We start from the raw sequence: 118,277 nt of genomic DNA on the forward strand, positions 1-118,277 counted from the left end.
TCATAAGGGATTTGATTTAGGTCATACCTGAATGGTCTGATGGACAGGGAGGCCTGGCGTGCTGCAATTCATAGGGTTGCAAAGAGTCGGACACGACTGAGTGACTGAACTGAACTGAACTGAACTGAATGGTCTAGTGGTTTCCCCTACTTTCTTCAATTTAAGTCTGAATTTGGCAATAAGGAGTTCATGATCTGAGCCACAGTCAGCTCCCAGTCTTGTTTTTGTTCACTGTATAGAGCAAGAATCCCTTAGAAGAAATGGAGTAGCCATCATGGTCAACAAAAGAGTCCGAAATGCAGTACTTGGATGCAATCTCAGAAACGACAGAATGATCTCTGTTCATTTCCAAGGCAAACCATTCAATATCACAGTAATCCAAGTCTATGCCCCAACCAGTAATGCTGAAGAAGCTGAAGTTGAATGGTTCTATGAAGACCTACAAGACCTTTTAGAACACCCAAAACAGATGTCCTTTTCATCATAGGGGACTGGAATGCAAAAGTAGGAAGTCAAGAAACACCTGGAGTAACAGGCAAATTTGGCCTTGGAATACGGAATGAAGCAGGGCAAAGGCTAATAGAATTTTGCCAAGAGAACGCACTGGTCATAGCAAACACCCTCTTCCAACAACACAAGAGAAGACTCTACACATGGACATCACCAGATGGTCAACACCATAATCAGATTGATTATATTCCATCACCTCACATCCTTACAACTTTCTTTTTATTGTGATGAGAACTTTTAAGGTCTACTCTCTTGACATAAATACGTACAATGTTAATGAGTTGCCATGGTGTGGATTACATCCCAGGACTTTCTTGTTTATCCCGCAACTGGAAGCTTATACCTTTTGAACAAGCTTCTCCTTCCCAACCCTTGCCTCTGGCAAATGCCAATCTGTTCTCTGTTCTTATAAGTTTTTTTTATCCCACATATAAGTGTGATTATACTGGATTTGTCTTTCTTTAACGTATTTCACTCAGCATAACGCCCTCAAGGTCCATCCGTGCCATTGCAAACGGTGGAGTTTCCTCCTGTTTTACGGCTGCATGCTGTGCCACTGCGTGTGGACACACACAGCTTCTTTATCCATTATCCACTGATGGACACCAGTTGGTTCCATGTCTTGACTATTGTACACACAATGCAATGAACATGGCGGGTGGTGAGGATCTTTTCTTGAGAGAGTGATTTCATCTCTTTCAGATAAATACAGGCAGACCTCGCTTTATTGTGCTTCACACTTACTGTGTTTTTTACAAATTGTGGGTCTGTGGTAACCCTGCTTTGGGTTACCATTTTCTGGGCACCATTTTCCATTAGCATTTGCTCACTGCGTGTCTGTATCACATTCTGGGAATGCTTGCAATTTTCAAACTTTTCATTATTATCATACTTATTATGGTGACAGCGACTGGTGATCTTTGATGTGACTATTATAATCATTTGGGCATTTTTTAGCAATAAAATATTTTTAAATTAATGTCTATACTTTGTTTTTTAGAGATAATGCTATTGTACAGTTAATAGACTACAGTATAGCTTAAACAGCTTTTAGATGCATTGGGAAAACTATATATAGAGTATATATAGATATTGGGACTTCCCTGGTGGCTCAGAGGATAAAGCGTCTGCCTGCAATACAGGAGACCCGGGTTCAATCCCTGGGTCGGGAAGATCCCCTGGAGAAGGAAATGGCAACCCACTCCAGTACTCTTGCCTGGAAAACTTCATGGACAGAGGAGCCTTGTAGGTTACAGTCCATGGGGTCGCAAAGAGTTGGACATGACTGAGTGACTTCACTCACTCACATATATATTATATATATATATACGAGTGTGTGTGTGTGACTCATTTTATTGCTGTGCTCTGGAACCAAGCCCGTGGCATCATCAAGGTCTGACGGTCCCCAGGAGCAGGACTGCTGGGTTGTGTGGTAATTCCATCTTTAATCTTTTGAGGAACCACCATGCTGTTTTAGTGAATGCACCAATTTTTATTTTCACCAACAATGCGAAAGGCTCAGGGGGTAAAGAATCTGCCTGCAGTGCAGGAGACACAGGAGATTTGGGTTCAATCCCTGGATTGGGAAGATCCCCTGGAGAAGGAAATGGCAACCCACACCAGTGTTCTTGCCGGGAGAATCCCACGGACAGAGGAGCCTGGGGGGCTACGGTCTGCGAGGTCGCAGAGAGTCGGGAACACCTGAGCGACGGAGCCGCACAAGTGCACACACAACCGTGTGCAAGGCCCCCTTCTCTCCACATCCTCGCCAGCACTTAGGGCTCATCTTTCTGATCATCTCTGTTCTAACAGGCGTGAGGTCCCAGCGCTTGTGGTTTCAATTTGCATGCATGTAGCCTTTTCAGACTGACTTCCTTGAGTGACTGATAGCATGTAAGGCTCCTCTGTGTCTTTCGCCGGCTTGATCGCTCATGTCTTTTTGTGTTTGTGTTGAGCACTCAGTCGTGTCCGACTCTTTGCGACCCTATGGACTGTAGCCCGCCAGGCTCCTTGGTCTACGGGACTTCCCAGGCAAGAATACTAGAGTGGGTTGCTATTTTCTTCTCCAAGGGGTCTTCCCAACCCAAGGATCAAACCTGGGTCTCTGGCATTGCAAGCAGATTCTTTACCATCTGAGCCGGTGTCATCGGGGCTCACGTGTATTTTTTGGCGCTGGACAATATTCTGTCATCTGGATGCACCAGTTCATTTACTCATTCGCTCCCTGAAGGGCATCTCAGTTGCTTCCAAGTACTGGCAATTGGGAATAAAGCTGCTATAAAAGCGCATGCACAGGGCTCTGCATGGACACACTTTCAACTCCTCTGGGTAAATACCAAAGGGTATGCTCACTGGATTATACGGTTACGAGTGCTTTTGCGGGGGGCGCTTCCCTGGAGGTCCAGCGGCTGAGACTCCACACCTCCAGTGCAGGGGGTCTGGGGTTCCATTCCTGGTCAGGGACTTAGATCCCGCAACTAAGCGTTCTCACGCCACAACTAAAGATCTTGTCTGCCACAGCTAAGACCCCACACAGCCAAATAGATACCTTTTTTTAGGGTGCATTTTTGTAAGAAACTGCCAAATTGTTTTCCAGTTTCCTTTCAGGTGATGAAAAAGTTCTAAACTGACTGTGTTGATGGTTGAACAACTCTGTGAATACCCGGAGACCCCTGAAGTGTGCACTTTACGTGGGGGGATGGAATAGGACGTGACTTACATTTCAAGAAAGTTTTTTTGGTTAAATCTTTTCTGCAGCTGATGGAGACGCGGGGCAGAGGTGGATGGAGCCCCTCTCCTCTGCTTGGGTCAGGGGCACCCACAGGGGCGGCTGGGCAGATGGCAGGGCCGCCGGGGGGCATCCTCCCCGTGCCTCTGCCCGCGGGGCCCAGGAGAGCCGGCCGGGCGGTAATCAGTGCGGGTGACAGGCTGAAAGGCCAGATTAAAAGCGCTGAAGGACCTCGGTGGGTCGAGGTCAATAAATCTTGCCGGCCGCCGCAGCCTCCCTCCTGCTCTGTTCAGCAATCTGTCCGGCCGCCTTTCACGGCCCAGTTGCTCCCCACCACCTCGGGGGAAGCACCACAAATCACTGTGACAGACCAATCAACAGGCCGGGAGATTTTTATACACGTTGCCTCTTGAAGGATGACCCTCCTCAGCAGCACATCAGAATAAATCTCTTCAGAAACTTTCCCGAGCGCCTCCCCCTGCCCCTGCGTGGCTGGTGGCCTCCCCGTCCCCCCACCGGCGGGCCCACCAGCTCCCCACCCACCCAGCTGGGCCCACATCCACCCTGGGCTCTGGCGGCTGCAGCCAGCCCGGACCCGGGGGGAGCTGATGGGTGACGGGGACCCCATGATGGGAAGGCCCATCGTCCCTCCAGCCCGGCCTGCCAGGTCCTTGGACTGGCGGACCCTTGGTCCACACTGAGCTGGGCCAGGGCACCTCATTTCAGCAGGAGAGAGGAAGCTTTATAAAATAATTCATAGGAAACTTAAAACACTCAGACACCGAGAAATTGCAAATGGGGAAATATGATGGATTGTGGGTTGAAAGAAGGCGACTTCTACAGGCAAAATTGATCCCTTGGAAAATGTTTTTGTCTGCTATGAAAAATGGGCACGATCTTGCCAGGGCTCCAGCGCTATAATCCCGAAAATAATTTGCTTTTGATTTCCTCTTAGTCTCTGCCGCTCCTCTCCCCGCACGGGAGCCCAGGAGCTGGCCGGGCGTGGGGCAGGTTGCCCCATCTGGGAGACCCGAGCCCCCTGTCCACTGGGGCTAAGTCCACACTGTGTCTGGAAGGCTACTTAGTGAGGGTCTCTCCTCGGTGGACAGAGCCCATTTCAGCCGCCCTCTGTGGTCCCTCAGCCCTCCCATTTGGTATCCCCCGAGCTGGAGACTTTCAAAAATGAAGCACAAAATCAAATCAGTGTCTCCTGGAAGAGCTGGCAGAGACCACACTACCTTTCCCCTTCTGCCTGCTACACACTGATACCATTGGCGGTTCATCTCAGCACGGACCCCTGCCCAGCGGCTGGGGAGACTGAGGCCTGAGTGGAGGGTCTTCAGGAAGAGTTAGAGATGGAGCTATACCCAGGGGTTGGGGCTGGGCTTTGTGGAAAGTGGGGATACAGCCTTGGTCTCTAGCCCGAGGGGCTGTCCCCGGATAGTCCCCCGCCTGCCTGAGCAAAGCCTCTGGGAGGGATAGAGCTGTGAGTCCGGGAAGACCCGGGTCAGGGCAGCTCCTTCCTGGAGCTCGTGGAACCACAGACCCCGGTCCACCACCTGTGTTGGGGTCTCTGAGGAGGCAAGGCGGCCCACGCTCCCCAACGAAGCCCTTGCCCAGCACGTCCTAAGAGCACCGTGACATCCCCTCACTGGACGTCACCTCGGATCTGTGGATGTAGGATTCAGGCCAGAGTCATGAAGACCTGCGGGGAAGAGTCCAGGGGTTCTGCCGCAGATGCTAGACGCGGGGGCAGCCACCAGCTTCTCAGAGTCCCAGGGCTGATGCCTGTGAGAGGGGCTTCAGGGAGAGGCCCTGAAGCCCAGGCCACCAGCAGAGGGGCCGAGAGGTAGGTGATGGGGTCGCAGGCGGCCGACAGCCTCCCCCCTCCTTGAGGTTGCAGGGTCTCTCCAACGCCACCGTCCCGAGCCTTTCTTCTAGTGGGGAGGTGTATGTCAGAGCCGCAGGGAGGACAGTCCTGGAGGAAGGGAGAGCCGGGGGCCGGGGTGCTGGGCGGTGGCGCTGGGACCCTGTGAAGGCCAGGTCTCTTGCCTCGCTGGCTGGCTGTGCGTAGGGGACACGGGCAAACCCTGCTCCCAGTCAGTGGGCCCCCAGGAAAGGCTGTGTCCACAGATGTGAAACCCGGGGGTGGGGGTGCCAATCCCACCCTTTTAGCTTTTGCAGCCAGGAAGCCAGGCTGCGCCCCTGAGCCAAAGGCACGGAATTGTCTCTGGAAAGAGGCGACTGGTGATTAACCTTCCAAGTGGTTCGCCTGCCAAGGTCAAGGGCCCGCGGAATCCTGGCATCACGTTCCGGCAAGGGCTGGACCAGGCTTCTTTGACTGAGTTAGTGAACCCACCTCATGCTTGACATTCCAGAGACCCCTCCATGCAGGGGTCCTGGCAGTGGTGGGGGCCTGACCCTGACCACAGGGCAGGATAGGGGATTCTAGCAGCTCCCTCCGTTTCCCTGGGAAGGAGCAGAGCTCCCCACCAGGAGCAGCTCCAGGGACTAACCCCAGGGGCTGACGCTCCGTGGCCCCAGCTTGGTGGTGTGTGCCCAGCGCCTCCTCACACTGGGGGTGGGCTGGGGGTGCGGGCAAGGGGTGTGGGCACTTTGTGCGCCGTGATCCATTTCCATTGCCTCTAGATGAGGGTACGGGCCAGTCTGCACCTGGGCGAGGCTGGCACGTACCCAGGCATGTTTTTCAAACCACTGAAGGTTCCCGAGGCGAATTCTAGGCTGTCCATCACCTTGTGGATGTCCGCGTGCCTCTGTCCCTCCTCCTGCCTTCAACCAGTCCTCACCTGATGGGTGGAGCCAAGAAGACTCTTAAAAAGACTAATTCTCGACTTGGCTGAGGTCACTGATCACAGTTACTTTCAGATGCCAGCTGTGAAGGCGAGGGGGGCGCTTGGAACGTAGGCTCCTCACTGGGAAGCTGGGAGCTGGGCGCATCTCGATTCTACCCCCAAAAAAACTGGTGCCTCGACAAGCCCACATCTGCCTGCTTCCCGGGCTCTTTGGGGCCCAGAAGTGCAGCCCATGGGTCTCCAGGTCCAGGAGGCTGGTGAGGTTGCCTGGCCCTCACGGGAGCTGGTGGACGTCCCATGTAGGGGGTGGGCACAGGGCCGCAGGACACCTCTGCCAGCCCCACCGTCAGATCCACGTCGTGGAGGTACAGCCCTGTGGGAGCCTGAGTGAGCCCATCGCCCGCCCCTCCCCAGATCAGAGTCCGCCCCACCCCCGCCCAGCGCCCCTGCGGGGGGCACTTTCCCAGGGTGGTCAGTTTCCAGGGCACTCATGTTTGCTAAAACTTCCTGGTGATTCTGCTACCTGCAAGCCGGGCTGAGACCCCTGTCAGCTCTGGGTACTCAACATGAGGCCTCCCAGGGACCAGGCACCGGGCTGAGGGTCAGCCTGCAGGGCTCCTGTAGGAGGGCCCCAGACACAGGTCACAAGCAGCACCCCCACCCCACCCCCTGCCCCATGGTTACCAGGGGGCTACAGCAGTGGGAAGTAATGTGGGAAGAGATGCTGGGTGGAGACCCGTGCCTGCTCCAGGGCGCAGCCTGGCTGGGGGGCTGCAGGAGCCAGGGGGCTGAGTTGAAGTCCTGATCCCCACGCACCTGAGGCCGGGCCTGCGGCACACGCTCACTTCTCTGGGGGCCCCTGCAGGAGGGCAGGGGGACGAGATAGCCAGGATCAGCCTCATTCTGTCCACAGATGGATCCCGCAGATGCCTTGCGGCAGCTTCCCCTGGGTGGGGGATGGTGGCAGAAGGAACGGGGTGGGTGGCTCCCAGGGCCCCTCTCCTCCGGGCCATCACCAGGGAGGAGGAGCTGCGGGCGGGGCAGGAGGCTGGCGGCCCTCAGCTGATTGTATTAGACAGAGCATCATTGATCCGGCTCTGGTTTATCCCTGGTGCCTCATTTCAATAAACAGCAGTTGGAAAGAGTTGGCAGGGGACGCGGCTCTCTCCCCTCCCCCATCCTCCTTCGCCCGGGTCTTCCTTTGATTTGTCAGGAATGGACGATTTATGAGGATTCAAGCAGGAGTCTCATTTGTCGCTGGGACGCGGGATTGGGGTACAGAGGGCACAGCTGAGCGCCTGCTGTTTACTTGCCCTTACATGGGGCCACGAGCAGGGCTGCAGGCACCTGGTGGGGATGGCTGGGGCAGCGGGGTGGGGGGGGTGCAGGGAGATGTCACCAAATGGGGTTGGTCTGACCTCGGAAACCAGCAGGAGGCAGCTCAGGAGTGAAAGCCCAGGGCCGACTCGGTTGCCGCCAGCCCTGGTCAAGCAGTTGTCACATTCCCTGGGCCTTAATTCCTCATCTGCAAAGACAGGGGAGATGTCAGATGTGTGGTGTGGTGTGGTGTCTGTGTGTGTGCGCACACACACACACGCACTACCTCTGCCGTGTTATAACTGTATCACACGGCTGGCTTTATTTCCTGTTTTTTACCCATTGTAACAGACATTTTCCCAAGTTCTTCGACACGTTTTTTGAAAAATATTTTTTTAATGGCTGCAAAATTCTCAGTGGATTGGTTGTAGCATAAAACCCCTAATAGTTTCCTTGACATTTAGACATTTGGGAGGCTGCTATTTCACTGCTATTATAAATAATGTTCCTAAGATCGGCTGCTCAGGCTGCAGACCTCTTTCCCTGATGCCCGCGGGGCTGCCTCTCCTCCCCACAGGACCCTCTTCGAAGTCTCCCTCTTTCCATCACTCCCATCCCATCCCTGCTTCCAAATAATTCTCTTCACAGCCTTCCCTCTTCATCGTCTGTCTCTTCTAGAAGGTGAGCTCGCAGGGCCCAGACTGGGTGGTACTTACTCGGTCCCCACTATCAACAGCACTGCCTGACACACAGGGTTTTCTTCAAATCAATTCCGGGGACATCCCTGGTGGTCCAGTGGGTAAGACTCTTCACTCCCAGTGCAGGGGGCCCGGGTTCAACCTCTGGTCAGGGAACAAGATCCTGCATGCCCCAGCTAAGACCCAGTGCAGCCAAATAGATAAATGAATAAAAATGTGTTAACAAATTAAATCAACTCTGGCAATCATTGCCTTTTAAACAGTGCATGGGATATAGTTCATATACCGTACAATTCACCCATTTAACTTGCAAAATTCCGTGAGATTTGTTGTATTGCATTACTAACTTTTTAATTGTGGTAAAATATATATATATACATATATACGTGTATACATATAAAATTCATGGCTTCCTGGCGGCTCAGTGGTAAAGAGTCTGCTTGCCAGTGCAGGAGACACAGGTTCAGTCCCTGAGCCAGGAAGATCCCACACGCAGAGCTGCTAAGCCCAAGCACCACAGCTACTGAGCCTGTGCTCTAGAGCCCAGGAGCCGCAACTACTGAAACCCTCTTCCCCGAGAGCCCACGCTCCGCAAGAAGAGAAGCCTCCGCAGTGAACAGCCCGTGCACTGCAATTAGAGAGCAGCCCCCGCTCACCACGGCTAGAGGGACGTCTGTGCAGCGACAAAGACCCAGCACAGCCAAAATGGGGAAAAAAAGGATGCCCAAAAAACTCTAAGATAAAAGTCACCGTTTTAGCTATCTTCAAGTGCATTAATTCCAGTCACTATGTCATGCAACCATCACCTCTATTTTGAAAACTTTTTTATCCCCCAAACCTGGAAGTCTGTCATTTTTATCCCCCAAACCTTTAAATCTATCCTTATTTTTATCCCCCCAACCTGGAAATCTGTCCTTATTTTTATCCCCCCAACCTGGAAGCCTGTCCTCATTTTTATCCCCTCAACCTGAAAGTTTTGAACTGTGGTGTTGGAAAAGACTCCTGAGAGTCCCTTGGACAGCAAGGAGATCAAACCAGTCCATCCTGAAGGAAATCAACCCTGAATATTCATTGAAAGGACTGATGCTGAAGCTGAAGCTCCAATACTTTGGCTACCTGATGCGAAGAACTGACTCATCGGAAAAGACCCTGATGCTGGAAAAGATTGAAGGTGGGAGGAGAAGCGGACAACAGAGGATGAGATTGTTGGATGGCATCACCGACTCAATGGACATGAGTTTGAGTGAACTCCGGGAGTTGGTGATAGACAGGGAGGCCTGGCGTGCTGCAGTCCATGAGATTGCAAAGAGTCGGATACGACTGAGCGACTGAACTGAACTGAACTGAACTAAACCTGGAAGTCTATCCTCGTTTTTATCCCCCCAACTGGGAAGCCTGTCCTCATCAAACACTCACCACCCATTCCCTGCCCCCTACCCCTCATAACTGTTTTCTACTCTCCGTTGCTGTAAAATTTACTCTTCTTGGTATATCATATCGTATACATGGAACCCTACAGTATACGGCCTTTATATCTGGCTTATTTCACTTAGTATGATGTTTTCAAGGTTCATCAGCTTCAGCTCGTGTTAGAACGTTACGCCCTTTTATGAGCCAATGGCACAGTCACTGTCTGAGTTGGGTGTTCAGGCTATTTACTTTTAATGTGATTATTCCTGTCACCTGCTATCTATTTTGTCTTCCTCCCAGCAGCTCTCTGTTCCCCTTTTCTCTCTTTCTGTCATTCTTCGGGTGAACTGAGAATCTTTACTCTTCCATTTTATCCCCTTTGTTGGCTTATTAGTCGTCACGCTTCATTCTGTGCATTTGGTGCTTCCTTTAAGAATTGCACATCTTTAACTTCTCACGGCCTACCTCCAGACGATGCCGAACCCCTTCAGGTATATATAGGAACCTCACAACAGTAGACTTCCACTTCCCCCTCCTGACCTGGGTGCTGCTGTTCCACACTTTAATGTCACGGCACAAACCCCCATAATACATTATCACAGTTTTTATTTTTTGCCTTAAGCAATCACTTCCTTTCCAATTTTTTTTAACTCGAAAGAAAGCATTTTATATTTGGACATGCCGTTGCCATTTCCAGAGGTCTTCATTCCTTTGTGTAGACCCCTCTTTCTATCGGGAATAATGTTCTTTCTGTCTGAAGGGTTTCCTTTAACATTTCTTGTAGAGTGGGTTTGCTGGTGATGAATTCTTTTCTCTTTCGTCTGCCTGCAAAGCTTCTCACGTTCACTTTTGCGAGAGTCGTCAGCAGTCATAGAAACTCAGCGTCGAGGGACCCTCTTTTCCTTCCAGAGCCTGAAGGAGTCTGCTCAGCTGTCTGCCACCTGCATTGCTTCCGGAGAGTTGCTGTCTGTCCATCTTTCTTCCTTCATCCATTAAGTGCTTTCCCCATTCGCTGCTCTTAAAATGTCATCTTCATCATTGTGCTTAGTCACTTCAGCCGCGCCTGACTTTGTGACCCCATGGACTTTGGCCCGTCAGGCTCCTCTGTCCATGGGAGTCTCCAGGCAAGAACCCTGGAGTGGGTTGCCGTTCCCTCCTCCAGGGGATCTTCCTGATCTTCCCACAGATCGAACCCGCGTCGTTTGCATCTCCTGCGTTGGCAGGCGGGCTCTTTACCACCAGCGCCACCTGGGAGCCCGTCCCTCGTCATCGGTTTTAAGAAACGTAATGTGCCTCAGTGTTGGTTTCTTCCTATTTCTTGCGTTTGGGGCTTGCCGGGCTCCTCGGTCTCCGTGGGTTTATGGGTTTCGGCAGTTCTGGAGAGGCTCCACCATTATTTCTTCGTGTACTCCTCTGCGCCCACGTCTCCGCCTGCTCTCGCGCAGGGCTCCAGCGGCAGGTGCAGCAGCCCCACTTTTCCTGGTCGTTTCCTCTGTGCTTCAGCTCAGGCAGATCCTCTCACTATGTCGTCAGGCTAACTTGCCATCTTTCCTTCTTTGGCGCCTGCTCTGCTATTAATCCCACCCAGTGTTTCTCGTGTCTAGAAATTTGATGAGGGTCTTTTCTTGTATCATCCACGTTTGTCCATGACGCGCTCAGTCTCCCCTCTGGCTTCTGCGAGGAGGGAGCAGGGTAACACCTGCTTCAGTGGTCGTGTCTAGGGACTCGTCTGTGTCAGTTCTGAGTCCTCCTGCTGAGTGAGTTTCCTCCTCGTCGTGGGTCACCTTTCCCTTGCGTGTCTAGTAATTTTGCGTGCATGCCAGGCATTGTGTGTTGGATATGTCTGTGTCCCTGTAGATCCTCTTGCGCTTTGCCCAGGGTGTGCTGACATTATTGGGAAGAGTTTGTTCCCTTGGAGGCTGGCCTTTGAGCTCTGTTAGTCTGTTTGACCAGAACACTGCTAGTTTGGGGATACTGTTGCAGCAACCCTGAGGCAGTACCCGCTCAAGTGCCCCCCCCTCGAAGTCATGTGTGTTGCAGGACCTTCCCACTATAGGTGGTGGAAATGTAAACCACTCCCAGGGTGAGTTCTAGAATTACTCTTCGTGTTCTTTTCCCGCGGCTCTTTCCCAGGGTTGAATGCTTTCCTTACGCTTGTGTGCTGATCAGTTCCCCTGGGGCCCGAGGAGCTGCTTTGCAGCCCTCTGGGGCTCCCCACGCTCCACACAGCCCTCTGGAGCTCCTCACTCTCCACACAGCCCTCTGGGGCTCCCCACGCTCCACACAGCCCTCTGGGGCTCCCCACGCTCCACACAGCCCTCTGGGGCTCCCCACGTTCCACACAGCCCTCACCTCTGTGGAACCTGGTCCTTGCGCCTTCGGCTTGCTTGCTCCCCCTCTCTTGGGGATCACTACCCGCCAATGCCTACATTCCAGTGTTGGACAGCCATTGTTTTACACATTTTACATATTTTGTTCTTGGTTTTTCTCTTTTCCCCGCATGAAGGACATTTCAGTCCCTGTTACTCCTTCATAGTTAGAAGCAAAAGTCCTCCAATGGTTTAATGAATATTTCTAGGTGATTAAATGAATAAGTGAATGAGTAATGCTCTGAGCTTGCTTTGAGCAGAGAACCTTCCTCCTACTTAGGCTGATTACTCTTGCCTCGGGAGGGCTGGGACGTCTGACCCAGGTAGGCAGGGATACTAGCTATGAACTGACCCCCAGAAGTGCAACTGGAAGGTCAAGCAGTCTGGACAATTGTAAAACCCCTGGCCTGTGTGGCTGACTGCCTTCCGAGTCCTCATGGAACGATCCCTACGTGCAGCCTGGACTTCTGTGCTCTAGGGAGGAGGGGAGTGACGAGGGGCTCTGGGTTGTGCTGAGCCCTTGCTGGTTTCCACCTTAAGCCCGGGAGGCAGGGCTGGGAGCTCTCCCCAACATGTGCTCCCCTGCCCAGTGGGGACAGCCAGGGCATCCTGGTCACATGCTCGGCCTCCACTCGAGCGAGGCGCCACTGACTCGGAGGGCAGGGTGCCCAGCCCCCATGGGTTGACTGCACAGGATCTCAGTCTTAGCTCTTCAGGCCCTGAAGTGCCTGCCGGGAGGCTCCAGAAATCTGGGCTCAGCTCCTGTGAGAGGAGGCTGGGGACAGGCTGTTTGCAGGTGGGGTGAAGGAGCTTTATTTCCTGTTGACATAAAATGATGGCCTGAGTCCTGCATTATTAAGGAATTATGGCGCAGGCTTTTCTGGGCTTGAAGATTTCCTGGCTGAGCGCAGGGAGCCACAGGGCAATCCAGGAGCTCTGGTGTCAGGAGAAGCACCCCAGCCTCCTGCTGGGGACTTGCCCCTAGGCGGGCACCCCACTGGACTCTGTCCCTACAGCGGGGCCTGGAGCGCAGCTCAGCACATTGAAGGCGAGTCCTAGCCCCCTGCCGCAGGGAGGGCAATAGTCAAGGGGGCAAAGTCAAGGTGCCCAGTGCAGGGAGGCCAGCTAGAAACAGAAGGCTGAGGCTGGGGGCGGATGGTCTCCTCTGCATATTTCCCCTGGTCCCTGATGGCCCCTCGTGAGGAGGAGACCCCAGTGTCCCCAGGTGCTGGGAGAAGGAGACGGCAGGGCTGTGGGGGCCAGCAGAGAGAGACAGGGGAGTCTTCCTGGAGCAGTGATGCTGGGGGGTGAGGGGCTGGGTCCCCAGGGAAGGCTGGGTAGAGGGGGCAGGGCAAGACTCAGGGTGCTGACGGGGAGAGGAGCCTCTGGGTTTGGGGCAGAGGGCCCTGCGCCCATTTCGTCCATCCCCTGGGGAGGCCCTGAGCCCCAGGTGGGGGGCAGGGCCATTCTGGATGATGGATCGCAGAGGCTGCCCTGAGGCAGCGGGTGCGGGGCTGCACTTGGCCTCAATTGCTCCCCGGGGGCCCCGATCGATGGAGGCCCATGCGCGGCCCGAGCAGCCTGTGATGAATGACTCAGGATTGATTTTCACTTAATTGACAATTTGGTGAACCTGTTTGGAAAATCCCAGGTTGGGCGCTGGTTGCAGCCTCCAGGTAATATGCGATGGGGTCGCATGGCCCCACCAAGGTGGCAGCCAGGGGGCAGCAGAGGCCAGCCAGCCACGGGGGGCGGGGTAGGGGGGGTGGGCACACAGCTAGGCTGGGGCTGAGAGCCCCTGCGTGCCTTCCCCAGGGAACCCACTGCCTCGGGAGTCCTGTGTCTGAACCTGCGGTGGGGTTTCCCGCTCGGGTCAGGGGACCCCGGAAGGTTGGGCTCAGGCCAGAGTAGTCAGGAAAGCAGGTTGAAATCCCAGGATCAAGATCAGACCCCAGCCCCACCCCTATCAGCTGGACGGATCCCCCCAGGGCACTGCCTCTGAGCCGCTCTGACCCTCAGTTTCCTCCTCCATGAAGTACAGCCCACTCAAGCCTGCCCACCCCACCGCAGAGCCTCATCTCATCACCTGTCTCTGACCTGCCCTCCCGGCTCTCACCTCCCTCCGTCCTCTGTCCTCCACATGGGCGGCCTCCTTCCTGTCCCGGGGACGCTCGCCCCACCTGTGTTTTTTATTTTACAGCGCTTGTCACCACTTGACACGTCTCCCGGCATGTGGACCTTCCACCCCACAAGCACAGGGACGCGTCCGTGGTCTGCGGGCTGACCGCCCTCCCTGCCCTGGGAGCGGCGGTGGCCCATTGTTGCCAGGACGACGTGGAAACAGACCGCAAGCTCTCCCCTGCTGCCCGCCCCAGAACTCATTAGTGGCTGAGACAGGGGCCTTGTAACAGGACCCCTGGGTAATCCCCTCTGGGGGCCACCCAGACAAAAGCCAAATTAAGTGGACAGAATTGCAGTTGGGGTGCTGGGAGGCCGGAATTTACCCCCAAGAGCAGACAAAGAAGGTCCCTTCTCAGGTGTGGGTTGCCTGGAGTCTGATTTCCATTCTGTGCAATTTAATGCCACCCTGGGAGCCAGGGACAGTCCCCCTACTTGGGGTTGGCACTGACGGTTCTTGGCAGAGCTACCCCTGACAGGACATGGCGTCTGCACATGCCCCCGCCCAGCACCCCTACCCACCCACTGCCAAGCATTCCTACCTACCCCTGTCCAGCTCTCCTACCCGCCCCCAGCTCAGCAACCCCTGCCACCCCCGCCCAGCACCCCCACCCGCCCCCGTCTAGCACCCCTACCTACCCCCGCTCAGCGCCCCACCCGCCCCCACCCTGCCCAGCACCCACCCCCGCCCCTCAGATACTGGGTGGTCAGACATGAGGAGGGGTCCCTGTGGGAGCCACGGCCCTGGGGGGTGCGCTCTGGGCTCTGGAAGGCCCCCCCTCGTGCACACAGTGTTCAAGGGGCCCCAGGAATCTGCTCCCCAGGCGATGCCCTGGAGCGTGTCCGGCCCCCCCACCGCACAGGCTTGGCTGGTGGGGGCCTCTAGGCAGGCGCTGGCCACATTGGGGCTCCCACGGGGCTGTGGGGCGTGAAGACGAGCAAAGGGGCAGCATGTCTTTGACATCAGTTGGTCACGGCCTTGGGCTTAGCCAACCCCTGGGAACCCCATCTGAAGCTACTTGGAAACTTGAGTGACCTCCCCTCTGGGAGACTCAGTTTACTCATCAATCACCAGGGTGATGGCCCCCTGGGCTGACTGTCGGGAGGCTTGGCCGAGATGTCTACAGCCTTGGTGCTGGCCGCCTCTGGCCACCTGGCCGGAAGCTGTGCCTGGTAGCGGTGGTCATAGTGATGGAGGTGAGAAGCCCCCAGGTGCGGGGGGTTTTCAGGAGGGGACCCCCCACTGGCACTGCCGGCGAGGCTGGAGGGCGGACGCCCACACTGACAAGGAGGCATTGCCCTGGCCTTGCTCCAGTGCTGACCACGTGGTCCCTCGGGGCTTCGGCCTCTAGACTGGCCGAGGGGTTATGGTGGGCCAGGTGGGGTCAGAGTGCCTGGCCCGGCATGTGATGCCCCTCCCGCGGTGGTGGGCGAGGGCAGGGCCTGAGCACAGCTTCGGACCCCCATCCAGACCCCACACGTGAGAACCAGGTATGTGGCCAGGGCAAGGCCCTCTGGCTCCTGCAGATGGAGTTTGCCTGAGCCCCTCTGACGACCCAGGAGGCAGGGAGCACACCCCCCTGGGGTCACTGTTGGTGAGATCGTCCATCCCCCTCCACACAGACGCCTCAACAGCTCAAGCACAGCTGGATATTCACTGTGGTCAAGAACTCTCCCTCCAGCTGGACCCAGGGGCATCCAGGGACGTTTGGAAACACTCATGACAATAAAGACACCCTTGACGCGGAAATCCTTCCCTTGAAAGTGAAAGTGAAAATCATTCAGTCGTGTCTGACTCTTTGCGACCCCATGGGCCAGACAGTCCATGGAATTTTCCAGGCCAGAATATGGGAGTGGGAAGCCTTTCCCTTCCGCAGGGGATCTTTCCGACCCAGGGATCGAACCCAGGTCTCCCGCATTGCGGGCGGATTCTTTACCAGCTGAGCCACCAGAAAAGCCTGAAATCCTTCCCTTGGGAGAGCAGAAGTCACCAGCTCAGCCCTGAGTGAGCTGGTGCACAGGGAGCTGGCCCAGGGCATTCCTCTGGGTCCCGAGTCCACGTAGGTGGGCAGGCGGCCTTGTAGAGACCCCTGAGTTTGGCGTCCCTGCTCTCAGGGAGGACAGCTACATCACCTTCCAGAAGGCACACGAGGCCAGGAGTCAGCCAGCGAGTGGCAGACCCAGGGTCTTCGCAGATGTGATCAGCCCAGGAGCTTGAGGTGGTCCTGGGTGCAGGTGGCCCAACATCCGGTGACTGCTGTCCTCATCGGAGAAAATCAGAGTGAGATCTGAGACACAGAGAAGCTGGGTGAAGGGGAGCAGAGACCGCAGTGATGCGGCCACAAGCCAGGGACGCCTGGAGCCGCCAGCGGCAGGTAGAGAGTCAGGGGGACCCTCCCCGGGAGCCTCCGAAGGGAGCGCAGCTGCGCCCACACCTTCATTTAGGACTTCTGGCCCCTGGAACTGGGAGAGAGAATTCCCACTGTTTCCGCCATCCAGCCTGTGACATCTGATACCAGGGATCAGGGACACTGAGCCACAGCACCTCCCTGCAGCCGGGGCAGGGGCATCCCGGCTAAGCGTCTGCGCCCCGCTTCCTCCAGTCCCCGACCCATTGCCGCAGGAATCAGGGGAGGAAGGCATTTCCTCTCCCTGTTAGGACCCCTGGCCGGATCTAAATAGTGAACTGACAAAGATGGCTGAACAGAGAAAACCCAACAACGTATTTCGTGTAAGTTATCCTGCTCAGGAAGTGAGCACCCAGAGAGGCAGTGAGCCCTGGGGGTGACTGGGAGTGAGGGGGCAGGCCGTCCTGGGGGAACCAGGAAGGGCAGGAGTGTCTGATGAGCAGAGTAAACGGGGAGCTTAGCAAGGCCTGCCAGTTAGTGTTTCGCCCGGGGGCCCCTATCTTTGGAGATGAGGGAGAAAAGAAGGTAGGGAAAGGTCAGAACAACCTTCCGGCTTCCACAGTTTTCTCCAAGTCCTTCAGCTTTAACATTCATTAAGCCCAGGTACTGTATTTTGGGGTAGTGTGTCCCGAACCCCATCACAAGCTCCTGCTCAGTCCCTCATCCACTCACAGGCCTCGGACACGCCCACTGTGGTCCAAGGGGACCCAGCTCTACAGCACAGGCTTGGACCACCCTCCAGTGGTTCCAAGTGGGGTCAGCCACGTGGAAGGGGACCGGGGAGCTGGTGGAGAGTGTGCAGGCAGAAGACACAGCAAGTGCAAAGGTCCTGAGGCTGAAGGCTCAGGGAGGAGAAGGGTCCCAGGGGTGGAGCGGGGCCGAGTGGGGATGTGGGAGGTGGGCCGCTGTCCCCAGCACTGGTGGAGGACCGGAAAGAAGCCCAGCCCCGGGACCGCCCAGTCCCTTCTCACCTCTTGGCTGCAGGGACCTTGTGGCTGCCCCCGGCTGGCACACCTGCTCCCGGAGAGAGCTCCCTGGGGGCAGGGCAGCCTAGGGCCCCCGGGAGCCAGGTAACAGGTGTGAACTGGCCCTTGTGGAAGCCAGGGGAGGGGCCTTTCCGGGTCACCACTCTGGGCAGCCCCTGGGCAGCTGAAAGCCCCAGTCAAGAGGCCCCACAGGCTGGTCCAGACTTCCTGCCCACCCGAGTTCGCCCAGGCTGTCTAGTGAGGCAGCCGTGCCAGGGGCAGACCCATCGTGCCTGGGTTCCAGGGCCCTGAGGACCGACCTCCCTCCCAAGGGCAGCTCTGCGGGGCAGGGGACTGCGGCCCCAAGTGCGAGGCTTTGGACCCCAGGGCCTCCTGACCCTTGACCCCTGCCCAGGCTACTTCCTGCCTCCTTTTCCTCCCTGGGCTCCACAGAGACACTATTGTTCAGAAGGGTGGAGACTTGCCGGCCTCCCCCGTCCCCACTCTCGGTGACCCAAGGATGGCACCGCACCCCCTCCCAACCCAAAACTAAATAAAATAAATAGACGGGGCTTCCGAGGGGGTGCCGGAGGAACGGGCTGTCCAAATGCAATCAGCCAAAAAGGCCTGAGCGCCTGGGAAACATTCATTCATCAGCATAATGGCTCTGCGGCGGGGGCTGGAGGCCGGGTTAGGGCTTTGTCGCAGGTGCCAGCGCCTAAGCCCCTGCCCGGCAGGAATGTGGGCCCAGCAGAGCACCTGAGCGAAACCCGATGCCTCTGCCCCGGTGACTCCTCCACGACTCCCATCCTCTCAGCTTTGAGGGATTCTGTTCTGTGGCCCAGCAATTTCTCTAGCACTTTCCCTGGGATCAGCTCTTCACTGAGGCCATAAATCTTTTTCTTCCAAAATGCAGACCTCATTAATTTTGGTTTCTGACACAGATTTGCAGCATATTAGACCAGGGATCCCGGGGCTGGGGTTTAAAGTCCTAGATGAGTTTGTGAATTGCGTTCATGGCAAGGTTGCCGTCCCGCCCTCGGATGGCACCACAGCTAACAAGGACCCTCCCAGGGTCAGAGGCCCAGTTCCACCCTCCTGGTCCGAGAGGACACCGGCCTCTCTCAGCCCAGGGCCATTGTCCTAGGCGCCACCTCCAATCTTGACCAGAGTAGCTGGCAGGGGCGTCACTTTCCTCGATGGTTCTGGAAGCCGCCGTGTGGGGGGTTGGCATTCACAATCCAGCCCTATCTGTTCCGAAATAGTCACAAGACCTCACGTAATAGCAGGTCAGCTGGCTGAACGCTCCCTGCCTGCGAGGGCCATGCCATTTCTCTCTAGTGGCTGTTATCTTCATCCCTTAGATGAGAGATGAGGCTTGGAGAGCAGGCGGGGGAGGCCACGGGAGCCCCCAGTTTGATCCCAAGGCCTCTGTCCATCCCACTCCCCCAATGCCCCCACTAGTGACAGGGGACACCTGGAGGGTCACACCTGGTACAGTCCTAAGGCTGCCCAACAGTGCAGGGCCAGGAAGCACTCCAGGGGCTTTACCAGCATGGCCCCTGTCCACCTGCAGCCCTGCCTCTGAGAAGGGCAAGAAGGACAAGCCCTTTATTACTACAGAGGTTTCTAGAAACTTTCAATCAAAAGCCAACCTGTCCATCAGGGGTGGAGGACCAGAGGAAATCGGCCATTGGGAGCAAGTCCTTGTGGTGGGGCGGGGTGGGTACCCAGCTGGACCGCAACCTGCCTGTCTGCCCTGCCTGGCGCCCCAGGCTCCTGCACCATCTCCTGGCCCCACTCCCGGCTGTGGGAAGGGGGCTGGCGGAAGCAGGGTGCCTGGCCAGCGCCCCTCCTCAGCCACTAACTCTGGACAAACACCGTAACCTAAAGCACAGCCGGGAGCACCAACCTTTTCATCAAGAAAGATTTAATTTATTGGGAGTGTGGAGCCACAAATCACAGGCCTGGAGATTTATCGCCTCCAGGAGTGGAATTGACCACGGAGAGAAGGCAACATCCCTAAGCTACACTCGCTCCTTTAATAAAGTTGAAAATGTAAAATATACCCGTCCCACCCCAGGCGCCGGGCGCTGTGGGCAGCGGTACATGAGTTTATGGAGGAAAGTAACATATGCCTCTAGTCACCCCATCCTTCCGGGGAGACTCAGAGAGGCAGAGGGGAGCTCCCAGGCCAAGGTGGGTGTCCACAATTTAGGTGACAGCTGCCTGGAGCTGGAACGGGCCAAGAAGGTGCAGGCCTAGGTGGGGGATGGGGCAGGGGCCCCCTGAGCCCTCCCTTCCGCTTGCTTCGCCCTGCCCCTGGAAACACCTCCCCAGCTCTCAGTGGAAAGCCCCTGACCTCAAGGGCTCCTGTCTGGGAAGACGACAGCCTTAGGAGAAAAGCTAATCCCTGCCCCTCCGGCCTTAATCCGCGCTCAGGAAATGCCCGTTTCCCAGGCCAGGCCTCCCGGAGATCTGAGATCCTGGTGCTCCCTGGCAGGAGCCAAGGGCTCTCAGACTGCCCAACTCCCACCTCTCCAGTTACAGCTGGGAAACTGAGGCCCAGAAGGGGTGGGGTTCCCTCTGCCATAGGCAGCCCCCCGCAGACATACAGACCACTGTAGGTGATTCCCCGGCCAAGACGGGACAAGTGTCCTCCAGAGACGCTCTGAGGCCCTGGCCCTGGCCCCCTGGCCCCCTGCAGACACGAGGGGCAGCCCCCGCCTGCTGGCCAGGCTGTGCATGCTCTCTGGCCGTGGTCTAAACCCCGGGGGTGAAGCTCTGCCCTTGACTGGGACCCACTTCTACCAAACAGTGCACACGCCCCAGTCGCCCAGCAGGGCTTATCCAAACGGCAGCGTGCAGGGTGTCCCTTTGCCCTCCGCCCAGCCCGGGACCCCGTGACTTTGAGCCCCTCCAGCTGGGAAATTGGAGAAGCGGCTCTGAAGCAGGAGGTGGTGGGGAGGCTGAGGGGGTGTGCGTGTGCCTGGCGCTCACGTGTGCGGACCTGGGAGTATGCGCCGCAAGCACGGATGTTCGGGCACACGTTCCCAGGCACATGATGTGGCCGTGTACACGTGTGCCAGCATGGGCACAAAGTCGCACATGTGAGAGCGTGTGTACACTCCTGGGGCGAGAGCGGATGCCTGCAAGAGGGCTCTCCAGGCACCCTAGGCCTTACATTCCGGAGTCCTGAGACCCCCGGGAGAGGGGAAGACTTGGTCCTCCCAGCGGGCCCCCCACCCGCTGTTCCACCCCACAGGGCCACACCCTGGGCTGCCCTCCCGACAGCTCCGGGACCACCCACTTGTCCAGCCGCTGCCTCTCCCACGCCCAGCACTCTACTTAATGTCTTTCTCATAAGGAGTTTTAAATTATAAGCCTAAATGAGGTCCATAAATTTGACTTCATAAAATTCCACGCACATCATTTTCCAGCAGAAAAGGCTAAGAAATATTTTCCTGGAGACCCCCTGCGTCCCTCTCCCTGCGCAGTGTAACATTTATTCTAGTATTAAAATGGCAGGTGTTCTATAAATCGTGAGTCATTAGCACGCTTCATTGATTTTTTCCCCGCAGCTCCCAGCCCGGGGAGAAGCCACGTGTAGATCCCAGTCTATTCGATTGAAATTCATACCCTATTTGGGGGTCAAAGAGCGGGACCCCACGAGCTTGAACTTCTATCAGCCTAAAGCTGATCAATACTTGGAGATATATTGGGGGCCGGCGGCTCACACAGATTAAGTGGCCATAAATGTGAGGTGTGGGGGCGGCCAGTGGAGAGGAGGCTGAAGACCGGGCCTGCTGCCTGGCCATTTGGGACTTTCCGGGGCCCCGGCAGAAGGGGGTCACCAGAGGTGCTGGACCTGGGTAGAGCGAATATGGGGCTCAGCTGGGTGAGGAGCCCCTGGCCCACCCCGATCCCTCGGAGGTGGGGAAGGCAGAGGACACTTGAGGGGAACAGGGGACACCCTTTTTTTTAAATTAATTTATTCTTTATTGAAAGATAATTGCTTTACAGAATTTTTCTGTTTTCTGTCAAACCTCAGCACGAATCAGCCATAGGTAGACATCTCTCCCCTCCCTTTTGACCCTCCCTCCCATCCCCCTCCCATCCCACCCCTCTGGGTTGACACAGAGCCAGACAGCAAATCCCCGTTGGCTCCCCATTTTCCATGTGGTAATGTAAGTTTCCCTGTCACTGTCTCCACGCATTGCGCCCTCTCCCCCCTCTCCCCATGTCCATGGCCTGATCTCTATGTCTGTCTCTCCACTGTTGCCCTGTACATAGGTTCTTCAGTACCGTTTTCCTAGATTCCGTATGTATGCGTTAGAATACAGCATTTTTCTCTTTCTGAATCACCTCACTCTGTATAATAGGTTCTACGTGGCACCCTTGGGTTTAATTGTAACAAGGGATTCAAGATCCAGCTGGAGAGCTTTGTCCGGCTGTTTTAGGGTCTCTGAAGCTGTCCGACCGTCTGTCTAGCCACTTCCTCCCCGCACTCAGGCCTCACAAGGGTTGGCTCCCATGGACGCCAACCATTTGGGCCTCTCTGGCCCTGCCTGGGGTTCCAGTCCATTCTGCCTCGACCCCTGGCCCCTCAAGGCAGGCCCAGGCCGTTCCTCCTCCCTGTGTGCCTTCGAGGACCCTGGGTGACATCGTACACCCAGCACCTCAAAGAACCCACCGTGCCCCATGCTGAGGAAAAGCATGCAAGGTCTGCAAAAGCCAGCCCTCACCCCAACCCCACCCTTAATGAGGGGCACATGGAGTCAGTGCTTACGTGCTGGGCCCCGGAAGGGTTGGGCTGACCCCACCTCTCCTCCCCCGACAGAAGTGGGTCCCTCTGGCTCCGGGGATGCTGAAAAGGCACGTCCTTGCTGTGCCCTTGCCGTGGGGTCACTGCGCAGAAGGATGCCACGCCCTCCCCCTTCCGCCCCCTCATATATCAAGCCCACCCTGCCCCACATGCAGCTCTGGCCTCCACCACAGAAGGCACGCGATCTGCTTGGTTATTAGGGAGATAAATAATTTGAACTCTGGCCTTTTACCTTTTCCCCCAGCAGGCGGGCTGCCCCCACGCCCCTTGGGCGCCCAGCCTGGAGGAGCAATTTCATTAGGAGCCCTGGCAGCTGGCAGAGACCACCCTGCGAGGCCAGCAAGGAGAATTTCTTTATGGAGATGAGACATAGGAATATGAAAATTTAAGCCGGAGCGGATGTAATTTAACTTTGCATTATTTATCGGGGACACAAATCCTTTCTAATATTGGCGGATTTGGGAGGGCTGGGCAGGGCTGCTGGAGCCTTTGCGGAGAGAGGGGGCGGCCGGGGACCTGCTTCCCACTCCCTCTGCCTGTAACAAGGGGACAGAAGAGTCGAGGGCACTGGTGGGCAGGAAGTGAGGTTGCAGATGTCCACCCAGGCCAGGCGGCCAAAGCGGGGGCAGGGAGACCGGCACCAGATGGGGTAAGGTCAGAGGCCCCCGGAGGTGCCCGGGACCCAACCGGGCTTCCAGATGACTCACTTCTCCCTGCCCTCAGGGTGAGCAGGGCCCTGAAGACACACATACACGCGCACACACTCACACACGTGTGTGCACATGCACACACAAGCGCACACATACACACATGCACACACACACGCACACGCACACACACATGCACACACACATGTGCCCCTCCCAGTCCTGGAGGCCACAGGCCTGACATGCCGGAGTCCTCGGGGCGGGAAGCTACGCTCCAGGCCTCTCCTGAGTTTCTGGTGGGGCTCCCAGTCCCTGGCCCCCCATGGCTTGTAGACACCAGAACCATCTTTCCACTGGTCTCTCTATGTCCCTGGGTCCAAGGTTCCCTCATCTCCGAAGGACACTAGTCAGGGCCCACGCCATCTGCCTCCTCTCAACACGGTTGCGCCTGCAAAGACCCCATTTCTCAATACAGTTCCATTCACAGGTACTGAGGGTAAGAAGTGGCCCTCTGTTTGGGGGGCACATGATTCAGCCCACAGATGTTGCGAGGGGGGACATCTGCCACCTCACATACACAGGACACTCAGAGGAAGGAACAGCCTGAGTGTGAAGCTGGGCAACAAAAATTTGATTTATTCTGTGCTCTTGAATGCTTTTTTTTCCCTAGAAAAGATGATTCAGTATAATTTGGTTCTTAAAATATTCAATTAACCAAAACTCCAGCTGTTTGCTAAGTTGTAAATTCAGTTTACAAACAGGATTCTATCATAGAGCTTAGTAAATTCTGAGAACAATGTTAAGGAACTTTTACAACTCTATGAAATTCCCTTAAACATTTAAACTCCACTCACAGCCTTAATATTTTATCTCCTTGTTCATAACTTTGGTTTTGGGACATAACAAAGAAAAATTCCCCAAAGCATAAACCATCACGTATCTAAAAATCACAGCAGGGACTTCCCAGGTGGTCCTGCGGTTAAGACTGTGCTTTCAACGCAGGGGGCAAGGGTTCGATCACTGTGCAGGGAAATAAGATCCCATATGCTGTGCATCATGTGGCCAAAAATGAATAAATAAAATGAAGAAAAAATAAAAAACATAGTAAACTTAGAAACAGGGTGACTCATGTCTTCTTAGGTTTCCAACGCTGTTTACAAAGTCAGTAAGAGACTGATCTATAAGTCTGAATCCGTCATTTAATTAAACGTATCAGCTGGAATCACAAGCTGGTTGATGACTGATGGGCCAAGATTAAAACCAGGAAACAGCAAGCAGCAGATTCCTTGAAGCCCAATTGGGGAAGCAGTCCACATGGAATTCCGCATTTTCCTGGCTCGAAGCTGCTCCCTTCCTGAAGACACAGGTGGTGAGGCTGTGGGCTCCGCACTGGCCCCCCGTCTCTTGGTCACTGCCCTGGGTCTCTGTCCCCCTGTTCTGGATGGCCTCGGGATGGTGAAGCTGGACCCAGGACGGCAGGGAGCAGGAGGAAGGAGGCAGCTTCGTCCAGCCCCTTAAGGCTGCCTGGGCTCCCCCACCCCCACAGCTGCCCCCTGACCCCAACCTCGTGAACATTAACCCCTCTCATCTCATCGCCAGTGACTAGGGGAAGCCAGGAGACAGTTCCATTGAAAAAAACCCTTCAGAGTGTTTGTTAAAGGACATGACAGGAGGTGGGCCAGCCGGGCCTCTTGGGGAGGGGGCTCCCATTGGCCTAGACCCTCGTGGGGCGCCTGCCCACCCACCGGCCACCTCCAGCCCACGCACAAAGCGCCAGATGGACAAGATGCACGGCCAGATGCAGGGGTGGACGGCGCAGGCCGGCGGGATGGGTGAGGGGCTGCATGGGCCCCCAGACCCACTGGAGGCCCCAGCTCATCGGCCAGCAGGGAGGCCGTATGCCTGCATGTGTGGGCCGGAGGAGGGGCCGCGGGCTGGGAGCCAGCAGAGGAGAACTCCATGGGACTCAGGATGGCCCAGAGGTGGGGAAACATGGAAAGGTGAGGGCCATCTCAGTGACGGCATCACACGAACGGGTGACCCGGAGGAGCAGCAGCAGCTCGGTCCTGGGCTGCCTCGTGGTTCTCCTGCACCCCCACCCCTCCTGGTTTGGCCCCACCTCCTGCCTGCTCCCCAGCTGGTCCCCAGGGCGCCCCTTCCATCTCTGTGTCCTCTGGAGACCGTGGCTGAAAGCTGCCCAAATCCAACGTCTAACCCCAGATGTGAACCTCCTCTGACCGGGACGAGCCCACCCAGTTGCTCCCAGAGAGAGAAGCCTTGCTTCCTCTCAGCACCCACCCCCCCTGCCAACTGAGATCCTCCCCAAGCCAACAATCACGTTCACGCACTTCCAGGCCTGAGCCACCACGACGGCACAACTCACAGTGTTACATGCTCGTGCGGAGCACCCCGGAGCCTGTGAGAACAGCAGCCCCAGGACTGAAGTTGGGGAAACTCCGCAGGACCAAGCCAGTGACCCCCGGTGGGGGAGGAGAGAGCTGGGAGTGGGTGGGAGTCCCTAGATGGTGCTCAGAGCCCCATCAGAGACAAGAAGATTATATTAATAGCTGGGGATGGGAGTAGCCTTGGTATGGGAACCTTCTAGAAAAGGACAGGAAGTCTGCATAGGGTTGGTCCCTCAGTCAGGAGGTGCCCCTGGAGAAGGAAGAGGCTGACCCTTCCCCGGTGGGTCCTGGACTCAGAGACGTACAGGGAGGGGAAGCCGTGCCAGTGTGGCCCTACCAGCCTGGTGAGCGGCCCCCTCCTACCCAGACTGGACTCTGTCGATTCTGCCGGGAGCTGACACCCCCCCAGGAGCCCAGTACAAACAACGGGAGGGGCTTGATTGGCCTGTCAGACCTCAGACAAGACCACCAGCAGACACGTCTCAGAAAGGACACTTCATGGCCCAGGAAACGGCCAGGCTGTGACACCAAAGAGAAGAAGCTGGTCACGAAGAAGCTGTGTATGGTTGCGACACCCCCAGACACGCAAGCCACAGTGAAGAAAGTCTGGACGGAGCTACGCCAACACGGCATCTTCGGTTGGAGGAATTCAGGGCACCGGGAGGGTGGAGTGAGATTTTGTTTTTCTACTGTTGTCGTATTTTGCAGGATGAGCACACACCACTTTCCTAAGCAGAGCATGAGCCATCGGCATTAGTTTGTAAGCCCGGGCAGTGGCCTCTGCCCTCTTGACCTAGGAGACGGGCCAGGAGGCCAGGGACCCCCAGGAGACCCCAGGGAAGACCCCAGAAGCTCTCACCAGCCGGCCGTCTTTCAGATCCCTGGAGGGCCCCGGGCTAGGTGGTCCCCACGGGTGACATCATCTCTCCAGGCAGTCAGGTACCCCAGGCCCCCATATTTCACCTCCCTGCCAGCCAGCCACCCCCCACCCCAGCTCCGTTCTGAAGCCTGGTGTCACCTGAAGGTTGAGGGGAGAACTCCGCCCACCTCAGTTACGACCCAGCTCAGGCCGCAGCTCATAAAACTCCTCGCTTCCTGGTCCCCCTCAGCCCTGCCAGCGGTGTGTCCAGAGCCCACCCCCACCGGGCATCCTTTTTAACTAATAGGGCACTTTGTTTAATGAGGAGAGTTTGCATAAGAGGAACTTGCTAATTAAACTTTAAACCTTGTCATTCTAAAGATTAGCCAAGCTCTGAACAGAGAGCATTTGTCATGGAGAGAGGGAGCCCCCCTCCCTGCAAGAAAAAGCCAGCTGAGGGTCTTGCCTCAGCAGCTTCTGGCTGACCATCCAAGATGGAATCTTCCGGAAGGTATAGGAAACTCCTGTCCCAGGTCAAGAACGTCCGAGGTGGCGCTAGCGGTAAAGAACTCACCTACCGATGTAGGAGACCTGAGAGGTGCAGGTTTGATCCCTGGGTTGGGAAAATGATCCAGAGAAGGAAATGGCAACCCACTCCAGTATTCTTGCTTTGAGAATCCCATGGACAGAGGAGCCTGATGGGCTGCAGTCCACGGGGTTACAAGAGTCAGACATGGCTGAGGCAACTGAACATGCATGCCCCAGGACGAGCCTGGCTTCCAAGGTCCCCCATGGAGGGAACGTGTTCCCCACACCCCACCCAGATGCCAGGCGCAACGAGGCTTGGGGCCCTGTCTGCAGGCTTAACACTGCGGCCACAGGTATTCGGGAGGAGTAAGTGTCATGTGAGGTGCCCGAGTAGCTGGAGGCTTGAGGACCCCTTCCCTCCTGTCACCCCTCCCTTCACCTGCCTGCGATCACCTGGGGACCTGTCCCCGCAGCTCAGAGCTGGCCGTGGCTGGCTGGCCGGCCTCCCCTGCCGTCCACAGTGCAGAAGCCCCAGCGGCCACTGCCAGCACTGGCCACTCACCCAGCCTGCAGCCAGCTTTGTTTCCCCAGCAAAGAAAGAAAGTGGGGCGGAGGCAGCATGTGAAGGGGATGTGTGTCACCAAGTCACGTATCACCCGGGAACATCACAGGTCTTAACCTCTGACCTTTCTGGAGGTCAAACCAGGCTGGCAGTCAGGGCAGGCTGCCTTGGGGACACAACTGAGCCACTCCCTGAATGACCACCAGGCCTGGAAGGCCTCCCCCCAGCAGTGGGGTCTTCCACATCCTGCTCCGGTCCTGACAAGCCCTTTCCAGGATGGGGAGCCGGTCGTTAGCATCCATTCTCGTCGCTTGCTGGAAGCTGGTGACAGCAGGCCGCTGTCCTTAGCTGGGGAGCGTGCCCCTGAGGCCAGGCTGCTGTCTTGCAGGCGGGGCCTGGGGACGCAGGGCACAGACACACTGTCCCCCTGTCTCCGCAGCAGTACTGAGGACCCTCTGTGTGCACCACACTGGAGGGGAGGGGGCAGAGGGGAGGGGCTCTGGGAGGGCCTTTGAGGGACCCGTCTGGGAAGAGGGAGCTCTTGAAGGGGTGGGACCCTGATGCTGATCCCAGGAGCCAGCTGGACGGGGAGGAGGACAGGGAGGGTGACAGGGGGGGGGACGGGAGGGGGAGGGGGAGAGGGGTGGGGAGGGGGAGGGGCGGGGCGGGGAGGGGGGAGGGGGGGCTCTAATGTGGCCCCCCTTGCTCGATTTTCTGCTCTTCGTATTAGCTGTGAGCCAGCTCTGCCTGGGAGGGTGAGTGGGCACCCTTTGTATAACTAAAGTCTACAAGGTGCAGCCACCACCTGAGTCAAAGCACCTCCTCCTGCCCGAAGAGAAACCCCGGACCAGCCACGCCTTATCCCGCCCACTCCAGAGCCCCGAATCCACTTTCTGTCTCTATGGATTCACCTGCTCTGGACACTTGGTGGAGACTGAATTACACAGTGTGTGTGGCCTTTTGTGTCTGGCTGGGTCAGGAAGATCCCCAGGAGGAGGGATAGGCTACCCACTCCAGTATTCCTGGGCTTTCCTAGTGGCTCAGCTGGTAAGAGTCGGACACGACTGAGCGGCTTTCACTTCACTCCTTCACGCAGCACGGCCTTTCTAACTTCCCGAGTTGTAGCGAGTCTGTGCCCCACCCCATGGTAGCGGTGGCCCACTGTTAGCATTCACGCACAGATGGATGGATGTTTGGGCTACTTCCGCCTTGTGGCTGCAGCGAACACGCTTGTACAGGTGCTTGTCTGAGTCCCTGTTTTCGGGTCCTTTGGGTTTGACCTAGGAGTGAAATGGCAGCATCACGTGGTGATTCAAGGTTTCCATCTCTGGATCCATCAAGCAGTTCTCCTCAGCTGCTCCGTGGACATTCCCACCAGCAGTGCCCGGGCCTCTGATCTCTCCCCTCCCAGCGTCCTGACTGCGTGGAGCAGCATCTCCAGGGCTCTGATCCCTGTTTCCCTGGAGCCGGGACTGTGAGCGCCTCCTCCTGGGCGCGATGACCAGGATCACCGCTCTGACGGATGAGGACACAGGGCTTGCCGTGGTGCTGAGCAGGGACCACGAACGTGGGGCTGGGCCATGGCGTCCCTCCCGGCCCTCAGGTTCTAGTGTGAGAAGTGTGAAAGCAAAAGTGTTAGTCACCCAGCCGTGTCCGATTCTTTGTGATCTCACGGACTGTAGCCCACCAGACTCCTCAGTCCATGGAATTCTCCAGGCAAGAATACTGGAGTGGATAGCCATTCCCTTCTCCAGGAGATTTCCCAACCCAAGGATCGAACCCAGGTCTCCCACATTGCAGGCAGATTCTTCACCGTCTGAGACAGCCGGGAAGCCACCAGATTCTTGGACGGGGTCCTGGTAGACAAGGACCTCCTCCAGCCATTCCTCACCCTGCCTGCCACCAGGGGGGCGGACACTGACGGGGAGCAGGGCAGATGGGCGTGAGCCACCCCTGACTCCATCTGGCTTCCCCACCCCTCCATTCTCAAGCACAGGGGGACTTCCCTGGCAGTCTGGTCCAGTGGTTCAAGACTTCACCTTCCAATGTAGGGGGTGTGAGTCCAATCCTTAGACAGGAAGCTAAGACACCACATGCCTCCTGGCCCCAAATAACAAAGCATAAAACTTGCTTTGGTTTTAAATCCCACTGACCTGGAGGTGGTGGTACACAGCGGACCCGAGGGAGCTGCTCATATTCAGGACTGGGAACACAGAGCTTCAGGTTGTAAGAAATTCAATGAAGACTTTAAAAATGGTCCACATCAAAAAAAAAAAAAAGCGTCCCAGGGCACCATAGGGCTTCCAGAACTTGAGAGGGAAGTGGGGTTCCCCTCACAGCAACCAGACCTACAAGGTAGGGTAACGGTCCTGGGGTGACCCTGTCCACGCCCTTGCCCCGGGGCAGGTCTGATCCAAGCCTGACCGAGGTGGGCATTTGACCTCTGGAACAGCAGACTGGGATCCCCGCATCCGACCTCGGTTCACGTGTTTTTGCCCTCAGAGAATGTGGGTGCACAGGGGGCTGAGTGTGAGCTGTGTGGAGAGGGGGTGAAGGTGTGTGCGTACGAGTGTCTCTGGCATGTGCATCCGTGCCCCACAGAGCTCTGTGTCCCAAGTGTGTGAGGCCCCCTGGGGTCTGGTGGGTCCCACCACCTCCCGGTCAATGGGATTTGCCCTAAGAACGGTGCACTGGGCGCTTTAGTGGTGCCTGCTTCCGGCTTTGCCTTGGGAAGTGTCCTAGCAAACCCGGAGAGGAGGTTATACGTGCTACTCCTCAGGCTCAGAAAGGTTGAGCAGCTCACCCGTGGTCACACAGCTGCAGTGAGTAAGTAGAATGGAGGGGAGGGTCCCAGGTCCCTTAGCTGGAGCCCGTGTGCCCCACCAGGTCCTTAACCACAGGCATGGGGCTCAGGGGAGCCCTGGGCATCCTCATCCCATGCCCCTCGTGCTCACCGGGACCTGACTCCAGCCCCAGCTCTGCAGGTGTGACCCCGGTGGGCACGTCCCACTGTCTGGACGGGCTTTTGGCAGCATGTGGAACTGAGGACTGTGTGAGCATCTGGGGGCTTAGGCCACTCCTCCGGGGATGGCCTCCGCACCCGCTGTGACACGCTCTCTCTCTCTCTTTCTCTCTCACACACACACACACACACACACACACACACACTCTCCCGTACATGCACACGTGTGTCTCCTTGACTCTGGAGTCTGCAGTTTCCATACTTCTCTCCCAGGTCTGGCCTTGGACTGCATTCCTGCGATGCCCCCCGAGACAACTGCTTCTTAGGCTCCTATCTCCTTTTGAATGCTGACGGGGGGCTCTGCTGGTCAGGAGGGAATATTTTTATGGTAAAAAATGAGCTGCGCTGCATCAGTGCCAGGGGGGTGGGAGCCGTCACCGCAGGTCACCTAGGCAGACTGATGAAAATTCTGCTTATGAAGTCGCTGCTCCCCCATTAATTAGGGGGGAGGGGGGCCCGCGTGCCACTGAGCACCTCGCCCACGGCCAAAAGCTTGTCAACACTTCCCACGAAGAATGAAAATGTAAATACCTTTCAGATTATTCAATGTCACCAAGGTATGGAAAAAGGTCGGAATGCTGGGTGTCATTTATCTCGTTGCGGATTTGAAGAGCTTTTTTCTATTAAATTTCTTAAAATTAATGTTTTATGTTGCTCAGAGTAATTTGAACAATTATGGGCTTAAAGAATTGATCATTACAGCCCCTGGGATTCAGAGCTCCAGACTGAGTCCTTTGAAAACCCACTGATTTATCGTTTTGCTGCTCAACCAGGCAATCTCCTGGGATTTGGGTCCCCAACCCCCTCCTGCCCCAGGCGGGGGCCAGTCCCCAAGACACACCGCCCGACCTGCCTGCGGAAGAGAAGCCAGTGGGTCCCCAGGTCTCCAGGAGAGGGGGGAGGGGGAGGAAGGGGTGTCCCTGATTCCAGAGTTTTCACCCGCCCTGAGCAAATTTTATATTTAAAAGGAAAGAAGTCCTTTTACATACTGGTCGAAATTGTTTTTTATCATTCAGGTATTTACCTTTGATAATGTGTGCAATCGTCGGATTCAAAAATGAAAAGAATGTGATAACACGGTCAAGATGAATATTCCGCTTATGTTAAAATTTAAAGTTCTAAGTATTACGATACAGAGGTTACTGTTTTTCAAAAGTGAACAAGCCCCAGCCCCTCAGGAAAAAAATGCTCTGGTGTGTCCCGCCTCCCCACCAGGGTGCCTCCCACCCCGAGCCCGCCTCCCACCCCGGCTGGCCGCGTCTCGGAGGGAGTCAGGGGCGGACGCGGCGCCGCCCCCAGCTCCAGCCTCCGGAAGGCAGCCCCACCCGGCCCCCCGGCCTCGCCCCCAGACCCTGCGCCCACCCGCTTCCCAGGACCCTGGCTGCCAGGAGCGGGTTGGGCGGGAAAACCCCTCGTGGGCGCGCCCCTGGCCTCTGAGCTGGGCGCCCATCGCCTGCATCCGCAGGGAGACAGGGCGTCGGGAGCCCACATCCTGCGCTAACTCCCACACGCCTCTAGACACGCCGCCCGGTTAACAGGGTCCATCGTGGGAAATAAGCCGTCGTGGTCTCCAGGGGACCCCCGCAGGGGCCCGTAAGATGGGCGTCCACTTTCCTCTGCGGACCCGCCCGAGGTCCTCCCGGCCTGAGATCGGCCCCGCTCGCCTCCTCACTGGGCCTCGGTTCGGGCTTTGCCCACCCCTCCATTCCAGGGTCACGTCCCCATACTGAGCTGGGCCAGTACCTGGGAGCCCGCGTGTGTCTGCCCGCGCGGGTCCGCGGGAAGGCGTTACCCGGGGGCAGGCGCTCCGCCCAAGTGGGAAGACAGACCCGCGAGGTGTGCATACGCCCGGCTGACCGCGAGCCCCACTCAGCTGAGCGCTCGCCCCGACAGGCCGGGCCGGGACGAGGGGCGCGGCCCCGACGGGGTCCACTCTCCCCGGACCCCCACCAGGTCTGGGGTCTGGGGCCCCGTTGCCGCCCGGACGCGCCGCCAGCTGGGAGCCCGCGACCAGGCAGAGGCTCCCTTGGGCACACTTGGCACTTTATTAACCTGTCAGTGCCTGAAAGGTCCCAGGCGGCCTGGGGGAGGTCTCTAGGCTGCGGGTAGGGTTGGGGGGGGGGGCCCGCGGCGACTGGAGGATTTATACTCCCCTCGGGCTGCCCGAGGCGGCAGCGTTGGTCCCGCCTCCGCCAGGCCCCCTCCCCAAGCGCTGAATCCCATCCAGACAGGCTGCCTTCCTTCCCCTCCAGGGCGCCCCTTGCAGGAGAGAGTCCAAAGTGGTCCCCTCGAGGACCGCGACCCGCGTGCGGCTTGGCCACACTCCTGGGAGGCTGAGATCTCAGACCACCAACCCCCAGTCCAGCCTGGGACACCTTTCACTTCCAGCCACTAGGCCTCTGCTCACAGGCGGCTGACGCACCATCCACCCGCACTTCCGCTCAGCCAGGCTCTTCCCTGGGCACTCCCCTAGACTGAAGGGTGATGGGGACACTTCTCCCATTGATTCCCTGAATTTCCTCCCGAGGGCCTCCCCCATTCCTTGCCATTCTTCCTGGCAGCTGCCAGCAACATTCTTGGGGGGAGGGAAGGGCATGCTCTGGGTTCAGGGCAACAGCAGGTGCTGGTGAGGGAGCTGACCCTACTGGGGTGGGTGGGACTTGGGGGCGAGTGGCCTGGTGGTCAGGGAGGGTGGGGGACATCTGGGGAGCTCCCCTCCTCCTCGCCAGGTCACTTGCTCAGCTTCTCACAGCAAGTTAGCAGGTTGCTGGGACTGGAATCCTAGTTGCAGAGCCCCTGGTGACCACGTTCCTGAATCTCCAGACTAGTTGACTCCTGCAGCCCCCTCCCCCTGCTGAAGCCTGCTCCAAGTGGTGAGCAGTTTTGCCTGGTCCTGTCACCTGGCCACCCCAGCGCCCACCTCTCCCAGGGACAGAGTGGGAAGGCCCAGCCCCTCCACCCATGGTTGGACTGTCTGTTCTCCTAAGTCTCCGTCCAGTGCTCAGAAGCCTGGTGGATCTCAGGACAGAGGGGCCCCCTATGCACACCAGGTGTTGTCCCTGGCAAGAAGCCAACAGCTACTCCAACGGGGCTTCCAGCTTTCAGAGATCCATCCTCATCCCCAAGGCCCTCTCCTCCCCCAACCCTGAGCCTCACTGAACATACAGGCCTTCCAACGACTGTAACTGACGAATTTATTGAAGTCTGGGAGAGACCCGATGGTCAGGGAATAAGTAAAAGACAGGGGAACGTCACAGCAACAACAGGTAGCTGGGGAGGCAGGCTTGAGGAATAACTTGAATCCACACGCGGCCAGCGTGTGTGTCCGTGGTGGCCAGCGGCAGAAGCATCTGGCAGGGAGGCAGCTGGGAGGAGCCCCCGCCCCGCCCTTCCTTTGCCTGTGGGGCGTCCAATCCATGGGCAGTCGGAGCCCACAGGGAGAACGGGAGCTGGGGGATGTTTGGCAATGGAAATAGGTGGGCTGGGCTGGGCCTGAACTCTGAGGGCAGCTGTGACAGGTCAGGGGGAGGGGGTGCAGGGATGAAAACCTAGTCTGGACTGGAGGAAGCTCCTTAAGGGTTCCAAGAGTCCGCCTCCACCCCCAGGGTAGTGGGGTCCAGAAGGATCGAAAGATCTAGACCCGATGGCCCCAGGGGAGGGGTGGGGAGGGTCCCGGGGAAGACAGGAATTGGGGGCAGGGAGGCCCCTAGAGGGAACAGGAAGTTTGCAGGTGTGGCCTCCCCGAAGCCGCCTCCTGCCTGGACTGACAGCCTGATCTCTGACTTAAAGAGACGGTTGGCGGGGGGGAGGGTGGAGCAGGGGGCTAGAGAATTCAGATATATAGAACCTGGGAAACAAAAGCACAATTAGTATTATTTTTAATTTTAGAAATTAAAGCATCTTCCAGCCTGAGGGCTGTGCTGGTCTGGGAAGAGGCCCCTGAGGGAAGCAAAGGCCTGGCCCCCCCAGGGTGACATTTCCTGTGGGGAAACAGCGGCAAGCAGTCGGTTAATTGGTCGATAAAGGGAAAAATCTGCTTACAAAACAAGGCTTGCCGAGAGGCCCCCAGTTTGAGCAGCAGCAGCCTCTCAGAACCGTACTGGGAGAGTCCCTCTGCCTGGGTGGGAGGGGCACTCCCAGAAATGAGCCCTCCCGAGTCTGCATCCTGTTCCCCGCGGCACTGTGTCCTGCAGAAATCCGTGCTTCAGGCAGGAGAGCTGCTACCAAGACTCCTCACGCCCGAGGCTCGAGGGCACGGGGACTCAAGTCAGAACTGAGCGTGGTCCACCTCGTCCAACCAGGAGGCAGGGCTGGCAGGGAAGTCGGGGTAGCCCCCGCTGCTCCCGGTGGAAAGGTCGGAGCTGGGTCCGTTCCCTGCCAGCACTCTCATGGGTGGGGGCCCACCTGGGGCTCCCGTGGGCACGAGCCCCAAGCCGGCATCAGGATACACCAAGCTGGAGAGGAGGGGCTGGGGGCCAGAGAGGCTCTGCAGGGCGGCAGGCGAGGGGGGGACGCCGTAGGGGCTGCCGGGGCGCAGCTCTCTGTACTGCTCTGGGCCGGCCAGGCCTCCATGCTCCAGCGGGAAACTGCCCGGGGCCCCCGAGGGCCGGCCCAAGGCCGGGGCAGGCTCTCCCAGGCTGCTGTAGAGGCCACTGGCGGGGCCCATGTCGGCCATGGCTGGCTCGTCTGCAGTGGAAGCAGAGGGCGATGCTTAGTACCCACCTGCTGCCACCTCTGGTCCCCCTCAGTGCCCCCTTAAGGCGCAGTGTGCCACACCAGGACGGGTCAGCCCACATCTCTCACCCTTTCACCCCTGAGTTTGTTCAGCTCCATCCCACCTGATTCCTATGGAACTGTGTGCTGGGATCAGGGCCAAGAACTGTCCAGTCGGCACCCAGAGATCCAGTATGATCCCAAGGCTGCCCAATTTTGTAGACAAGTTAATTGAGGCTCAGAGAGGCTAGGTGAGTAGCCTAAGGTCACAATGCCGCCAAACAATCTCCTAAACAAACCCTCTGCGGATGGACATTAAGAGCTGGCTGGGGGCGGGGTGGGGGGGGGATCTCCTTGCTTTGGTAAAAGGAGATAATTGGGTTCCAGAGATGAGGGTGGACCCTCCTCCAACTCTAAGCAGTTAGGACCTTTCATCACCCAAGACTGTGATGCTGCCTTCCTAAAAAATCACTGTTAAGTACCAAGTGCCCTGGATGGGGGCGGGGGGGTGGGGGGGGATGGTCAGACCCTCCCTCCAGAACAAAGCCTGCCAAGGGACACGCGCAGGCCACAGGGTTTCGGTCCCCCTCCAGAAGAAGGGCAATGGTCCTGAGTGGCCAAACCACAGGGCTTGGGGATGGGCGCCAGGGTCTATAGAGACGGGGACCAGGACATTGGTTCCCAGGCTCCAGCAGTCAATCAGCCCAACGCTCTTCCCGACTCCGCCTGTACCGGTGAAGGAGACCTCCGCGTCGCTGTCCTGCCCCTCCTCCTGGACGCTGTCCTTGTCAGACTTAGAGCCGCCTCGGGCGCGCTTCATGTTTCGGAAATACTGGCCCCAGCGCTGCCGGCCCGCGTCCTTCTTGAGCCTCTTTTCCTTGGCCCGGCGATTCTGGAACCACACCTGGGGGCGGGGAGCGCGGTAGGGGCCGATGAGTGGCCGCCGCTCTGGGACCCGGGGTGGCCCTTGTTTGCCAGTGGCTCGCAGGGCGCGCGGGGGCGCCGGGGCGCTGACCTGCACGACGCGCATGTCTAGGCCGGTCTCGGAGGAGAGCTGCTCCCGCACGTGGCGCGCGGGCTTCGGCGAGGTGTTGTAGGCGCTCTTCAGAGTCTCCAGCTGCTTGGCTGTGATAGTCGTGCGCGGCCTCTTGGCCGTGGCCTCGGCCTCTGCACCGCGGGGGAGGCGTGAGGCTGGGCCTGCTCGGCGCTCCCACCTCCCTCGGGGCGCGCGCACGTCGGGGCCAGAGGTGCCGCCGCCGCCGCCGCTGCGACCGCCTGCCTCACCGCCTCAGCGGGGACGCCAGAGGGTTTTGCGGGACGCGGGTGCCCGGAACGATGGAGGAAACGCGCTGGGCGGTGCCACGGCCCAGCCAGGGGCGGCCCCGCGGCGGCCTTCTTTAGGGACCCAGCCGCCCTGGATCCGGGCGCAGGCGCCTCCAGCCTCGGCCCCCCACAGACAAGCGCTGCACGCCCCCCCCCCAACCCTCCCTCGCTCCTCTTTGTTCTAAGGGTGTGGGTAGGGTCGGATCTTCACGGTCAAGGATTTAGGGCGATAATTCAGACCCGCAGGGCTAATCCACGTAATTCAGGCCAATCTCCCTACGCCCGGGAGGGAGGCGGCTGCTAAGACCCCAGACCCGGCTTTACCAGATTGGGTCTGCTAACTGTCCCCTCCATCCCGGGCTCCCGGACCTGGAGGCAGGGGCGCCCCCAACACCCCCGCCCAGAGAGACGCTTAAGTTCTCGCCGCTTAGTGAGCGCTTCGCCGGCGACGCTGGAGGGAAGGATCCCTCCACACCCGACCCGGACGGGCCTTAGCCCCGCTTTGCAGGGGAGGAAAGGGGAGGGTGGGCCGTGCTCAGGCCGAGCCCTGTGACCGTCGCCCTCTCCCACTGACCTCGCTGCTTGGCTGTCTCGTAGTCTGCCTTGCACACGAGCCGGCTGTCCTCCATGAGATAGAACTCGTCGCCCGTGGCCAGCTGCCGCTTGCACACGACGCAGGCGAAGCAGTGCAGGTGGTACACGAAGTCCTGGGCGCGGCGCACCACCTGCGTGGGCGGGATGCCCAGCTGGCACGCAGCGCACTTGGTCCCGAAACGCCTGCGGGACGCACAGGGCGCGGCTCAGAGCGGCCGCCGCTCCTTCGCCCGGAGCGGGTCGGAGAACCGCTAAGGCGGTGCGGGGCAGGGCGGTTCCTGGAGGACGGCTTCCCCGGCCCTGCCCCTGGTCGCAGAGACTACCCGCAGGGACTACCAAGAAGGGGATCCGGATGCTCTGGGGCACACAGCTGTCCTCTGTGCCCGGATGGGGGAGGTGAATTCGGAAGGGCAGGGCCCTGGCCACCGGGGCCGACCTGCAAACCCATGAGTCCTCTGCCGGGTAGGAGCCCCATCCCCACCATTAAGCACGAATAGAAGACCAACACGAAGAGGGAGCACGTCCAATAGAGGTTTACAAACTTGGGGTTATCATTTTAACGACTGCTTCAATGATTCACAAAATTAATTACTTTAAAAGATTGTTAGTGGGCCAGCCCAGCCGCCAACAGAGAGGCCCCGGGGGTGCCCTGTTTGGGGAACAGGAGGGGTGTGGAGATGGGGGGTTTCAGGGCTCCAGACTTGGTCACGGTGAAGGCCCCGGGGGTCCCCCTGGGTGCGCCACCCCTCCCTCCCAGCTGGCAGGCTCACTTGAAGAAGTCGTCCTTGCAGTACACGCTCTCCCCACGGCTGAAGCAGCGCTCGGCCAGCGGCGCGTGGCAGTCGCTGCACTTGAGGCACTTGCTGTGCCAGTGGCGGTCCAGAGCCTTGAGGATGAAGCGGTCCAGGATGTGCTGGTCGCAGCCGGCACACAGCGGGATCTCTGCAGGCGGGGAGGAGCCACCGCGCTCAGGGCCGCCGCACAGAGTCGAGGCCTCCCCATTGCACCCAGCTCCCAGGACCGGGCTGCCAGGAGGCCCCCTTCCCGGCACACCCTCGTCCCCGGCTGGCTTGAGTGGCCACCCAGCTCCCTGAGTTCAGGGAAAATGTGGCTCGGAAGTCCGTGCCTGGCCCACAGCGGAAATCCAGGACAACTGAAGCTAGGCTTAGAAACATGCCCGGGGCAGATACCCTCAACTGCAAAACGTTTCCAGTGCACGAAGGACGAACTTTGAGCTCAAATGAAACCCTCGCCCCCGGGGGCTGTCTCAGAGGCTGGGCTGGAAACCAGGTCCTTACCATCACCAGAGGCCTGGCACACATGGGCCATGGGGCATCCACCACCCAATGGCCCTCTTTCCTCGCACAGTCAGGCACCATGGTAGCCCGAGACTTGTGGTAGGTGTGGCTGCCCAGCCCCATGGCCCTGTCCCCAGGCTACCAAAATGAATACTGATGCCCTGCCTGTCTATGGGTGGCCCCGGGGGGTACTTGTGCATAGACTGGATGTATGGACGCTCTGTCCTCTTGCTCAAACATGGATGCCTGAGCACACACAGTAGGCATTTTGCCTTCCCCATAGAGACACTTGGGTTCTGCTCCCCTGGGACTGCAGGCCTCGGGGGGAACCAGGCTGGGAAAATGCAGGGCCTGCCTTTGAGAGCCACAGGTCCATGGGGGTGCTTTGCAGGGTGTTCAGGGCGTGAGGACTACCTGTTAATTTAGAAAAGGTCTCCCGAGGGCAGAGAGCCTCGAGCAGGAGCTGGAACCTACTCAAATATATCACCACCTCAGCACACTCACCTCGCTGACAGTGGACCCCCTCCAGCCCCAGGCCGGCCTGGCAGCCGGCGAAAGGGCCAGCGAGGGACCTTCCTTTGCTCCATGCTGAGAGAAACGGAATCAACCTCCCTCCTACAGCCCTGGGCACCACGAAGGACGGGGTCCCGCGTCGGGCAAAACCGCGGCCCTGGGTGCGGAGCCTGAGGGTCTGCTGCCTGCCCTGGCCCTCCAACCCCGGGGGGCAATGGCAGGGCGGCGGGCGAGGACACCCGCCTTAGAGCTGGTCACTGGACAGGCCCGCGCGGCGCGGATTCAGCACCGCGGCCCGGACAGCTCCTGGAGCGCGCTACCCGCGGAGCCCCGCGTCGAGCAAAATCCTCTCCCGCCGCGCCCCTCGCGCTCTCGCGAAGCCCTGGCGACCCGGGCCTTACGCTGCATGGCGACTCCAGCCTTGGCGGGGTCTCCTACCCTCGGCGCTGGCGGGCCCAGCACAGCCTTGCGCTTGCCTGCCGGCCCGATCCCCTCCGGCTCTCTTGAGACGTTTCACGCAGAGCCCGCGCCCCTCCCTTCCTGTCTCTCCGCCCTCCCACCCCTTCCTCCCAGCTCCCGTGGCCACCCCTCCCAGGAATCGTCGGAAAATAAATAAATAAAGAAGTAGGAGACGGAGGAGACCCCCACAGCCTGGATGTAACCCCTTTCCCACCTGCTTCCACCCCGCCACTGCCCACCCTTCCAGGGCCAGCTCCATCCCATCCTGTGGGTCCCGCCTGCTTGGAAGCTCGTGGAGGACCATCCCAGTTCACGGGGAAGCCAAGGCGCTGGGGGTTTTCCTGCAAGAAGACCAGCCCTGCCAGTGGAGCAGGTGCATGTGAGTGCAGACACCAGGACTCTAGCTAAGGGAGTTCAGCCACCGGGGTCCAGCTCCATGCTGGCCCTTGTGTCTGACTTCGCCCGGAAAGTGTGGCGCGTCTGGGTGCAGGCAGCCTTCACGGAGATTCTCCTACCCCATCGACACTGGGACACACGTTTGCTCTCTGCACACTCTCCCTAAAGGAAGAGTATTTTCCAAACCAGTCCTGGGACCCAGAGGGCCCCCAGCCTGGGCGGCACCAGCGCCGCGACGAAACGCCCGACGACAGAGCTCCAGGGGCCCAGAGGCGAGCCCGCTGCTGGGATGCTCAGGTAGGGACGCGCCGTGCTGGGGCCCTCGCACCCATTCCCGCCCGCGCACCCTGGCTCCCGCCGCCTCGGTGGCCGGGCTGGGAAGGGAGCGAGGGCCGCTGAGTCTCCACGGGGTCCGCCCTCCCGGGCGCAGCCGCTCGGCCGGGGCACCCACCTCGGCGCAGGTCTTCTCTCCGCGCCAGCAGCGCCAGCAGCAGGTCGCCGCCCGCCGACTCCCGGCCCGGGACCAGCTCCCCGCGCGCCTCCATGGGTCCCGCCGCCCGCCGCAGAGCCTCTCCGGTCCTGAACTTTCCGGGGGCTCGGCGAGACCACGGCCTCAATGGCCCGGGGCCGGCGTCTGCACGACTCCCGGCGCTGCTGGGCGCTGCGCCCGCGGGCCGCCCAGGGGCCCGGAGCCTCGGGCCGCGCGGAGGCGGAGCGGCGGGGGGGCGGGGCCGCGGGGCGGGGCGGGGCCGGGGTCGCGGAGACGCGCCGCTGGCGTCCGCGGACTCTGCGCGCCTTTGCCGGGAGAACTGCGGTGCGGGGAAACCGCCCCGAGTGCCCGGCCCAGGGATTAGGACGGGCAGGGGAGGAGCCGTGTCAGCGCTGCCCGAGAGCGCTTGACCAGGCCCCGAAGCTTCCTGCCCCGGCGCCGGCTCAGGGCTGAGGCCTGGGTTCCGGCGCGAAAGCCCGAGGGTAGCCTGCCGGTCAGGGAGGGAGCTGGATCCTACCGCCGCTGAGGCTCGGGCCCCAGAGGTTCCGAGCTGGGAGGCTTGGTCACAGTGCCTGGTGGCACGTGCGAGACCCAAGACCCAGAGAGGGTGAGTGTGGCGCCCACTGGCTCACAGGGAAGCCGCCAGGAGCGGACCCGACCTCAGAGCTTCCTGCTCTGAGCAGCTTCTGGGACCCATCCTGGGCACTGCAGCCCAGGAGTGGGAGCGGGGAAGCAAGGGGAGTCTCCGGAGGGAACCCAGTGTCCTCGGCTCGGACTCCACGATGCAGCCAAGACTCCAGGTCAGGAGGGACGGAGCTGGGAATGCCGGGATCCACTCTCTTCCTTCCACACCCTCTAGCACGGGAGGAAGCCCTGGCTCCCGTTTCCCCATATTCTGCCCTCCTCCCCCAGTCCAAATAGGTGAGCTTGCAGGAACCCACCACCCTAGCACGTAAAGACACACCTACCCCGGAGGATGCCCATCACAGTCCAGGCCAACCCCCTGCGTCACCCACAGTTAGCCCACAGCACTGTGGGTCCTGGCAGTTCAGAGCATGGCAGGAACAGGGGGGCCTCCAGAAAGTGCTGGGGGACTAGGGGTTGGTACCATCCTCCAGGAGGTTCCACCTGGGAGCCCTCAGTGATGCCCCATAGTCACCCTGCCTCTGCTTGGCCTCCGGTGGCCTGGTCTGTACACTTAACTTGCAGGCCAGTGTGGAAGGACCTGGGTAGGAGAAACACAGTCCCCTCTGAGCTCTGAGCAGACCCCACATCTCAGTTTGAGCAAAAGCCCCATGCAGGCAAAGTTAAGGTGCCCCTTCACTTTGTGCTCCGTTTGTTCCCCAGGACAAGACAAGGGCGTCCAGGCCAGGGAGCTGAGCGGGTGTTGGGTGCATAGGGGTGTCGGCCGTTGAGTGTCAGCTGCTGTGGAAGCCTGCCTGAGAGGGGCCATGTGTGGTCTGACTGGGGAAGGGGCGGGCGGGCCTATGCACTCGGCATCTGGCCGACTGGCCAACAATGCCTCCATTATTTCCCAACGTCCTTGTGACCGAATGGCCCTTGGGGAGTGCAGTTCAGGCAGGAGACCCGACCCAGGGCTCTCGGCACTGTGCAGTTGGGCCGGCTAGGAGGGGCAGGACTGGGCTGTGTGGGAGCTGAGAAGCGTGGGGTCTCCGGATTTTCTTGGCAGCCCTTTCTCTGCCCCATCACCTCCCCACCAGACATGCCTGCGAGGTCCCTTCTGTCCTCCAGGCGCTCTGTGAAAAGCTGCGGGCCCTTCAGCGTGGGTCCAGGCTTCCCAGGCCATCACAGGGGGGCTCCAGGCCTTCCACTCACTCAGGGGTCTGCCAGCTTCGCCCAGGTTCCCATCTCAGGACCACCAGAGGCCTCCCCAGACTCTTTCCGCCCTGCCCTTAGTGTGCTGCACGCCTTCCTTGCCTCGTCCCTCTGCTCGCCTCTGCCCATCCGTGCTGCTTCCCCTCTGGGTCTTCCTGCCCAGTCTGGAGACTGCAGGAGGCCATGCGGGGCTCTTACCCCTGGTCCCGCCGAAGGTGCAGAGGCCGGTGGTTGCGGGGGCCGGGGGCCGATCTCGGTCGCCCTCGAGATCCGTTTCCAGGAGCATCGAGGCCTCGGGGCCAGACCGGACCCAAGCGGCCCGGGCAGCGCTCTTTCCTCTTCCTCTGCGAGCCCCGGGAAGGCTGGGCCCTCCCCGTGTCCCGTTGCGCGGAGCTTGGTCAGACAAGTAAGCCGCTGGGCCGGGCGCTGTCCGCGGTGCTGAAGGAGGCGCCGCCGCCCACCTCCCCCGACTGCACCTGCCGCCCTCGGCTTCTCCTGTCCGCCCTCCCCCACATCCCGTCGCCTGCCGCCCCACCTTCCCAGGTCCCCGGGCCCTCCTCCCGCCCCACCCCCCGCCCGTCCCTGGGAAGCAGCCTTGGGCAGCTCCGCCCTGAGCTCCAGTCCTGCCCTGAGGCCGAGGATTCGCCCCAAGCGGGTGCTCCACCTTATAGTTCCTGCTCTTTCCCGCTTGCGGCCTCCGGGAAGCATCGTCCAGGCCGCCGGCCCTCAGAGCTCCATCGGCCTCCAGTCCAGGCTCCTGCTGAGGCTCTGGTCCCAGGTACTGCCCTGTTCAACGGTTGCTTCTGGCCTGAGGAACTTTCTGCACTCACGACCTCCCCAGCATGCAATGCCCCTAGGTCTCAGGCCGCAGCCACCTCCCACCCCCACCGCCCCCCCGCCCCCCGCCCCGGAGCAGCCTGAGGAAGGGCGCCCCCAATAGAAACTACTCAGAAGGACCCAAGGGCAGAGAGCGCCAAGACACCCCAGTGACAGGGGTTACCAGATGGTACACTTACATTGGCACCAGCACCACACACACCCGGGCTGGGGTGCAGCCGACACACATCCACTGGTCACTCAGTGCCCTGTCCGATTGGCACACCAGGGGGCTGCCCATACCCTCAGGGCGGGGTGGATGGATGGAGGCGCTGTCCGCGGTGCTGAAGGAGGCGCAGCCGCCCACCTTCCCCGACTGACTGAGCCTGCTGCCCAACTGGAAAGGTGAATTCACAGAAACTTTACTCCCCCAAGCTACACTGACCACTGGAGACCTCTCCACCACAAAACAAGGTATGGGGAGGCGGTAGAAAGAATCAAAATAGTTTAGCATCGGGGGCAGTAAGCAGGTGCTGGGGCAAAGCTGAGGGGAGGGGGCAACCGCGCTGCTGGGCACTCTGGTCTGGGGGTCCTCAGGTTCCCTGAAACTGGCGCCCGCGGTACCTGTGAGCAGGATTCCCAGGCATCTCAGTTGCCATCCCCTCCTTCTTCCCCTTCGCGAGAGGGGGGCTGTGGTCCCACACTCCCTCGGTCCAGCTTGGCCCTGAGATCAACTAACTATTGGGGACTTCCTGTCTTTCACCTTCTGCCTGTCCCTGGGCTGTCTTCCAAAGAGTCTCTGATTCAATACTGGACATTGTGAAATTTCAGAGGTCCAGTCCATACACCCTTGCCAGACACCCCATCACTGGTAGAGCAAGTTTTACTTCAAAACAACTACAATTTTTTCAAATATCGGATTTATTTTTAAAATGTGCACATTAGAGTTTACTTAAATACAAAATGTTTATTTTTCTTGCAGGTAAGAAATTTCAGTGACATTTCCATGTCAATTAGCTTCTTTTTAATCAAAATCCTTCCATTAAAAATAAATATACATTTAAATTACTGAACTATCATATTTATTAGTCTCAATACTTACAACTTTAGAAAATGGAACTTAACCCTTGCCTTAAGGGAGTGTCCAGCTCTGAGCAGCAACGGGACACAGTGCCGCGGCCACCCTGGCCTGCCGCCCCTCAGCCTGCAATATCGTCAGGAACCCTGAACGCCAATGTCGCCCTTCACTGGGTTCTGTCAAGTACACAAGACCGTCCACTCACAGCATCATCCCAGTTCCCGCTGTTGAAAAAACGTACTTAGGGGAGAAAATGACATTTGGCGCAAACCAAAGGCAGTTTAATTAATGTTTCTGAGTATATTCCTTTGGGCTGTGTGTACACTGGCCCAGTTTTCAAGTTGAAAAGAAACAACAGGTGTCTTCAGTAACCTAGGCACGCAGCTCAGCCATGAAGACAAGCCCGTGGCTTTTAAAACACAAAGGCTTCCAGGGATTAAAAAGTGTCAAACAGAAGAAAGCTCTCGGCAGAGAAGTGGAGCGTTCCCTGCCCAGAGGCCTCCAGGTCACACCTCCCACTGAAGGGGACCACGAAGCTGAAGGCAGTTGCCTGAGGAGTCAGCCACCCCTCCTCCCCAGACTGTCGGGCGGCCGGGGTGCTCACTGAACACAGTGACCGGCGCGCGGGACAGGCGTGGTGGGAGACACCGCGACACCCACCGAAGTCACACACTCACACTCACAGCAGACGCTCCCTGCCGTGGTTATTCCTGTTTCCTTTACATTTCAGAGGCAAATTTACTGCTGAGCTTTTTGGGTTTTACAAATAATGTGTTAAAACCATTCAATATTAGACAATTAAATCATCAAAGCCTGGGAGCCTGTGGTGAAACAGCTCCAGGAAAATGAAGCTTGGCCGAGACCACAGCCTGCCCCGCTGCGGGCCACCATCTCCCTCCCACTGAGCGCGGGGCTCTCCCAGGCACTTGCATGTGCTGGGGGATGACCACACAGGATGAGGGTGCCTCTGGAGACCCCACAGAGCACCCTCTGCCACGGTGGGGCTTAGCGCTCCAGGTCTGTGTGGTGGACAGACTAGGACCCCCTTACAGCCTCATGTCACCAGGCTGACGAACAAAGACAGCGCCTCTGAAGGGCCCGCCTCCCCTCCACACCCCCCGACACTCGGAGCTTCCCTTCCCTGGTCCTGAGCTGCCTCGGAGCCCCAGAGACCACCAGCAGCTGAGAGGCGCAAACGTAGGGAATCGCTGAGAGCCCGGCTTCACGGAGCCGCAGAGGGCGGCAGGGGGAAGGGTGTGGGTTTTTCTCCCCGACTCCCAGAGCGAGGCCCTGCAGTCAAGGAGCTTGAGGTGAAAGCGGGCGGAAAGTCCTGTTCCTGGGGCTTGGCCACCCACTTCTGTTTTGAGACCCAGAATCATGAAAACAGTCTTTTTGCTCTAGGATCTGTAAGGGACACATCTGGGCCATGCAGGCGGGGAGCGGAAGGACCCCTTGAGGGGTCGCCAGGTCCAGAGTGTGGACGATGTCCCTGATCTGAAGAGCAAAGTGGCAGCTCCGCCGGAGGCAGCTCTGCAGTCTAGCCACGTCCTACACGGACGGATGGTGGTGCTTGACTTTCCACCGCTTGGAGCGCACGCGGAAGAAGAAGTACATGACCATGAGGAAGAGGGATGAGGCCACATAGAGCACCACGCAGAGGCTCATGTCCAGGCTGGAGAAGCCCATCCCCAGGAAGGCCGAGGCCGCCTCGGCGCCCCGGGGGCCCTCGCCCCCCGCCCGGCTCCCGAGCGGCAGGTCCAGGCCCGGCTGCGACCTCTCGGACAGGCGAGGCCGGGGGGGCAGCAGGCTGGGCGGACGCAGGCTCTCGGCTCCATGGTCTGCGGGGGGCTGCTCTGGGGGAGCCTGGCTGCCCTCATGCTTCTCGCCCGGGGCCGGGGCGCCTTCGCTGGGGTCCCCCAGGTCCGCGGAGTACGTGTCCACGAGGTTGTCCCTGCCGTAGTGCTGCTTCAGGAAGAGCAGCACCTGGCCCTCGTTCCAGGTCCCCAGGCCCTTGATTTCCTCGTGGCAGGCTGGGCAGAGGTCTGGGCTGGGCCACGGCACCTTTGGGAACTTGGGGTCCTCACTTGGATGCCCTGGAGGAGGAGGAGGGCCGCGGTGAAGAGACCTTCCAGCCGCCTGCCCCGCACCCCGGGGGCCTCCCCGCCGCCCACCACCCTGTCCCTCCCATCCCGCCCTGCACAGCCGCCGGATTCTCTGAACCACTCACCGCACAGGAAGTGTCCCCACGTGGGCACCTTCACCCTTCACTCCCCTGGCTAGACCCTGCCCCAAACACCAGAAGTGGCTGGGCGAGTCCCTGGCTCAGCGCCCTTGACCTTGGCCGGTGCCAAGGTGCGGTCCTCCCTTCCCGAAGGTGCCCCATGGGTACAAAGACCTCCAAGAGGACCCTCTCCCACACCTTCCCTCCGGCTCACTCGCTCCCTCGTTCCGCACACGCGTGGGCAGAGCACGGCCTGGGCCGTCAGCCATTGTTTGAGGGCGAGACCTGGAAGCAGAGCCGTGCAGCCCCCGCACGCACAGCTGCACTTCTGAGCGGCCGGTTCCCTTCCACTCGCAATGCAGTGACGGCCGTGGACCCCGGGGCTCCCACAGGCCCGGGGGACAGCAAGTGTGGCCCCAGGAGCTCCTAGGACTCCCTGACCTGACCGGGCACGCCTTGCCACCCCGAAGTCCTTCTGGAAGCACACGTCAAGGAGCCACTTCGTTAGAGGGGCGCTCGGGGCAGGCTGCGCTGGGCAGGGGCCACAGGGCACGTGGCCTCACGGCCCTGGCGCTCCCCTTTGGGGTCTGGAAACACACACCCTGAGATGGAGAGGAGCTGCTAGGGCGCGTCCCACAGCACCACACAGACCTCAACCCAGAGGCGGGACGGAGGGGCCAGGGGACACACGGAGGCACAGGAGCGGCCCCATCTCAGGGCCCCTTCCCGCAGCATTGCACATGGCACACGGTGCCCGCTCAGGGCAGCCTGGCTGGGGTCTCGCTGGCTGCTCCAGGGCTGAGGGCTGCCACGACGGGGTCACCATGAGGCCCTGTGAGGGCGGGGCCGGGGGTGGGCAGCAGCTGGGGCAGGAGGGCCCTGACGCCCTGGACATGGAGCCGTCAGAACCAGGGCTGTGGCGGACGGGCCTCCACCTGCAGCCGCGGGCAAGGCATGACTCCCATGTGACTGGACCCGCAGCCCTCAGCCCAACATCCAGAAAAACCAATTTTCTTTAGTGCTTTAGTTGTAATATGTTTTTATAATACAGTGGATTAAATAAAAACCAACAGTTTGGTAGCATTTTCTATTCATCTCTATTAAGACTTATTTCTCGGTGGATTATGTTTAAGCCTAATTTTAATCTGCCAGTGATTTAGAATAGTTTGAGTTACTTAACTCTGAGAAAATACACGCGCCCCAGTTTTTCTTCAAACAAAACCACTCTGAGGGGTCTGGTCTAAGATCTGAGGGCAGGTTTTAGTGGCACTAGAATCCCTTGTTGACACTGAGCTGTGCTCCAAAAGTCTTCCATCGAACCGTTGTGCTTACTCGGGGGCCTAGTGGGCTCCCTCGGGCAAGGGCACGTCCACAGCCACACAGCAGAGCGTCTGGGAAGCCGGGACGGGAGCTGGGGATGGCTGTGGCCTGCCAGCCACCGGCAAGGTCACTAGGAAACTGGTCCACACAGACGGCCCAGCCATGGGCCCCATGGGTAGGCAGCCCTGCACGCAGGGTGGCACTCAGGCACGCCCCCGCCACCCACTCAGGCCCCACGCAGGCTCGGCCACCCAGTGGCTTGTGCTCACCTGCCAAGCGGCTGTTGACCAGGTTATGCTTCTTCCAAAGCCAGAGAATCGCTTGGTCCGGGGTTTTCACGGAATCTATTGACTCTTTAGCCATTTCCTCAAAATGCTCGCCACATTCCTTGCACCCGAAGAAGACATGGACGTACCTCCTGACGGTCTGCAGCACAGCCTGCGGGTCGTCTTCGAGACCTGTGGAGGGACCAAGGCGCCGGACGGTGGCCACCGGCACTGCAGGGTCTGCAGGGCCGTCGGAGAAGCCGGGACGAGCGAGTGCCTGATGCGGGCCACGGGCCAGCCCCCAGGGAGAAATCGGCTCCTTCCCAGGTGCCCATGGCCACCAGATGCTGGCTGCTCACCCCCTCGACACTGCACCAAACGTGTGCACCCCTTGGGCAGGCAGCTGCCTGTGTCCAGCTGCTGGACCTGCTCCAAGGCCCATGCTGGTCCCCAGGGAACGAGCCAGAGGCCTGGAGCGGCTAGGTCCACCAGGACCCCCAGCCCCAAGACCAGCCCAGAGGCCAGCGCCTACGTCCCACGTGCCATCTCTCCTGCCCTACAAGCAGCCCCAAAGGCTGGGCCGGCCGTGGTGGCTGCTCATTCGAAATCTCTGTTTGTTTTGCTTTGAAATCCTTGCTACAAGCAAGCGTGGATATGGCCTCAGGAAGTGCCTCCAGGCGTGACTCCAGCCCCGGTCTTTGTGGCCAGTCTTTCCCGGATGGGTCAGCAGCGGTGGGGCTCCAGGCGGCAGGCCTCCAGGCAGCGGGCCAGTGTAGACCTGCCCTCTTTCAGACAGTCTGAGCCTCTCAGTGTGAGGAAACCCTCTTATCTACCCGCCACACAGACGGTGTCCACCAGTGTGCCAACAGACCCTAATGGGACACGGTGCCCGCGTAAAGGCCCTGGGGATGGGGGACACCCCATCTGAAGAAAGCACCCCCCCCCAACATCAGGATGCCGCAGGCACTGAGATGAATGGACGAGCCCCCGGGGGGCAGCCACAGGGAGGGACCAGAGTCCTGTCCAGACAGCTAATGCGGGGGATTGAGTGTGCGCACAAGAGGCCCGTGAGATTAGACAGATTAGAGGTCAGCATTAGAAGAAAGCCAGCAAGATGGCCGGGGTGGGGGGCAGGCAGCGGTGGGGGAAGACGCGGTCACAGAGACTGAATCCGTCTTAACAGCAGGCCTTCAAGAGCCCTCTCTCCCCACGGCCCGCAGGGGCTGGGGAGCCAGCCTGCCGGGAGAGGCCCCGGGGGCATCGGCATGGCGGGTCCTGCACATCCCTCAGAGAAGGTCCCAAGCAGCACGTGGCCACCGCCTGGCGCCATGTTCCCATGGGCAGCGGGGGCGCCCAGCACAAGGCTACCCGCGTGGGCTAAGGACTCGCTGTGGCCGGGCTGCGCTCCCAGCCACGGGCCCTGGGCCGACATCTGCCGCGCCTGGCGGGTAATCCTCCCCCCTTCGTCCCCGCCGAACCTCTGCACACTCGGGCCGCCCTAATCTTTAAAGTGGACAAGAACCATAAACCCTACCTGGGGCGGATTAGAGGCGCGGCAGGCTTTTTAGTCGATGGGGTTTAAGCGTGCAATAAGGAGAGGAAAAACCTTCCAAGACATAATCCGGGTCTCAGTCTGACCCAATTCTTTCAGCGTGAGACAGACTCCTCATATACCGCTTCCATTTACACCGACCGAGGGGACGGACACCCGAGGTCTCGGGCTGTGCGCCTGCGCCCTGGCCGCCCGTAGGCCACGGGTGTTGGCCCCGCGGTGTCTGCAGAGCATCCTGGCTGCTGGCCTCCCTCTTGGTCACCACCTCCGTGTCCTCTGCGGAGCATTCCCTGTTAGCACGAGGTCTGGGCAGTGGAGGCTCCAGGGCCCCGGCCAGCGCCCGCCTGCAGTGCTAAGCCTCTGAGCTCACCTGCTGTTTGGAGCCCCAGCTTCCCCCTGAATGCACCCAACACGTTCTTCTGTGTGATTCTCAAGAGAAGCCGTGGTTTAAAGCACCTCCCCACCACCAGCCCCGGGGAGTAGACATCCAACGCCCCCTGGGCCAGGAGGGGCAGGGATGCCTTAAGAGCCCATGGGCCCCCTTGCTGTGCCCTGACAGGTGGGCCGTGTTCCCCCATCCCCCCAGCCTGGGCCGGAGGAGACGTGTCTGAGCCACAGGCTGTGGTAGAAGTGACACCCAGGCCCAGAAGCCCCTCCTCAGCCCCCGGGGGAGCTGCACTGCCTGAGGGCCCAGCTTCCGAGCCTAGAGCACTCAGCTCCCACCCGCTCAGCGAGCCCACAGGTGAGCCTGTCCCAAGAGCTGAGCCCCAGAACCTGGAGCAAAAACCTTGTGCTGGTCTCAAGCCATAGCATTTGGGGTCTGTCTGTTACACAGCAAAAGGTAACTCTAAAATAATTTTACAATTTTACTGGAAAGAATATCGAACCGTGTGGGTCCAAAGACTCCACTCTGACTCAATACATATGTCAGTGAACCTACTGATTAAAGAACAAAACCACAAGATAAGCAGATATCCCCAAGGCTGCCAGGGCCCTAGGTCAACTGTGGCACACATACCACACGGTCCAGAGAGGATCCAGAAATCCAGCAGGGTTTTAGTGATCTGAAGGACACAGCGTGGCCCCACTTCCTGCCGCCCTGTGTGTCACCCCCGCCCCTTGTGGGCCTGGGAGTTTCCTTCTAATGAACCAACATGGCAGAAGTGATGGACAGGCCAATAAGGGCTCCCGGACAGCCACTGCCCATGGGCAGGCTGCATGGCAAGAGACAGCCACCACCCACACAGGGCACGAGCGTGGGGAGGGCATCCAGCCCTCCATCATCCCCGCCAGGCCTGGCTGGTACTCTGCCCTCAGGCTCGGGGGGACCTGAGGCCGAAGACCCTGGCCAGGGCACGCCTGAGCGCCTGCCCAGAGACGCTGTGGCGCACGGAGTGCACACTGCTTCAGGCGACTGGTTATAAATAAGACACCACGTACCTCCCCAAACGGGCCTCACACTCCTTAAGGTGAAAAAAGAGAGAGGCGCCGACACCGAGAGGCATTCCTGGCCAGCGCCCTCCCAGCCCTGAGATGCACGGCCCGTGGGTCAGCCAGGCCCTGGCCTCCAGGGCAGAGGGATGGGCCACATGCGGGTGCTTCCCGCGATGGGGCAGGGGCTGAGCAGGGCTCCTGAAAAGACACACGCCTCCACCCTCCTCGGCACAGACCCGGGCACCCAAGGGCCCGTCGCCCTCTGCAGGCAGCACAGCGCCCATGCAGGTGGCCCGGGGCAGGGGGGCTGCTCACCTGTGCCATCCAGGGCCTTCGGGTGGGTCCCGGCTCCAACAGTCAGAGTGTGGAACAGTTTCCAGAGAGAACATGAGTAGCCCCTCAGCTCCGGTCGGCTTCCTTGACATCCAACCCACTTTATGTGATTAGTGAGAAATATCCCAGAAATCTGGGTGGAGAGGGGTATGGAGAGAAGGAGAGAAAGACAGATACCGAATTGTTAAAATTAACAATAGCTGGTGACCTTCCTGTCTCAACTGCGTGGTTTCACAGGGAGTATCTGTTTGAAAACTTTATCAACTACTAATACGGTTAAATCTAGGAACAAACGAGAGAAAAAAGTCTCTATTTTACTAAGAGTTCTCAGAACGCGGAGCTGTGGCCCATCCTTTGGGAGAAGGGAAGTGTCCACCTGGGCCGTGATGATCCAGCACGAGGAAGCGTGCAGGACGCCCGCCACTGCTTTGGGTTAGAATTAGTTGTAATGAGATTTACAGAAGACTGATAATAATAATAAAGGAATTCAATCATCAGACAATTCTCAGCCAGGACAAACAGGATCTTCACTTAACGGGCAGAGAGCTGATGGGCCTGAGCCTGTAACAGCCCAGAAGTGCGGGCTGCAAACGGGCCCTCAGGCCCTGCAGGCGACACACAGGCCTGGCCCCAGGGCCGTGGTCCTGCTCTCAGCCACTTTCTGGTCACTCAGCTTGGGGCCCGTGGAGGGGAGGCCAGGCCAGACACTGGCACCTGTCAGGCAGCCAGACCAGACCCCAGGGAGCCACACCCCGGGCCTGAGGCTGCAGAGGCCAGGCAGCTCAACCAGGGCGTCCATGCTGGACATGTCTCCTTTATTTACTCCTTTTTCAGACGTGAGAGCTAGGTGAGTTTACTAAAAATTAAAAAAGAAACCCTAGTGCTACCTCCCTGCGGAAACCCCTCATCGTCTCAGCCAGCTGACCCAGACCCTGTCCTAGGGAGCGACGGGAGGTCGTCATGGAAACCAGGACGGCAGACCAGGGACAGGGGGGGTGGCGAGGGGCCCCCGGGCAGACCTCCCTCTGCAAAGGGGCCGCCTCACCCGCATCTTGTTGTTGACCAGGTCAAGCACGGCATCGTAGGGGATCCTGTCCAGTGGAAGGCTGGCCAGCCACTCCTGCAGCATCTCCAGCAGCTTCTTGACCGGCGGTCGTCCAGGGAACAACTGGGCAGGAAGGACCACGCTCAGGGACTGTTCAGGGAGCACCCCCCACGGCAGGCATGGCCTCCCGGGGACCGAGACCAGGCCTGCCCTGACCCGACCCATCCGGCTGCCCGAGAACCGGGTGGGAGGTCTCTCCAGAACACAGACGAGGCGGCCTGGGGGGCTGCACCTTCCCTTTCCTCCAGCCCACTGCTGCCCTCACGCCCGACAACAGGCCCACGGCCACCCAGGGGCCTCATTCGTCACACTGCCAAGGGCTCTGGGGGCCTCTCCGAAGTCACTGTCCACTTGCTCAGTCCGCGTGCCTCGGTGTAACTTACACCCATCCACTGCTCTCCTCACTCCCCGCCACCACCAGCCATCCCCCCGCCCCCCACTGGCTCTGCCCACGGACTGAAGAGGTGTGCACACTCGAGGCTCCTGTGCAAACAAGTGCCACCCGCTGCTCAGCTGCACATGGACACTCAGGCCATGCTGGCGGCACCACGGCACCAGGGAAGCCTTGAGCCCACGGCTGCCCTGTGAGGACCTTCGCTTAGATGCTGCCAATTACACGTGCAAATTAAGGGCTGACGCCGCCCGAACGACAGTGCTGAGACCAAACGGCCGAGCAAACGCGACACGTCTTCAAGTCCGCGAAGTCTGGGTTTTTCGTCCATCAGTTATAGAGCATCACTATCAACTGACCAGCACTTCAAGTTTAAGCAAACTTCAGGAAAGTTGTTAAGAAGAAGCTATGCTGATGTTATAGGCCGTGCGTGCCCTCCAGCCTGACACCAGAAAAGACGAGGCCAAAGAACTCGTGTGCAGAGTGAGACCCCCGTCTTGATGCGCTAACAGCTGGGCAGCCAGGGGGCATTTTCTCAAAGGAACGAGAATGGTGCGAGAGCTCTGACCTCTGAGGTCGTCGTCGGGGGAGAACCGTCTCGACAGTTTTCATTTATTCATTTGCGACACACCATGCAGCTTTCTATTCCCTTAAGCATTAGTTCTAGCTCTTTGATTTTCTAAACGATCTGACTAAGTAAACTCTGACCAGCCGAAGTATTGATGATGAGCTACTGTGTCAGCGGGGTTTCCCAGGTGGCGCTACTGGTCAAGAGCCCACCTGCTGATGCAGGCGGCCTAAGAGACTCGGGTTTGATCCCTGGGTGGGGAAGATCCCCTGGAGGAGGAAATGGCGACCCGCTCCAGTATCTTGCCTGGAGAACCCCATGGGCAGAGGGGCCTGGCGGGCTGCGGTCCAGGGGGTCCCAGAGTTGGACGCGGCTCAGTGCACGGCCATGCACGTATCAGGGCTGCACACTTGGCAGCGGGAATCATTTCAAAGTCAGTCTCCTTGTCTCTCAGGCAATAATAACCAGAAACTCAGATCCTGTCAGACCACGTCAGAGGCTAGAGAGAGTGGCCTCTGGAAGCAGATTCCTCCCGAGGCAGCGCAGGATCAAAGGTGACCAACAGGTGGGCACAGCCCAAGGGCCTGGGCTCTCTCTGAGGTCGGAGAGCAGAGGGCCACAGCAGGACTGCCGGGCCAGTGCGACAGGGTGCAGATCCACCCCAGGGGGCAGGGACCCCCGACTGCCTGAAACTGCCCACAGACCGCGGGCCCGGACTCTTAGCTCGGGAGTGCAGAGTTCTCAGCAGGAAATGGATGCCGCCCGACAGCTCCTCACCTCCAGACCTGAGCAAGCACAAAGCCACCCCTTGCCCCACCTACTACTAATGGTGGGCACGCCAACCTGGCCCACCCCCAGGGCCCGCCCAACGCGCCGGCCACAGGCGTCTCCTCCCTGTAAGCCCGCCACCCTCCATCTCCACCGACCCCCAGATACACAGGCCTCCCGCCCATGCCCTGCTCCCCACGTGCTCCCTTCTCATCCTGCTGTCTGGCACCCACTCACAACCGGCCTGGTTTGTGCCCCCTTTAGACCACACCGAGCCCCGCTCCCGCACAACTCCCTCCTCTGTGTTCCACACGCCCCCACCCGGCGCTGTCTCCAGCACCCTACACGGGGACTCCACCTGAGCAGGGATTTCCGTCCCTGCCACGTACGTCCCCAGGCAGGCCTGGCTCCCCGCGGCCGGGGGGCCCCGCCCCAGGTCAGACGCCCATGCACCTTGGCCAGGACAGTGACGAAGTCCTTGAGAGTCTTCAGCTCGGCGCCGGCCAAGGACCTGTGTGCAGCAAGCTCCACTCTCAGGAGGTGGTGCAGCCCCGACTCCAGGTCAGCCATGTACAGCTTTGACCTGGGGGTGAACACGGCCAGGTCAGGGGAACCCACCTCTCTCTCTAGAAACCCCCTGTTCCTGAGCCTGACCCCACCTAGAGAAATGCCCCCAGGACACCCCACCAGCAGACAATGGGGAGAATCCCCAAGAGGCCAGCAGGTGGGTAGTGGGCTTCTGAATGAGCCACCCAGAGGAGCCCTGGGCCCGGACCCCCACCCACGGCCGCTCCCACAGCTTCCTAGGGAAGAACACTCACCTGTCAAAGTCCCTCCAGACCACGGCTTCCGAGCTCTCCTCTCTGCTGGGTCTCCCAGGCAGGGAACTTGGTTTCTTCCTCACTCCCGGCAGTGACCTCAGGTAAGAGGAGAAAAAGGACCGGAGAGGCTTCCCACTACAAGAAGGGGGCAGGTGTGAGCTCAAGCAGGCTCCAGGGTCTGGCCCATTGGGAGGCGTCTTGGCAAGAGTGTCAGAGCAGCCCCCCACCCCCCAAGTGAAGTGGTCTGCTCAGACCAGTCATTCTCTGAGCATTTACTGCAGGTATTTGAGGCAGGGGGGCGGGCAGAATGGTGACAAAGCCTGGGCCTCGACGAGCTGGCCCCCAACCTGAGAACATAAGACAAATCCAGAAACAGCATGACCTACAGGTGTAAAAAGTACTAGGATTCATTTCTGTTTGGCGGGGAGGTTAAGATGGCCCGGACAGTTGGTGTGAGCACCTGCCAGGATCAGTTTCGTCCAAACCTGTGGTTTTTGACCTCAGACCCTCTGCCTGCAGGCTGCCAGCTCCACTCGGGGCATCTGGGGTCCGGCAGTGAGGGGCTCCCAAGTACTGTGGTGCAGGCCCTCTGCTGTGGGTGGGGGTAGGGGTGGGGTCACTGGAGGACTCCACCCTCCCGAGGTGGCTCAGGGGTCACCTAAAGGGTCCAGAGCCTGTTTTCATTCCCAAAGTGAAGGTGCAGCAACTATCGCTAAAAACACCGTCTTTTCATGCTGAGGTTACAGAGACACTTTCAATGTAAAATGAGCGTTTTCCCTTGAAACGAGATGGCAGTGTATTCAGGGGTGTATTCCGGGGAGGTCTGCTGAGCTGGATGGCCAGCTCTGCGAGCCCAGGGGCTCAAGCACGACCCCAGACACCTCCTTGCTCACCCTGACCCACTGCTTTTTAGAAAATAGCAGACAGCCAAGGAGCCACACGTGCCGGAGGCTCCTGGGTAGGGTGCCCTCGGTGTCCCAGAACCTCGGCGGGGGAGGCCCTGTCCACGTGTGGTGACCCACCAAGAGCTCCATGGATGCAGGCGGGGCTGGCCCTGGCCACTGGCTGTGGCGGGGGCCCGGCAGGCAGCTCAGGTTCCAGGAGGCACCGTTCTCTCACCCGTGACGCCCTCCCAGCCTCGACTCAACTTGCCTCCTTTCCAGCCGAGCTTGTCTCACGATGCACGGGCCCCCCTGCAGAGGCCAGCGGCATCCTGCTCCTTCTGTGGGTCTCACAAGGCGAGCGCCACATGTGGGGCCAGAGCCAGTCCCCCGGCTTTCTATTCTGGAGACCAGGTGGTGAGTGCCCCCAGACCAGCGAGTGCCCACGCGGTGCGGGAGGGCAGCCGACGCTACTTACACAGTGACTGGTCCGTGCGAGCCGTTCGGGTAGATCAGGTAGCAAGAGGGAAGGGAGGGCACGCCGAGCTTCTGCACGAAGGCTGCGTCGGAACCCAGCGCCCGCCTCACCTCGATGCTCTCGTAGGGAATCAGGTCCAAGATCACCTGGGTGACGAGATGACACGTCATCTTCTTGGTGGGTGGCGGGGTCCGCAGGAAACACTGCGCGGATGAGCGTGCTTTCTTACAGAAACTAACAACAGCCTCTCAGCGCAGCTCCTCCCTAAGGCCGACCACCACTGACACCCCTGTTGTGTTGCACGTTCAGGCCCCCGGGGCTGCAAGGGCAGGAACAGCAGTAGCTGTGCAGACCCTCAGAGGGGTCGGAGCTGTGCTCCCCACATCCCCTCCAAAGCCTACCCCGTCAGACGGGGCCGGCCACCCCCAGGTGAGTGGGGGCCACGCTGCAGCCTCCCCTCTACCCACAGGGCTTGCTTTGGGAGGCTGACAGCACCCCTTCCCGGTCAGCCAGCTGAAGGGCACTGGATTTGGCATAAAGTTGGGAGTCCAGAATACAGCAGAGAGAGTCTGGACCATAGCGCCTACGAGACAGAGGACACCCTCAGGGACGCTGTGTGTCCTGGGGACCACGTCCGCCGTAAGCCCACCTGGCCGCCCAAGGGAGGCGGCGGCACGCAGGAGCTGCTTCGGTCTCCCCTGGGAGGCAGCCCCCCACCCTGTCCCAACCGTCTTCTCTGTAAACGAGTCTTCTCTGGTGAGTCTGCTGAATGACACACAGGCAATTCCGAGAATTAATGAGCGCAGAACACATGCCCCAAGACACGGGAGGGGCGCAGACGGTACCTCGCGTCCGACGTAGGAGCTGTCGTCTTCCAGCAGCACAGCCACGTACCGGTCTCCTCGCTTGTCAAGGAGCGAAAGGACGTCACTGGGCCTTTTAAGAAGAGCAGAGCCTTTTAGTGCCTTCAAGGCCATCGCACACCAGTGCCCACATCACTCAATGCAAGTCTCTACTCTACAAAATTAAATTCAACGTGAAATGTGCCGCCTTTTCCACAGAAGCACGCACCTAATGGGGTCCAAGGACGGGCAGGCGGGGGGCCGGGTGCTGTCCGTGTGGTTCTGCAGGAAGTTGATCATGGTCCGCCTCACTGTCTGCAGTTCTCGGTCGGGCCCTGCGGGGAGGCCCCCGTCACAGGCGAGTCGGCCGTGGCGAGTGACCACTCCACCCCAAAGGCCCCAGGGCGCGAGGCACACATGGCGGAGTCACTCGCAGACCACCTTACGGCGACCAGCGTGGAAACTGCTGAGCTCCAGAGCCCCCGGTGTGGAGCCAGGCCACAGGCACGCGTCCATCCACAGCAAGTTGAGAGGCAGGCCGAACAACCGACCTCACCTGCGGGCTCCGGGGCGGGGGGCGGCCACCCACAAAAGTTCATCGGGATGCCCTTGTGGTGCGTGCACTTTTCCAAACTTTTGCAGAAAAGTTTACTTAAAAAAAGCTTAACCACCGTATTTGCCAAAAGCAAACATTCTTGCTGAAACTGTGGCTGTTTAACCCTTCTGGGAAAGAAAGGACCGACAGCATCAAGGCGAACTTGCTGAGGGAGGGGAGGGCAGGCCCGCCCAGGCCCTATTCGCGCTCTGATGGACGCAGGAGTCTAGGAGAGTAAAAGATGACGACTGTGTCCTTACCTTTAAAATTTTCTCCAGTTGTAAAGTCCTTTGTAAACGCTTTAAAATACTAAGAGGAAAAAACCCAACAACAACAAGTAAGAAGCAGCCTTGCCCAGCGCCTGTGTAAACGTCTAATCTTTAAGCAACAAAGTGGCCATCATGTCTGAAAGCTTCAGTCTAAGTGCTCCAGGAACCTCATGCTGACTGATGATGGAACCACGCTCCTATGGGCCTCTGCGCAAGGCAGTGCTTCTTCCAGACTCACGAGGGCTGCTCAGTACAACCAGACCCGGGCACACACGGGTTCTGCCCCGATGGGGCTGGGACCCCAACGGGACCCCCGCGGTTGGCACTGCCCCCACAGGCCCGCAGTGTGCCAGTGCACAGACTCCTGGGAGGAAGACAGGCTCTGCGACAGGAGTCTTCCAGCAGAGGACAAGCATTTTACGTGAACATTAAAAACCTTCTTGATTGAAAGACTCAGTGAAGACAATGGAGAAAGTGACGGCTGGGGTGACGACACCCCCCTCACAGCTGGACAAAGGGGCGTGCTGAAGACACACAGGGCTCGCACACCAGCCCGGAGAACACAGGCGGGACAGCGGGAGACGGGCCAAGGACAGAACAGAGGCCACGCCCTGGCCCCCACCCAGCACTGCACACCAGGGCTGGGCCCCTGCGGTCACCGAGCTGCCGGGACATGGGGACGTGGGTCCCAGCCACACCCAGCGTGTGGGGGTCCCAGCAGCATCCTGTTAGCTGAGGGGGGGCCCCCGCACACGCAGCACAGCGCCCTGTGGGGAAAGCCAAGACACAACAGGCAAACCCAACAGGAAGGCGCTGAGGGGACCCAAGCCTGGACCCGCGCTCCAGAGGAGGGGGCCTCAGGGGGCAGGGCCCTGCCACGGACGGACACACGAGGTCACCAGGTCAGCATGGACAGGAGAAGCAGCTAGCGCTGTGCACACAGGGCGGAGGTTCAGGGCTGAGAGGGCGGGGGCCCCCCGAGCTTCCCAGAGGCCACCTCCAAAGGCACGGCTTCCCTCCTCTGAGGCGCTCCAGCGAGGCGAGGGACCACACACACAGGCACGTGCACACACACACACACACACACACACAGATACACGCACACACTCGTGCACATGCACAGGCACACGCACTCATGTGCGCACACACACAGGTGCACACGCAACACTCTGCACACACACAGGCCCACGCGTGCACACACACACGCGCACAGAGCTGGGTGCACTGCTCAGGTTCCAGTCGCCCCCTAGCGGGAGAGATGGGGACAGGCTTGTCTGCAGGGTGCCCCCGGCTACAGCCAGCAGGCACCCAGACCCCCCTACCCCCGCGCAGGGCGCCTGCGGCCCCGCCTCACTCGGGCACGCACTCTCAGGGCAGCGCCGGCTGCTCCCGTGCCTACAGGCCTTGCTGAGTGTGAGCAGGCGCAGTATGCACAGTCCTAGTGTGACCCTGCAATCCAACGGGGTGCAACGAGAGGTGACCCCTGCACACAGAAGCCCCTGAGCTGGGAGACGCCCGCCCCAAGCCCCCAGGCCGTGCGAGGGGCAGGCGGCGCTCACCCGGAAGGTGGGGTAGAAGTGGATGTCGTAGGTGCGGCACACCTCCTGGTTCTTCTCCTCCGCACAGTCCAGCGCGGCGACACGGATGGCAGCCGCCCAGTCTGAAAAGCAGGAGCAAGACTGTTAGTGGGGCCCCGTCCTGTTGAGGACCGGGGCAGTTGAGCCCTGGAGACCCCAAGGCGTGGCTCACACGGGCGAGGGCAAGGACGGGGGCTCGCTTTCAGTCGCCAGCTTCAGAGGAAGGGTCTCCCCAGCACCCCCAGGTGAGGGTCTCTCTTTGGAAGACCTGCTCCCTTCTCCGGGACAGTAAGAGTCCCAAGCCTTCGCTGGCTGCTCAGCCGGCTCGGGGACAGCCTGCAGGGGAAGCAGGAGGGCTGGTGGTCGGGCACACACACGGGGGCAGAGCAGGGCCAGAGCAGGACGGGCCCAAGGGGACGGGCCGGCCCGAGCCCCGCTCACCGCCTCCTGCGGTCAGGTGACTTCTGAGGGGGAACCTGTGACTGTCCGCCCCTGAGCTGTGGTGAGTTCTGACAGACACCACCAGTCTAAAGCAGTCACCTGGCTACAAGTCATGGCAAATGAGTTTTCTCTGAGTGCTGCTTAAGCCTAAGACTTCAGAGGTTACAGTAAAGACAGGCCAGAAAGAGAGGGACCAGCCTCACTAAGTACTACACAGACACCAAGGCTTGTATACATCGGCAACTCGTAACTGCTTTTGTTCCACCCAATATTACACTTATGCTTAAAAATACGTGCCTTCTTTCTCTGCAGTTGTAAAAAGTATTTACTGATGCTAACATAGAGCAAAGATCAAGTGAAAAAAACACAAAACACACAGCTCCATCTTTTACAATCAATGACAGAACAGCGCTCCACTTAAGTGGCCACAGTGAAGCTGGTTCATCCTAAAGGCGTTTGAAAGGATGGAAAAAATCACAGAGCCCTCTTGAATCACAGGTCACGTCTTTCTGGAATCTCAAATTACAAAGAACTAAGGAAGAACAGTTAACACTCTCTTCCCAACAGTGAGGCCAGAGCGCAGACGCGGGCAGGACACATGGCCAGGGGTCGCCGCGCCGCGCCCCACCCAGCGGCCGACTGTGAGCAGGGAGCCCCGTCCTCTCCACTCAGCGGCCTGTCCATCCTGCCAGAGCGTCTCACTTCTGCAACCTCCTCCCAGCTCACAAACACAGGGATTCAAGGCTTACTGAGAATTTCCATGACAAGCTTTTGCTCCATCTTAAAAAAAAATAAAGACAGTGCTCCAGGACCAGAGAGAGAAAAGACGGAACAGGGCTCCAGGAGCTGACACTAGGCGCGCGTGGAGCCGGGCCCAGATAGAGGGACGGGGAGGACGCTCAGAGCCGCCCACGAGGGAGCCGTCTTCACGGTGGGGCTTGGCCCCGCGGTTTTCTTTTCAGGTTTTCCTAACAAGCACGGTCTACTCATGAAATGTGGGAAAATGGAGCCTCAGGTTTTTCCTAACAAGCACGTGCTACTCATGAAATGTGGGGAAATGGAGCCTTGGGGTACCTGTGGGGAGCGTGTGTTCCACGTCTGTGCACCATGGGACCCGGGTCCTGCTCCGTTTGTACCTCCCCAGGCTCCAGGGGCAGAAGGCCACAGACAGCGCCCAGCGGAGCTACCAGGCACACTGGCTGCAGGGAGAGGAGGCCTCAGGCCCGGGCACAGCCCTCCTGACTCCAGAGGGGCACTGGCTTCACCTGGGCCCTGGTTCAACAGCCCCCAACCGCGAAGGAGCACCGCAGGCTCCAGGGGCTCGCCCCACCGTCCCAGGCTCGGCCTGCAGGCCTGCACGGGGGCGATCACAACCTCCAAACTGCCCCTGGGGACCTGGCCCCCACCCCAGCCCCCTAGCCAGAGTCTCCCCATGGCCAGCAGGTGACACCGTCCCCTCATGACACGCCCCACTCTCAGCACAGGACAGACCCCTCGGGTGGACACTCCACTGGCCTGTGCTCAGCTGCCTTCCTCTTCAAGGTCATGAGGCCACCCCAGCCAGGCGCCCCTCCTGAAACGCAACCGACCCCCATACCCAGCCTTCCTCCTGGAACGAGGAGGGGAGGGACACCCCAGCTCCGGGAACCGCCGGGTCCTGGCCACAGATGCCCTGGCCAGAGCAGCAGAGACGGGGTGACGCTTGGTACCAGCTTTGCTTTTCCAGCCTCCAAGCTCCAAGTACCCCAGGTACCCAGCAGATGGGCCCTGCCCTTCGAAATAGGGCACACCTGCCAGTGGCTTCAAGAAGAAAGGCCTTGGCTTTCCCCAGGTTTTTAACTACTTGCTTATTCCCAGGGTAACAGTGAAAAGTTGAGGTGTTCCCTGAAATAGCAGCAGTTCCCCAGCATCAGTCCGACTGCGCTGAAATGCTGTTTCAGAAAAACTTACGCTGGACTGATCTTTCCTGGGATATCTCTAGTAAATGAAACACTTCGTAAATTTACAAGTGTGAGGGTTCCCTGTACCGAGCCCTTCCTAAGTCAGCATCAGGGTGTAATTTTCCAAAAGCCAAGAGCATGACTCATCACTACAGAAGGAGGAGTCACACACGCCTTCAACCTGCTTACTGACAGACCCGGCTTGGGTGAGAGGTCCAAGCCCACAGCCAGCAGGACCAGCCCGCCAGGACAGAGCTGGCCGACGCCGAAGGGCAAGAAGCCCTCAGGTTCCCTTTCCCGCTGGACAGAAGCGATCTGCACCGCTCCCCAGTGAGGTCTGCGGGTTCACTGCAGCCTGGGTCTGAGCCCTTAACTAATGGCCATGAAGCGGAAGTCAAACACAGGCACAGCCCTGGGGACTCAGCCTGGGGAGCAGGCCCGTGTGATACTGAGAGGACATGAGTCCCACCTTGGCTCAAGTTTCAAATGTGTCCCAACAGGAGGATGCAGAAGAAAACGAGCACCTGGGGCAGTCATGCAGTGCCCTGGAGAGCAGCGCGACTGTGAGGCGAGGGGCAGGCTGCCGCGCCCCCGGAGCCCAGACGGCTTGGGGTCAGCCTGGCCCTGGCCACCAGACCCAGGGCGCAAGCCAGCCAGAGGGCCGTCCTTCCTGCTCACAAGTTGACAACAGCTTCTGAACGGCCGACCGCCCTGGAGAGCCAGTGCCCCCACACCCCTCAGAGCCCATCCGCCCCGCCCCCGGAAGCAAGATGGGGTGCTTCCCCTCCCCCCAAGCACCCCCACTGGCCAGCGAGTCTCTGGGCCTCAGTCCTGCAGGGAGCAGCCGGGGATGCTCCACGGAGAGACCAGACCGAGGGGCCTCCGCTGGAAGCTGCCCCTGCAGCTTGCGTGGCCATCGGGGCTGGGCCCTCTGGACGCGGCACCTGCTGGCCCTCCGGGTGGCAGGCCCCTCGCTCAGTGGCCCTGCTGGGCGCCAACCCCAGCGTCCTGCTCACCTTCCTAGGACCTGCCCCCACGTCCACCTGTTCACACTGCTGGCACTCCTGCACCTTGTCCGTTCTCTCCTCTGAAGGACAGGGTCCACACCGACAGGGAACGCACAGAGTGTTCCGAGATGTACACAGGTCGCCACACGCCGGCGGGGACAGTACAGGTCCTACTGGGCCGAGGACTCTGGGGTCTGCACGTGCACCTCATCGAGGCGGCGGCCCGGGGCAGGGCCCAGTGCCCAGCCTGCTGACGCCTCACGTGGCCCTTGTCCACCTTTCAAAGAGGCCGCCTGTGCGGAGCAGGAAGGAGGCAGGTGAAGGAGATTTCAGTGACGCGGGCACTAACAGCCACCGCAGGCATCCCGGCAGATGGGCGGCTTTCACGGCAGCACAAAGGGAGCCGGTCTGTTTTATCAGGGAGAATGCAAACCGTTTCAAAGGGTGAGCTTCAGGGTCTGCGGTCATTCAGCTGGTGTCCTCCCCTCCTCCTGCCTCTCCCACCTGTCGGGACTCCACACACAAAGGAGGGAAGCGCCCTCAACTGAATGCAAATCGCCTGCTTTCAGGACTAGGCCCGCGCCAGCCACCCCCAGCTGCCAGCCAGGCGCGGGGCCTCCACAGGGAGCGGCGGTGAGCCCCGGGCCACTCCTCACTTCCACTCACAAGCCCAGCTATTTTTAGGATCACAGACTTAAAAAAAAAAATTCCCATGAAATAACTAAGCATGTCTACACAGCGAACTACAATTTATCTCAAGTTTCCTTGTCAAGTAACTATATTATTTATCCTCACAGGATTAAACTTCCCACCATTACTTGGCAAGTTCTAATAGAACGTCTATACAAGTCACACTTATGGTAAAGCATCCATCACTTGAAGAAAACGGTTACAGTTCAGATTAATTAACCCCTCGGGTTTCAGAGAATCCCGCCCCTCGCTTCCTTGCAGCCTCCTGGTCCTCTCACCCTCGAAGAGCGGGGGCGGTCAGGGTGACGCGGCCACGCCTGCTCCCACGCTGGGCCGCTGGAGGGCGCTCTGGCCCCCATGCGGCCCCTCCAGGCCGAGCAAAGGGCCTTTCAGGCAAGCTCCAAGTTCAGGACGCACAGGCCTGGGCAGAGAGGAAGCGTGTGCTAAGGGGCGCGCCTTCTGCACCAGCCCCCAGAGCAGCCTGGAGTAGCGCTCTGGCTCAGCCTCCGGGGGCAGAGGGCCGCGACGGGCTCAGTGCGGTTTCATCCCTGTGCTGGCACGCAGGTGTGCGTAAGCTAGCACTGTCTGTGTTCCCACAGGTGCTGCGGCACGCTCACTGTGGACAGCACCTGTGGGAATGCTGGCCGGCTCTGTGGGCTGCGGCGGGGGCGCGCGGGCGGGAACCGCTCTGAGATCAGGGTCCCGCGGACGCCCGTGAAGCCAGCGATATTCGGCAGCAGGGCTCCTCCGCTCAGTGTCCCAAGCGGCACGCGGCGGTGCTGTCCCTCTGGGTCCGGCTGCAGTGAAGCCTGGGTCTCACAGACAAGTCTCAGTGCGGGGTAGCCCCCGTGTGGGGGACGTGCCCCCGCCCACCTGCCTCTCCAGGGTCCAGGTGGGGTCCTGCTCCATCAGCACCCCGCCCCCTTCAGCCCCCCGCTTCTCCCAGAGGACAGGGAGCGGCCGTGGGAACCATCAGCTGGTCTAGTTCACGCGCATGAAGCCTGCAGCCACGTGGATGAGACCAGCTGGTGACTGAGGTGGGTGGGAGGCAAGAGGGGGCCTGGCCAGCCCTGGCACCCGCAGCCCTCCACTTGACGGCGCGGCCACACAGGTGCTGTGCGGCGGTGCTGCCTGCCAGGTCCCACTTTCCTCTGAGTCTCATCAAGAATTCTGGGGGCAGGCTTCCCTGGTGGCTCAGTGGTAAAGAATGTGCCTGCCTGGAGACACGGGTTTGACCCCTGATCCAGGAAGATCTCACGGGCTGTGGAGCAGCTCAGCCCATGCTCAACTACCGAGCCTGCGCTCCAGAGCCAGCGCTGTGCAACGAGAGAAGCCACCGCAGTCAGAAGCCCGAGCGTCAACCGGAGAAAAGGCTGCACGGCAGCCAAGACGCGGTGGGGCCGAAAGTAACAGCCAGATAAAACTACATTTTAAAAAGAATGACCTTGTTTTAAAAAAACATTCTGGGGCCAATGACAGAACACCTTCCCTGTACCCCTCCAAGATGAGGCAGAGGAGACATGGGCTGGAACAGACGCCCAGGATCCAGCAGCCCCGACGGGCACTGTGGGCCTTGAGGAAGTCTCTGTGGCCATCGTGGAGGCGCCTCTGGGTGGGCAGCTGCCCACCCTCACCAGGTGTCTCAGTTCTCACCTCAAAAGGAGGCGCAGAGGCTGAGCTAACATCACAGCTCTAGGCAAAAGGATTTTCAGGAGCACAGTAGGGTTTTGTTCTGTGAAGGACTTAGAAGTGACAGGCCTAAGCCAGATCTACATAAACACTGGAAGGACATCTGGCTGCACCCACAGTAACTCTTTTGTTTGTTAAGCCACCTTCATAGAAGGAAAAACAATTATTTTCAAAATCTTAAAAATCTCAGCAAAAAGCTCAAGTTCAATCCAAATCTTTTAGAAAAACAAAGAGGTGCCCCAATGCTGTGTACAGAGAGGCCCCGCCAAGGGGACCTGCAGACCCCTGCCCACTCTGAGCAAGTGGAGGAGGCCACTCAGGAGGCGCTGGGGCAGGGTGGGGGGGGGGGGGGCGGCAGGCAGCAGGCTCTCCTCCAGCTCAGTGACCAGCCCCAACCGTCAGCAACCTCAAGTCAGGGAGCGGGGGCTGTACTGTAATCAGCCACCTTCTAGAAGCCATGCTGCTGTCGAGACTGGGGGTGGAGGGTAGACTAGCTGAGTGGGCTGGACGCGGTGTTTCAAGATGGGTGGGAAGAGGCATCTGACGGGCCCAGGCCCAGGTCTGCGTGCCCCAGGGGGCTCACTGAAGCCCCTATTCACCAAAGACTGGCTGGGCCTGAAGCAGTGAGAGTGGGAGCAGTGACTGCGCTCAGACTGGACAGTGTGGGCGTGGGCACCCTCGCCCCGTGGGACGGCCCCTGGCAGAAGCAAGGCGCTGCGCAGAGGGGCTGCACTAGCCTCCTCACCGAGGTTGCCGGCAGTTCTCAGCACGCTCCTCCAGGACTTCACACAGACGAAGCACACGAAGGACCCTGGGTCAGTCAGGTGGGAGCCCAGGATCCGAGTAGCAGGTTCCTCTAGCGGAGCGTTCTCCTGTGCAGACAGCCACGGCGGGGGGCGGTGGGGTGGGGTGGGGGCACGGTCCCTGCACCCCTTCGAGCCTCAGGCCCTCTCCTGCAGCTGCCTGACACGGTCAGTGGCCCCAAGACAGGAATCCTCCACCTCTGGGGCTTATGCTGACAGGAGGCCAGGCCTCACGCCCAGAGCTTCTGCTCCCACTGCCCAGGCTGGGCCCCCAAGGTCCCCAGGTTAGCTCTCTCTGGGGACCTGACATGGGACATCGCCTAGCGCCCAGGCTCTGCCTCCAGTCAGAGCTGGTGCTCAGGGAGCCCCCGGCAGTCCAGCTCTCAGGACCCCCGTCCTCCCCCCGTCTTTGGAGCCACAGCTGTTTTTCACTCTCAGTCACACCTCCTTTTGTCTCAGGCCTGCTCTTCCTGCCTTCACTCGCAGAATGCCCAACTCGGCATGTGTGCTAAGTTGCTTCAGTTGTGTCTGACTCTGCAACCCTAGGGACCATAGCCCTCCAGGCTCCCCTGTCCATGGGATTCTCCAGGCAAGAATACTGGAGTGAGCTGTCATGCCCTCTTTCAGGGGATCTTCCCCACTCAGGGACTGAACCTGCATCTCTTACACCTCCTGCACTGGCAGGCAGGTTGTTTACCACGAGTGCCACCTGGGAAGCCCCCAACTCTCTTAAGATAATCTTCTTTAGCCAACAGTTAGGCTAATCACACAACTAGGTAATGGATTTTACTACCAGATTGGCCAAAAAGTGTGTCTGGGAACACACAGAGAAACCTGAATGAACTTTTTTGGCAACCGATAGTTTCTGTTTCAAAAATAACTTTCCTTCTGAGTTGCAGGGACAATGTCCAAGGCTCCTTACATGCTGGTTGAACCATGTAATGGTTTGCAATATTCAAATCCTATTTACAACTTTTGTATTTCACACACTAAGCTGAAAAAAATCAAAATATGCACAAAACAGGTGATGACAACGTTTTGCCAGAGCAAAGAGCATTAAAATTTACATATCTGTGTTTCTGCCTCCCAGTAAGAAAAGAAAACTGAAAAGTCCTCTTAGTCCTCTTATTATTAAAAGTACTTGTTTGATGACAAAGCAAAGGCTTAAAGGACACCTATCATGGAGCAGACCGTCCATTTCATGAAGTCTCTGACTTCAGTTCTGACCAGCGGCAAAGGCCCAAGCAAACACTAGATCAAAGAACAGACACTTTAGAATCAAGAAGGCCCAATACCTTGAGGCAAGAGAAGCCGCTAAAGATAATCACAATCCCGTATAAAAGCCCAATTTAGACTTTTTTTTCAAGTTTCGTTACGAATCTGTCTAAATATGAGAAAATCCCAACAGGGTTGGCTGTAAAACTGCAGTTCTGGAAGAGAGCCCATGTGTTACTCTCTTGCCCTCTGAAATATATAATTAGAGGTCAGCTCAGCCTCAGCAAAGTCTTGCCAAACCCTGCTCTTGTTGGGAACAGGCCCCCACTTCAGAGCAATTTGTGTTCTCTTCTGAAGCGCGGCCAGCTTGTAGCAAGGCTGCTGCAAAACCCTTAAACGGCTACAACTGTGCAATTTAGAGCACGCCAAGAACTTAGTGGCTGATTAGCAATTTGCACCGTGATAAGAAAGTGCCAAGCGTCAATAAAGTGTGGGAACATGACCAGAAGTTTGGTGGGTGACAGATTGGTCCAAGGCTGCGTGACCACGCACAAGGAACCAACCAATGAAATGCGGGAAGGTCTTTTTCTGCTTCCACAGAGGTCTCCAGCACAGCTGGACCTCTTTGAGTAGCCACTATATATGCTCAGCTCTCCAAACCAAAGGAAAAGGAAGAACGACCCACAGGGAAAGCAGCCCGGGGCAGGAACCGGGAGCCTCCAAGAACCGGGAGCTTCAAAGAACCGGGATTCCAGGCAGCCGGGTGGAGTTACTGAGAACGAGATGAACGTCAGGACACAGCTAGGATAAAGACCTGGGGCGGAGGTGGTTACTGAAGCTCTCAGAGACTCAACAAGAGGGTCTGGAGGGCTGGGACAAACGGAGAAGGCCTCTATGTCCCCAGCTGAGTGAGGGCGGCGGCGGGAGAGGGGTTCCTGTCATCCTGACTTGACAGCCGACTTCCCAGATCTCCATGGGGCGGGGGGTCCTTCGGGGGATGAACCCGGGGTGCAGGCCAGCGGCCGCCGAAGCGGGATGCCTCCAGAGGGCCAGGGGAGAGGGACCTGAGGATAGAATCCGGGGGTCGTAGGCGCCAGGCCAGCGGCGGGCCCCCGCGCCAGGCGCGGCTCACCTCTCACGTCTGCGGCCAGGGCCCGCCAGGTGGGCGCGTAGCCGATGCAGTGGCCGCACCACGAGGAGTAGAACTGCACGAGCCACGCGGCCGAGCTGTTGGCGGTGGCCCCGCGCACGCTGCCGCTGTCCAGCACCCACACGGCGTCCTCGCCCGCGCGGTACAGCCGCGCCGCGCCGCCCGCGCCCGGCCCCGCCGCCGCCGCCGCCGTCAGCAGCACGAGCAGCGGGGGCAGCCGCGCGGGCCGCGCCGGGGGCGGGCGCCGGGTTCGGGCCGCCGCCGCCGCCGCCGCCGGGGCTCCCAGGCTGCGCGCTGGCGACGCCGCCGTCCCGGCCGCCGCCATGTTGGGAGTGCCGCGCCGCGCCTGACCTTTCACCCTGGCAACCGCCGACACGAGCGCCGCGCGCGCCGGGCCCCGCCTCCAGCGCCCCGCCCCGCCCCCACCGCCGGCGGCCGGGTCCCGCCCCCGTGCGTCTCGGCCCCGCCTCCCAGGCGCCCCTCGGCCTCGGGCCCCGAGCTCCAGGCTCTGCCCCGCCCACCCCGCCCCTGGCCCGCCCTAGACCCCGCCCACCGATATCCAGGCTCCGCCCCCTCACGTCCCGCCTCTGAGAACAGGCTCCGCCCCCTGGCGCCCCGCCCCCACCCTCACGGGCTCTGCAGACACCTCTCAAGCCGCCCCTCGCCCTACCCCGTTCCGGGTTAGGGTCGCCAGATTTAGCAAATGAAGGTACAGGAAGCACCGTTAAATGTGAATTTCAGATAAGCAGCGAGGTGTTTGTAAGTCTAAATATATATCATACCTGAAATGCAAATTTAATGAGACACATTTAGACTAAAAACGCTTCGCTGTTCAACTAAAATTGACATTTTACTGGGCTTCCTGTGTTATATCTGGCAACCCTACCTGGGGCTTCGTAGGGTCTGCAATCCTGACTTTGTTTTTTTTAATCTGAGACTTTTGACTCTTAGAAAACTTGCGAAACTTACTGCACAAACCCCGCGGATGCGTTACAGAGCCAAACTCGAGAACCTTCACGGCTGATTGCCCCGCAAACCTAGGAAAAAAAGCTTCCTATGATTTGTTTGCTTAACTTAACGCAAGGCCTGTTTTTTCTGTTGCTATTCCTAATTGTTTTGTGCATATCAGATTTTCTCTGCACTGTGTGACCGAAAACAGAAAAGAAAGGAAATGGACCACAGAATGGACGTGAGTCAGCATCCGTCCTCTGCGGGCCTGGAAGCTCAGATTCCCATGTTCCAGGCCACCTCGCTATCATAGGGGATCAACAGTTAAATACGTAAATGATACAATTTGAACACAAACTACTTGATAGCCATGCAGTCAACCCTCTGCTCTTTGCACTGTGGGATGCTGTGTAAGATTTTGTCTGAAAAGGGTTTTGTTGTTTAGGTTTGGAAGGTTAGAAAACCCTGGTTAAGGGGATCCAAACTAGAGCCCCCTGGTGCAGGCACATGTGCCCCCTCCCCATTCATTCTTCACTAACACTTGCTGGGCTTCTGGTACACGCCAAGCCCTGGACACAAAGCCAAGCCCAAGTGTCACTGGGCCAGGAGAAAGACCCAAAACAAACAAGCCTGTGAGGTGGAGATAAGTGCTATAAAAAGCAGTAGAGAAGGGTGGGGCTGCTGTATACAGGGGGTCAGGAAATCCTCCCAGAGAGGGAGACTGTGGGTAAAAGAGGTAAGAAGGGAGGTAACCAGCCCAGGCAGAGGACTGCACGTGCAAAGGCCCTGAGGCAGAAGGGGCACGTGTGCTGGAAGGACAGCAAGTGGAGTGGGGCGTGGAGCTGGGGAAGCAGCTGAGAGCAGGACCCCACAAGTCCTCCCTAGAGGAGGGCCCTGGCCCTGAATGCGAAGGTGGTCAAGGGAGGATTTTGAGCAGGGTTGTGTGGTTCTGCCCTTCTGACTGCCGGCTAGAAGGGGCAGGAGGGGGAGCCCCCCAAGAGGCTGTCGCAGCCCTCCAAGAGATAGTGAGTCTCCACCAAGAGGCAGGCTGCAGTGCTGGCGAGAAGGTGGGGCTTTGCATATGCGTAAAGGTGGGACAGGCGTGTGACAGAGGGGCCACGTCTGCTGCAGGGCTTGTGCAGCCGCCCTTGGCTGAGATGAGAGACTGCAGGGGAGGAGCTGGGAGGGCAATGCAGGGCTGGGAATGGAGGCCAAGGTGTGCCTGGACCTGCTGAGTTCCGCAGACCTTGGCACCATCTGCGGCTGGCACCAGGCCACTGGTTGGCTGTGTGAGAATGGGGCTTAGATGGTAAGTGAAGACTGGAGAAGGCTGGCCACACACTGAGCCCCGGACCTCCAGATGCAGGGCTGAGGTGAGGAGGGGCCGGGAAGGAGCAGCAGAGAGGTGGGAGGGCAGTGGGAGAAGGAAGGACACGCAGAGATCAAGACCAAGAATCCAGAATGGGAAGGACGCGGTGAGTGGGCCTGGTCTGGGTGGGGGGTGGTTGGCTCCCTGGTGGCCCAGGCTTCTTTCTCCTGTCCTCCCTTCCAAACCACTGACCACAGGCATGACCACAAGTCACATGGTGATTATCGGGCAGATACACCAGGATCTGGTCACATGGTTGGCAAAGGCGGTCAAGGCTGGGCTGTTGGGAGGGACTCTAAGCTCACCTGCACACCTGCTTCCCTCTGCAGGAGAGGCTTAGCTTCTGAACACCCCGTCTGTCTGTTCAGGCTGCTGTAAGAGAACACCACAGGCCAGGCGGCTTAAACCACAGACGGACATCTATTAATATCTCTCACAGGCTGGACGTCCAAGATCAGGGGCGGGCATGGTCAGTTTTTGGTGAAGACTCAATTTCTGGCTTGCAGACGGCCAGCCACTTCCTGCCTCTGCTCACCTGGCCCTTCCTCTGTGCTGCACGTGGAGAGGGAGGGGTCTCCACGGTCTCGTCTCGTAAGGTCACTGACCCCATCATGGGGGCCCTACCCTCATGACCCCATCAAACCCTGATCGCCTCCTGAAGGTACCTCCTGACACCATCCTGTTGGGATTAGGACTTTGTGGGGTGGGGGACACAGTTCAGGCCTTGCTGTCGTTCAGTCGCTAAGTCTTGTCTGACTCTGCGACCTCATAGACCACAGCACGCTAGGCTTCCCTGCCCTTCACGATCTCCCGGAGTTTGCTCAAACTCATGTTCATTACGTCAGTGATGCCATCCAATTCAGGCCTTTGCAGACACTCAAAGTGCCCTGGAAGGACTGTGGCCCTTCCTAGCCCACTGTCACTCACGGCTCTTCCTTCAGGGCTCTTGTGTCCCCGTCCAGGTGCTGAGGAGGGTGAGGGAGGGTCTCTGGGACTCCGGCTCTCTGGGGCCGCCAGTGGGCATATGTGCTGGCTTAGCCCAGCACTGGGAGGCTGACCTTGAAAACAGCACCACAGTGTCTCCAATCCTCAGCACACGATTGGTTTAATGGAAAGTTCTTAGGAAAAGCATGCCTCAATGCAGCCACGTGCAGAAGCATTCAGACGAGGTTTTGGGTGTGTCCGAGAACCATAACACCAGCTTCCATGGATTAACCAGGCCCCACTTCCCTGCTTGAAGCCAGGTGCCCTCACCCCACACCCTCCTCAATCTGCCCCTCCTCCCAGCAGGACAGGTGCCTGCTCTTGGGACACTGAGACCCACCTGGCATATTGTCTGTGCTGCCAGGCAGTCGGCAGGTACCAGAGGCAATTCTCAAGTTTGTGAGATGCACGCTGATTTCAAAGGGAGTACTATAGTCTATGGAGTCACAAAGAGTCAGACACGACTGAAGTGACTTAGCACGCACGCACATTCTTGTTCACAGAGGGGAGATCTGGGCCTCGGAGGCCCAGAGCAGTGGTTGAGGACCCATGGAATGTATGTAGCAGAGGGACCCTCCAACCCGGGTGCCTCCAGCACCTGGGAGGGGCTCTTCTGATGCCCCTGACCGGGACAAAGGCAGAACTCTCATCTCCCCGCCCCGAGGTCCCCCATGGTAGTCGTCCCGGCCATGCCGGCTGGTGTCCAGCTGGGTGACTGTGAGCCCTGGAGGTCAGGGCTGACTGTCCCTTTTCCAAGGCCCCCCTCATGGGGCAGGTTCTGCACAAGGTTGGGGGATGAAGGGACAGGTGAACTCCACCTGCAGCCTGGCCCCGGAGTGGGTGCCACCTCCACACCCCTCAGCTGGCATCTGGTTTCAGGCTCAGCTGGTTGAGGACACCAGCCATTCTCTAGCAAATTTACAGGAGGATTATTCCTGAGTGCTTGCCACGTGCCGGGGACGGAACCTGGCAGGGACAGGCCTCTGTGTCCTCACAATGATGCCGTGAAGAGGGCAGGGACTGTAGTTATGGAGGCGACACACCCAGGGACAGATGGAGCTGGCCCCAGCATTGTTAAATGTCCACGTCACCACCTGAATGGACACGGCCGAGGGGAAGCCCCTTAATCTGTCAGGTGAGCTGCAGGACAGGTTGGGGGCCCCAGGGAGCCCCCGAGGGAGGCTGGGGTGCCGGGTGCATGTATGATTCTGCCCTGCCCCTGAGCCTGCAGTCACGTGTTGCAAACACTTCTACTCCTCGCTGTGCTTGGCGGGCATTAAGAGACAGGGCTAGGGACAAGGGGGCCACTGGGTGGGGCCCAAGGCAGGGGAGCAGGCTGACAGTTGCCGGCTGGAGTGGGGTGGGCAGCTAGGACGTGGGACGGGGGACAGACGTGGGACTTGCAGACCCTCTGGGACCTCTTGCTGCAGGGGAGCCAGTGTTAAGATGCTGCTGGTTGAGCAGTCACAGGACAGCCTTGTCCCTCAGCTGCAGGCAAATCTGACCCGGTGGCTCCAGCTCCCTCGGAAGGCCAGGGTGCTCACCTCCTGCCCTGTGGGCCGGGCGCCCCTGCACAGGGGTGGGGAGGGCACCATCTAACAGGACCCGCGTGTTCGTGCGGGCGTGCGGCCTCCCCCACCTGGCTGCCGTGGCCTTCGTCTGTGTTTTATGATGTGGCTGTTAGGGGTGCACAGGGCCAGGCATCAGAAGGACTCGTAAAGCTCATCTGGTGATTGGAATTTAAGGCGCTAGGGGTGAGGTCCTGGCCGTTTGACGCAGAAGGGGACAACTGAGTGGAGAGGCTGATGGAGACAGATCACGGGAAAATTCCGTGCGGGGTTTAACTGAGAAATAATCGTTTTCTATGAAAGATAATGACTTCTCTGGAGGCTGGTATCAAGATTTATTGGCCCAAGAGGCTACAGGGATTGGAGCCAAGGCGAGCACGGTGAGACCTTGGAGGGAGCAATCTTGAAATTGAAGTCTTGCTTCAGGCCAATGTATCTGAATGCCACAGCCCTCCGCTCCACACACATAGTGTCAGCGGAGATTAAGCACGTCTGGCCCCTTTGGTGGACAGTCTTCCTCCTCTGGCTGGTCACTGGATAACCCCAAGCTCCCTGGATCCAGCTGTCATGGGAAGGAGAAGGCCAGGGTCTTCATACAAGTCCTCCGTGACCAGACTCCCTTCAAGGGTGACGGGCCACAAAGTGACCCCAGGGACACACGCGCCTGCTGGGCACCCAGGAGGCCCCGAGTCCAGCTGCGGGCATGGCCATGCCTGGTGCTCAGCTGTCAGCCCCCGCCCGTAGCGGCCAGACCCAAGACTACGGAATCTGAGGCAAATCTGCCAGGTTTCAATGTGGGAGATTTATGACCAAACGTGGTGTGTGTAAAATACATAATTCCTCTCACACGGCCTCGTAAATCCAAAAGGGTCAGCGATAAATAGAAAAAAAAAAAAATCACAGACTAATTTGTTCAGAAAACTAGGGGGAAATCAATAAGAAAGCTGTAGCTCAAAATTTGTTCTGAAATTGCGTACACGGAGAATGCACACATTTTTCCCCCCAGTGGACCCAAACCCCTTCTGTGCGTTCAAGCAGGCTTGGGCACATCAGGCGTCAGGCCCACATGGATTGTCGTGACTGCTGTTCCCTGGGACCGTGACCCCGTCCTGCGTGAGCTGGGCTGTGATGCAGGCTGGGCTGGTGAGCCGGTCCCTTGGAGTGGCTGCCCCAGAGGCTGGAGCCTGGTGACAGCCGTAGGCGGTTCCTGCCTTGGCCTGCAGGGTTCCACAGGGTCTGAGAGGCAGCACCTGGGGGCTTTGCCAGGCCAGCTTTGGAGACACCGCCCACTTTAAACGACAAGTGCTGGAAAGTGAATGAGCTCCTCTCACTGCAGTGAGGGCTGCAGGAGAGGGCCTCCTGTCATTCTGACTTGACAGCTGACTTCCCAGGATCTCACAGGGGTCAGGGGTCATATCCTGGACCAGCAGCAGGACATCGATGTCCCTTAGGCCAACACACTGCCGACTGCTCGATTCTGGACTCCCTGGCAAGCAGGTATTTTCCAGTTTGAGAACTGGAAATGGCTGGATGGATGCTATAGTTGATGCAGGCAGACGATTGATAGGTGCTGTAAATGATAGATGTGGGATAAATAATAAAGAGATGATAAGTAGAGAAGTGGTGCGTGTGCGCTCAGTCGCGTCTGACTCTTTGTGACCCCACGGACTGTAGCTTGGCAGGCTCCTCTGACCATGGGATTTCTCAGGCAGGAATGCTGGAGTGGCTTGCCATGCCCTCTTCCAGGGGATCTTCCGGGGACTGAACCCGGGTCTCCCGCGTCTCCTGCAGCGGCCGGCAGATTCTTTACCACCTGGGAAGCCCATGCGGATAACTGATGGACAGTTTAGTTGACAGACGGGGAGAGAGACTGCTGTAGGACATGCAGAGTGGCTTCTGAGAGGTCAAGCACAGCGTGAGTGAGCCTCATCTCAAGAAATCCTGACCACGTCAGAGGTTTAGAAGCCGATCTGGAAGCTGGTTCATTTGTTTAATTTTCGACCACGCTGTGTGACATGTGGGATCTTGGTCCCCCGATCAGGGACTGAACCCACCCCCCCACCCCACCCCGTGTAGTGGACGCACAGAGCCCTAACCACTGGACCACCTTTTATGAAAGAGCTGATTGTCGGGCTCACTGAAAAGCTACTTCTCCTCCAAATGCACAGATGATGACAATTCAGGAGAGAAAGACTAACAACTTTAAAGTGAGACAGCCCCATGGGAACAGACAGGCGCTTCCGCACAGCTCTGGGGGAGGAGGGGACCGCAGGGACCCCTCAGAGCCCATCAGCGGCTCATGGGGCGGCTGCTGTGGGGAGAGGTCAGTGCTGCAGTGGCCTGACCTTCAGCCCCTGAAGGTCAGCTTCCCTGGTCTCACCCCGAGGTGGCCCGAGGGCTCTCCCTGCCCAGTCTACCGAGACCTGTGTCCCTGCGGGCCTGCGCCCGGCAGTCTCACCCCGTCCTCCCGTCTCAGCCTCTCCCCACTTCCTTCCCACGGGAGCCCCTCTTCACGCTTGACTCAGCATCAACTTCCTGGACGCCCGCCTGAGTCTGGTGCTGAGGCGGACAGGCGCTCTCGTAAGGGGATGCCTGCGAGGCCGTCCCTGCAGGAGCCCACACGCTGCCACCTCTGGAACCCACTGGGGCCTCGCTGTGTCCAGGAGGGCCCGTTCGATGGTCAGCCTGGCAAGGGCTCTCATTTCTTCTGGGAGGCGGCCTGTACACCCTTGGGGAGGCGGGGATCCACTCCAGCTCAGAGGCCGGGCGGAGGGTCACTTGGCTGCGGGCGAAATCACCTTCTCCCGAGCTGCCTCCTCCTCTAATCTGCACAAGGGGATGCACACGGACCTCCCAGCCCGGAGTCGCCAGCTGGACGTCGTGGAGGCGCCAGGTTTACCCTTCAGAAATCAGAGGCAGGCAAACATCCCCGCCGGTTTCCCAACGAGGCAGATCCGAGAGGGCGTATCAGGGCAGATGTAACCCCCAGCCTCAGGATCTGGCCGCCCAGACCCCCCAGAGCTGCGCTCTCCTCTCGGCCTCTTCTGAGGCCCCAGGCACGCCCCCACACACATGCTAACACACAGTCACGTGGCGACATGTCCGGGGCCTTGCTGCGTCTAGGAGGCCTCGTTCGACGGCCAGCCAGGCAGAGGGCTCTCACAGACAGCGTCTGTGTGCCCACAGCCCCCCGCCACCGCCCTGTCTTCTCAGAACTCCAGGCTTCCCCACGACCGCCCAGTGGCTGCCATGTGAGCCCGCGTGACCCGGCTGGTCCCCGTGGGCCCCTCTGTCGCCAGGCTGCCTGCTGGGGCTGCCTCTGAGAGCACGGCCAGGGTGTCCCTCAGGATCCTGCTGCTGAGCTGGGAGGCCAGCACGTCCACCACCTCGGCTCTCTCCATGCCTGGGAGGGCAGCGTGCGGTGCGGCGCCCAGAGCCAGAGCAAGGTCCCCTCGCCCGGAGCCAGGCAGCCCTGGGTCCCCAGCTGCCAGACTCCCCACAGATGCGCAGGCCACTCCAGACCCGGACAGGGTCGGGGGTGTCAGCACTAGGAGCCGCCCCGGGGTATCCCCTGCTCCCCTACACCAGGGAGACCCCAAGCTGACCGGTTCAGACAAGCAGCTGTCCGTGGCCTGGCCCCTCCCAACAGAACCTGATTCACCGAGTTCTCCACTAAGGCTTCTGCCCTGTCCCGCCACCCCGAGGCAGAGCCCGGCCTCCTCCTGGGGCCCCGGGGACAGTGACTCAGACAGACCCTCCCCAGACAGGGAGGACCACTCTCCCATAATGAGGCAGGCAGCCTCCCCTGGGGTGTCCAGCGAGCCCCCAGGACACACGGCATCTTCGGGCAGGGTGGGGACGTCTCCTGAGTGGGCGCTGGCAGGGTCAGTCTCCCCATCCGCGGGGAGGATAGGAGGCAGAGGAGGGAGGCGAGAGTCCCTCTGGGTGGAGGACGGGAGGTCGAAGCTGCTGTAGGACAGCCCCTCGTCCACCGGGGACAGGATCTCAGGCAAGAAGCCACCAGCCAGAGGAGTGCAGGCTTCCTCCAGGACAGGGAAGGCTCTGCTCCCCCCGTGCCCAGGGGCCTGGCTGTCAGCTGTCTGGGCTGCCTGCCCACCCAGGTTCCCAGGAGGGGCCCCTGGCATCAAGAGGACTTCAGGCTCAGAGGAGGTCCGTAGAGGTTTCCCATCAGTGGAAGGACTTGGGTGAGTGCCCCAGGGCCCCTCTGGGCAGCCACCTGAGGCCTGCGGAGGCCCCGTCTCTCCTCTTTTGCCAAACTCGGAGGCCGAGGTCCCGGAGGGGAAGGAAAGGGTGCAGTGGAAATCACTCGAGGAAGAGATTTGGGATGGGAGCCTCGCTCCTGCAGCCTCCCAGGACCTCCGCTGGGCTTTTCCTGTGTCTGATTCACTGGTCGGGCTCCCACTGGTTCCAGAATCTTCCTGCCCCTCCCCTGGGCCCAGAAAGGGAGGCAGGGCAAGGGGCATCCCAGGCTGTTCCAAGTGGGACGCGTGTCCTGCGGGCGAGCAGTGCCCTGGGGCTGGCCTGGCACCGGCGCCAGGATCCTGTGGGCTCTCCCGGCCCCAGACCTCGCTGGACAACTCGGACTGCTCCGACCTCAACCACAGAGACTGAGCAACGGGGAGACCTCCTGCCTGAGCCAGGCCAGCCACCCCAGTGCCAGAGCCGTGCCCGGAAAGGGCCTCGGTACCCTCCAGCCCCTCCCAGGTCTCTGCCCCTCCGCCCTGGTGGAGCCCCCAGGAGTCTGGAACAGGGAGTCCCCCTGCCCAGCTGAGGTCTGTGTCTGGAGTGTCCCCGGCTTCCCCATCCGAGAGGGAGGTGGGGCTCTCGGAAAGCTGGACCAGGATGGCGGATGCTTTCTGAAACTCCTGGAGAGAAGGGCAGGATGACGCGAGGCTCCCCGAGGAGGCAGCAGTGGACCGTGGAGAAGACGCCCCTGAGCAGGCGCTGGGGGTGGACTCGGGCTCGGAGGCCAGGTCCCAAAGGGCCATGAGCCGGGCCGGGGGGCCGTCCTTGTGCGGGGCTGGGGGTGCCGCCACCTCAGCTGCTGCAGAGAAAGGAGGGTTTAGGGACGATTCACCACCTTTACGCTGAAGATGTTCCACCAACCCTGGGAAGGATACAGCCCACATCCCACGGCCCCCAAGCCGATGGATCAAAAGCAGAAGACCCCAGGCGGAGACAGTACCCAGGCGGTGGGGAGGGGAGGGGCTGTGGGAGTGGGCTGGCTCTGACTGGAAAGCTGATCCATTACCTGGGGACGGGGCCTCACTCAAGGTGGGGGCCCTTGAAGGGGTGGAGGCGTCACCTGGAGACACGGTCGGCGGCGCAGCTTCTGGGCAGGAGAAAGGGGCTTGGGGGTTCTCCTGCTGACAGGTCTCTATCCTGCAAACACAGTGTGAAGTCTTGGAGTGCCCCCAGAAGGAGCCCCATCTTCCAGCCTCCCCCCTCGGGCCCAGAGTCTCTGCAGGGGCCCTTCAGCCACCGCAGATGCTTAAAACACCTTCCTGCCAGCTGTCTGTCCCTCAGGGGAAGTGACTGTCAGAGGCCAGCGCTCCCCCAGCAAGGTCTGTCTTCAGGGGCTGCTGGCCTCAGTACCCCCTGGATCAGGTAGCTGGGAGTCACCATCGGAGAGATCGAGGGACCCTACAGCTGCCCCGCCCCCAGTATCCTGGGCTGACACACCAGGAGGCATCTTTGTTTCCTAAGGTGGGGGGGTCAGACGCAAGAGGGCACGCAGGTGGGCTGGGGTGCATGGAGGCCCCACCCCAGCATGAAGGGCACCAGGAGCAGGTGAGTGTCTCCCAGCAAGAGGGCAGGATGCTCTGGCCAAACTGTCTCCAGGCCCCAGGGCTCCCCCCCCCAGCCCGAGCCACCCTCCAGGCCCCCCACACCTCTGCTCCCCTGAGCAGCTCTGAGCGGCCTCCATGGCGGCAGGCCCCTCCACGGAGCTGCCGGCAAAGTCCAGCCCCGGTTCTGACCCTGGTGGACTCCTGCCGCCTTCAGCCACCTGCTGGAAACACTTTGGAGAAACGCCACGGTCAGGGTGGGGCTGCCTCTGCTGGACCTCACGCCGTGTCCCTTAGCTGTGGGCAGAGCCCCTGAGTTCTTGTGAGCACAGTAAGGAACAAAGGCCATCCCCCAAAGAGGGCCACGAAGACCCACCCATCAGACATCCCTCCTCCCAGTGGGCTCCGAAGACCTGTCAGCAGACAAGATTCCCCCGAGAAGGCTCAGAGGTCCCACTCATCAACAGCCTGCATCCGATGGACAAGGGGCCCCCGCACCAAAGCCACACAGGAGGGCCCTCGCCCGGCCCGCAGACAGCACAGGGCCAGGCCCAGACTCACACGGGCTTCCTGGGAGCTGTGGGGATGCCCTGTGCTCAGGGAGGGTCGACTCTGGCCTTGGAAGCTTGATGCTGGGCTTCCCGTCAGAGCCCGGGCGTTTTCCTCCGCCGGCCACGGGATGGGGCTGGTCTGGGGGTCTCCTAGGGGGCACAGAGACCATCAGCGGTGATGGGCACAGAAGGCAGAGGACGCCGCTGGCACAGGGTCCCAGAACACCGAAGCCCCATGCAAACAGCCACCACACCTGCTTGTGTTTGGTTAGAATGAGGACAGAATAATACACAGTTAGCTACTCCTGGGAGAAGGCGATGGCACCCCACTCCAGCACTCTTGCCTGGAAAATCCCATGGACAGAGAAGCCTGGTAGGCTGCAGTCCATGGGGTCGCTAAGAGTTGGATACAACCGAGCGACTTCACTTTCACTTTTCCCTTTCATGCATTGGAGAAGGAAATGGCAACCCACTCCAGTGTTCTTGCCTGGAGAATCCCAGGGACGGGGGAGCCTGGTGGGCTGCCGTCTATGGGGTCGCACAGAGTCAGACACAACTGAAGTGACTTAGCAGTAGCAGCAGCTACTCCTAAAATCACCCTCTTGTTGGACAGTTACGGATGTGAGGACTCAGAAAAAACCTTAGAGACAGCATTTACATGTAGATTTTAGAGCCCTCTTAACGGTGGTTTTTGGGTGGAGCTGCAGGCCCTCTGCACAGCTGCTCTTTTCCTCTGAGTCCACTCTTTGGGGGCTGGGCGGGGGGGGCTGGGCGGGGGAGGGAGAGAGGAGGTGTGGGACGGTCAAGGTCACCACTGCACAGCTGGAAGGTAGGCAAAGTGGGGACGGGGGGCTGCAGTGGCGTCTCTGCCAAGAAGTCCCAGGGAATTACCATCTTCCTACACGTTTACTCCATGCTGGGACCCGGCAGGGACAGCAAGGCCAGGGGATCCATGTCGGTCCCAAAGCCACAAGCCCGAGGGGACCAGAGCTCTTTGGCTAAAGCTTAGATTTGTGGAACCTCCACCAACGGGAACACCTCCCTTTCGTCCATGGCCCATGGTGAAGGACAAGCTTGTTGTTGCCGTTTAGTTGCTAGTCGTGTTTGACTCTGCGACCTCATGGACTGGAGCCCGCCAGGCTCCTCTATCCATGGGATTTCCCAGGCAAGAACGCTGGAGTGGGTTGCCATTTCCTTCTCCAGGGGATCTTCCTGACCCGGGGATTAAACTTGCGTCTCCTGCTTGGCAGGGGGATTCTTCACCACTGAGCCAGCTGGGAAGCCTCAAGGGCAAGGTGCTGTGGGTCGAGCTGAAGGACTGTGATGGGGCGTCACCCAGGGAGCCCAGGCAGGCTCAGTGCCAGGTCAGACAGGGTCAGCGCCAGCCTTGGACGCCCGCCACGAGTTCACCAGGCGGTCCAATGCCCCGGGGCGGTTCCAGCTCCCTCCCATCCGCCCTGATCTGTCCTGAGGACGCTCTCCCAGGCCAGACCACAGGGAGCCCCCATATACACACACTGGCCGGTCTGAACAGCCTCTCTGCTGCTTCCGAGGGTGGCTATCGAGAGGGGCTTCTGAGCCTGAGGCATGGACTCAGGCCTGAAAGGAGAGCTCCGAGGTGGCACCCGGGCATTGAGGCAAGGTGGGGCCCCAGGGCACCCACCCTGGGCTGTCCAGCCTGCTGTCCCCAACACACTATTGGGGCTCCCCAGAGCTGTGAATGAGTCTGCTCCACCCTGGAAATCGGTGCGTGCAAAAAGCTCTCTTTAGCTAAGAAGACACTTCCGGCACGCCGGTTCCCACATCACTAAAGGTTTGTACCAGATAAACCAAGTTGGGACTACAACAAGCAGAGCAGGCTAGGGTTTCCCCTTTCAGCCGAAAAGGGGCCATGCTGCCCCAAGAGGCACAGAGCGGGGGCATCTCCCACCTGTGCCAGGCTTCAAGTGGTCTCCCCCAGGCCTCCCTGTCCTTGTCTGGGGGCTGGCACTGCCTTGGGTGGGGGCCACACCAGCTGCTCTAGGGACTCCCCGGGGTGTCTGTGGGCTAGGTGGGGGTATAGTGCGGGAGATGGGGAAAGTCTGGGGGCATGTCCAGCTCCCTGTCTGCACAGGTCCCCTGCCTGGAGGCCTGAGTGATCCAAGAGCCTGCCCAGCCCTGAGCCCAGGGCCGGCCTGGCAGGCGCCCCTTGCACCCTTGGTGGAGGCAGCATCGCGAACATCTGGACTCAGCCGGGCAGTGTGTCCTGGGCTGTTCTCGGGCAGGTCTGAGGTTCTGGGGACCAGCCTGGCAACCATCCGCAGCCTGGCCAGCTGCTCTGAGTCGTCGCATAGCCAGGAGGAGGAGTGGCCAGTCTGGGTGGCCTCTCCCACCCTGGCCAGCCCCCGCCATCTTGAAGGGCAGCCTTCCTGAGCGCCCAGACTCAGGGACAGGGAGGCCAGTCGCCCCCAGCACACAGCTCCGGCCAGGCCCAGCGGGACGCAAGCGTGTCTGACCGTGAGCCGACCACAAGCCGGAAGCGGGCATGAGTTGCCAGGGGCCCCGAGGGGGTGGTGTCTGTCCTCATCTGACACCGCTGCCGCCCCACCTGGTTACCTTGGCCCATGTGCCTGTGGCTCTCCGGGGCTTGGCCTCTGGCATCAGGTCGGCTGGCCGCTGCGGGTGTGTCCTCGTCCCACGCCAGCGTCGGAGGCCACAGGTGACCGACCACAGCTGAAGCTGCCGGAGGGGGTGTTCCATCCTGCGGCTCTCTGAGCAGGCTGCAAGGCAGTGCAGGGTGGGGTGACTGCTCACCCGGCCGCCCCTCACTCCCAGGGGGCCAGCCCTGACCAGAACATTCCACCAGTGAAACACCACCTCACATCCAGGGGACAGCGGTGTGCAGTGGCCAAGCGGTCAGCACCAGGTGAAGGAAGACAGGCCCTGGCCCCTCCCTGCCCGGCAGCTTCTCGAGCAGGACCTGCACCCCTAAGTGGGGCCACTGCTGGGGGTGGCAGGGGACGTGCGGGGAGGGAGACTCTGTCTGTGCCCCTGTTCCCTCAGGACGTCTGCGTGGAGCCCGACCCCCCAGCCCGAGTGCAGCACTCAACACGCCTGGGTCCCACCTGAGCTCCGGGCACATGGACGGCGGGAACAGCACCCCCATCGCAGCCCCAAGGTGGGGGGCTGGGAACAGGACTGCCAGGCTTCCTGGTCCCTTCTGGGCTTAAGGTCATGCCCATGGGGAGCCTTGCTCTAGAACATTCCCCCACTCTCAGGTGCAGCAGGGCATTCCTTCTGTTCCCTTTCTTCCCAGGCACCCGCTGCAACTGGGCACAGCTTGCTGCTCTCCCAGGGCGGCCCTGAGCATCCCCCTCCCCTGGATTGACACCCATGGCAGGGTGTGGACTGGAGAGCAGGGTCAGAGGGCTGTCTTAGCTGAGAAACCTGGTCTCGGGCTTTCGAAGGAGGAGACGTCTAGAGGGGCTGGAGTTCTGACCTGCGGGGCAGGAAGTAGCAGGCACCTGTCTGCACCAGTGTGTCCAGATGCAGGGCCCGGCCCGCCCTGGAGCAAGGATGCAAAGGACGGGAAGGGGCTGTGCCTGGCCCAGAACCTGGCCGAACTGAACCAGAATGGAAGGCCCCGCACCCTGCCTCCGTAAAGACGTCCCGTCCCTCCCAGCCCTCCCCAGCACACACGGTCTCAGCCCGGAGCCCCCAGCCAGGGCAGCGAGGGGCCCCATGGGCCATGGATCAGGGATGTGCCCCGGCCCTGAGCAGCTCAGCGCTCCGCTGAGCTTCTCTTGAGAGAACGAAAGTGCGAAGCGGTCCCTCCACGTGGCAGGGCCTCCCAGGGAGGTTCCAGGCCTCTGAAGCCTCTCTCACAGACACACAGCTCTTCTCTGGCTTCTGAACTGCATCACTGGTGTGATGAGGAGCCACGTGCCCCCAAGGACCTCGGTTCCAGGCCATACCCCCACCTTCGGGGCAAGCAGCCAGCCCCAGTGCCATAAACAAACTCCTGGTACCAGGAAGGCCCGGTCAGCCAGGAAGCCTGTCAGAGATTCCTGGGCTGGGCGATCAATAGTCACGTGAACTATAGATCAGCACGTGAAAAGCGCTCTCAGAGGGCCCAGAGTGGAGCTCAGGCCCGGGGCCGAGTATGCGAGGACCCCCTTTCCTGGGAGAGGCATGAAAATGTGCCCCCCCTGCTGGAAGGGGCTGCTGGACGGCGGTGGTGCCCCCAAGGGCAGGTAGAGGTCCTGAGAAGACCACTCTTGAGGGACCAGCTGCTTCCCAGGGTTGGAGGTCACCTCTGCGGCCTCTTCCCCAGGTTGCAGCTTTGGGTAGGAGGCGCTTAGGTTAGAGCCTCGAGGGCGGTCAGCCCTTGGGGGAGGAACTGGAAGCTGGCTAGGAGGAAACGGGGTGCCTGGCAGCTAGGGGTCCCACGCACACACCACCCACCCAGGTGGGTCCACCTGCTCTGTGCCACTGTGCCCACAGCAGCCCTGGGGATGGTGGCACCCCTTCCCCATTCAGCAGGCGAGCGGGGAGGACACACCCCAGCCAGTGGCCCAGCTGGGAATGAGCCGGAATCCCTGCGCTTCTCCCAGCGGGCCAGGGAGGTTCTGGCCTCAGCCACCAGCCCCGTGGGCCAGCCAGTGGGGCAGGACTCCCCTCCCAGTCCCCCAGCATCCCCGCCCCTCCTCCCTGTGGCCAGGTGCGCAGGGCCCAGCAGCTGTGACATCACGGCCACCCAGCAGGCAAGGCTTTTAATGGCGAGTGCCAGGGCCAGGGCTGCCCGTGACGACTCACTGCGGGACTGGCGGGCTCTCGCTCCTCTGCGGGTGCTGGCCGAGGGGACTGCCAGGCGTGTGCCAGGCGTGTGAGGAGCCCTGGGCCGGCCCCTCCGGCTGCTGGGGGCTTGTCTCGGGGTCTTCCTCCTGCCTGGCCTTGACTTCGGGGCTGGAACTCTAAGAGAAACAGTGCAGAGGAAAAGCTCTCCCCTTAGGAAAAGCAGGAGGTGGCTCCATGCAGCGGCTGCCGCTGCCACGGCAGGGCAGCCAGCGGCTCAGCAGGCAGCCTGCTCCCATGAGCAGGCATCGGGCTGGCTGAAACAGGGGTCCTCAGCTCGCGGGAGCCCTACGGTCAGTTGCTAACACTCCCCGACAGGTGCAGACAAGAGGCCCAGAGCTGGGGGAGCACTTGCCTGAGGCCGCCCGGGTCGCAGAGCTGGAACCCACAGAGGTGGGAGCTGTGGAATCCAGCAGCCCTGGGCCCCTCTCCTGCAGGCTGGCCTGGGATGACTGGGATGACTGCTAAATTACCCCAGCCGCTCTGCAGAACCCAGTCCACCACCCTCCGCCGCCCACTGGTGAGACAGTTACCATCCCCAACCTGTGGGAGAGACGCTCGGCGTGGGGACAGGCGCCCGAGCTTGTCCTCACCGCCCCCTCCCTGTGACGGTGGGGACAGGCTGCAGGAGCAAGGACACACCGCCACTCAGCTCCCGAGGGGCCGGCCTCTCAAGGGGCCCGGGCCTCTCCCTCCTTCCTGTCTTGCCCCCACCGGCCCGCCAGCCCCCTCCACACTGCCCCAACCATGCTCACTAAGCTCCCCTACCTTTGGGCCAGAGCACTTCCCAGCCACGGGGAGTCTGGTTTCTCCTCCGGGCCCAGCCAGTCAGCCCAGGCCAGGAAAGCCCCCGTGGCCCCGCAGCAGCTGCTGCCCCTCCCGCCTGACCCTTCCAAATCCCTTCCCATCCTGGGTCACAGGTGTTTTACAGAGGACTTGCACGTGCCCAGGAAGCGGCCAGTGAGCAGCACTTCTGGCCACGAGCCAAGCCCCCAGGCCGGGTGAGAACGCCCACCTGAGGCAGCCACGTCCGGTCCTGAAGCTCTTGCTGCAGGAGGGCTGCGGACCTCTGCACGGAGACGATGTCCTTCTGCTGCTGCAGGAGCAGCTTTCTCTCTCGGTGAGAGGACAGGTGAAGGGTCCGCAGGTACCGGATGCCCCTCTGAACCAGAGGAGCACACGTCGGCACCTGGGGACGGGGAGGGGCGGCTCTGGCACTGGGGGCCCCTGGCCCCTGCAGATGTCTGTGCCCTTCTCATCCTGCTCAGTCAGGAGGTCCCCCCAACCCCGCACTTCGGCCTCCCCCGCCACTTGGGTTTGGCCATCAGCAGGCTCTGGTGGGAGGCAGGAGGGAAGTTGGGGTGCTTATTCCTTGGGCACCTCCAAGTAAGGCTGGCACAAGCCGGCTGTGCCCCTGCCATTCCCCCACGCCCGCCCTCCCTCCCGCCAGGTCCCGGGCTCTATCCCTGACTGTCCCCTGGCTCCTGCTACATCTCTGATGGCCACCCTTTGGCAGAATCACCTTGCTGGGACCGTGCCCCGCCAGGGCAGGCGATAGCCTGTCCAGGTCAGAGGAGAAAACTAAGGTTTGGCAGGGCCCCGACCCAGAGTCCCCCAATGCCTCCACCCACAACAAGGGACCCCAGGGTCCCCGCCTCATTTGATAACTGGAACCCTTCCATCCCTTCCTCACAGTCTCCTGAGCTCCTCCCGCTGCCCCGTCCACCTGGGAAGCCCCACACCCGCCACCCCACCTCCCTGGTCCGCGCAGGTCCTCTAGGATGGAGGACAAGTCCACCACCACCCCTCCCTTCGCAGCTGAGGGACCCCGGGAAAGACCAGCGCCAGCCCCTGGCCTCAGTTTCTTCATCCAGCTCCCACCCCACACAGGGGTGTCTGGAGACCGAAACGAAAGGACGCCAGTGCAGTGGCCCCTGACTCCAGATGAGGAAACTGCGCTCAGAGGAGCTGCCAGTCCCCTCTGAGGTCAGAGGCCAGTGCTAGCTGGGCCAAGCCCTCTAACAATCCCACCGAAACACGCACGGCTGCAGTTCTCCCCTAATGAGGCTCGGAGCGGCCTGGCCACTGTACAGAGGCTGCAGGGGTCAGAGCGCCGCGCTGCCCCCACCAGCTCTGAACGCTCCCCACGCAGCCCTGAGCAGCGCTAGAGGGTGCCAAGCACCCAGGAGTTCTGTGGTGGAGGTGCTCACGTTCCCAGCCCCCGGAGAGCAGCAGGAGCCCCTCGGGGTCGCCCGCCGGGAGCCCGCCCTTACCAGCTCCCGCTCAAGGTGGTCGAGGGCCTGGCGCTGCTTCTCTGCCAAGGCCAGCAGCGCTGCATAGCTGCCAGTCCTGTTCAGATACCTGGCAGAGGAGATGGATTGACTGGACTGACTGCTGACCTTGGGGCCTGCCCGTGGGTGTGGAAAACCGCAGTCCTGGCCAGCCCGAGCCATCCAGGTGGACCTGGCATGCCCAGTTCTCACGTCAGGGCCATCGGGAGGAGATGGCCGTGCGTGGACAGGCGGGGGAGCCCTGAGGGGTCCAGTGGCTCCAGTCTAGACTGTCACTCTCCCCATCCCCTCATGACCACCTTTGGGCCTGGAGAGAGGACGGGAGGACAGCACATTTCCCGTGCTGGCACCCCAGCCCAGCTAGAGGGCCCTTTTGGGGAGGTGGGAGTCATCATGGAAAAGAAAACCCCCACACGACTATAAGCTGCCAGTGATCTTAACTGGGATGAGCTATTCGGAGACCAATATGGGAATAACAAGTAGCTGTAAAAAATGCGTCCTTGTTGACATGAATTCCACTTCCACAAATTTACCTTAAGGAATTCATCTCTGGGGTGTTCATGACTTAGGACACAGAGTTGGAGACACCCCAGAGGTCCAGTTAGAGGGGCTGGTTAAGGGGGCTGTTGTCTCTGCGCTGGGTGTTGTAGCGCTCATGCAGGGACAGGGAGAGGGTTTCTTGACTTTTAAATGAAAACTCAAGTTACAACGGCGTGTCAGTTCAGTTCAGTTCAATCTCTCAGTCGTGTCTGACTCTTTGCAACCCCATGGACTGCAGCACGCCAGGCCTCCCTGTCCATCACCAACTACCGGAGTTCGCTCAAACTCATGTTCATGGAGTCGGTGATGCCATCCAACCATCTCATCCTTTGTTGCCCCCTTCTCCTCCCACCTTCAATCATTCCCAGCATTAGGGTCTTTTCCAATGAATCGGTTCTTCGCAACAGGTGGCCAAAGGACTGGAGTTTCAGCTTCAGCATCAGTCCTCCCAGTGAATATTCGGGACTGATTTCCTTTAGGATGGACTATTGTCTGGAAAACCACCGGCCTTCCAAAAGCTGTTTAAATAGCTACGTGTGTATCTCCCTTAACAAGACCTGCCAAGACAGCCTGGAAAATGGGGAGAGATGGTCTCGCAGATGTGGGGCTAGGGGAGGTTTCAAAGCCACTGTATTCACCTTTTGGTCGCATCAAACTTTCTCCAAACGCCCATGACCCGAGGTAGCAGCACTTTTCCCTAGGGGTACCGAGTGGGGGCGGGGCGGGGCCGGCGCGGCGCGCACGCGCTCACCCGCGCTGATGCTCCAGCCAGGCCAGCTCGGCGCGCGTCTTCTCCTCCAGCGCCTTCTCGCGCAGGCGCAGCAGCGCGGCCTGGTGCCGCGCGCGCAGGTCCTCTTCCCGCAGGCTCTGCTCCAGCATCTGGATCGTGAAGCGGCTGAAGGGTACCGGCGCCGCGCTCCGGGGCCTCCTCCGGCTCCCCTGCGGTGGGGCAGGCCGACCCGGGCCGTGTCACCACCACTGAGCGTCTCCGAGTGGGAGCAGCACCCAACTCCCCGGGGAGGAGGCCGCCGCCTCCAGGGAGCCTTCTGGGACTGGCCGCCCCATTGTTCTCCATGTCGTGCCCCTCTTCCCTGGGACACGTTACTATCCTCCTCCCAACTGGTGGCTCCCGAAGAAGGCAGGGTGGGGTCCTTGTCATGTTGGCCCTGCACTCAAGCCGGCCACCTGTTTGTGCTCTGGGTGGGTTAGGAAAGACTGGGCCCCCCTCTCTGACACGTGCAGCCAGCCCTGCCCCAAACCAATGTCACCTGCCACCCCAGCCGTGCGGAAGGGGCTTGAGCGGATGTAAGCTGGAAGGGTGGGTAGCACCCATGGCAGGGAGAGCCTCCCTTCGCACAGGACCGGCAGCGGAGTCCCCCCCCGGGTGCAAGCTGTAGGAGGGGCAGGTCTCAACACCTGATGTCCCCAGGGACGGAGAGCTGGGTCCCCTACCTCCTGCCAGTGCCTCGCCTGGGGCCCAGTTGTGAGCCCCTTCCCCGGGGTTCTGTACCTGGAACCTGGGCTCCTCCCAGAGCCTGGCTGGGGGCAGCTGGGAGGGGGGCTGGGCTGGTCTCCCTTCCTGCACAGGCTCTGAGGACAAAAGACAGGCATGGCTGGTCATATAAGGTTCCAGGGGCCTTTTTTACAGGAAGTCTTCACCGAGCTAGGGTGTCTGGGCAACTTAATCTACCACCACCACCACCACCACCACAGCACAACCCTCCTCACCCAGACACATAGCCCCAGCGAAATCTTCAAGAGGCTGTGAAACGGAGCAGGACTGTATGGTTCTTCCCCCCACACACCCCAATCCCAGTCGTGTCCTTGACCTGCCTTTATCTAAAAAAGACTTTAATCAAAGAATAAATGTAATCAGAGAAGAAAATACAGAAATTAGTCCTGAATTTTCATTGGAAGGACTGATACTGAAGCTAAAACTCCAATCCTTTGGCCACCTGATGTGAAGAACCAACTCATTGGAAAAGACCCTGATACTGGGAAAGATTGAAGGCAGGAGGAGAAGGGGACAACAGAGGATGAGATGGTTGGATGGCATCACCGACTCAATGGACATGAGTTTCACCAAGCTCCAGGAGTAGGTGATGGACAGGGAGGCCTGGCGTGCTGCAGTCCCTGGAGTCACAAAGAGTTGGACACGACTGAGCGAGTGAGCTGAACTGATGTATACATACACACACATATACACGTATGGGTATACTTACATGTGTATTATGTGTAGATACACAAATATATAAATTTTAAAAGTTTCTTGAATGTTTAAAAAAATGTATTGTGGAGTTATAAAGTAAATTGCATGACTACCGTAGCCTAAAGTCCAGAACAAAAAGAAATGGAGGGCTGTAACGGCCTCCTATTCTGGGTGAGCCAGTGGAATGTCATGTGAAGGTACACCACAGGTACCGTTGTAAATCCTAGATCAACCACTGAAGCCAATTACAGCTCAGCAGCCAACAACAGAGAGAAAATCAAATGATTAAAAAAATACTTGTTTGATCCAAAAGAAGGCAGAAAAAGAAAGGAAAAAAAGGCCAGTTGAGACAAAAGAAAATAGCAGGATGATAGATTCAAAACCTAACAACATTGGGACTTCCCTGGCGGTCCAGTGGTTAAGATTTTGCCTTCCAAAAAAAAAAAAAACACTAAATGAAAAAGAGAAAGAAACAAAACAACAAAAAAAAGACTTTTCCTTCCAAAGCAGGGGGTGCAGTTTCAATCCCTGGTTGGGGATCCCACATGCCTCAGTGACCAAAACTCCAAAAACAAAGGGGAAACAATATTGCGACAAATTCAATAAAGACTTTAAAACACGGCCCACATTAAAAACAAATCTTTAAAAACTCTAACAATAATGATAATTCTGTTCAATGGAAATAGCTAAGCACTCCAGGTGAAAGGCAGAGATTGCTGGATTATATAATAAGACAAAGGAGCAAGATCCACCTACGGGCTACCTCCAGGAAACACACTTGAAATACGAAAACACACATTCGTTACAAGTGGGGGGATGGAGAGGACAGACCAGCCGGACTGTCTGACGCTAGCTGTGGGAAGCAGGAGTAGCTGGACCAGGCACAGCAGGCCGCGGAGCAGTGCAGGCCACTGGGGACAGAGGGCTGTCCTGTGAGGGCAGAGTTTTAAAGGGGTGGGTCCACCAAGGGCACGCGGTAACCCTAAACGGTGATGTTCTCAACACCAGGGTTTCTTTTCAAGAGCTCACAGAACATCCACCAAGATAGACCCACATCTCTACATATTTGGGCTCAGGTCCATCTAGTCAAAGCTATGGTTTTTCCAGTGCTCATGTATGGATGTGAGAGTTGGACTATAACGAAAGCTGAGCGCCGAAGAATCGATGCTTTGGAACTGTGGTGTTGCAGAAGACCCTTCAGAGTCCCTTGAACTGCAAGGAGATCCAACCAGTCCATCCGAAAGGAAATCAGTCCTGGGTGTTCATTGGAAGGACTGATGCTGAAGCTGAAGCTCCTATCCTTTGGCAACCTGATGCTAAGAGCTGACTCATTTGAAAGGACCCTGATGCTGGGAAAGATTGAAGGTGGGAGGAGAAGGGGATGACAGAGGATGAGATGGTTGGATGGCATCACTGACTCGATGGACGTGAGTCTGAGTGAACTCCAGGAGTTGGTGATGGACAGGGAGGCCTGGCGTGCTGCGATTCATGGGGTCGCAAAGAGTCAGACACGACTGAGCGACTGAACTGGACTGAACTGACCATGAGGAAATTAAACCGCAAGTCCATCACAGGAGCAAACAAGTCCATCACATGCCACCAGGGAGCGCGCTCAGTCTGCCGCAGCCAGCCCAGCCACGGCTCAAACTCCCGGAGGTTGTGCCGGGCTGCCCCTGCAGCCTGCACACAGGGAACTCTGTTTGCCAACACTGGATCCAGTATCCAACTGGATATGCACGGGGCAGCACCGGAGAGGCCTCAAGGAATGCCCGCTCAGAGGGACGGAGGTGGGCGTATTGGCAGACCTGGGAAGAGTGTGGGCTTCCCTATTCCCCAAGGGACAGAGATGGGCTGTATTCAGGATTTCAGCGGGAGGGTGGCGCTCACCCTGAAGGTCTGCCCGGAGCAGGACAGACAGGGCTGGACGGCCCGCCCACCATGCCTCCTTACTTGGCCATGCCCCGCGCTGTCGGCTTGTTTCGCTAGGCATCTAAGCGAAAGCTTTCCTGTTGTAGTCCGGGCTCACTGCCCCCCAGTTTGGGTGGGTGGGGGTGGTGTGTCTGCTAACTGGCTCACTGGCTCCCTGCGTGCCCTAACAAGCAGGAGGCAGTGATGCCTGATGGTACGTTGTGGCATCAGTCAGTTCAGCTGAGTCCTCAGTCGTGTCCGACCCTTTGCGACGCCATGGACTGCAGCACACCAGGCCTCCCTGCCCATCACCAACTCCCGGAGTTTACTCAAACTCATGTCCATCGAGTTGGCGATGGCATCCAACCATCTTATCCTCTGTCATCCCCTTCTCCTCCCACCTTCAACCTTTCCCAGCATCAGGGTCTTTTCCAATGAGTCAGTTCTTCGCATCAGATGGCCAAAGGATTGGAGCTTCAGCATCAGTCCTTCCAATGAATATTCAGGACTGATTTCCTTTCGGATGGACTGGTTGGATCTCCTTGCAGTCCAAGGGACTCTGAAGGGTCTTCTCCAACACCACAGTTCCAAAGCATCAATTCTTCGGCGCTCAGCTGTCTTTAGAGTCCAGCTCTCACATCCATGCATGACTACTGGAACACTTTCAAACCCCAGTTCCGCCTGCCCCGTGAGGCCGTGGGCGGGTCACCCCATCCCCGGCCCCTCTGTTGGGCACCTGACCCAGCTGCCCCCTCAGAGCCCACGGGGGGCACGAGCTGTGCAGTCCGGGTAGCTGTGAGGTTGGTTCTGAGACCACTCACCTGCGTGAGCTGACCCATCTGCCCAACTCTTCTTTCCGTCCTGGGGACTCGGGGAGGGCATGGCCACGTCTCGGCCCGGGAGTGGGTATGAGCTGCCAGGTGAGAGAGCGCTGCAGACTGTGACCTACGCGGCCCGAGACCCCCACCCGGCCCCCTCGTACGCTGGGAGGGGGCCCACACCTGGGTCTGGCTACCGCGGCACTCTGAGAGGTCCTCGGCTCCAGATCCACACGCACCTGCGGCTGCTCTGGCTCCAAGGCCGCCCCTGGCCTGGCCTGGATTGAGTGCTCCTCCCTCAGCCGCTTCGAGGACAGGAAGGAGGTGGGTGTTGTGGAGGGTGGACGAGGCGGGGTCCCAGGGAGGAGCCAAGGCCTACTCTGAGGGCAGCTGCACTCGGAGGCCCTCGGTTTGGGCAGGACCCACGGCCCCCCTTCCCCGGGCTGACCTGACCCACGCTTCCCACCAGCCTTTCTCAGGCTGGGCTGGGCCGCAGGGGGCAAGCCTGCCGGCTGACCTCCAGCCTGGGTCTGGACAGCAGCTCCCCCAGGGCCTTCTGCGTCTCCCAGACCTCCAGCTCCCCCTGCCGCCGAAGGAGGGCCAGTGCCTGCCCCTGTTCCCGCCAGTCCGGCTGCAGGGAGGAGAGGAGCAGCTTCAGGACTCCCCGGGGGCCCCTGCCTGCTGCCCCCGCCTGCTACCCCCGCTCCCTGGCAAGGCCCCCACCTCAGAGGGCAGGCGGTGTCACCTCCAAGGACTGGACCCTTACAGAGCGTCCCCCTGGGAGGACCACCCCATCCAGCCCACCACCCTGCTCCCCAGCCCGCAGCCTCCCTGCCTCAACCCGCCCGGGGCCCTGGGCTTCCTTCCTGCTCCAGGCTCCCCTCCCTCCCTCTCAACTCTGGGGCCCCTGCCACTCAGCCTCAGGAGGTGAAAGCTGCTCCCGATGGACCCCCAAACAGAAGTGGCCTAAAGGTGACACACCTTCAGGGACTCCAGGAAGCTCAGCGACTTTTGCCGGACGTCGGACAGCGGGCCTGCAGAAACCACAAGAAGCCGTGGCTGGGCGGCTTCCCCTCACCCAGCCTGGGCCTGCAGGACACGTGCTGGGAGAGGACCCCTTCCCTGCACGTCCAGGGAGGGTGGGCAGGGCCCCCAGCCTGCGGGGCAAAGAGACAGGTTGCTGCCTTACTGTACCCTGTCCCCCCCTCGGCAGGGGGCTCTTCCTGCCTGACCCTCGGCCACCCTCCCCTGGGAGCAAGGACCCCAGGCTGCAAACACATGGCTGGGGCCAAGAACACAGGCTTCGCTGCCAGACAGGCCTCGGTTCATCACTCACCCGCCGGGTGCCCTGGAAAAAGCGCTAGTCCGTGAGCACCTCCGCGGGGACACCCCGTGGTAAGATGCTTTGACACCTAGTGGCTGCCCTAATAAGGGTCGCAGCCCCGTGAGTGTGCAGTGACCCAGGCCGAGGGGCACAGCCCTGCGACCTCCCTGGGACTGTCCAGAGTGCAGGCTCGGAAACCTCAGGCTCCCCAGGTGGCCAAGGGCTTCTGGTTTCCGGTGGGGGCCCCAGCGACCCGGCCTGGCCCTTTGGAGGCCACCTGGGGTGGCAGGGGGTGACTGTTGTCAGAGGCCGGGGTGGCGAGCATCGCTTCCTCCATCCCCACCCTCCATCTTCTCAGCAAGACCCCCATGAGAGCTGGCAGAGGGGGTCACAGAGGACGGGGGCTCCCCACCCGGGAGAGGCCTCAGGTCTGTGGACGGCAAGCCCTCCTAGTGGCTCTTGGACGAGCTCCTGGGTCATCCTTGGTGAGTGTGCAGAGAGGAGGATGGCGCCCTGCTTCCCAGAGCAGCTCAGCGTCCCACGTTAGAGAGGCCAAAGAGCTGTGAACGGCAGCCACACAGCTCCCGGGCGCTTCCACGGCACTGAGGAAACGGCAGCACGGAGCCCAGGGGAGGGGCGGGGGCTCCAGCCAGCTGACGTGCGTGGCACTTGGGGTATGCCTGGCATGCTCCCCCGTGCTCCCAGCTGCCTGGCAGTTCCCTGGAGAAGGGGCCACTCCTCCCTTGCTTTTGCTTGTGGCCTAGAAAGAAGGTGCCCCGGTCCTCCACTGAGTTCCTGCAGATCCTCTGCCAGGGGCCTGGAAGCTTCAGAGAGCCAAGGCCCCCAGAGCCGCTGCTCCAAGAGGTACAGACCTTTCATGGTTATCCCTGGCCAGGCCAGCACCCCTGACAGGTCACCAGGGAGACCCCAGGCTGTGGGTCCCCGAGCTCTGAGCTGTGATCCGGGAGAAAGCAAGTGTTCCCTGAGACAGATGCGGCCCGGGCCCGCGAGCAGCTGGCCCTGCTGAGCAGAGGATGATGCCGGCCTTGCTTCCCAACTCCTGATGACCATCGGGGAGGGGCCCCAAGAATCCAGCACGACCTGCCACCCCAGAGCACCTGGCGGCCTTGTGGCTCCAACGGTACGATTAAACACATACGTGGCGACTGTTACTGTTGCCAACGGCGACAGGGGTGATGAGGACCAGGTGAGCTCTCCCTGACCACGCTGCGGCTGGGGGCCCACGGCCTCAAACCAAAACAACGCCAATGGGGCCCCGCCCGGGTGAAAGGCTGCCGTGTCTGAGGGCCGGAGCCTCGCCGTCCGATGGCAAGCCACCCTTGCTGTTCACGTTTAAACTCAGAGTAAACAAAAATGTAAAACTTCACTCTTCAGTAGCACTGGCCACGTCCCAGAGGCCCCCACAGCCACACGTGGCTGGTGGGCAACAGATCAGATGGCCTAGAATTTAGAACATCTCTGTCACTGCAGAAAGTTCTGTTGGGCCGGTGCTGCTGCCAGTGGGAAAGGCTGGGCCCCAGTCCCCGCTCTGCCGTTCACTGTCAGGCGGTGGGGGTCATGCCTCTCTGAGCGCTGGCTTCCTCTTCCGTGAACAGGGGCATGAGCTTGGGACCTGCCTGGAGGCAGGGTGACACCAGTGAGCTGCCGTGTGTGACACAGACAGGCCCAGGGGGCCTCAGGGCCTTTAGGAAGTCATTCATGCCTTCAGCAAATATTCCCCAAGCACCTGGCCGGGCAGGAGCCGGGGCTGCAAGGAGAGCCAGACCCTCAGGTTCTCGTGGCCCACAGAGACAGAGGCACACATGCGAGTTTCACTCCCACCAAGCACACTGAGACGGGCGAGCAGAGCACCTGACCCAGCCCAGGTGTCATCCGGGAGACTTCCTGGAGGAGGCGTCTGGGGGGAGTGCCCAGCGCCCACACTCTGGGCTGTGCTTGCTCCTTGGTGGCGGGCTCCCGAGATCCTGCTTGGCTCCTGGCCTCCCAGTGAGGCGGCCTGCAGGCAGAGCTGGGAAAGGAGCGGGTTTTTCTGGAAGACCCGGCACTTGGCCTGGCACCTGGCCTGCTGGGGTTCAGCTGAGTGGGGGATGGGGGCCTGGCCCACAGCTCTGCCCACACAGACCTCAGAGGCTCCAGGAGGCCATCTTTGTGGGAGGGGGCGGGCTGGGGAGGAGCACTCTGCCTTGGCTCTGCTACTTGGGGGGCACAGTGGGGGAGCAGGGGCCCCCTGGTGGGCTGCAGCCAGGCACCCTCGCTCCAGGCCCCTCCTTCCTCGGGAGGTCTGTGGCCCAGCCCTTGCCTGCCGAGAGGCACCCCTGGGGAAGAGGTAACTCAGCACAAAGGAGCTGCTGACCTGTTTTCCTTTGCCCTCCCCTGGCCCCCCACCCAGGCTACCCACTCAAGGGGTGACTCGTGGGAAAGCTCACACTGCCCCCATCCCTGACGTGTGGTCCCTGAAGTGTGGTCCAGTGTCCAGGCATGTCGTCCTGTCCACCAGCAGTGGATGGCCCTTCCCTTTGGGATGTTGACAGGAGGATGCCCTTGTCTGCCCTCCCCGTGGGATCCGGGTGGGTCTGCCTGTCCCCAGAGACACTGTACCACCTCCCTGCCACCACCCCAGGCATGGCCCGCCCTGCATGGGCAGACACAAGCACAGGGCACACGTGGGCTGTGCAGCCCGAGAGGATGGAGTGGGCTGCCGTTGCAGACCAGCAGGAGTGGAGGCCAACGGCCCTGCTGTTGCCCGGCCCACCTGCTTTCCGTCTTGGCCCCTGAGTCCCAGTGTGACCTCGCTTCACAGACCGGGAATAGCTGATGGTCCCAAGGGGCCAGGGCTGCCCGAGTCAGAGGTGCCCCGCCCGCCTCCCAGTTCCTGCTCGGCCAAGACGACGGAGAGGGGTGGACAGAGAGCTGGCATCTGAGCCCAAGTCCTGGTCCCAGCCCATCCTGGGCACCTGGGCAGCTCATGCCCCTCACTGGGCCTCACTTCCTGGAAACTGGTGCTGGAAGCGTCCACCCACTTCCGGGCAGACTCTCCCTCTGGGCGTTGGTTGCCCAGGATCTGACAGCTGCAGGTGGTCACTGGGACATCTTTTGATTGCTCACCACCTCCTAAAAGGCAGGCTGCTTGAGGGCAGGGCCTGGTGCCCGGTCCATGCCAGGCTTGGCAGATCCTCAGTGAGCTGGTGCTGAGTGAGCAGAGGGAGAATGAGCCAAGAGACTAGCGGGCTCCAGGGCAGCCCCCTCCCCGAGCCGGGAGGGTCTCCCCGACCGTAGGGTGGTGGGGGGGAGGTTGACTGCAGGATGGAATGACACAGAGCCCTCCTTCTCAGAGGGCCCGGGACCCCTGTACACACACACACATATCTACACGCTCACACGTGCCCACCCCTGGTCCGCAGAGGGCTTTGTTCCCCACCTCTTGCCCAGCCTGGCCTGAGGGGCCCTCTGTCTTCCAGGGAGGGGCAGGTGTCTCTTGGGGGCACCGCTGCGGGCAACCTCTTGGGAAGCTGCTCATCCACGAGGGGTCCCCCACACCCCCTGTTGCCTGGTGGCAGCTCTGAACCCAGGACAGTGGGACACCAGAGCGCAAGGCTGAAATTCTGCCTGCTTGCCTCTCCCCCAGGCACCAGGGGGGTCTGGGGACTGCTAACTGACCCCCCAGGCCTTCCACAGGCCACCAGACCCCACAGGCCTCACCGCCCTCCTTGTGAGATGGGCAACTCCGCCCAGGCCCATGAGGTGGTGCAGATTTTATTTGGGGCTGCTCCTGAGCGGGGCAGGGGTCGGGGTTCACTCTGAATGCACCTACAAGAGCCCAATTCTCCTACAGATGTGAGCACATCTTATTCTTATTTGGGAGAAAACCAACTGAAAAATGAGGATGAAATGGATGCGCATCCCAGACCTCTCAGAACAGCGCTTGATCCCCAGCCCCAGGCCAGAGCCCTCCAGCTGAGCCCCTCCCTGAGCACCCACTGGGCAGAGCATCCCACAGGCCAGCTCATGCCCTACTCTGCACACTGCCAGGACAAAGGCCTGAACCCAGGAGGGTACTCGGCGGGCGCCCCACCCCCAGGCCCCAGCTAAGCACCAGCTCCAGGGTTCTGGGCAAGTCCCAGCTGTAACCAGAAACAAAAACCCTCTGGCAGCAGAAGAGAAGGCAGAGGGCTGGGCCCCGGCGGCAGAGCTATGGATGAAGCAAGCCTTCAGCCCTCGTGAGGGCAAGGGTCAAGTAAGGACAGAGGCGTGGCCGGGCCCCGAAAGCCTCCAAAAAGCTTTAATACCGACGCGTGGGAACGCTCCAGGCAAGAAAGGACCTCTCTACACCCAGAGCCTCGCCGAGCATCAGGCAGTGGAGGGGGTCCCCAGAGGACCTCCCTGGCCACCCGACCAGCCAGCCCAAGGCCTATCCACAGATGCGCCCTTACCACAGCTCCGGAGGGTCCAGGGCGTGACCAAGCCTGCCCCTCTGGCCGAGTGTGTCTCTTCAGGCTGCCGGGAGCCGCTGCAGGGGTCCGGCGTAGCCGGCACCCCGAGTGAGCTGGAGACACACAAACACCTGTGTGAGCAGCGAGCACCCTCGAGAAAGGAGACAGCTGGGGGGCCAGGGGAGGGCCAGGAGGCTGGGCTCCTGCAGGCCCGGCACCCAGGGAGACCCAAGGCCCAAAGAGGGGCTGGGCCTGGGACCACAGGATGCCCTGGCTCGGCTGGGCCTGATCTGGGGCTCAGTGCTCGTTCCTGCCGGGGGACCAGCTCCCGGCAGGAGTGCCTGGCGTCCACGGCCACTGTCCAGGGCTGGGGCCCATGTCAGAATGTCCTTTGCCTGAAAGCCCTCGCCTGTCCTCGGTCTGCTCGCTCAAGGTGCCTGCTCTGGGGTGACGGGCACAGTCCTCCATCTGCTTCATGACGGGCACGTCCTTCATCTCCGCCCCCTCGGCCATCGGCTGGGGGCGCTGTCCACCAGGCCCACGGGGGAGCGGGGCCCACGGCCAAGCTCTAACTCCATCACCGTCTTCTTGTGCCCTGTACTGCTGCCCTGGTCGGAGAGGGACCTCAGCTGGCCAGGCAACCAAGAAGGCTGGAGTTGAACTGATCTGGTTGGAGCCAGAGACCTGCCCTCCATCGGGGCGAGCTGCCTGGCACGTCTGCCCACGGGAGGAGGTGTGGCCTTGGGCCCGTCCTGAGAGGGTAGCAGCCCAGGTGGGGCAGGAGAGCTGCTGAGCACAGGTGGGCGGCAGCTTCCCCGGGTTAGGGGCCTGCGGCCCAGACGCGTGTGCTGGGCTCGGACGAGCGGTGCTGACAGCCCGTCTCACTTCATGTCTCATCAGTGTATGCGCCCCTCCCTCCTGCAACCCAGCACCCCAACCCAGGACCCCCTCGAGTGACTGAAGACACGGCCACACCTGCGGGCCATGGAGACACGGCCTCCAGCCCCGCCGGATCCACAGTCACAGGTGTTTGCTGAGCATCTGCCGTGCTTAGCCCCTGACCCCGCAGGGGAAATGGCATAAGAAGACTGTTCCACAAAGGGCAGCAGCCTGGGACTGAGACAAGAGATGCTGCGAAGGTGAGGGGCTGGCCCAGGGGCTGATCCCGGGATGGCTCCAGGGGTGCTGGGGCGGGAGTCCTGACCGCGGGCTCTGACGGTCAGGGGAGGAGGGTTCCTAGAGGCAGCGGCGACCGGGGCTGCTCCAGGAATGCGTTGGCATGGAGGCATGGGGGGCAAGGTCGCTGCAGGGTCTTTTCTAGACTCTCTCGCTCCCTCCTTCCCAACCCAGAACCTGAGGGGCGCAGTAACTCGCCTGGGATCAGCAAAGGGCAGGAAGGAGCCGCGTCCTCTGAGGCCATCAGTCCCCAAGCCAGTCGCCCTCCATCGTCTAGATCATGTGTTGCGGAATTTCCCGCAGAGACAGACCGTCCGTGTTCAGGCTCTGTGGGCCCCCGGGTCTCTGTCTCCACGGAAACCACTCAGCTCTGCCTTTGTGGCAGGAAAGCAGCCACGCTTGCTGTGTAAGCATGATGAGTGTGGCTGTGTGCCAATAAAACTTTATTTACAAAGACTGTTGGTGGGTCCTGGGGGCGGTGGCTTGCTGACCTCAGCTCTAGATTTTTTTCTAGGGCAGTGGTTCTCACCAGAATCGCCTGATCACGGGGCCCACCCCCAGCATATCAGACTCGGGAGGGCTGGGACAGGAGGGAAGACACTGCATTTTCTAACGAGTTCCCGAGGAACAATTTGAGAACCACTGGCCAGGGAGGGGGCGTAGTGGAAAAACCATGGGCTCTGGAGTCTGAACCTCGGTTTGTCCTCCCCCTAAGCAGGTCACTTCTCCTCCACCAGCCTCAGCTTCCCCATCTGCAAAATAGGGATGAGCATACAGCCCTCAGGGTGCTGGAAGCACTGCCTGAGGTTCAGGGAGGCCTGCGGGGCCACGGCGGGCACACAGCGGGGCCACGGCGGGCACACAGCGGGGCCACGGCGGGCACACAGCTGGGCCACGCACTCTCCTGTCCTTCCTTCTAGACGGGCTGGGGGTGGACTGGGCATCAGGGGCCCCAGCTCCGTTGGGGGTGGGGGGGCTGGGCGGGAAGCCCTAATGTCGCCACCACCCAATGCTGGTAGCAAGCTCCGTCCCCACCCGGCTACTGAGCACCGCGGTCCCAGCAAGGAAAGCACCTGGTGGAGACCCACCCCGACTCAGGAGCTGGCCTGAGAGGCAGGATGGGCCAGGCCCTGGGGAGCAGAGCTGTGCCCTGCAGCCTAGGACTCATAGGGCACTGAGGGAGGTGCCCAAAGCAACCCCCGGGGAGCAGTGAGTGGCTAGTTTAGAAGGCAGGGCCAGGCCAGGGGCCTTCGCGGAGGCCCCGGTCCTGGGCTCCAAGGGCGCTGGGCCGTCCAGGGCATGGCTCTGAACGACTTCCACCTCTGCAGTCTCTCTGTGCCCGGGCAGGCTGCGGGAGGGGCGGGGAGGGTCACTCCATGTGCCTGGTGGGAAGGCTCTGTGGCTTATGTGGGGGGGAGCCACGTGCCCAGGCTCCCCGGCTCTGAGACCTTGGATGAGCCCACAGGACTTTGCTGGCCATCCAGCAGCGGGGACGTACAGATGTTCACCTTGGAGCCTCCCATCCCCCCTCCCCTTCTCAAGGTCTAGACCGGGAGCAGGAGGGAAGGACAGGGGCTGAAGGCGGCCAAGTCTGGCCCAATGCTGACCCCTACTGGTGGCAACAATTCCATTCCAGCTTCCCAGGTGGCGCTAGTGGTAATTAAAGAACTCGCCTGCCAATGCAGGAGACATAGGAGACCTGGGTTCGATCCCTGGGTCAGGAAGACCCCACGGAGGAGGACATGGCAACCCACTCCAGTATTCTTGCCTGGAGAATCCCATGGACAGAGGAGCCTGGCGGGCTACAGCCCATGGGGTCGCAAAGAGTCGGACACGACTGAGCGCACACACAGAGTCATAACCTGACAGGTTGGGCCGGGGAGGGGATGGGAGGGAAGGGGAGGGGAGAGGAGGGGAGAGGAGGGGAGGGCTGGGGAGGGGAGGGGAGGGGAGGGCAGGGGAGGGGGGAGAGGCAGTGCTGGGGGAATGGGGTGCTACAGGCAACCCCCACCTCCTAGGGAGGATTCAGGCTGGGGGTGGGGTGTGCTTTCAGCACAGGCCTGGGATCTGTGCTGACCACCCCCCGACCCGTGCAAGGGCCTCCCCCGCCCCACTTGGGTTCCTGACTCTCTGACCATGGCCACAGTCTCCACCCTCCACTGTCCTCTCTGTTCATGAGCACTGCACCCCCCAGGCGGCCCCCCAAGGCCCCAACCCGGGCACCAAGCCCAGGACACACCTGGCGAAGTGCTGTGGTGAGGATCCCCGCTCAGTGTCTCTGGCCGGCCCCCTGGGAACACCCCCCGCCACTGGCCTGACCCCCTCTGGAACCCCCTCTCCCCCTTGGCTCTGAGCTCTGGAGCCTGAAGTCACAGAGGACCTGTGGCCGTGTGAGGTGAGGGGGTATCCTTCGAGGGGCTGCCTGGCGGGGCGGGGGAGGGGATGGCTGCCCCAGGACAGAGGGGGCGGGGCCGGGGTGTCTGAGACCCTCCTGGGGCAGCACTGGGAAGGCGCCGATGGGGCTGGGGGCCAGGAGGGCACTGCTGGCCGGGGAGGAGGGCTGGACAGGGACTCATGCCTGCGGAAGCCGCCAGGCAGTGGGGCTGAAGTAACGGTTCTTGGGGTGGGAGCGGGCAGTCCTTGCAGGAGGAGATGGGGCCACAGCTGCTCAGTGAAGTCCAGGGGCTGACAAGGGCCCCAGGGCTGAGGGCACTGGGCAGCGACATTGGCTGCTGGGGGGGCGATGAGCTGGGAGACAGAGAGGCCAGGGGTGGGCGCAGCTGCACGGCCAGGGGGCCTGGTGTGAGACTGGGCCCAGCAGAGCGTCCCCGGGATGGTGACTGCTAAGGCAGCCTCGCGGGCCCAGGTGGGGCTGGCTGGGAGGAGAGCAGGGCTGCTGAGGGCCCCTGGTGCCCCTGCCCCAGGGCGGTCATCCGTCCATAACCACTGATGCAAAGGGACCTGTGTGAAGTGGCCCCAGAGAAGGTCAGGGCTGGAGACGGGCCTGTTCAGGGGCTTGTGGGCAGGCGGTCCTGAGACTCTGACACTGGCAAGAGACCTAGATGGAGGGCCCCAGTCTCCACAGCCCGGACACGACCAGCCTGCCAGCCACCTGTGGACACCTTGGCGACTGGGGCCCCAGGTGGCCCACTGCGCACAGCCCAGCCAGAGGCGTCCGAGGCCCGCCTCTCCCCGGGACAGGCCAGGAGCTGTGTCGCCCCGCTGGCCCGGCTGCGCCCACCCCAGAGGCATGAGGTCGTTCAAGGGCAGCGCCCAGCCTTACCTCCCTGCGAAGGGGCTGAGGGCCTGGAAAGAAGCCACGTTTCTTGCCAGCCTCCTGTCCAGCTCGGAGAGTCCATTGTCCGTGAAACCTTTCGAGAGAGGAGCACCAGGACTTCACTTCCTACAGGCCAGCAGGGTGGGGAGGGGCTGCCGCTTTGCAGGGAGTGAGGTGGTCCCCCCGTGTCCCCCCACATCCCCACGGCAGGAGGCACAGGGGTCCTGCGCTCTTGCCCCTCTGCGGAGTTGGAGGTGGGGCGGGGAGGGGGCGGGACGTCAACCTCAGGACTGGGGCCCACCCCTGCCCCAGCAGTGGCAAGGCGGTGACAGCAGGCACAGAGGGACAATGGCCCGGGTCTAGTCATCATCCCCCCTCAAGGGGAAGAGACCCAGGGGCAAGGAGAAAGTGGGGCCCCTGGCTGCCAGCGGGGCCTGGGGTAGCCCTACCTATGGGCTCGCTGGCATGGCGGGCCCTGGGGCTCGCACTCTGCAGCCGCTCCCAGCCAGGGCTCCAGCGCACTGTCTCCGTGTCCGGGAAGCCAGGGGTGGAGAGAAGTGGCCTGGCCCGCAGCTCTGCCCAGTCCCAGGGCGCCTCTTGGCCCATGTTGGGCACCAGGGCTCTGGGGCAGGCCGGCGTGCTGGAGCCGGAGGGCAGCGGCCCCGGGCCAGGCCCCACCAGCGCGTCCATTGCCTCGGAACGGCGCAGCTTGTCCGTCAGGACGTCGATTCGCTGCTTCAGGATGTTGGCCATGGTCTCCAGGGCCTGCAGCCGGGCCTGCTTGTATCGGAAGTGCAGGGGGCCCGGCATGCCCAGGCGCTCCGACTCCTCAGGGTCCAGGTAGATGCAGAGCCCCGGGCTCCGGCAGTGCATACTCAGGTCCTGGAACTTCAGGGGCCCCAGCGAGGAGCTGGCTGGCATCAGCAGGGGCGCGCCCTCCCAGCCATCTTGGGAGCCTTCCACCTCCAGAGTCTTGGTGGGGTTCAAGGCTCTGTTCAAACACAGGCAGAAGCTGCAGGGAGAGAAGGGACAGGGATCAGCCTGAGGGGCGGCGATCGTTTCCATGCGCGTGGGAGACACGCGTGTACAGGGGTGCACGTGGAAGCAGCTTCCGGGCCAGGCCCAGTGTCTCTTCACTGCATCCGTTTGTGACCCTGGTGATCACGACGGACCACGCGTACCTATTAGAAGGAAGGAGACTGGTTGGCAATGATTTCCTGGATATGACCCCAGAAGCACTGGTAACAAAACAACAAACGGGCCACTCAGGCTACTTCAGAGTTAAAAACACGTATGTGTCGAAAGACCCCATCAGCAGAATGAAAACACAGCCTTCTCGACTGCCTACTTTTGCATTCCAATCTCCTTTGATGAAAAGGACATCGTTTTATAGTGTTAGTTCTAGAAGGTCTTGTAGGTCTTCACAGAACTAGTCAACTTCAGCTTCTTCGACATCAATGGTTGGGGCATAGACTTGGATTACTGTGACGTCGAATGGTTTGCCTCGGAAACGAACCAAGATCTTTCTGTTGTTCCTGAGGTTGCCTCCAAGTACTGCATTTCAGACTCTCTTGTTGACTATGAAGGCTACTCCAGTTCTCCTAGGAGACTCTTGCCCACAGTAGTAGACATAATGGTTATCTGAATTAAATTCTCCCATTCCTGTCCATTTTAGTTCACTGATGCCTAAGATTTTGATACTCACTCTTGCCATCTCCTGCTTGACCATGTCCAACTTACCTCGATTTGTGGACCTAACATTCCAGATTCCTATGCAATATTCTTCTTTACAGCATCAGACTTTTTACTTTCACCAACCAGACACATCCACAGCTGAGCGTTGTCTCTGCTTCGGCCCAGCCACTTCATTCTTTGTGGAGCTGTTAGTAATTGCCCTCTGCCTTTTCCCAGTAGCACACTGGATACCTTCTGACCCAGGGGAGCTCATCTTCTGGTGTCCTATCTTTTTGCCTTTTCATACTGTCCATGGTGTTCTCGAGGCAAGAACACTGGAGTGGTTTGCCATTGCCTTCTCCAGTGGACCACGTTTAGTCAGATCTCTTCAGTATGACCTGTCCATCTGGGTGCCTCTGCACGGCATGGCTCATAGCTTCCCTGAGTTTTGCAAGCCTCTTCACCATGACAAGGCTGTGATCCATGAAGGAGATGTTATGCGTATTTTAAGTGAAATGTTTGTAAGTGAAAAAAAAGGACACAGTGAAGCAAGATGAAGGACCTAGAGCTGCCCCACCCATGGAGATGGACGTCCCCCAGCGTCATGTCCAGCTGGAGGAGCTGCACAGCGAGGACCCCTGCAGCCTGTCCGATGGGGGGCTGCCCGTGGCGCGGCAGGCGACACGGGCGTTCAGTGTGTGCACGCTTACTTTGGACCTGTGTCCTTGTCTGGGTGTGACCAGACACCAACCCTGAGAAGTTAAAAAGAGATGCGGCCCCCGAGTCTGGGGATGTGGCCCAGGGACGTGCACTTTTAAGATGAATGAAGCAAAACGGAGCCAGAAAGAGAAACTTCCAGGAGCCAGGGGTCAGGGGAGGTTGTCCAATCCACTGAGGTGAGCGGCTGCAGAGAGGGGTGGGTGCTGAGCTCCAAGGGGTCCAGCCCAAAGCCCCCTCCCAGAACCCTGGCTGCCAAAGGTGCACCCAGGATGCAGGTTCAGAGCAAGCGCAGGGCAGGCAGCTCCTGGTGGGGCGGGGCCTTGCGGGGACCCCTGTCCTCAGCCCCTCTGGGTCCGTTCCTCCCCGCCGGCCACAAGCGGATGACGCTGCCGGAACCCGGCTGTGAGCTCCTTGTCACATTGCCCTCCCCTCATCACCAGGCACATGGCCAGGAAGTGGCTGGCCCTGGCCGGAAGCTCCCAGGGCACTGCCCACAGCTCTTCGCCGTGGGGATGAGCACTGGGAAGGGCAGCCTCCGGGGAGCCTGGACGCTCAGTCGCCCAGAAAGGCGGCGGGAGGTCTCCCACCCTGCACTTCAAGATGCTGCCCGGGGAGGCGCTGCCTGTACAGCTGCCCCCGAGAAAGGAAGGGACACTGCAGTGAAAGCCGAGAGAACATGACCACAAGGAGGGAGCACGGGGAGGTGTGGGCGAGGACGGGGACAGACGGCTTTCCTGCCCTGCTGGTGGGGATGTAAAAAGCTGCAGCTGCAGCCAGCACAGCCCAGCGGTGCCTCCGTGAGAGAGACACAGAGGTACCACGGGACCGGACAGCTCTCCTCCTGGGTGCGTGCACAGGAGAGCTGAAAACAGGTGCTCAGATGTTTCAGTCAGAGCGGCCGAAAGGGGGGAATGAGCTGACTATGGGTGTGCAAAATGTAGGAGATGCCCCAGTGGAATATTACTCAGCCATGAAAAGGAAGGGAGTCCTGACGCAGGCTGGAACACCGATGAACGTGGAAAACACGCTCAGAGGAGGGAGTCAGGCACAGAGGCCCTAAGAAGAGGTGAGTCCAGCCAGCCAGAATGGCCAGCATCAAAAAAGCCACCAACAGTAAATGCTGGAGAGGGTGTGGAGAGAAGGGAACCCTCCTCCACTGTTGGTGGGAATGTAAATTGGTACGACCACTACAGAGTACAGCATGGAGGTGCCTCAAAACACTAAAAACAGAGCTACCATATGACCCTATGTCCTGGGCATAGGGTAGTCCTGGGCAATGCTAGTCCTGGGCATTTATCTGGAAAAAAAAAAAAAAAAGTGATCCAACAGGATACACGCAACCCAGTGTTCACTGCAGCACAATTTACAGCAGCCAAGACATGGGAGCAACCTAGATGTCCATCAACAGGAATGGATAAGGAGGATGTGGTGTGTATACACACGGGATGTTACGGCCATAAAACAACGAGATAATGCCACCTGCAGCCACGTGGAGGGACCTAGAGAGTGTCACACTGAGTGAAGTCAGTCAGACAGAGAAGGAGAAATATCGTATGACGCCCCTTATATGAGGAATCTAAAAAAGAAGACACAAAGGAACTTACTTACAAAACAGAAAGAGACTCACAGACTCAGAGAATGAACCGACAGTTGCCTGGAGGAAAGATGAGGGGAGGGGATAGTTAGGGAGCTCAGGATGGACGTGTACATGCTGCTGTATTTTAAACGGATAAGCAACAAGGACCTCCTATATAGTACATGGGGAACAGGTGAATCCATAAGGACGGACAGCAGACTGGGGATGCCTCAGGGCTCAGGGGCGGAGTGAGGGGGGTGACTGTGAACGGGAACTGCATTTCCTTTCAGGTGATGAAATGTTTTGGGACTAGACGGAGGTGGTGGTTGGTTTCAAAATATTGTGAATGTACTAAGGCCCCCTGAATAGTTCAGCTTATAAAGGTTAACTTTACGTGTCAGCAATCTCACCTCAGTGGAAAACGACGCAGCCCTGATCACAGGCTCTGAGCAGCTCTGGACCGAGCGAGCCAACCCCTGCCCGGGACAGCCCCCCAGGAAGTCCAGCCCCGGCCGCTCACACCCACCTGCCCGGGGCCTCCTGGTCCCCCAGCACCATACCGGAAGTCACCTTGCTCCACTGCAGCACCGGCGCCCCCGGCCCGGCGGCAGCTTCCAGATCCTAAAGCAAAGAAGGATGCTGTCAGCCGCAGCCCAGCCACAACACCCCAGACCCTGTCTCAGCCTTGGAGCTGGCCCCGGCCTCCGTGGGATCACAGGCTGGTCCCTTCCTGGGGGAGGGTGGGCAGAAACGGAGGCAATGGGGTCCCCGCAAAGCCCCATGGAGGCTAGGGGAGCTGGGTGTCCGAGCTGCCACATACCCTGGACTGTGCCGCGTGCGGGACGAAGGTCACAATGCCGGGGGTCGTCTGGGAGACCACGGGGACGGCTCTGCCCAGCACGGCCTCCCTCTGCTTCCTGTGGGCGCCCTGGAGCCTCTGGTTTCTGAGCTCCAGCGAGTGCATGGCTGAGGCCTTCTCCTCGAGGGCCTGCCGCCGCCAGGCTGCAGTCTTCTGGCGCATGAACTCACGCAGGGACTCAGAGCCGTGGAGGGGGCCCAGGGCCCCCCGGGGCTGGGGGCAAGGCCGAGGTGGCCGCACCTCATTCTCCTTCTCAGGTGCGTTCCGAAGCGCACCCCGGCTGGGCCTTGGCCAGGCGAGCTTGGCCCCCGAGGGGGTCCGCAGGGGACCCTTGCCCTGACACAGGGGGCTGGGCCCCTGTGTGAAGGAGGCGCTCCAGGGCCGCCAGGTGGGCTGGCTCGGCCTTTCCAGAGGGCTCCATGGCCTCGGGGCGGGGGCTGCCGGGTCTTCACAAGCAGTCCAGGCCCTCTGTGGACCCCAGGCCTGTCCGGCCGAGGCGCTCCAGGACCGCTGCAGGAAGGGGACCCACCTTTCGGGGGGGCTCCTGGGCCTCTGCAATGAGAGGTTTCGTCCTTGGAACGCCCGGGTCTTTGGTGGGCTGGAGGCCTGCCTGGCCGAGGCGCTCCAGGGCCGCTGGGGGAAGGAGTTCAGCCCTTCGGTGGGGCTCACGCGTCTCTGGAAGGAGGTGTCCCGTCCTGGGGCCGCCCAGGTCCTGTGTGGATAGGACTCCCACCCGGCCACAGGGCTCCAGCGCTGTGCGGCAGGGAGGCTCCCAGCCCTCTCGGAGGCGGGCAGCCCGTCCGTCGAGGCCCCAGGGCTCTTCCAGAAGGAGCCCCGGACGTCTGGGGGTTTCCAGGGGCCTGGCCGCCTCCTCCCTGCCAGGTCATGCAGCTCCAGCCCTCGGCTCGTGTGACGGGCCCGGGCCAGCTCCAGCCCAGCTTGGATTTGCTGGCGGAGGTCTCGAAGGACGGCCATAGCAGCCTGGACGTTCACGGGTGGATCGCGGGAAGCCAGGGTGGGCACGTTGGCTGAGGGCATCTGCAGGTCACCGTGGACAGAGGCTGGACTTGGCGTCTGGGGGTGGATAGGGGAGCTCTCGGTGGCTCCAACCTTCTTGCTGTGATCTGCAAAGACAGGCAGTCACGGGGTTGCCAGGAGGAGCAGAGCCCCCCAGAGACCACCCCCCCAGGAGGAGCAGAGCCCCCCAGAGACCACCCCCCCGGCTCTGTCCTCAACATCCACTCCCCCCAGAGACCACCCCCCCCGGCTCTGTCCTCAACATCCACTCGCAGAAGCCCTCTGGGGGCAGATGCCACGTCTGGATGACTCATGGCTGTGCCCAGGAGTCTGGGACAGAGCCACCCTCTCTGAACATGTCGAAAACTGAGTGTGTGTGTGTGTGTGTGTGAGTGTGAGTGAGTGTGTGTGTGAGTGTGTGATTGTGAGTGTGTGTGAGAGTGTGTGAGTGTGAGTGTGTGTGAGTGTGAGTGAGTGTGAGTGTGAGTGTGTGTGTGTTTGAGTGTGTGTGTGAATGTGTGTGTGAGTGTGAGTGTGTGAGTGTGTGTGTGTGGCTGGGGGGTGCAGACGTCTCCTGGGAGCCACTGGGGCTGCAGGCCTGCATCTCTAGGTCAGGACAGCCTGGTGGTCGTGCCCTGCCTTCCAGGAGCAGAAATTTGCTTCTCAGGGACAGAAACCCTCTTTTTGGTTTTTTTAAACGCAGCGACTCCCCGAAGCCCCTGTCTGCTGGTGGGTTTGGCGGGCATCTGACGGGTCTCTGGGGGAATGGGTGCCGCGCCCACACCCCAATGCCATTGCCACCTGGGCGTCTCTCCCCCAGCGCCCACCCCCCACCCGCAAGATGCCACACGGAGCGGAGCAGAGTCCAGGCGGAGACATAAGGTACCTAATTCTGCGATGGGGGCCTGGTCTCTCAAGGGGACCTTGCTCTGGAGCCTGGAAAGGGCAGGCGGGGGCCCCAGCAGCACCCTCACCAGAGCTTGTCCTTTCCTCCAGGCATGAACACCAACCAACACAGAATCTTAAAGAGAAAACACATATACAGCCAGGTGCGCAGGGCCCTCCGCTTGCCAGCCCAAGGGGAGGGCTGGCAGCTCCTCGCAGAGCCAGGAGACCAGGTCACACACTCCCGGAGGGGACAGGGTGAAAACCCTTGGGTCCAGGCCACTCTGGCGCTGGGCCATACCCCAGCCATTAGCCAGCATCCTGGGCAAAGTTGAGTCTCAGGATGACCTGGACATGTGACCTAATTTCTCTGGCCCTCAGGGGAAATAAAACGTACTCCCTATGGGTTTCCCTGTAAAAACACTGAACGCAGGCCCTTGAGCACCGCATGCGCTCTGTAAAGGCTGGTCAGTAGCAAAGACAATCGCTTGCACACCCAGCGCTCAAAGGGGGGGGCGGCGGCACTGTCAATAATCACTTGCCCTGAACCAGAGGAAACTAATTTGTTTTTAAACTGGTGAGAGCGGGGATCAGGGTAGGAATCAAAGAAGCTGTTGCCGAGAAAAGGGGAAATAGAAGGCTGAATTTCTCTTTTCTTTCCTGAGAACAAAGAAGATAAAAAGAACAGTGAGCAGGCACGATCACTCCTCGTTCTTACCTGGTCCTAGTCTGTAGTCTGTGACTGAGGTCGCTTCTCCGCCCTCTAACTCTGCAGGAGCTCATTCTGAACCTACTATCCTTTAGTGTCAGTCACTCAGTCATGTCCGACTCTGTGACCCAACGGACTGTAGCCCACCAGGCTCCTCTGTCCACGGGATTCCCCAGGCAAAAATACTGGAGGGAGTTCCATTCCCTTTCCAGGGGATCTTCCTGACCCAGGGATCGAACCCAGGTCCCTTGCACGGAAGGCAGATTCTCTCCTGTCTGAGCCACCAGGGAAGCCGTGCTATCCTTAAACTCAATGCTGATCACCTCCTGTTCCTGGTGCTTCCCTTTACAGCACTCTTTTGCAGGCCACCTCTTGGAGGTCTCTTTTTGCCTTACAGGAAGGAGGTCACAGTACAACACGTGAAAGACGAAGGACCCAGCTACTGGACTACCTGACACCAGCCTGTGACTGTTTCTGAAACAACGCAAGAGGAACAAGAAGGAGAGCACAGGATCCTCCGTCTCTGCTCTGTAGCACCGACCCCTGACGGTGAGCCCTCCTCTATGCAATCCCCAGGTTCCTCCTGGAAGTGGGGCACAGTTCTCGAGGCACAGACCTGCTGTGTTCTCCGCCTCCTCCCACTGAGGATTAAAGCCTCCAAACAAACTGGCTCTGTCTGTTTTTATTTGGCTTTGTTGGGCAGAGAAAGCTCAAGATTTTGGTGGCAGCAAAGCCACCCAGGGCGGCAGGATGAGGGGTCCAGACAGTGTGTGGAGACAAACAGCCACCACATCCCAGACATAAACACTTTCTTTAATAAATGCCATCACGTCATAAACATCATTTATCACGGATTTACTTCGTAATCCCAAATCACCCTCACCAATTGCCATTAGCAGCCCCACCATCATAACAAACCCAACCACAAGGGCCCTGGCAGAGGCAGAGGCAGGAAGCAGTGGCCGACACACACACACACACACACACACACACACACACACCCACACACCCACGGCAGGGAGCCTGCCCAGGCAGCACCCCAGGAAAACGAAACTACCCAGACCAAGATTTGTCCTGGGGGCATTTCTGCCCGAAGACGGGGCCTCACAGCAGAGATCACCCGCCTAGCACACCCTGCTCCCTAGACTCGGCGCCCTCCCCAGGCCCAGACTGAGACTTGGGTCACAGGCCTGAGGACGGAGTTCCATGAAAGGGAAGGGCGACTCAGAGCCACGCCCCCAGAGGCCACGCCTTCCAGAGGCCACGCCTTCCAGAGGCCAAGCCCCAGGAAGGAGCGAGGCCGTGACCACGCCCTCTGCAAAGTCACGCCCCTGGAAGAGTCCTCCAGACACGCCCCCCCTCTGCGACCACGCCCTCTGCCCCAGGCTCCGGGGGTAGCCCAGGAAGAGAGCGCGGTGTCCGGGAGTCCCAGGAAAGTGAAAGTATTAGTCTCTCAGCCCTGTCTGACTCTCAGCGACCCCATGGACTGTAGCCCGCCAGGCTCCTCTGTCCATGGGATGCTCCAGGCCAGAATACTGGAGTGGGAAGTCATTCCCTTCTCCAAGGGATCTTCCCGACCAGGAATCGGGACCACCTGCATTGGCAGGTGGGTTCTTTACCAACATCACCACCTGGGAAGCCCCTGTCTAACCAGTGAAAAAGTGAAAGTCGCTCACTTGTGTCCGGCTCTTTGTGACCCCATGGACTGTCCATGGAATTCTCCAGGCCAGAATACTGGAGTGGGTAACCTATCTCTTTTCCAGGGGATCTTCCCGACCCAGGGATCGAACCCAGGTCTCCTGCATTGCAGGCAGATTCTTTACCAGCTGAGCCACAAGACATGGCGCCTCTGTTCTCCAGCTGCAGGCCTTGAGCAAGTGACCACTTCCCTGTACCTCAATTTCCTCATCTGTACGCATCTCTCCACAAGGATGAAAAAGTGAAGCAGTCACCCCCACTGCAGGAGTTTCCCAGAAAGGTCAGGCTTCTGCTGACCAGGGCTGAGTCCGGAACTGCCCACCTGCCTGCCACGTTTGACCTATGAGGGGGACCTTGGGGGGTGGGCTCCCCAGCGAGGGTCCTGCATCCTGAATCCCAAGGCTGCAGCACTGCACAGAAAAGGCCACACTTGCTGGCTGGGGCCCTGAGCAGGGACCACGCTGGGTGAGGAGGGGCCCACAGGCCCCTCTGAGCACCCCCACCCGCAGGCCCCGACATCACTGGCTTCCCCATTAGCCGGCCAGAGGGGTCCAGGTCAATAAATGGGCCCTGGTGGGCACGTTTTTCCTTCCGCAGAGCAGTTTAATGGCAATTAATTTTTTTACGAGAGGATTTTTAATCTGTGGAAATGGATGAAGTCCCCAAGTGCCCTGTCAAAGTTCCAGGGCCAACCTAATCTATGATAAAAAATGCAAAGTGAGGAGCTATAATCTGAAATTAAATATCGGGCTTCATTTTCCCTCAGCCCGGATGGATGAATATTTTATAACTATTGTGATTTAATTTTTTGTTAACTACAGCAAATTTCTAATTCATCCAATTCCCAAGTCCTGTGGCTCTGACCTCTGAACCCAAACTCATCTCTTCTTAGCCCAGCTGTGACTTCGTCACTGACAGAGACTAATGGTCAGCTCCGTCAGGGTGACGCGGCGGCTACGGTGATGAATGCCGCCCGTGGCATGCCCTTTTGACCCAGTGTCAGGCAGAAGGCAGGTCATTTTTCAAAGGAGCCATTAAAATAAAACAAACCCTACGGTCTAGGAGCAGGGGAAACATGCGGAAAATTGTCATACTTTGTGCCTGTTCAGTGGCCTGTCTCCAGGCATCCCTCACTCTTTCCAGTGGAGGTTTGGCCAACGTGCCCCCACATTGCTCTGGGCCCACCTCCATTGAGGCACAGAGGAGGACAGTCACTCAGTCCGCTGGAACTGTGGGTTTGCCCAAGGGCAGAGGAGGCAGGCATCTGAAGATGTGGGCAGACCTCACTGTGGCACTCTCCTCCAGGACTGCAATATTGTGCCCGGGGAAAACTGAGGCACAGAGATGCTGAAAAACAGCTCCAACACCAGTGTTGCTTACTCCGAGCAAGATCGGGGTCCCCACAGAGCAGACCTCAGCCCCCGAGGGCTCTCCCCACCTGGGGGAGGCTCTCAATTGGTGTCCCCAAGTCTGTGGTGTGGTGGTCCCAGAGCCCAGGCCCTGAGGGTGGGCCTGCAGAAGGCCTCCAGGCGCGGGTCCAAGTGTGCACAACTGGGCTATCTCAGGCGGGGAGCACAGGGCTGGAGCCAACCCTGTTTGGCCTGTGTGACCCCGGGCAGGCTGGTGAGCCTCTCTGAGCCTCAGTTTCCTCATCTACAAAATGGGAGCGAGCCCGTCTGCCTCCGAGGACAGTTACACGAGCCGCTGTTGCCTGCGTGCTTGGCACACACAGGCAGAGGGAGCCCAGCCCTGAGCGTGTCACCCCATTCCACCCAGGCTGTTCTGAAGGAAGGCTGCCCACTCTGCTCCGCAGCCCACATCCAGCTCATTCACCCCACAATCTCCACGAACCGGCCAGGCTGGGCACCTGGGTCTTCACTGGACACAACCTCATGACCCACCCTTGGGGAGACACCTGAGTTAGGAATTTCTCTGCGACCAAGCAGCCCAGCACCGCCATGACCCCTGCACAGAACTCTCAGGCAGCTGACACATCCTCCCCGAGGGGTCGTGGAAAGTGGGCACTGCCCGGCCTTTCCTCCCACCAGGCACGCCGGGGGAAGCCGGCCTCCTGGGCTCCCAGCCTGGTGTCTACATTCCAAGCCAGGTGATAGGGAGACTCATCCCTCAGTCACGCTTCCCGCCGTTGACGGCCACAAAACGGCCACGGCTTGTCCGGCGACGCCGAGTCACGAGAAAGCAAGCACGTCCATCAACCAGCACCTCGCCTGCCCCCTGCTTTGTGCCCGCCTTTCCAAGGCGCAGCCAGGCAGCACCTGCCATCTGGGTTCCAGAAACAAGCCACGTGCCTGCCTCCTGAGCCTGGACCTTAACATCCTGTCCCCAAGCCCTGCCAGGCCCCGCCTGGGTCAACCCTACCTGTGTCTTTGGCAGCTCTCCTAGGGGCAGGCGGCCTGGGGGCCTTCTCTGTTTTGCAAGAACTACTTTTCATCCTTTTGGTTTTTTCCTGTGCAACTTCACCGAGAGGAGAAGAGGGAAGCAAGGGAGAGAAGGATGAGTAGCAACACCGCACACGGGTCAGCCTGCTCTCCAGCCCCTGACTGTCCCTGCAGGCCGCCCCCTGCCCCACCGGGGAAATCCCCTGCAGGGCTGGGCTCGCCTCGCCCTCCCTCACAGCCCCGACTGTGCACCAATCCCCAGAACCCCTGAGCACAGCCCCCGGTGTGAGCTGGCCCACAGCACTTGTGTTTGTTGAGTGAATAAATGACTGGATAGGCCCACTAGCAAAGCAGCGGCAAGCAGCTAGCCAGATGGGACATCAGCTCATTAGGGAGAGGTTGTGGTTGTTCAGTCGCTCAGTCGTGTCTGCCTCTTTGCGACCCCATGGGCTGCAGCACTCCAGGCCTCTCTGTCCTCAACTATCCCCTGGAGTGTGCTCAAATTCATGTCCATTGAGTCAGTGATGCTGTCTAACCATCTCAGTCTCTGTTGCCTCCTTCTCCTCCTGCCCTCAGCATCAGGGTTTTTCCAGTGAGTCAGCTCTTTGTATCAGGTGGCCAAAATATTGAAACTTCAGCTTCAGCATCAGTCCTTCCAGTGAATATTCAAGGTTGATTTCCTTTAGGATTGATTGGTTTGATCTCCTCACAGTCCAAGAGACTCTTGAGAGTCTTCTCCAGCAACATAATTCAAAAGCATCAATTCTTCGGCACTCAGCCTTCTTTAAGGGCCAACTCTCACATCTGTACATGACTATTGGAAAAACCATAGCTTTGACTATACGGACCTTTGTTGGAAAAGTGATGTCTCTGCTGTTTAATATGTTGTCAAGGAACAAGTGTCTTTTAATTTCATGACTGTAGTCACCATCTGCAGTGATTTTAGAGCCCGAGAAAATAAAGTCAGCCACTGTTTCCACTGTTTCCCCATCTATTTGCCATGAAGTGATGGGATCGGAAGCCATGATCTTAGTTTCCTGAATGTTCAGGGAAAGCAGTGTGCCCCAGACCCAGAGGGGCCTTGGCACTACGGGGCTGCCCCAACTGGATGGGCGGGGACAGGAGAACCAAGTCCCGCAGCCGGCACGGGGGCCAGCTGCCCAAAGGCCAGTGTTCAGCCTGGCCCCTCTCTGTTTGACCTCATTCATCTCTGTCCCCTGCTGGGTGGGGGCAGCATCTGGGAAACACCAAACGGCCACCCAGCTGGTGAGCCGTGAGAGCCGGGCCCGGCCCAGCGTGTCCCCAGGAGGCCCGGGGAGCATGCGAAGAAAGGAATCAGGCCCCAGGGACTCCCAGGTCTCTGCAGAGCAGCAGGGTCCTGGCCTTGGCCTGTCCCTCCGGCCTCGGCAGGAGCAGCCTCAAGCCCCAGGTTCACACGAAAGGACAAACCCTGTAGGATTTCACTCATATGAAGTCCCTAGGGGGGTCAAACCCCTGGAAACAAAGTAACTTTGTACATAAACATAGTAAAAATGGTAAACTCTGTGTGTGCGTGTAGTTGTGTCCAACTCTTAAGACTCCATGGACTGTGGCCCGCCAGGCTTCTCTGTCCATGGGATTTCCCAGGCAAGAGTACTGCAGTGCGTTGCCATTTCCTACTCCAGGGGGATCTTCCCAATCTAGTGATCAAATCTGCGTCTCTAAACTTTATGTGTATTTTGCCACAATTAAAAAAAAAAAAAGACCAGGCCCTGACCCATGCCCTGCTTCTGGAGCATTCTAAAACGAGGAAGGGCTGGTGACCATTGCCACTGGGCACTGAGCTCCTGGAGAGACCATGACCGGGTCATGATTGTAGCCGAGAGGCCCCAGCAGCCTCCGTGTGGGGGATGGGGACAGTGGCCTGTGGGACGAGCCAAGGCCATCGAGGTCCTCTGTCCCCAAGGGGAGAGACCAGGGAGTTCAAGTGAGCCACCGCCCTTCCAAGGAGCCGCCAGGGTCCATGATCAGGCCACAGCTGGGCCAGAGAGAGGCTCTGCCTCTTGGCTTCACACGGCCGGCGCCCCTCCCTCTACCTGGGGCTGCACTTGGCTCGCACCTCTGGCTGGGCAGACCAGAAGCAGGGGTGTGGTTGCCAGCCAGAGGATGTTGACTCAAGTGTCGACCAACCCTCATCCCACCCTACCCACCACAGCACCACCAGGATAGGTGACGGACCCCTGAGGGCCTGACTCTTGAAAACCCTGGCCAGAGATCCCCGAAGCCTCGGGCCTCCACGGCAGCCTGACCTCAGCTCCTGAACCCTCTCCCCGCCCCTTCCTGGGGTCTCCAGAATCCTGCTGGACTATAGAGGCGGCCCCTCCACCCGGTGCCCACCCCACAAACTGAGCAAGCAGTCAGTGCCCAGACCTGCTGAGGTCTCCCTGCCAGAGCCTTCCAACTGTCCTACGGCGGCAATGCCCAGGTTCCTTAGCCCTGGGAGCGGCTCCAGTGCCCCCCCAACTCAGAGTCACCCCTCCTGCCTGCTGAGTGGGCCAGAGTCTGCTGGGCCCTGGGTCCCTGGACCCTTCCTCCCCATCTGGAAGCCTGCCAGCCCAGGGTCAGCCCTTCAGCTTCTCTCAGGCTGGGCAAGGTCACCTGTGGGGCAGGTTGGCAATGCCTTCTGCCTGCAGAACGGGCCAGCAAGCCCAGGAGCTGATGGGAGCTGAACGGCCTCAAGCCCAGACTGTGGCCGGCCTGTGGCCATGCTGTGCGGAGCAGCTCAGCCAGCGGATGTCCTTGCCCGGGGCCCCTGTGCTTTGAGCCCCAGCCTGCCCTGCAGAGACCATCTGGATTCCTTCCCTGGTGACTGGAAAGCGGGCTCCAGAGAATGGCAGGCTGAGAGCAAATCCCTGCTTGGCCCCTTCACAGCTGGGGTCCTCTCTGACCCTCAGTATCCTCCTTGGTGAGTGGGGAGGTAACAGAGCCAATCCCACAGAGTGAGAGAGAGGCTGCCTGGAGACTGCTGGCTCCATAACCATGCTGCCCACACCTGGTCTGAGTGTCCAGGGGGGTTGGGGGTGCTGGGATGGCTGGCCATAGGGCCACTCACCTGAGACTTGGTGCTGGGAGATCCTGGAGGCCTCACGCCCATGGCCAGGGGTTGCCTTCTCTTCAACTCCACTTTCAGTTCCACTCAGGATGCCTGAAGTGAAAGTAAAAGTGAGTCACTCATTCACATCTGACTCTTTGCGACCCTGTGGACTGTAGAGTCCACGTCCAAGGCCTCGGCTTCCCTGGTGGCTTAGCTGGTAAAGAATCCGCCTGCAATGCGAAAGACGTGGGTTCAATCCCTGGGTTGGAAAGATCCCCTGGAGGAGGGCATGGCAACCCACTCCAGTACTGTTGCCTGGAGAATTCCTATGGACAGAGGAGCCTGGAGGGCTGCAGCCTATGGGGTCACAAAGAGTCAGACACGACTGAGCAACTAAGCACGGCACAGACAGGATGCCTGAGCCTGGTGCAGCAGGAGAAGGGGCGTCGTGAGGACCGGGAGCCCGTGAGGAAACGTCCGAGGAAAGGTCCTCCTTCGGCCGCTGCTCAAAAGCCCCTGCTTTGAGGGCACAGTCTCCCCTCGGGGGCCTTCTGCAGGCCTTCCTCCCGTCCACGCCCCTCGCACACCCTCCAGCCTCCCCATACCTGCCCTTGCACCCACCCTCCCCATTGTTTCCACCAGGTGGTCTCCATGTTCTGGATGAATCAATGCTTCCTCGCGCTTAAACCCAGCTCGCACGCAGCCCCGGGAGGGCTCTATCTCCACTCAGCTTCCCAGGCTCTGAGACCCTCCAGGGCTGCGGGGCGCACCGCCCCAGCCTCCCAGGGGACCACCAGCTCAGGTGGGGCCTAGCCTGTGGCAGCCCAATCTCATCAGTTTCTCCCCCTCCCTGCCTGTCCCTCTCTGGGGAGAGCTGCCCCACTGACCTGGGTAGGCCGGGGCTGGTAGGGGGTTTGAAGGCTTTCGGGCCTTCCTCCGGGGTGCTGGTGTGGAAGCTTCGTAGAGGTGTGAGGCGCTGGAGGGTGTCGAGGTGCCCAGCGAGGCGCAGCTTGCCTGCCGCTGGGCTTGGGCCCGGATCTTGTCCCTCAGCTGCTCCAGCCGGGGGTTGCTCTCTCTCGGCTGCCGCGGTGGCCTTGGCACCTGGGGGGCCCTCTCGGTCCAAGTCCTGTGGGGAGGGGTGCACGACTCGTGGCCCCCCGAGGAGCCAGAGAGGCGGCCCGACGACACGGAGCTGTCCCCATCCTTGGCCTCCTCGTCGGTCAACCACATGGGGATGCTGCGGGCCTGACTCTGGCAGCCAGGCTCCTCAGTGCAGTCAGACCAGGCCGCGGGGCGGGGTCCCTGCAGGGCGCCTGCCTGCCGGCGGGGCTCGGGCCACCTCACGGCCGCCGTGGCGTCATCTTCGGCCGCCAGTGGGCAGAGCCTGTCTTCCCTTGGGGGAGAGAGGCAGACATAAGCTGTCAGGCGCAGACACGTGGAGGTGCTGAGCAACACGTCTCCATGTCCCCCGCCCCACACACTGTCTCCAGGACTCCG

At 59.9% G+C, this 118,277-nt stretch overlaps 3 protein-coding genes across 3 annotated transcripts; all 3 read right to left on the minus strand.

The window, feature by feature from the left end:
- Window positions 1-34,511: 34,511 nt before the first annotated feature.
- LHX3 (LIM homeobox 3) lies at window positions 34,512-40,085 on the minus strand. The gene is made up of 6 exons (XM_052648059.1): window positions 39,992-40,085; window positions 37,645-37,816; window positions 36,855-37,057; window positions 35,973-36,124; window positions 35,690-35,861; window positions 34,512-34,930 (listed from the first exon to the last, which is right to left on the minus strand). Exons 1-6 carry the CDS (start codon window positions 40,083-40,085, stop codon window positions 34,512-34,514), a joined length of 1,212 nt encoding a protein of 403 aa, XP_052504019.1.
- A 3,583-nt stretch (window positions 40,086-43,668) lies between these two features.
- On the minus strand, window positions 43,669-68,441 carry QSOX2 (quiescin sulfhydryl oxidase 2). The gene is made up of 12 exons (XM_052648292.1): window positions 68,099-68,441; window positions 59,164-59,264; window positions 57,596-57,644; window positions 56,970-57,075; window positions 56,744-56,834; window positions 55,899-56,044; window positions 54,540-54,674; window positions 54,172-54,301; window positions 51,932-52,054; window positions 50,869-51,019; window positions 47,571-47,759; window positions 43,669-45,853 (listed from the first exon to the last, which is right to left on the minus strand). Exons 1-12 carry the CDS (start codon window positions 68,439-68,441, stop codon window positions 45,309-45,311), a joined length of 2,109 nt encoding a protein of 702 aa, XP_052504252.1. The 3' UTR covers window positions 43,669-45,308.
- Window positions 68,442-76,194: 7,753 nt separating this feature from the next.
- CCDC187 (coiled-coil domain containing 187) lies at window positions 76,195-118,025 on the minus strand. The gene is made up of 23 exons (XM_052648293.1): window positions 117,668-118,025; window positions 116,799-116,891; window positions 113,673-113,783; window positions 108,903-109,037; window positions 106,961-108,123; window positions 106,667-106,761; window positions 102,620-103,182; window positions 102,177-102,264; window positions 97,718-97,830; window positions 92,924-92,976; window positions 92,460-92,573; window positions 92,126-92,247; window positions 91,946-92,037; window positions 88,518-88,597; window positions 87,759-87,946; window positions 86,450-86,537; window positions 85,192-85,338; window positions 84,138-84,295; window positions 81,939-82,102; window positions 79,354-79,493; window positions 78,898-79,025; window positions 78,258-78,388; window positions 76,195-78,050 (listed from the first exon to the last, which is right to left on the minus strand). The coding sequence occupies exons 1-23, from the start codon at window positions 118,008-118,010 to the stop codon at window positions 76,195-76,197; spliced, it is 6,165 nt and encodes a 2,054-aa protein (XP_052504253.1). The 5' UTR covers window positions 118,011-118,025.
- Between the last annotated feature and the right edge of the window lie 252 nt (window positions 118,026-118,277).

Source organism: Budorcas taxicolor, chromosome 11 (genome assembly GCF_023091745.1).
Source record: "Budorcas taxicolor isolate Tak-1 chromosome 11, Takin1.1, whole genome shotgun sequence".
Classification (NCBI taxonomy): domain Eukaryota; kingdom Metazoa; phylum Chordata; class Mammalia; order Artiodactyla; family Bovidae; genus Budorcas; species Budorcas taxicolor.

Coding starts and splice junctions, on each gene's coding strand:
- CCDC187 (XM_052648293.1), bottom strand. CDS start 118,010: ATGTGGTTGACCGACGAGGAGGCCAAGGATGGGGACAGCTCCGTGTCG. Junction 82,103..84,137: donor GAGAGCCCGCCAGTCCCGCA/GTGAGTCGTCAC, acceptor ACTGCCTTGCAG/CCTGCTCAGAGAGCCGCAGG. Junction 79,026..79,353: donor ACAGCTCCCAGGAAGCCCGT/GTGAGTCTGGGC, acceptor GTTTCTCCAAAG/TGTTTCCAGCAGGTGGCTGA.
- LHX3 (XM_052648059.1), bottom strand. CDS start 40,085: ATGGAGGCGCGCGGGGAGCTGGTCCCGGGCCGGGAGTCGGCGGGCGGC. Junction 37,817..39,991: donor GAGAGAAGACCTGCGCCGAG/GTGGGTGCCCCG, acceptor CCCCGCCTGCAG/AGATCCCGCTGTGTGCCGGC. Junction 34,931..35,689: donor CGCGGAGGTCTCCTTCACCG/GTACAGGCGGAG, acceptor CTTCCACTGCAG/ACGAGCCAGCCATGGCCGAC.
- QSOX2 (XM_052648292.1), bottom strand. CDS start 68,441: ATGGCGGCGGCCGGGACGGCGGCGTCGCCAGCGCGCAGCCTGGGAGCC. Junction 56,835..56,969: donor CCGTCCTTGGACCCCATTAG/GTGCGTGCTTCT, acceptor TCTTCTTAAAAG/GCCCAGTGACGTCCTTTCGC. Junction 52,055..54,171: donor TCGTCACTGTCCTGGCCAAG/GTGCATGGGCGT, acceptor CTTCCTGCCCAG/TTGTTCCCTGGACGACCGCC.